Source organism: Martes martes (assembly GCF_963455335.1).
Source record: "Martes martes genome assembly, chromosome: 6".
Classification (NCBI taxonomy): domain Eukaryota; kingdom Metazoa; phylum Chordata; class Mammalia; order Carnivora; family Mustelidae; genus Martes; species Martes martes.
The window spans coordinates 134,238,330-134,382,508 of NC_137893.1; the positions used below are offsets into that span (position 1 = coordinate 134,238,330).

The 144,179-nt window shown below is 39.8% G+C and overlaps 1 protein-coding gene across 1 annotated transcript; it reads left to right on the forward strand.

Annotated features, from left to right (window-relative positions):
- Positions 1–19,670: 19,670 nt before the first annotated feature.
- LOC308344416 (phosphatase and actin regulator 1-like) lies at positions 19,671–72,157 on the forward strand (the record flags this gene model as incomplete). The annotated part of the gene is made up of 4 exons (XM_080805964.1): positions 19,671–19,773; positions 60,735–60,881; positions 64,930–64,984; positions 72,037–72,157. 4 exons carry the CDS (start codon positions 19,671–19,673, stop codon positions 72,155–72,157), a joined length of 426 nt encoding a protein of 141 aa, XP_080662090.1.
- Positions 72,158–144,179: the final 72,022 nt, after the last annotated feature.

Sequence of the window (144,179 nt, forward strand, 5' to 3'; positions counted from 1 at the left end):
AAACTCTCTCTCCTTCTCCTGACTTTTTGCTCTCTCCCTCTCCCCCAAACTACTTTAGCACAAGATAAGTTTTTATCCTATCTCTGCTAACTTCAAAAAATTGTTGTATAAGCTCTCTAAGTTAATTGAAACTCTTGAAAGTTAAGAGCTTAATAAGAACTCAAAGGTTGGGGCGCCTGGGTGGCTCAGTTGGTTAAGTTTCTGCCTTCAGCTCAGGTCATGATCCCAGGGTCCTGGGATGGAGCCCCATGTTGAGTTAGGCTCCCTGCTCAGTGGGGAGTCTGTTTCTCCCCTTACCCCCTCTGCAACTCGTGCTCTCTTTCTCTCTCTCTTACTTGCTCTTTTTCTCAAATAAATAAAATCTTAAAAAAAAAAAACCAAAAACTTCCAAGTTTTCCTAAAGAATATGCTATGTTTTTGTCATTGATGATACCATCCAGAAATTACCTTCACACCATTCTGCTGCACAGCAACTAATACTTCTATTATTAATACATTCCCAGCATTATGCTCTCATTATAAAAAATCCTATTATATTTGATTGAATTTAGATTTCTGCTTCCCCTTAAGACTTCTTAGCACAATGATTCTTTTCCCTAGCCATACATTAGAATCACCTGGGGAGCTTTTAACATACCGATGCCTGGGCCTTACCCTAGAACAAATAAATCAGAAACTCTAGGGGTAAAGTCTGAGCTTGGGTATATTTTTAAAGTTATGATTTTTTTTCAATGTGCAGCCAGGGTTTAAATTACTGTTTCAGTAATTCAGGGGGGACTTAAGTTGGGTTTAGCCAGGACTACCCACTTACCTTCTAAGGATGACCCATCTAAGGCAAGACCCTGATCACCTCTAATATAGGAAGCCGGCACTTAAACTCTAATTTTTAAAAGATTTGCTTATTTATTTTTAGAGAGAAGGAGTGAGTGAGCACAAGCAGGGGAGGAGCAGAGGGAGAGGAACAAGCAGACTCAGCGCTGAGGGGGGACCCCGAAGTGGGGCTCCATTCCAGGACCCTGAGATCATGACCTGAAGCAAAATCAGGGGTCAGATGCTTAACCAGCTGAGCCACCCAGGTGCCTCAGGCATTTGGACTTCAATGTGCTTAGAGGTCACCTGTGAATCTAAGCAAAGTGCAGATTCTGATTCAGTGGTTCCGGGGTGGAACCTGAGATTCTGCATTCCTGACCAGCTGCCAAGAACAAATCCTGCTCAGAGGAACACCTTATCTCTTAAGTGACCACCCTTGTTTACACTGCTTCACCTTCCAAATATACTGGTTGAGAATTCATATCCAGAAGTGTGACCTCTCCCTTTAGACCCAAATTTCTTATTTCCTTTTAAACATCCACCCTTGAATGTTCATGAGATACTTGAAATTCAAAGCGCCTCTAACTAAAATTCACTGTCTTAGAACAAGTTGTCATCATACCTTGCCTGGACTTTGTCAAATGCCTCTTAACAAGATTCCCTGGCTCTCGTCTAGAGAATAAAACCAGAACAAATAAATCCATCACAATGTGGCTCCTGCTTACCTCTTCATCCTCTTCTGCCAACATCCAAACCTGTCCTCTAGAGGAGCCCCTTCATCTTCTCATCCCTCCTGAAATAAGCTAGGCTTTTTTTCCTCGCTTGCATGCCTTTCTGGGCTCCCCCTTCTGCCTAAGACCCCACTGCCCCATTGTATCATCTCGCTTAACTGCTAAACAGCTGTGAACTTAGGTCAAACAAATCTGCTCTTAAGCACTCTATAGGCCAAGACAGGCTGGTCACATTCCCTCTTCCATGTCTCCATTAAAGCGCTCCAACCTCTGAATTGTAATTACCGTTTTATAACATTTCCTTTACCAAACTAGAGCCACCATACCACTTCTGCCCTGAGAACTCTATTGTTTCTTTGTTGTTCTTTTTAAGCATAAGTCCTTTTGAATCAACTAAAGAAATGGCAGAGTGAATGGGAAACACTAAATTGTCACCAATGTTGCCCCCTTTGACTCTCTAAAAGAGCTCAGGTTTTGTTTGCCTTATCCTTTTGTTCAAAAAGCGTTTTTTTTATTTCTTTAAGCTCAGATTGATTGCTTAGCTGTACTAGAGAGCAATGGAGTTAAGAGATAGCGATTTAGCAAGCAGAAAAAATAAATACTCATGTATTAGGATGAATTCAAATGCATAAATGGAGGTTCTTATTAGGTTAATGTGGTTGCTTGCCTCTATACCTTCATTTCACAGTTAGTCAAATAAAATCTTATCATCATAAAAGCAACTCAAGATCCTTCCCCAAAAAAGGTGAGGCGGTTTCAAGGGTATTCTTATTGTAGCATGCTTTACATAGCTTTTCAGGCACTGCAGTTTGAAGAAAGCCAAATTTCCAAGCTAAATTCTATAAGTGGAAATCGGAGACTATGGTTAAGTGAACAGAAATAGAATTGACAACCTAAATGCGTCAACATCCATGAGAAGTGACATCAGCAGGTTTGGTGTGCTATTGCTTTTTTTTTTTTTTCCCCCCTAAGGTGAGTAGGTGTTTAAAACTTTTAAATGTTTAGAAAGTGTTCTCTTCAGCTTATTTTTCTTTATGTAATTTTTTTTAACAAGAAAGAAGTTCTTTGCAAGGATTAGAAGATATGTTAGCACCAACAAATGTAAAATTATGTATCTGGCTAAAAACAAGGACATCCAAAAAGACTATAGACCAATCTCCTAAGAAATATAATTTGGGGATTATAATCATGATGTCAAATAATCAGAAGAGGCCTCTGCACCTTGGATCTGATCATGAGTATCTACAGAGCTGCCTTCCATGGAGTATTATCACCACTTAGCTGTTCCTGAACCATTTGATGAGTTTCCTTGCTGATAACCAAAGGGTTCCTTAATGAAATTTTTAAGAGGATAGAAGAGCAGATAAATTTAAAGTTTCAAGCACAAAAAGATGAAAATCTTTCCAGGCAATCTCTTCTATCATTTGGCATAAGTTTGTTGATGTTATTATCTTTAAAATGAATTTGTGAGCCCAGAAAAGAATATTTAGGCTGTTCTATCAAAATATTTTACCTCTACTGGTGAAAGGCAATCAGTAAAACTCTTGATGAAGCAAAGTTAATCCCTCCATTCTCTTTGTACCCTAAGTGCCATGTATGTGTCTTTATTATAGGACATTCATGTTTATTGTATTTGGAATCTATTTACTTCAGTAGACTGGGAATTCTTTGAATGCAGGGGTTTTATTTTTAACCATTTCTGGATGGTTAGCACCCCACCAGTATCAGATGCTTTTGCAGACCAAAAGTGGTTCAGTACCAGCGATTTCATACTGTTTAACCTAATAATTGTTCAATATTTGATGAATGAATACTCAATCAATTACTTCATATTAATATTCCATTTAGCAGGATTGGACTTCTCAAAAGGAAAGTCAGCATGTATTCCATAACTTTCATGTTTTATGGTGTTTATTAAATGATAGGAAGTACCAATTAGTCAACTGCTGGCTTGATACTGTGGGGTTTGCCCAGTTATTATGGCAAATAATTCGGCCCTAATAGAGACCAAATAAGACTTCTGTGCCTCATTTTACTCTGATAAATGAATTAAAATTTTGTAGATCTTTTGAATAGGAGAATGTTTGTTTCTAGAAACAGTTTTTCATTGAGTGTGTGCATGTTTATATATATCACTCTCTCTATATAGATTTTTCTCAACATTTCTTAAGAGCAGACAAAAAAACTAAACTGGAAAAAATTAACTCTGGAAAGTTTAAGTGAGCTTAAAGAACATAACTCCTTCTGAAGACAACTTCAGAGAAATTCAAACCAGTCAACAAGCTAAAGGATACAAAGGTCAAAATAAATTGGATAGAGCTTTATTTTTCTTAATTGCATTGCCCAAGTGATGATATGAGAAATTCTTTATACCATTTAACAATATATTTCAACAATTGCTCATTCTGTGAAACAAGATAACCACATAAACATTCCAAAGGATCATTTTTACTTTTTGATAGATGTTTCTATCCCATTTAAATGATATGTTGGCTTTGAAGCCACTCTAATTTAGCTCAATATCTCAGAATAGACCTTCCTATCTATATCTATATTTATATCTCTATCTATCTATCTATTCCCTTCTTTTAAAACCAGTTTACTTCCAGTATTAATATTCAAAATGACTTGCCACTATGAAAAATAATTAGAGCAAGAATTGCTGCTCCTCTAATGTAGAACTCTCACAATAGGCTGTCCATATTTAAGAGTAAGAAAGATATGGGGCACCTGGCTGGCTTAGTTGGTTAAGTCACTGCCTTTGGCTCAGGTCATGATTCCAGGGTCTTGGGATCGAGCCCTGTGTTAGGCGTCTTGCTCAGCAGGGAGTTGGTTTCTCCCTCTCCCTCTGACCCTCCCCCCACTTATGCTCTCTTTCTCTCTGTCTCTCTATCCTCAAATAAATAAATAAAATCTTAAAAAAAAAAAAAGAGTAAGAAAGATACTATACTTTAAATATATAATCCCTTCCCAAGGAATGAAAATACCACTGGGTTGGGTTAAGTACTTAAAAGTCAGCCTTTCAATCTCCTAGAACATTACCTGAAATGTATGAGGTGGGAAAATGGACATTAAAATCAATTAACTCTTGGGGCACCTGCGTGGCTCAATCAGTTAAGCATTGAACCCTTGACTTCAGCTCAGTAATGATCTCAGAGTCTGGGATCAAGCCGGTGTTAGGTTCCATGCTCAACAGGGAGTCTGCTGAGATTCTTTCCCTCTGCCGCTCTCCCTGCTCTCCCCCTCTTTTTCTCTCTCTAAAATAAATAAATCCTTTTTTTAAAGTTAAAAAAATAACTTTTCTTTAAATTAAAGAAAAACTTTCTTTTTTGCACTGTTGGTGGGAATATAAAATGGTACAGCCACTATGGCAGTTCCTCAGAAAAATTAAAAATAGAACTCCCATATGACCAGTATTTCTACTTCTGGGCATAAGCCCTAAAGAATTTAAAGCAAAACCTGAAGAGGTATTTGTAAACCCACATTCTCAGCAGCATTATTCACAATTGCCAGAAGGTAGAAGCAACCCATGTGACCATTAGTAGATGACTAGATAAATGAAATGTGGTATATCCATAAATGGAATATTATTCAGCCTTAGAAAGGAAGAAAATACTGGAACATGCTATAACATGGATGAACTTTGAAGACGTTATGTTGAATGAAATAAACCAGTCACAAAAATACAAATATAGTATGATTCCAATTATATATGGTACTTAGAAAAGTTGAATTTGTATATTACAGAAAGTAGAAGGGTGGTTGCCAAAGACTGGGGAGAGCAAGGAATGGGGAGTTATTATTTAGTGGGCATAGGGCTTCAGTTTTGCGAAACAGTTTTAAAGATAGGCGATGGTGATGGTTTCACAAAAATATAGGTGTACTTAATGCCACCGAACTCTACATTTTAAAATGGTGAGATAGTAAATATCATGTTATGCATACTATACAACAATTTAAAAATTTTTTTAATTAAAAAAAAAAAGCATCACCAAAAGGCACTATCCATTCTCTTGATCAGAATAGACACACACAACCACACGTGGGTAGCACAACGGATATTCTGAATCATGACAGAATAGTTAATGATACTGGGCAGGGCACCCAAACATCTGTAGTTTTGCTTGGGCTCTGTGACTTACCAGTGCAGACAAGTCCATTCAGTTCTTCAGTTTTGCGTTGACTCCTTCTGTAAAATGAAGTCATAATCCCATTCCTGATTTCCATATGATGTTGTCATGAGAATCAAATGATGACTTTTCAACTGAAAAATCCATGTCAAGTTGGAAGGTGGGTAGCGTCCAACAAAGGGCTTTTATGCCAGGAGTCTCTATCTGTTAATAAATGGAGAGGTTTAAAATGGTGGATAATCTGAAGAAGGCCTAGTGGACACTCCTTTCCCCTTAGCTGAATGGCCATTTGGAGAATTCCACCTTAAACCTACCTTGGTTTTACTACTTAAGAACCTATTTCTTGTGTAACCACAGGCAAGTTACATGATCTTTTTGCACTTTGGTTTTCTCATCTGTTTAATGAGAATAACAATCAGTAATTACCTTGGGGGTTGAGATCTACCTTCAGGTAGATCACAGTGCTTAAAACAGTTCACCTGGTTGTCAACAAATTTATCAACAGACCATTACCTCTATACATACCCTATGGTATTGGTTCTCAAATTTTAATGTGCACATGAATTTCTTGAAAAGCTTGTTAGAATGCAGATTCTGAAACAGTAGTCTGGGATGGGGCCCAAGATTATAAGATTCCCACGTACCCAGGTAATGTTGATGCTGCTCATCCATGGACACATTTTGAGCAGAAAGATGCTAGACTATGGGTTTCACAGTGTGATTCACTTCTAAATATTCTGGTCTTAGTTTATAATCAATCAATCCATCAATCAATGAGTCAGAAAGTTTAATCAGGCCTCAGTTCTATTCACTTCAGTTCTGAAAATTCCAGACTCTTGAGCAATAGATACTTTAGATCTACAGACTCAAACCATTTAACATCTCCATCTTACATGAGAGGGAAAGAAAAACCCAGAGATAATGAGTTCTGTGCCTATCATCACAGAGCAATAGATTTAGGATCAACATCCAGGGTTCTTAGTTCCCAGTCCTTACACTTTCCAGGAATACAACGACTGATGACAGAGTCTTAACCCAACACACCCCCGTAGACTTACATCCTCATCGAGGAAGTTTAGGAGACAGAGGGACAATGGTTGGCCTCTAGAAAGAAGCCAGTGGCATATCCCACTTCATTCTGTTCCAAAAGGTTCCTCTGAACCCTCCCAAAGGAACAGAAATGAATGACTAATCCACATTTTGTGAATATATTAAAAATCTAAGGAAGTTTTATGTAAAACATCCCAGACCATTTCCACCCTGAAAATAAATTTTTCCTTGGAAATTTAAAAAACACTCAGCCAGAATTCAGGCTGTGTTTCACTTTTGGATCTTTGAATCTCAGGCTTCAGGGTCTTACTCTTTAAAACAGAACCACTCAGGTCCTCCTTGAAGAACAGACTATAATGACAGCCAACACCTAGGGCCTATGAGACAGTTGATGCAGAGGGGGACTTTCTCTACACCCATGACTAACCACTCCAGCTTCCTGAGAATGTGTTATAAATGTTCCCAGAGCTGTGTTGCAGCCCAGTGGGTGCTTTCTTGGCTCTGTCTCACCACATATGTTATCTTCATGGTAGCTGCTCCCAAAAAGGGTTGTAACTCAAGGGAATCTCTTCACAGATTCATGTCTGGCTTTAAAACAAGGAGCTCTCAAACCTGTCAAATCAGGGAAGCAGACGGTATCTCTATTTTGGGGTACATTTTCCCTCTGGGTGTGTAAAGGTTTCCTTCGGGAGGACTCTTCCCTTTTACACTCATGGGTTTGATGCTTGCACGTTGGAAACAAACTCTATGTCTGGAAAAGACACACAACCTTGTCAAGGTGTACAATTCAGTGAAGTTCAGGTTGGATCCACAGGGAGGGGATAGCAGTGGGGCGGGGCAGGGTTACATGATGCACAGCTTAATATACACAGCATGTAGCATTAGTTGAATACTTCTGTTGGTTGCCATAGGAATGAGAAGACTTTTGATTTTAAATTATAGTTCCTCTGGAGCTATGTTAAAAATGTGACTGTGGATTCTTGCTGTTTACAGTTAGGAGCTTTTTAAATCAAGGATTCTTACTAAAAAAAAAAAAAAATGCAGCCCAAATGTTTACTCTGACAAAGGAGGTTACATTAACCTGAAAAAAATGTCACTCCCAAGGCCCTGTCAGCTAAAGAACATGGACTTCTTCCAACTACCTTGGGCATGACAACTTCCAAGCTAGTGAAAAACAATGTGATCCTGGTATTTTTCTTCCAGAAGGAATTTGTGAAATACACAAAAACTGGTGGTAACGCACCCAAGGCAGTCGTCATTGCATTGCCATGGGATGGGTGGGGGTGGGGGTGGGGAGGGGCTGCGGGGGAATATTTTTTTTTTTAAAAACGAGCAATTGATCTAAAACCAATAGTTCTTGAAATCATTTTTTAAAGATTTTATTTATCTGAAAGAGAGTGAGCACAAGTGGTGGGGGAGGGGCAGAGGGAGAGGGAGAAGCAGGCTCCCTGGACTTGGGGCTCAATCCCAGGACCCTGGGATCTTTACTTGAGCAAAAGGTAGACACTTAACTGATTGAGCCACCCAGGGGGCCTTGAAATCATTTTCTAAAATTGTTTGGTAAAACAGTGGTACCCCTTCTGTGTTTGGTTCCTCCATCAGTTGTCCCCCTCATCATCATAATCACTAATTCAAAGCTCTGACATGGATGATCAATCCGTAATTTTAGGGTTAAACACCGTGCTAAGTTTGATTAGTGTCCACTCCTCCCTTCTCCCACCATCAACTAGATGCTGGAATTTTTCATCTAACTTGAAAAGCTATGGACAAATTAAATACGTTAAAAGTTGTGTATTTTGGTGGCACCAGGGTGGCTCAGTGGGTTAAGCCTCTGTCTTTGGCTCAGGTCATGATCTCAGGGTCCTGGGATTGAGCCCCACATTGGGCTCTCTGCTCAGCGGGGAGCCTGCTTCCCCCTTTCTCTCTGCCTGCCTCTCTGTCTACTTGTGATCTCTGTCTGTCAAATAAAAAAAATAAAATCTTAAAAAAAAAAAAAAGTTGTGTATTTTATGTGAAGCTTCCCAACTGGCATGCCAAGTTGTTGTTCCCCAAACCCTGGATGGCTGAACCCCCAAAGCTGACTGCCCTAAACACATCTACTCATTTAAACATATGATCATTTTCAAGGTATGCCTTAATATGAAAAAAGGTGAGAGAATCTAAGTTTTGCTAACTTGTACTCTCCTTGAGAAAAGAAATTGATCTAGTTTATTACTGTATTCCCAACAATTCATGTATCGCCTGGCACATAGTGACTAATAAACAATTATCCCCAATTAATTAATTATGAATAAATGAATAGTGATACATTTATTTTTTTTTATTTTTTTTATTTTTTTATAAACATATAATGTATTTTTATCCCCAGGGGTACAGGTCTGTGAATCACCAGGTTTACATACTTCACAGCATGAATAGTGATACATTTAAACCAAACTACATGTCTGGACCTGAACCTGGAAAAAGAGAAAATTCTGGTGTTGAGCCATTTATTATGCAATGGATAAAAGGCCCATTCTGCTCCAAGTATCTATATATGTCGTTTAATTTGGCTGAGGAAAGAGATGAGTTTATAAAAAAAAAAAAGAGTGGCCAAAATTCTGCTATAGTTTGTAATTCCCTGTTGTAGGAAAAGAAAAGCAGAGTGGTAGAAAGAAAACAGCTGCCCTTTGGTGAGGATAAGTTGGCAGGGGTTCTAGATGTTTCCTCCTTTGCATGGCTCTCCAGAAAAAGAATACACATGGATGAGCTCATCAAGTCCACCAGATCTCTGCTGGGGAAGATAATTATGATACCTAACACTCTGGGGCACTTACTATGGGCCAGGTAGGTACCATTCTAGATGCATCTAGAGGTAATATTTCAACTAATACATGAGACAGATGTGGTTGGGGTGCATGGGATGGGAAGCCTTACTTTCACAACTCCTTACATTTCTAAGCTGTTGAAGAAATATTTTAAAGTAATACCTAACCTAAATACTTCCTGTGTGCCAGATTCTCTATTGTCTACATTGGTTATCTCATTTGATTCTTATTTTTATTTTTATTCTGCAGAGCTGGAAGATGAGGCCTGGAGAGGTTAGCTTGCTTAGTTAACAAGCAGCAAAACCTGGATTCCCAAGCCAATATTTTTAACTACATTACTGCATTGTCTCCTGAATGATTGGAAAACATTTCTTTGGTGTTTATTATATAGCAATGAGTATTTGAGGCTAAGTATGACAATTTTTTTCCAGGTACTAATAATGTTTGTGAAAAATGAAACTCAGTAAATAGCTATAAGTTTCTCTGCATTTCAGAAGCAAGCACCCACCTACCATCACTCCCCTTTCTGAGCATCATGGTGGAGGTGGGTCTTCTGTTACCTTCAATCCACTAGGAGCAAGGAATGCTGATTTGGAAACCTAATACCTGTGAGATCATGTTCCTCAGTGCCTTTCGGTGACAGATCCCAAAGACATTTATCTCTGAAAACAAACCAGGAGCTGTGGCATGAATAATAATAATAATAATATTTGTTATGCAAACACCCTTGCACATATGCATAAGGAAAACACTTAGTATTAATATTTAAGTACTTAGACCTTGTTGTAGAATGTGTCAGTATATTAAAAACCTAAAAGGATGAAATAGTTGACCAAAGTTCCTTTGAGTTATACAGTTTTTGTTTGGTTTTTGACCTTGGCATTTGAGAAGAAAAAAAAAGATAGTTCAAAATTATCTAAAGTCGTTTTGATCATTTTCTTCTTCTGTATCTGTATATCTCTACCTCTGTCTGTCTGCCTGCCTTTCTTTTTCTAACCTCTACTTCTACTTGTACATCTGTCTATCTACCTATCTATTCAATCTATCTATTGCTAATCCTCGGTCTGCATAGTAGTGTGGTATTTTCAAAATGACATTGAAATGACCTAAAAACGACTTACACTGTTTCGATATAATTCAAACTCACTCCTTGTGGGCTCTCACTGCTATATTCAATCTTATTTTCCTAATGTGCTTTGGACGTTCAGGAGCCACATCTTCTGTAACGTCTATAAGACCCATGCCCTCAGAGATCACTACTCTTTCTTCCTTCAACACATCGTGGGATATTTTCAAATTGCTTATCTGGATTTTTAGAAAGACTAGGAAAAATGCAGTTGAACTTGTGATTAATTTTTCCCCCTCCAGAAAGGTGGAAAACAAATTACACACACACACTACCCATAAAGAATTGAGGGCAATGTGATTTTCTCGCCAGGGCAAATGAAGTCAAATATCATTATAATACATCTTCAAATTCATGTTTTAAAAAAGCTACTATTGTCAGTGCATTTCTCCACCAGTAGCTGGCCATTTTCAAGTCTTCATCATTAAGGGTTTGAGAGTCACAGTAAATAGAGAGTTGCTTGACGATTCCTTCCCCTACTCAACATCTCTTCATTTACCTATTTCCAGATCAATTAGATAAACACTAAGATAGAAACATAATGCAGGAGTATTCTTTCTGTCAGCAAAGATATTTCTGTATTATAAGAAAAATCAACTTACTAGAATCCAGTTGGCAGAAGAGTACAATGTCATTTTCAATTATTGTTCTTTTCAACTCTGTGAATGAGCCCTTCTATGAGTATTTAAAGAGGGGAAAGAGTATTTTCAGAAGTGGGCAGCAAGTGGAGCTAAAGGCTTCATTTTTCTTGGCCCTGGTCTCCACCACATTGGCCAAAACCACCTCTGTTCTAATGTGGCTTTCTCCAATCCAGTCCAGAAAAGGAGACTGTGGATTTTGTTTTGAAGAATTTTCCTGCTGAGAATGGGCCAAGGGGGGACAATTTTGACATGGTGTTCTTAAATAGGATTTAGAAGTCTGTCTACTGTGCAAATTAAGATGTTTACAGATTTAATGCCCATCTCTGCCAGCCTAATGCAGGCTTACCTCGTTGTATTGCACTTGCTTTATTGCACGTTACAGACACCGTGTTTTTTACAAAGTGAAGGTTTCTGGCAACACTACATCAAGCAGGTGTATTGGCTCCATTTTCCCCACAGTATTTGTTCACTCACTTCCTGTCTCTGGGTTACATTTTGGTAATCCTTACAATATTTCAAACCTTATTATTACTACTATTATTATGTTTGTTATGGTGATCAGTGATCAGTGATCTTTGATGCTGAGATTGTAATTGTTATGGGACATCACAAACCACACCCATATAAGACAATGAGTCAAATCAAATAAATGTAGTGGGTGCTCTGACTGTTCCACCAACTGGCCGTTACTCCATTTCTCCCCCTCTCTTGGGACCTCCCTATTCCCTGATACAACAATATTGAAATGAGGCCAATTAATAATTTTACAGTGGTCTCTGAGTGTCCAAATGAAAGAGAGTCACACATCTCTCACTTTAAACCAAAGGCTAGAAATTATTACACTTGGTGAGGAAGGCATGACAAAAGCCAGGATAGGCTGAAAGCTAGGCCTCTTGCAATTCAGTTGAGCACCCCACTCTTGGTCTCAAGCTCAGGTCTTGATCTCAGGGTCATGGATTCAGGCCCTGCATTGGGCTCCACGTCGGGTATGGAGCCAACTTAAAAAAAAAAAAAAAAAAGTGCTACTCCAGTGAACACACAAATGATAAGAAAGCCAAATGGGTCCATTGCTGACATAAAGTTCCAGTGGCCTGGATAAAAGATCAAACCACACATTCCCTTAAGCCAAAGCCTAACCCAGAGCAAGGTCCTAACTCTCTTCAATTCTATGAAGGCTGAGACTGCAGAAGAAAAGTTGAAACTAGAAGGGGTTGGTTCATGAGGTTTAAGAAAAGAAACTATTTCCGTAACAGAAAAGTGTAAACTGAAGCCGCAGGTGCTGAGGGAGAAGCTGCCCCAAGTTCTCCAGAAGATGGAGCTGAGAGAGTCAAGGAAGGCGGCTGCACCAAGCAACCGAATTTGAATGTAGATGAAGCAGCCTTCTGTTGGAGGAAGATGCCATCCAGGACTTCCATAGCTCAAGAGGACAAGTCAATGCCTGGCTTCAAAGCTTCAAAGGACAGGCTGACTCTCTGGTTAGGGGCTAACGCAACTGCTGACTTTAAGCTGAAGCCAATGTTCATGTACCATAGCAAAACCCCCAGGGCCCTTAAAAATGATGCTGAATCAACTCTGCCTGTGCTTTACAAGTAGAACAACAAAGCTTGGATGACAGCACATCTGTTTACAACACGGTTGACTGAATATTTTAAGCTCACTGTTGAGATCTACTGCTCAGGAAAAAAAAAAAAAGATTCCTTTCAAAAATATGATTGCTCACTGACAATGCACCTGGTCATCCAAGAGCTCTGAAGGAGATGTACAGCAAGGCTGATGTTTTCACACCTGCTAACACAACATGCATTCTGCAGTCCATAGATCAAGGCGTCATTTTAACTTTCAAGTCTTTTTATTTAAAAAAAAAAAAAAAAAAAAAATATATATATATATATATATATATATATATATATATATATACTTTGTAAGGCTACAGTTGGCATAGATAGTGAGTCCTCTGATGAATATGGGCAAAGTCAATCGAAAGCCCTCGGGAAAACATTCGTCCTTCTGGGTACCATTAAGAACATTTGTGATTCATGAGAAGAGGTCAAAATATTAAGATGAACAGGAGTTTGGAAGGAGTTGATTCCCACCCTCATGCATGACTTTGAGGGGTTCAGGATGTCAGTGGAGGAAGTCACTGCAGATGTGGTGGAAACAGCAAGAGAGCTAGAGTGAGAGGTGAGCCTGAGGATGGGACTGAATTGCTCTCACCTCATCAGTGCCTGAACAGATGAGGAGGTGTTTCTTACAAGTGAGCAAAGAAAGGAGTCTCTTGAGATGGAATTTACTCCTGGTGAGGATGCTGTGAAGACTGTCGAAATGACAACAAAGGATTTAGAATATTACATAAACTTAGTTGATCAAGCAGCAGCCGGGTTTGAGAGGATTGGCTCCAATTCGGAAAGATGTTCTACTGTGAGTAAAATGCTTATCCAACAGCATCACAAGCTACAGAGAAATCATTCATGGAAGGAAGACTCAATCGATGTGACAAACTTCATTTTTGTCTTATTTTAAGAACTAGCCCCAATTACCCCACCTTTAGCAACCACCACCCTGACCGGTCAGCAACCATCAACATGGAGGCAAGACCTTCCATTGGCAAAAAGATTGCAAACTCTGTGAAAGCTCAGATGATGGTTAGCATTGTTTAGCACTGACGTATCTTTCTTTTTCTTTTTTTTTTTTTTTTTAAGATTTTATTTGTCAGAGAGAGAGAGTTACACACAAGCAGGCAGAGAGACAGGCAGAGAGAGAGGAGGAAGCAGGCTCCCTGCGGAGCAAGGAGCCTGATGCAGGACTCGATCCCAGGACCCCAGGATCATGACCCGAGCTGAAGGCAGCGGCTTAACCAACTGAGCCACCCAGGCGTCCCTAGCACTGACATATCTTTAAATTAAGATATGTATATTGGGTTTCTTTTAGACATAATGTTATTATATACTGAATAAACTATAATATAATGTAAACAACACTGGGAAACCAAACATTCACTTGTCTTGCTTTATTGTGATATTTTCTTCGTTGCAGTGATCTGGAACTGAACCTGCACTATCTCCAAGGTATGCCTATACCTGGCACCTTATACATGAGGGAGGCCTCAAAACATGACTACATGCTTGCATAGAATACAGTTAGGCTCCTCTCCCTGTGAGACTTTGTCTTCCCCAATCTATCTTCTGGCCCTCGCAGCCTTCTTTAGCTTTCCAACTATCATCAAAACCTTCTCACAAGAAAAGTCTGGAAATTCATTTACTTTAAAGTAAAAGTAACCAATGATGGCTTAAAGTGTTTCGTCTCAGGAAGAATTCAATATGGATAAAACCTCACATAAAATCTTTGCAGTCTCCTACCACTGAATGACAATCCTTAGTGAGCAGGAAAGGTGAGACTGCTTTTGAGGGATGGGTTGAGAGGTAAGAGAGTGCCTTGCCAAGCAGAGAGAAACCACAGCTATGGCAACATATTCTGAGGACAACTATTTGCAGAAATAAATGAATATACTATTTTCTATACTTGTTTAGTGAGTTAGCACTTAACCAAAGATTTTCAACCTAGGGACCCAACCAAGGAATCCAAAATGTTCCCACACTTTAAGAGAGCTTCTAATATTTTAAAATTATAGTTGGGTTTTTTGGGAAAAGAGAAACTTCCCCAAGATTTCATGCAGAGAAAAGGCAGAACTTTATATAGTTCAACACAAATACAAAATATTGTCTACTAGAGAGCTCTAGAATACAGTGAAGCAACTAAACAAGTAAAATTATAAAATTGTCAATAACACAAAACTCTTCATCTCTTAGTAAAGAGTAAACCCAGACTGATGGAAGTCAATGCAATGATACCGAAAGAACAAAAAAGCCAGTTGTCTACTTACAAATCATATGACCTCCTTTACCAAAATGTCTGGGTCTTACACATCCAATAGAATAAATAAGTATACCCCAAAAATAAACTAATACAAGCTGATATCTTTCCTGGTCTCCAGATTCCATCCTTTTTTTTTTTTTTAAGATTTTATTTCTTTATTTAACAGAGAGAAAGATCACAAGTAGGCAAAGAGGCAGGCAGAGAGAGAGGGAGAAGCAGGCTCCCCGCTGAGCAGAGAGCCCAATGTGGGGCTCGATCCCAGGACCCTGAGATCATGACCTGAGCCAAAGGCAGAGGCTTAACCGACTGAGCCACCCAGGCGCCCCTCCAGATTGCATCTTGAAATACACCTCCATTTTGAATAAATCAAATACCTCTTCTCTTTGTATATAGAACACTTTTACACACATGCTCTTGTCACCAAAGTAAACAGAAAGTATACATATCTGTGCCATGTCATGTAGTTGTAATAATCCTAGATTATTTCTTTCAGTCTTACAGTTCCAAACTTCCATATTATGATGCCATTGGTGTAAAAGATATAACTCTACTTTGGCTTCTTTTAAAATAATTTTTTATTTCTTGCTTACTGGGATATGTTAACATTATCTGAGTTAACTTTTTGAGCTGATGTCTTGAAGATGATTTGGGCAGAATTGTTCAGTGTTACATAAGTGTTAGTCTGAATCCTTGCTCTAACCTTGCTTTCTAGTTCTATTGTACCTCAGAACAATGGACCATTATAAATGTTGCTTTTGAGCAGATTAAAGTTACAAAACAGAGCTGAACTGATCAGTTCGTGGCATTGGCTTTTAAACATTACAGTGCTTCCCACCTTTAAAAATAATTCCTCACCCAGATATTCCTATATGTAATCTATATCTATGCTTTCAGAGAGTAAAAGCATTTTTTGAAGATCCATTTCAGAAGCTGGTCATTTTATGTTAAAAAAAAAAACAGTTGTTAATTATTTAGTAAAATGAAGTTCTCATTTTGCAAGTTAAGAATCATCCCCTTCCCAAATATATTTCTTTCTCTAAATTGAAATTTCCCTCTCTGAGTTTTCTTAAATCATGGCCCTTTCATATTGCATGTACATTTTGTAAGACACTTCAAATTTACCTTTCTTTGTCAACTTTCCAGAAATGATTTACTTCCAGAACCATCCCCCAACCTCTGAGAATCAGCTCTATTTTTCAAATTTCCCATTTAGCATCTCTGTCTTCAATCACACATTTATCTGTGCTCACCTAAATGTTCGGTGTTTGTCAAGCAGCAGTAGATTGGGTATTCTCTCTCCCCATCTCTCTCTCTCACTCTCTCTCTCTCTCTCTTTTTCTCCACCTATGAGTCATTACAATTTCAGTAGATTCACAATAGAGAGTTCAGAACCTGTCGCCCACACCTCACTGTAAGCTAAAGAAACCAGAAGACAGCTTTCTCCTCTTGTAAATGTCAAGTGTTCCGCATGTCTCCATTGGAGGCTGAATAGAAATGTAACCTTAGAAAAGTAAGTCCTTGGGTCTGGGCAAAGCTTTGTATATTCTATTCCAAAGTGGACTTTCCCTACAAGAACATAGGATTGGTAGTTTTAGTTTCCTTTCATCAGGCTTAACTCAGCAGCCCCAGCTTGGTATCTGATCTGTTCTGATTGGGTGGGAGAGCCCACAAGACAAACAGCAGATTTTCCGGTTTGTCTCAAAAGCAGCCGGAAGAACTGTGTCTATAGGAGGGGGGGAGTGTGGTGGTCTTCCATCCAAGACTTCTCAAATGTATCTTCTTTTTTCTTAACAATCCAACATACCACACACCGTGCCACACTTATTAACTAATTCTTCTTGGTCAACAAAGGGTCAAAAACCCACCATTGGGCTTGCATTTGGCTCTCATTATGCCTTTCATGAGCACATCTCCAAGGATTGTGTCTAAAAGTCCTTTCGGAGGTTTGGTAGGGAGGATATCTCACCAGAATAAGCTCAGGTATCTAACCGAAGTTTCCTTTTGCTGTTGGGTTTATTTTGTTACATTCAGACAGAAAAGAATGCATTCAGACAGATTGGCATGATTTGGGCTGGAGCTTTGACCAAGCAATCAGAGGCAGGAAGGGGAAGAAAGGCCAGAGGAGAGGTAGGGGTTGAAATCAGATGTTCATTTTATATTTCACTCCAGAAAACAGCTCACGATTATAATTACCCACCTTGTTTTGCAGCTCAGAATAAAAGTGGCGTTGCACCAACCCCTACCCAAGCAGTCATCGTGATTAGAAAGTACTCCACACCTTGGAGAACTGAGGAGACATGAGCATAATTTTAAATGCAAATTAAACTGAGGGGGTAGCAGAGAGAACACATAAAAGACAGTAAAACAAAACCTTTCAATTTTCTTAAATTAGCAGTCTAATGTGTTCTAAAGAGCAGCTCCACTCAGATCTCCTCTTAGGGGTTGCATTTCATCATAATATAAAATGGGCCAATCCATCACTTGCCTCTGCTCAGTGCTCTCGAATTGAGATTGAAGGGAAAATTAGAAGCTGTTCATTTGGGCTCCCGTGCTCAGCAGCATCGCACAGCGTCATCAGGAGCTCTGGGTGTCCTGCTGCAAGAGGCCAACAAGTGCTGGTGAGTATCTGCTAACTTCAAGACTCTTCCTTTCCTGTCTCATTTCTGGCCACCTTTCTTTTCTGGGGGGTGGGGGGACAGCTCCCAAAAGAGCTATGTTATAATGCATTTTTTAAAAGCTGGGAAATTTCAGGCAGCTTTTTCAGCTTCTTCCAGTGACTGAGTCGCAGAAGGAAAGAGAGTTATTTTCAGCCGAGACGCTGGTGACTGATCTATGTATTAATTATAACAGGGGAACATTTAACATATGCTAAGCTCAAACGGCCATTCCCTGCAACCCGTAGCCAGCATCAGGGTAGGAAGTGGGTGCCCCCCCCAACAATTTCTAGACAACTTTTCGATCCTATTAACGGTTTAATCATGTAATTCGGTTGCATTTGCAAATCGAAGTGTGACTTGGGGCTATAAACATAAATTAGTAAAGCCAAAACCCGTTTTTCAATGACGATGACACTTCTCTGCGTAAGAGATGGAAGGGGTGATGGGGACTGGACCACATGATGGTTACATGTAGATTTTGATGGTGATGATTTTGTGCCCAAGTTTTATACGGGAAACTGGTCATTTTCTTCCTTCAGAGTGGAGGATACAAAGAGGCTGAGACTGGCGTCACCTTCTGTTGCTAAGGTAACATGCTCTGGCTATTTTATGTGATAAAGGAGGTCCACTGGACTGTATACATTATTCATCGCTGTTCTAATCAAACAATCAAAATTGTTTACTTTCATCGGGAATTTAGTGAGATCAAAGACACTCCAGCTGAAATTTTTCTTGGTTTTACTGCCGGCAGTTAGTCCTTGATTTTTTTTTTTTCCTCTTGCAGTAAGTATGATTTGCTCTTGGGGTTACCTTTGGGAATTTTTCAAAGTTTCCTCTTGCCAGATTTGGGTTCTTAAATTAAAATATTCACTGTTAGAAAGAGGAACGAATTGGATTAGCCTTCTGAGCTCAATTTGAATGACTTGGTCTTATGAATTCTTTCCAAAAACATCCTGCAGAAAGAGAGATACTTCATTTGTGCAAGTATCAGGGAGAGGTTACATATGCTAAAAAGAACCCAGCTGGCTGAATGCTTTTTAATAAGTGCATCAGCTTCCTGACAGGCCCGTGCATGATGACATGCTGGGGATCCTTGTCCCCCAAACCAGGATTCTTTCTCAAAAGCAGCCTGGGTCAGGGGCAAGCAGGTAATGATCCTGGAGCACTTTATAAAATGTGCTGAAGGGAAGCACCAAAACGGAAGGAATCCAAGGCATTTTTAAAGCAAACATGTCAGCATGTGTCATAAATGCACGGCACCTCTAAGTGGAGGCTCGGATTCCCAGGCGATTCTCCCAGTTCTAGGGAAATTGGAACTCCCTGGACCGAGGATCAGTTCAGAACGCTGACACTTAACAGTGCCATTCCTCAGACAGATCTTTTGAAAACGGATAGCATATGAATTTAACAGCCTATTTTTCCAGTTAATATATAACAAGGAAAGACTGGTATGTTATTTCTCTTTAGCTTGAATCATCTGTTTTTTTTTTTCTGAGTAGAATATATTTCCTTTAATGAATGTTGATTAAATGTTGCATTTTCTCATACAGTAGAAGAGCTATGTTGAGGGTGGGTTTAGAACTGGAACTGTCAAATGAGGGAGGATCACAATGGGATATTTCTTATTCCAAAATTGTTAATATGTATATATGTGTATATTGTTATAATATATAATATAATACATTGTATATATACATATGTTTATACACACACACACACACACACACACAGACATGGTTTTAAACATCTGTTTGACAGTCTAAAATATTGTGGATTTTTTTTTCCTTTTCCATAGGCATACAAGTGACTATTTTGTCTTGAAACTCTGCTTTGAGAATATCAAGGATGGATTATCCCAAAATGGATTATTTTCTGGATGTCGAGTCTGCTCATAGACTCTTGGATGTTGAGTCAGCTCAAAGATTCTTCTACAGTCAAGGAGCTCAAGGTAATACAATGGGAGCAAGAGAGGAAAGTCCTCTCGTATGCATGTTGGTTTTATACTGACAGCTGACTGTCTACTGCAGCAGCTGCAGCTCTACTGCAGAGGGTCGGTAATTGGGATTACTAAATCGAAAACGAATCTCTACCAAACTGTTGCTGAAATTGAGGCAGGCATGTAATAGAATGGATAAACGCAAACTTCTTGGATGTGGTTTAAAAACAAAAAGAAAAAAGCATCCTACCCAACTTTTGACACAAGTGCCCCTAGGACAACTAGGTTAGAAAATGATTTCCCACCTCCTAGCACCCAAGGCATAGGTATCCAGAAAGGTATCTGGAATGCTTCCCCATCCCTGCCCCACCCCGGGAAAGGTTAAGTTTGCAGCCACTACACTTGAGGAGATCTAGGGCACCCTGACCTGTCTGACTAAAATCCAGCTGGGTTAGGGGCTCCCAAGATCAGCTTTGTGCTTCTAGAGCTGCCTTATCTGTTTTAGATAAATTCCGTTACTGCTCTGGGAATTAGCAGAGCACTCAGGGAGCAGTAAGGAGCACGCCTGTTGTGAAGCGTGGTTGATAATGTGCATTTTTATTGATATTTTTATTTTATTGATATGTGCATATTACAAGATGGTCAGCGAGGCTCTGGTTGGCTGGCTTTTCCTGTTCCGCGATGCATAAAGGATGTTTTGCAAGTGTATTGGAAAGAAACTGGAGTGTCTTATGGGATCTCCTGATAGGCAGGAGATTTTTTAAAAACATATTTTCTCTCTTCCATGGAATGTTTAGGGTGTTCAGTCAAAGCTCTCTGATAATGGGCATCTCCTGCACGGTATAAGGGATACACTGAAGAGAAAGTCGATGACCGTATTCTTAAAGAGAAAAGTAGTCAAATTCTTGGAAGTCATAAGGTAGAACTGAGAAGGAGTGTTGTTTGGGGACTGCTGGCATCTCTCACTGTTAGGTGGTGACAGGTACTTCACACGGGGCACTGAGGAAATCTGCTTTGGCTTTCCCAGAGGTCTCCTCTGCATTGGTTTTACCTCACTGGCAAGCCCATTTCCCATGGCAACCTCAAGGGTTTGCAAGCCTCCTTCTTCTCTGCTTCCATTTTCCTGGGTATGATCCAGGCTTCTTAAAGCCAGGAGGGGCTGGGAAATGATCTGGTTGATTTGCTTGGGTCAGTGTGCTCATCAGCAGAACTTAAATTAGCAAAAGTGATACAACAGCTAATTCTCCCTGTGCCTCTGGTTATATGTAGTCAGCAAATGGTCCTCTCAGCCACCTACAGAGACGTGAATATGTTACTGAAGTAGGAGATGAGGGAGAGGCTGGCCAGAACCTCCAGCCTCCTCTGGGTCTGTAAGTAAGAAGATGCTAGAAGTAGATGGAGGAAAGGGGCTGAGGTTCAGTCCCCATCTCCAGACCCGTATTTCAACATTACCGCGTCTGACGCATTCAGTCTGAGTGGGACAATAATGTTCAGTGTCGGGGTCGTCTACCTGAGCTGCGTCATCATCAGCAGAGAAGGGGAGTCGAGTTCATTCACGGTATTAAAGATGCCCACTTTGCCTGGCAGTAGAGATGGTTGAAGCTTTTCAGAAGCCTGTGGGCTCCGGGCTTCCACGGAAGGAAAGCAGGCAGGGTGTGGGAGGCTCTGAGGACTCAAAGCAGCCTGGTGGTTGTCAGCAGATGGAGTTTGGGGGTGGAGTGGTCAGAATTGTCACCATCCGTGACTGTGGTTTAGACAGCAGAGCTGGAATGACTAGAAAATGCAGGGGAGGTGGCAGCATAAGCCACTGGAGCTCCTGAGAGCACGTTCATTTTAAGGTAATCCGAACGGCGTTCCAATCAAAGGATCTTGAATTCGTAGTAAGGTGTCGGGGTCCCTAAACATCATCTATTTCGATTTTTTAAAACCTCAGCCTTCCTGAATCAGCTTTCCAGGTGTACAGCCGAGGAGTTTGCATTTTAAGCAAGAGCCCCGGTGATGATCACCTAGCAGCACCTCAGTCTAGGGGCCCACACTGAAGGACCAGTCCACCCAGTCCAATTTCTCTCCTGCCTTCCCGGCACAGGAACCCCCTCCTCCGCATTAGAGACAGGATGACCCAGTGGTTGCAGACCCGGGACCCTGACCGCCGGGGTTCAAATCGTGGGTCTGCCACGGTGAACCTGGACAAGCTCAGCTCCCCCTGAAAAAGACAGAAGAAACCATAATAGTGCCCAGTTCCTCAGCTGCTAAGAGCCTTAATGAAGTAAGATTTAAAGTGCTGAAACCGTCTGCCACATAAATGCTACACATCAGCAAATCAATAAAATAAACATCCCTGGCAAAACGCTAACCCCTCCTCTGTTTGAAATTTCATAAGGAAGCCACTGCCAAACAAGAACACAGCCTGAAAGGAGCTTAATCTCCTATTTTTAGCAAAAAAGAAAAAAAGAAAGAAAGAAAATTAAATTTTACATGAATTATAAAACACGGTGATTATTTTCTTGTCACATCAAAACCCAATTCCAGGCAAAATTGAAAAGTAGTGAGTTTGTCTTGGTATTCTCTATCCACCTGGTCCTTCTTTTCACATGACAAGTGAGGACCCCCCCCCCCCACTTCTCCATATGCCTTCCCCAGAGCTGGACCTCCTAGGGCCAGTGAACCCTGGTCTCCTCTCTGGAGCTCTGCTGCCCGGCAATGTGGGGCTTGTCACTACAACGCCCCAGGTCCTTCCACTTGGTATAGACTCCCTAGACTTTCCCAGACAACCAGTCCCTGGGCCTGATAAAGGGCTCGGGTGAGTGGACAGAGGCCTAAGGACCACGGCCTGCTCCCCTCCCTTACAGAAACAGGTGTATGTGTTTGAGTAGAGATTCTGAGCACCAGTGAAAAGGGGGCAGCATGGGAGCCAGCTCTTGGGAAAGGCATTTGAGGCAATTAGGGTCTCGTGCTCCTGACGAAACACAGCACACAGCAGCTCTCTTCCTGGCCAACCCAGCCCGGGGACAGGCGCACAGTAGATTAAGTAACCCTGATCTGACATCCTCTTCTAAAAGGTCTAACTGGGAGCACAGTGTGGAGCTGAGCACCCAGAATTTGGGTGACCAGGGATTTGATCCACTCAACTGGAGGGTGATTATTGCCTTTTTGAGTTGTGCATTCTCAAAGTCATGGTGATACCACTGTAGACTGATCGAGGGTTCTTGCAGGTGTAAATACTTTTAAAGGGGGAAGCAAGAAAATCTCAGTTTTATTTTTCCACAGTACCATCCTTATATCAGTTTTGTTTACAAATTCATAAACTTCTTAGAAACCAAACCCTTTTCTATTAATGACATCCAAAATGTCATTAATTCCACGGTACTGGAATTGTAATGCTTTTGACCCCATCACAGTTATTTTTCTATTCTTTTTGGAAAGTGGCAAAAGGTCTGCCTCTAAGTAGATGTTTTTAGCTAGTCAAAGCCAGAGAAGTCCCAGAAGGTGAAAAAGAAGGACAAAAGCAATCCAGTCTACTGCGGGACAGATTCTTCCGAAAGTCCCAGAGATTTTCAAGTCAGTCATTGGCTCTGTGGACCTTCATTTTTCCTCGGTTTGGTCCTGAGGTAGGGAAGCACCCCTCTGGGGACTCTGTTTTGGAAAGCATGATGTGTTGCAGAGAGCAGAAAAAAATCCAGGGTCACCCTGTTCATTATGAATCAGTGAAGGAAGCTCTCCCAATTAATCTGTGAGTGCTTCATCAACAGTAAAAGCTGCTTACCTAGAGGGAATTCCGTGAAGGTTTCCATTAACTCAAAAGAATTCTTGAGGTTGAAGATACATATGGCATAGAGATCAGCCATGTCCTGACAACATATAATTTGAGTTCTCCCATCTTCCAGGTTTCTGTGATGACTCACACACTCAACTTTAGTCCCTGTAATTTTTTTTACTGAACGATTGCATTGGAAGGGAAGTCTTACTATAGGATCAAAAACTAGCATCGTAGGATTTTCAGGTTGAAAGGGACATTATATAGATGGGTGATTCTCCTGGCCGCTCCTGGAACCAAGTGAAATGGAATTTGTGAGGGACAGACCCAGATCCCAGGGCTACATCCTCAAAGAGCCACTGGGCTATTAGGATGAACGCGGAAGGTTGAGAACCACTGTTATGGATCATTAATCACGTGCTATTGAGAGGGTGGTCCTGAACTAGCACCATGGGCTTCATCTCGGAGCTAGTTAGGGATGCAGACTCTCAGGCACCCTAAACCTAGAGAAGCAGAACCTGCATTTGAACAAGATTTCCAGGTAATTTATGTTAGTTCAAGAAGCAATGACTGAATCCAGAGCATCTTAGAAACGCCTGGCGAGATTTTATGAACTCAGGACTGGAGTCCCACAACAGACCAATTAAATCAGAATCTTTGGTAGTGAGCCTTAAACTTGGGAATCATTTTAATTGTCCCTGGTGATTCAAATGTGCAACCAGGACTCAGATCTACTGACCTCTTGTTTTACAGTGAAGGAGGTTTTAGCACATCATGCAGCTATTCTTGCCTGAGGATCTTTCTCTATCTAGGTCCTTCCCTTAAATAAATCTTCAGCATTTGAAAGGTGCAAATGGACTTTAACAAAAAAAAAAAAAAGGACTGGGCTATGTATGGGTGATACCATTTGCATATTCATTGTATCCTTTAATCCTCAAAGAGACTTTGGGAAAGAGGAATTGTGATGCTTATTTCACAGATTAGGAAAGACTACATATTTAGAAAGCAGCATGGTCAGGATTTGAATTCAAGTATTTCTGACTCCAATGACCCCAACAGGCAGTGAAGGAAACATTCATAACCAAATCACACTCCTGGATAGGATGAAGCTCAGGGTGGTTCAGCCACGTGCCCAGATCACACAGCTTACAGCGAGAAGGTGGCCACACACACCTACGCCCTCTTTGCTGCACTAAGTTTCTTTTCTCCAAGACCATCAAAAAATTTAGACAATTAAATTTCCTTCCAAGAGGAAAATACATTAAAAGGCAGCCAAATGACTAAAGTCACTAGGCAATCAAATTTATGACTCCTGCTCACAATTTCCCCTCTTTTATCTTTTTAAATAATTCTTGGCATTGGAACTAGGTGCTATACTCATTACATCATAGAGCATCTTCTCTGTCTTGTCCAATGAAGGGAAATGCTGCTTTTGACAACTGATGGATGCCACAGTTAGCAGCTAAAGTCTCTTCAATTTGCATTTGGAAATGGAGAATTCATTTAAGCCCTCTCTCTCAAATATTTCTTCCACCTTTTGCCCATCCTGTGAAATCTGTCAGAATTGCTATCTCTTCAATCTTCAGCTTTGAATTAAAGGTACTCTAAAACTAAACTCTAAATCTCTGGGACTTTTGACATGGCCCCAAGAGACAAGAACATTTGGTTACATTCAATTCGTTGCAAATCGTTGACAATAGTCATCAGCACAAAATGTGCTCATGCTATTTCCTTTCCTGTGCTTCATACAAGACCCAACCCAGTGTCAACTCTCTGTGAAGCCTTGCCTGACTTTTCTAGGCCTTTCTTTCCACTGCGTTCTATTTGTGCCTACATTATAGCCTTTGTCATATTGTGTTATTCAACTTTCACCACTTAACAAGCTGCATGAACTTACATAAATGGCTTCACATCTCTAAGCCTCATCAAAATAGACATAATCCTAGCTTCAAATTCACAGGGATTTTTGAGAATTAATGGGGGTGTGCTTATAAAGTGTTCAGTACATTATCTATTATTATTGATTAATCATTGGTGCTTTTGTTTTATTATTACTGGTGTCTGTTACCTACCTAGAGAGTGGTGATCTCCCTAAATACCATTTTCCGGGTGCCTAGTATCATCCTTGGTATAGAGTAGGAGAATTAAGATGTAGTAAATGTCTCCGTTGAACTCAAGGAATGGAAATGCTTAAATCTCCATTACAAAGAGATACTCAGGATTCAGGGAAAGAACTAAAGAACCCTTGACAATTGAATATCTGGAAAATAGAACTTTCTAGGACCTTTAAAGAATTCAAATCTTTAGTTGAAAATAAGAGGCTGCTGAAGGCCAAAGGGAGAGACAGGCAAAAAACAATTTTCAAATACATACAGGTGTAGGAAATGAAGAATGTTATCAACTTTGCTAGATCTCCCATAAAACAGAAGTAATTTAAAAAGCAAAAGCAAAAAGAAAATACAGCAGGAAAGATTCTGTGTACTGTTGAGGAGCATTAACCTTTTAAATAGATTTACAGGTCCCCTGGATAGTACCATTCTTAAAAGAGCTCTTTAATATATGAGTCTGTGATGACTGAGTTTTTATTCTACCTAAAAGTAGAATTATGGAATAGGTGACCAGTCAACGTTTGCTCTGCTGAACTTAGGTGACGTTAGTTCAAAAGCTGTTCTGAACATGTTCAGGAAACTATCTCTGAGCTATCTCTCAGCTGAGATACATTTCCCCTTCCTTCCTGAGATCCTACTGCCTAATCCAGTACTTACATTCTGTGGTTGACTAACCCCAAATCAGCCTCCTTCACACTCTTGCTTCTGGACAGACCCAGTGGAAGGTGGCTAGAGATACCCACCTAATTCCAGGCTGGAGACACCCACTTTAAGAACCACTTCCCGGAAGCCTGGCCATGGTGCTTCTAGGAATCTTGCTGAGTCGATGCCGGTTGTCTTCCTTCTTCTGGTTTGTCCCCTGAAAACTTCATGTCATGGGTTTAGATGTGGCTTATAATGGGACCTACAGGTCAAATTTACTCCCTAAGGACTGAGGTAGAAACAGTAATTGCAAAGCAGCCTCATCCTCATGTGTGGCATGATTGCCAACTGGATTATGACCTTTTCCACTCGCCAGGCTGATGTCTCCCTATTGGCTCCTCAGAGTTCTGCTAGGACCAATAGAGCTCATCAGCCACATCCATCCGTGTCCTCACAGGTATGTCCTGACCGAGCAGGATACATGGAACTTCCAGACCCTTGTCTCTGACAAGTGCTTCCGATTGTTTCTAGCCTTACTTTCATGGCACTCAAGTCCTCACCCTCAACAAATACTTGCTTTTTGTCTTTTTTTTTTTTTTTCTTTCCTCTAAAATTCTATCCAGGAAGCAGCGTGCTGTGCTTCACTCATGGATGACAAGCTAACTACCAAGCTTTCCCTCCTAACTTCCCACACACTCCATTTTAGACCTCTAATTGCTCACACGCAGGCTCTCCAAACCTGTGTTTAATACAAGGCACATTCTGTGTGAAGGAGAGGGTGAAGGCAGATTAAGAGAAAAAATATTGTGGAGATAGCCAGCCTGCCAATTCCATCCATAGGTAGATAATCATAAAAATTTAACTCCATTTCTGGAGTGCGCCACTGGAACAGGGCAATTCTCAGTACACAAAGGGCCAACAATTTACCTGTACTCGGTTTTCCAAAGTTCCTTGTGCCTTTGCTCCCAGCAAGCATCTGCTTGGCCATGTATTGTAATTCAAGGCTCATAATAAAGTAGGATATGGGGACAAGAGGAAGAGAGAGGAAAGACGAGAGAATGAGAAACAAAAAGGGGGAAAAATGATATGAAAATACAATGAGATAATTGCAATCAATTAATAACTCCTACTGGCACATAAAGCACATGAAAGAGTGGATTATAGATTCAGCTCACACACAGCCAGCATCAGCCATGACCCAATTAGCATAAACAAATCACAGGTGCTTGGGAAGGAATTCTCATTTTCCCAAACAAATCTGTTTTCCTAAAAACTTTCAGTACCACCCTCTGGGACTGAGCTGTCAGAAGCAAGGATGGGGTGCCTAGCACATTAAAATCAGTTCATGGCTAATACCATTTTTAATATTTTAAAGAATATTTCAGTAAACGATTAGACCCATATGCTCATGCAAACCACAGAATGAATATTGGTATTAAATAGTACTTCTGAAAGGTTAGGGCTGAACAGAGAGATTATGTTGGAGATCTGTGCATCTTTTTTCAGTTATAAAAGCAAAGCAAGGGTAACATTAAAGTATTTGGCCAAAAAATGGGAAGGAAAATCAACCCTACACAACTACCATTGACCCTTAGAACAATAGAGGGGTTGGGACACCTACTACCCATGCAGTCAAAAATCAGTCTACAACTTTGACTTCCCCAAAACTTAACTGCTAATAGCCAACCGTTGACTAAAAGACTTACCATTGATAAACTATTAATTAACACATATTTTGTATGATATATGTATTATATATTGTATTCTTACAACAAAGAAGAAAAGATTATTAAAACAATCATAAGGAAGAGAAAATACATTAATACAGTAGTGTACTCTATTTATCAAAAAAAATCTGCTGATGACTGGACAAGTGCATTTCAAACTCACATTCAAGGGTCAACTGTGCATATGTGTTATGAATATCTTCTGCCAGTCTATGCCTGGCTTTTTTTACTTTCTTAGTGGTATATTTTAATAAGTAGAAGTTTTTAATTTTGACAAAATCTGTTTTTTTTCTATTATGGTCTTTTAACAAATCTTTGTCATCCCGAATGGTATAAAGATATTTTTCTGTGGTGGTGTTTTCTTAAAGCCTTGTAGTCTTAGTTTTCACATTGAATTATGCCTGTGGTCTGTCTTAAATGAATTTTCCAAATAATATGGGGTAGGGGAAGGACTGTCTTTATTCAAGTATTCTTATTGCAACTGACATTCTGAAATGTGATCATTGAGAACAGAATATTTTATTCACCTCTCTTTTCTCTAGTGCTTTCTCCTTTTCCCCATATTCTTTATAGGCTTTATGTTAGCCAGATCAAAAGTGACTTCTCATAGATGTGGTTTATAAATCTGGGAGTTTGTCCTTTACATGAAATTTGAGTTAGGAAAGTTGACGTTCCATTTTTAAGTTACTCTCAAAAGTCTGAAGAATTCCCAAACAAGACTTTTTCTTGAAAACTGATTATCTAAATGGCATAAAATAACCAAAAATCAAATGCAGTTCTTTGTTTATAATTGTGAATGTCAGTATACCAATTCTATAACTACTGAAATTAGAAATAATTAAATTTATTATTCTGACATGTACTATTATTTAAAATGTTTTTGTACATTTAAGGTATTCTAGATATTACCTACTCTAATATTCCTACTATCCATCTATTTCCCTATTATTCAACTACCAGAAAGTTCTCAAGTCTATTTCTATACAAAAAATTTTGTTCACAATCAATTAATTTGCAGCACTTTACTTTCATTTTATATATATATGTAGATATATATATTGTTCATTTTGAAATTATATATAATTTCAACACACAAAGCACATTCATGCAGTTGGCCATTTTCACAAATATTTATTGAGCACTTACAGAGTGCCAAATGCTATCTACATGTGACTTCAGCAGTCAACAAAATGGACAAAAACCCATCTTTATGGAGCTTAGATTTTAAGTAGATTTTTTACTTTGATTTATATCCCAAATATTTACCTTTCTTTAAAATTGAATATTCAGATATTAATAATTCATCTGAATTATTTGCAGTAGCTAACTATATGTCCATTGAATTGTGTGCCCTCCTTTTCATAGTATAGAGTTCTTTTGAGAAATCGCTACCCAGCCCAGAATGATCCTTCCTAGACCCCCTTATACCTTTGGTAGCACCTATAATCAGTTTTTGCCAATGGAATGACAACAGAATTAGTATGTTACTTCCAAGCCAAGGTATTTTAGAAGTGGATGCACCTTCTCCATGCTCTTTTTTTGTTTTAATTTAAAATCAATTTAGTTAACTTATAGTGTATTATTGGTTTCAGGGGTAGAATTCAGTGATTCATCAGTTGCATATAACACCCAGTGCTCATTCCATCAAGTGCCCTCCTTAATACCTGTCACCCACTTACCCCATCCCCCCACCCACCTCCCCTCCAGTAACCTACTCAGTTTGTTTCCTAGAGTTAAGAGTCTCTTATGGTTTTTACGGTTTGGTCTCCATGCTTTTTATTTTTTTGCCTTTTGCTGGCTGGATGCCCATGACTCCAGGCCCTAGAGGATGGCAGAGCATAGCGGGAAAGTGCTAATCCCAGTTTCACTTCGGACAGAAAGGGGGATCTCAAGATCAGTAACTCAGACTTCAGTGTGAACAAAAAAATAGATTTTACTGTGTTAAGGCACTGGAATGTAAGGTTTATTTGATAAATAAGCATGGCCATAACAAATATCCTTGCTTTGTTCATACGGAAGCCTGTTACTCTGAGTAGGTATAATGTTTATCTGGGAATAGGGGAGCCTGGGTGGCTCAGTCATTAAGCGTCTGCCTCCAGCTCAGATCATGATCCCAGGGTCCTGGGATTGAGCCCCACATCGGGCTCCCTACTCAGCGTGAAACCTGCTTTTCCCTCTCCGTCTGCCACTCTCCCTGCTTGTGAGCTCTCCCTCTGTCAAATGGATAAATAAAATTAAAATAATAATAATAATAATGTTTATCTGAGAATAGAATCATTATCCTTTATCTAGTACAATTTCAGAGTTGCCCAAAAAAAGTGATCCTGAAGGGGGCTGTCAGCTAGGCAGCCTCCCAAAAGGCAAGGCCAACACCTAAGAGATTTTTTTTTTTTTAAATACTGAGGCCAACACAAAATTAAACGCATCCCTTAGCAGTTAGTGACTTAAAGAAAAAAGTTGTAAAAGAAAGTGGGAGTAAGTTTGAGGACTGTGTGGCTCATAAACCAAATTTGCATAGTTCTAATATCAAGTGGGTACTATTAGAACTCTGATAAAATAAGGCTGAGGAATGTGGAGGGGATATGGTACAAGAAAACCATGTCCTTCCTCATTCTCTATGGTAATGAGTATAAACTGGGTCAAAAGATAATATATGTATGCTTTATATGCTCCTATAGGAACAGAATTTGTTGCCTCTGTGGGAGTTGAACCAGAGACTAGAAACAGAAGTGGGAGGGAGATTTTTTTATTTTTTCACTACCTGAGGACTAATTACCTATTTAAAGATACATTTTTTAAAAATGCAATGTAGCTTGTGAGAATTCATTAGTATCAGGGAAGATACAGTTTTACTGGATTTCAACAAAATCTGTTATGAAAATTGGTGGATGGAAATGCAGACTTGACACTATAATTTAGCAAGTACCCTCAATGATATCCTTTCCCTAAAACTTACGAAGTTTCCTGGGTTTTCACCTATAACAGCTATTAAAATAAGTGTTGAAATAAACTGAACTTAGAAGTAACCCTCTGAGGCACAATATCATAAAGTGATCAGTCAAGATGTTTTCACATGTTGAAGCACATTCCATTTTTTTGCTTCGTTGAGAAGTTTATGTTGCATCATAATACACCCCGAATATATATATTCCACACTTTTAATCAAATAAACAAAAATTCTGATTTATCTTCTTTAATTCATCTGTTAACTATCTTTTTTGTGTATATTTTATAGAGTATGTAAAATATTCACACAGTACTATATTGATTCATAGATCAAGAAGTACATTCTTGGGAATGCAGGCTCAGTAATCTCCTGCTGGCAGGTTGCTGAGTCTGAGTTTGGAGACATCTGAATCTGCCACAGATTCAGGAGAGCCTCTCTGATAGGAGTAGTCAGATCAAGCCTGTTTCAGAAGCATGGTTTGAGCTGAGACTAGAAGGCTGATAGGATTTAAATGGGGTTAGGATGAGGAGAAGGATATTTTATAAAGCAAGAAGACACAGAGGGAACTGACAAGGCTTGTTCAGGCCACTAAAGCAAGTCTCCAAGTGGGGTCCGTTTACAACAGCATCACTGAACCCATTGTTTAAAAGGTCTTCTCCAGGGGCGCCTGGGTGGCTCAGTGGGTTAAAGCCTCTGCCTTCGGCTTGGGTCATGATCTCAGGGTCCTGGGATCGAGCCCCGCATCGGGCTCTCTGCTCAGCAGGGAGCCTGCTTCCCTTCCTCTCTCTCTGCCTGCCTCTCTGCCTATCTGTGATCTGTCAAATAAATAAATTAAAAAAAAAAATCTTAAAAAAAAAAAAAAAAGGTCTTCTCCAGACCTATTAAATCAAAAAATCTGGTGTAGGAGTGTAAAAATACTCATTTTGATCAAGCTCCTCATAATTTATAGGCTTACCAAAATTTGAAGATATCTAATCTAATTCCATGAAAATACACTGGAGGGCATGTGAATTTGTATTGCAAATAGAGACATTACAGGTGGGAGAAAAAAGGAAAAAAAAAAAAAAAAAGCAGTGGTCAATCCCAGAAAAGGAAATTGAGCACTGGCTACTTTGACGTATTCGTCACAGATGGGTCTGCCATATGACCAATACTTAATTCAGTTTACAATATTGGCATTTCCCTGGAATCCTGAGCACTCTGCTGTTACCTAATAAAGAGAACTGAGAAGTTTCAACTCTCATCCTTTTTTGAAAGTTGGACAGTTCTATTGTTTAATTACCTTTGAACTCTACAAAAAGCCCAGAAAGGCAACAATGTTGGCTGCCATATTCCTCTCCTGCCAGCTTATCCTAAGGCAAAGTTTAATGTACTTTTCAAATTGGTCTTTAAATGTTTCAGTTGTTGAAAAGCCTCCTTGTGTCATTAACTGCTCTTAGCCCCTGTATATTCTAAGGCTCTTCTGAGTTTCACATCTTTGTGACCACTAATGCAAATGTAAGGTAGGAAGATGAAAAAAAAAGATGAATTCCTAGACTCCTATTTTGCACAAGTTGTTTCCAGAACAATGTGTGGAACTCATGGCAACACATTAATATTTAATATAATCTGACCATAATTTTGCCTCAAAACATTTTATTCCAAAATGCCATGTTCCGTGGTATTATGTTGATACATTTGTAACCTTGGTGCATATTATTGCCACTTGGCAACAAAGGGCTTGTATTTTTATTTTCCTTCGAGGAGAAAAGATGCAAGACCCATTCTAGGCTACCTTAAAATGAAACCCTGGTCTCAGTTGATGTGCATTAGACTTACAATAAAAGCACAGTGCCAACTTAAATCGGGTGTGCTTTCCTTGCATTTCTCACTCCAAAAGGGAGACTATTTGACAGAACACTTCAGTTTTTAAAAAATAAAATATGACCAGGCCGCTTGGGTGTCTCTGTCCATTCAACGTCCAACTCTTGATCTCAGCCTAGCAGGGAGTCTACTTAAAAAAATAAAAACAAAGAAATATAATATGACTTAGGTGCTACAGCAAAATGCAGAGCTATGAAAGCATATTTTAGGTGCACGCGTACCAGTTTGAAAGATGTATAAGAATAAGGCCACGTAGAGAAAATAATCTTCTAGATAAAGGGGTTAGTGAAATACAATTGACCCTTGAATGAAGCAGGGGTTACAGGTGTGAATCCTGTGCACAGCTGAAAATCTGCATGTAACTTTGACTGCCCCCAAACAAAACTATTAATAGCCTATGCTGACCAGAACCCTTACTGATAACATAAACAGTTATAACACACCATATATTATACATGGATTATATACTGTATTCTTACAACAAAGTAGGCTAGAGAAAAAAAAATGTTCTTAAGCAAGACATAAGGAAAATACATTTACAGTATTTTACTATAGTTATTCAAAAAAACCCACTGCAAATGGACCTGTGTTGTTCAAAGGTCAGCTGTGTTTTAATTTTTTATACTGATTTTTGGTCATTCTCATACCTGTTCAAATTTTTACAAAGTTACATTGGGGCACATACAAAACCAGGGTTATGAATGAAGTCTTTTCCAGGACTGGCTGAAGAATATCATGTTTTAGGGCTTGGGTTCAGGGAAACAGATCTGATTTCAACACTATGATTTCCACATCATAGTTTGTGACATGAGGCAAGTTATTTAATCTCTCTTTGCCTGGCTTTTCCCTTTCGAATGCAAATGAGAATAAGAGTTCTCCACCCAAAGAGTTATTTTGAGGATTAAGTGAAAAAAAAAATGCATTTCACAAACTATGGTCCAATAGATTTGCAGATAGCACTTATGAACTCTTGTACGGTAATAATGTATTTGCTTTCATGATGTTTTTAAAAAACGTAAATTAAAGAAATTTAGTGAAAGTATAAAGTTATATAATTAGAATTCACACTTAGGGACTATCGCTTAGAGCAAAGGGAAAGAAGGAGGCTAACTGAAGTCCATTTAAGGAAAAACGTGAAGTAAATAATCAACACTTTGATGGAATAAAATCCATCAAAGTGTTGGAGTGACCAACGTTTAGAAAAACTGAACATTTTAGAAACGTTTAGAAACACTGAACAAATAAACATAAAACACTAAGCAAAATGCCAAGTACCTAATATACACTTAGTAAGCTTTAGCTCCTGTGTTAATTACACTTCCTTTTGGTCAAGCCTCTGTGGAAATTGGTAGGGCCTCCCATTCCCCAGGAGACCTCCTGCCCTGCCCTGTATCTGGTCTTCTCTGCCACCATTTATTCCTAATTCAGATTTCAAAGCCCTTTGAAAATCTGAGACAGTCCGAAAACACAAGAACAAGTAAAAGCAACAAAATTTTGACTTTTTTAAAAAATCGAGTTGCTAAAAATCCCCAAAGAATTTTCTTTATGGTTGGACTGCTGGGAGTTTTTGTCCTTCAAATTCTCTCAAAGCATTAGCTCCACTGTACTGATTTCCTCTGGATTCACAGCAAACTCTAGTTGATCAGCTGGTGGCTTCCATGTGGTGATTGACATAAGTCAGCATTTACCGAGGAATGAGAAAATTGATTTGGGAAAATCCACTTTATTATTATTATTATTTTTTTTTGGAAAATCCACTTTAAATCATAGTTCCCTTCCTCTCTTTGCTTGGTTTTGAAACAAAACACGGTGATGTGAAGAAAGTGACATCAGAGACACAGAAGTTAATTCTGACCCTGCCATTAAACAGCATGGCACCAGCTTTACAAATGGCTGAATCTCTACGGGCCTTTGTTTCCCAGTTTGCAAAATTATACTAATGCCTGCAATATTCTTGTTACAAGGATAAAATGACACAAAGTAATAACTTTAGGGTAGTAGATTCTCAGTTGAGATACTAGATTCTCAGTAAGTAGTTGTTTAAGGAATGATAAACTACCACAATAAGGAAAGGAACGAACATTCATGGAATAAGTTCTGTGTCTTCGAGAAGCTCAGCGACCATGTATATAATATAGTACAAAGGACTGTAATAGGAGCAAACACAGGATCTGAAAGGGGAAAGAAAGAATTCAGAGAATTCTTTGCGAAGGACTTGATGCCTGAGTTCCACCCTAGAATTACCACAATAGTGGGACATTCCCTCCGGAAAAAAACAGTATGTATAGGTCTTTCCTATTCAGTATGGCTGGATCAAAAAAAAATACAAGAAGGTGAAGGTGACATCTGAGATCAGAGAAGAAACAGAGTTCAAGGATAAGGACCTTGCATAGGAGATTAAAAAATTTGGAATCTATAGGAAACACAGAACATTGGAAGGACTTCTAAAGCTGGGACAGTTTCTAGGCCAGTTCATTCCAAATCTTGTTAGATATCAGAAATATACATTATACAGCCTTGGCTCAGATGCACTGATCAGAATTTTAGGGAGTCGGGTGTGGCAATCTGGATTTTTTTCTGTCTTTACAAGGCTGTTTTGTCTTCTTTTTGCAGCTCCCAGGTGCTTTGATGTAAATAGTACGAAGTCAAGAATTTGAGAACCACTGACTAGTCTAATTCTTTTAAAGTTCTTTTCTTAAGATTTTATTTATTTATTTATTTGGGAGAGAGAGAGGGGGTGAGTGGAGGGAGGGGCAGAGGGAGGAGACTCCCCGCTGAGCAGGGAGACCCACACAAGGCTCCATCCTAGGACCCTGAGATCTTGACTTGAGCTGAAGGCAGGTGCTTAACTGACTGAGCCACCCAGATGCCCCTAATTCTTTACTTTTCTAGATGAGAAGAGGGAAGCCTAGAGAGGTAAATGAATTAAACGGACTAAAAATCCAAGATTATATTCATTTAGATTCACTCTATGTTGACCATTAGCCATGTGCTGGGAATTCAAACTCAAAACAGACAAATCCCTTGGCTTCAAAGAGTTAACCATCTAATATAGGGACAGATAAATAATTAAATGATTTCAGACCCAAAATGCTGGGAGAATACATACACTGTGAGTTTTTTAAGCACAGAGGAGGGTCCCCACATCAAACAGAGATATGGTAGTGTACATGTGTGTGTTGGGGAGAAAGGGTAGATGTGTTTCCATATTAGTGTCCAAGATAAAATGATAGTTAATCAAATTTTGACTTGGATTTACATAGGAGAAAAAAAGAACATTCAGGGCAGAGCAAAATGGCTTGCGATAAGGCATGGACACATTAGGAATACGATACATTAGGGGAACATGTTACAGAGTGAAAGGTATATTGGAAATGTAGGGAATGGCAAGAGAAGAGCCTGGATGAGTAGGCAGTAACCAAGGCATAAAGCATATTTAGGTAATTATGCTTAACTAAGAAATTCCAAGCCTGATATGGAATGCACTAAGAATCTAACACAGAGGAGGGCTGTTGTGAGATCTGTTTGTATCAAGACTACGGATATGGAAGACAGACTGGAAGGAGTAAGATCAGAAGCACAGAAAGAGAAGCACTTGCACTGATCCCAACAAAAAGTAAAGACTGTGAAAACAGAAATGACATAGCAAGGGAGAGGGATCTTAAAGTACTAACAAAGTGCTTTCCAGATTTTGTGGTGGTAGGGTGAACAGACAGAAAGTCAGAGAGGGGTACTTCCAATGATCCCCAGATGTTTTATGTGGACCCACTGGGTAGATGAGAAAGCTATTCACTGAGAGAGAGAATATAGGAAGAAAATCAAGAGGGAGGAGAGAAAAAAATAAATTCAATTTAGAATATACTGAATTTGGAAACCCTGTAGACTACCCAAGCATAGATTACCAGTAGAGAATAAGTTCTACAGGCTTAAGACTTGATAGATCTTAGAAAACCATCCAAAATATTCTACATGCCTATGTAATTCCTAAAATCATGTCACTGACTGTTTTACACCTGTCTCTAAATATGGAGTTCTACTGGGCCTTTAATTTTCCTTTCGTGTTTTCTTGGAGGACTGGGAAATGGTATAAAGCAAACATTTATTTTGTAAATTAAAAGTTTTCACTCTAAGCACAGTATTTTCTCTCTAGCCCTAGCACTAGTACTTAAAATTAATAGACCATTTGAAATATTTACATAAACCAAATGTTTGAAGTTACCAATTATTATCTCAAATTCTGGCTTGTGTTTTCATAAGAAGCAAATTTTGAGTTAATGCAAGATCATCTAAAGAAAACAGGTTGTGTTTTTTTCTTTTAAATAATCTCAGCGCAGTTCAGTCTCTTTACAGAACTGTAGGCTCTCACCGAATGTTGCAAAAGAAGGGGAAAAAAGAGATTCAGCTACAGCTGGTTAAAAATAGACCTCACTTTTCTTTTGAATCTACACAGTAACATCTTTTGTTACATTTAGTTAATTACGTACTATTTGATCAGTGACAGGCAGAGAACAAACGAGATGACTTAGCCCAATTCAGTTCTTGTCTCTGAAAAGCAAGACCACACTCCAAATATTATCTGCCAAGACTGATTCTGACATTAGTCCCCTAGCCTATGCTAGCTCAATAATCTGGGTGTGCACACAGAAATTGCAAAAGGAAATGAGAAGGGGAAGACGACTCACATTTCATGTGCCAGGGGCTTAGTATTTATTTCCTCGTTTAGGCCCAGAAAGGGAAGTTTGTAGAAGTACTTGTTTATTATTCTCATTTTACAGATGAAGTAATCCATGTTTCCAATAATAAAGTAAGTTCCCAAGCCCATACAGCTAGTAAGAATGGAGCTAGAATTAGGATCTTGAATCTTTTGATTCTTCCTATTACATCTCATGGTCCTATATTATACCGGTGACCATGGCAATACTAAGAAATATGTGTGAGCATATATGATTCATGTATTACCACATATTCAAAGCATAAGATGCAAATGTGGCATTGAAAGCATTTTATGTAATTATACTCTTAGATTCAACTTTTTCAAGTGATTTTCATCTTTATTTCTTTGAAAAACTATCACTATGGTATGATGAATCATCTCAGTCCTTTAGGTTGAATTACCCTAAGCCCTCATGGGAACTTCTTATTCTCAGAATTCATTTCTCCCTCTCACCACCAACATAATACATAATAATTATAGAAATTTTAGAAAATAAAATCAAACAACAAAACACACCAAAACTCTCTGCATCATCTAAAAATAAGTGCTCTTTACAACCTGTGAATATTCTTACATTCTTTTTTAAACACATGAGCACACACACTTAAACACATACTTATTCTTTTAACCTTAAGCAAGCTCCTCAGCTTTATTACCTTTAATTTCCTCTGTCTGAATTTAAAACACAAGTAAATTCTTCACATCTTGGTGTGGTTGATTCTAACAAATGTAGGAAACAATAAGACTCACTTTGGACTAAGAGACAGAGGTCAACCATGCTTTGTTTTTGCGGAAAGGGTGACTTTGCCAGCTGGGTTGACGTTCCTGGCTCTGTTCTGCCATTATTTACTAGACAGAGTCTCTGACTAATACCCTGTGATCTGATCACTGTCATCAGGCCATCTGTAGACACAACAGAATGCAAATAAAATATCTACTGAATCTATATTGGGCAAGCCTTCCTCTTCGACACACGCATTTAGAAATTTTTGTGTTTTTCACCTTCCGCCACCACGATATGTTTTTATTTCTATTACAACTAGATGTAGTACTTCATTACATACCACGAGCAAATGCCCAGACCTAATATTTCATTTAACAGCATAACACCTACAATAATTGAACATGAGAACTAAAAGGGACTTAATTCAACTGGCTCATTTTACAGGTGATAAAACTGAGGCTCAGGGAAGAAAAGCAAAGCAAAATGTCTTCAGTAAATACCTGACAGATACCAGAACCTATGAGTGTTTATTTCATTCAAAATCCCATTGTTGCAACATTGTTACCCGCCTACCATTTGTCAGGCTGTGTGCTAGCTGTTTTACATTTATTATATAATGTTTTATCCTCCCAAGGCCCAGTAAGAGTTTCTTTCCTATGGGAAATTAAAACTCAGCAAGATCACACAACTCTAAAGATATAGGGCCATGATTCCAATGTGAGTGTTTCTGACTCTGCTTTCCCCTCTGACAACCTGACTTTCTGGAAAGAGGGGACATTGAATCAGACACCTAGACAGTATGAGAGCAGAAACTAGAACCTAGTCCTCTCCTAGCTAGACCAATTCCCTTGTCTCTACCTCTCATTATTGCACATGGGGCTTAAGTGGGATTAAAGCCCCATGGTATTTGCCTCTAAGAACACTTTGCAAGTGACCAAGCCCAGCAGTTAGCCACGCAACGATAGAGCCCAGGATACATCACCTTTGTATATAACGAACAAGAACCTTTAGGTTTTGAATTATGTCATTAATTATAGCAACTCTATTGGAAATTGACCACGTAGAAAATACAAAATTAAAATAAAGAAGGCTTAGCATCACCTGTGCTATTAAACAAGATTGGAAGAGTGACTTGTATATCAGAACTAGGCATGTTCAACATTTAAGTAATAGAAAGCTATTTCGGTTTATGCCCAACTCAGTTCAACATACAAAGCCTGAAACACATTTTCCTTTTCTGCATCTAGCATGAGTTAGCACCCAGCCCCCAGCCGCTCTGCACAGTATCTACTTTAAGAAGCTGAGAGGAGAGGAAGCAATGAACATTTGTTGCCCGCCTACCATTTGTCAGGCTGTGTGTTAGGTGTTTTACATTTATTACATAATGTTTTATCCTCCCAAGGCCCAGTGAGAGTTTATTTTATCTCTAGTTTACATATAAAGAAACTGAAGCTTGGAGAGCTCACTAACTTTTTTCCAAGATCTAATAAGCATTAAGCTTGGGAATTATGCCAAGGTTTAATTGCACAGTGACAGGCTTACTTGGAGCTGTCCAGTAATAATAGTTTTAAAATAATAAATGTTTATTGGGAGTTTTCTTTGCCAAAGACGATAGGCATTGCATGCTTGAATCCTCATAGCAACCCTAAGCCAAAGCTATATGTAAGTCCTACCTCATAATTGCACAAAGGTTAAGTGATTTGCATGAAATTATACTACTTTTATTTTTAAAAAAACTTATTTAAGTTCAATTTAATTAACGTATTTTGCATTATTAGTTTCAGAGGCAGAATCCAGTGATTCACCAATTGCATACAACACCCAGTGCTCATTACTTCAATTGCCGTTTTTAATGCCCATCACCCAGTTACCCCATCCCCCCACGAACCTTCCCTCCAGTAATCTTCAGTTTGTTCCCTGTATAGTTAAGAGTCTACAACTTTTAGGTAGGGAACTTTAGTGCCAAGTCAAGAGAGCTAACCGCAAAGCCTGTGCTGCTAACCTTTATTTCATTTGTCTGAAAGGAAAATAATATCCACATCATTGTGTTTTTATATTCATACAAAGTGAAAATTAAGCGTATCATAGGTAGACAAAGAAAGAGGAAGATACTACATTCTCACAGTGGTGCTGGATTGGGGATGGGAACAGAAACTTTCCAGCCATAGAGGATGGGCAGAGTTTAGACAGGCAAAGATGGGGAGGAGAAGAAGAAGAAAGATTTTCCCGTGGAAAGATACGTGCCGTCATTTGATAACGTTTTCTTAATTTGTGTTTGTTCTTGTCTTAAAACCTGCTCACTGATCTATGAAAGCCGTTGAGATATGGGTTTTCTGGTAGACACAGATGGCATCTAAGTGTGCATGATTGATGCTCTAAATCCACTGAGAAGCCGTGCGTATTGTATTACTTGCTTAGTGCTGGGTATCAAATTACCCCAAACCTTCAAGGCTTATTACAACTAATGTTTATCATCTCACCGTTTCTATAGGGCAGGAATTCAACAGGGACTTAGCCCAGAAGTTCTGGCTCAGGACCTGGGGTGTAGTCTGGAGGGATGTTGGCCAGGCAGCAAAGGCTGCAGTCACCCGGATGGAGGAGGAGCTAAGGTGGTGGAGGAGGAGCTAAGATGGCGGAGGAGGAGCTAAGGTGGCGGCGGAGGAGTTAAGATGGCGGAGGAGCGGGAGGACCCGGAGCTAGTCTCCTCCCTTGGTAGCACACAGCTAGATAGTTATCAAACTATTCTGAACACCCAAGAAGTCAGTCTGCAAGCAAAAACTGCAAGTCTACAAGTAGAAAAGCGACCACCTTTTGGAAGGTAGGAGGTCTAGAAGTTCAGCGACGGGGAGACAGTGCTGTGGACGCGGCGGCAGGGAGGGAGGCTGCTTGCGAGGCTAGGGCGCAAAGTATCACAAGCCATGGAGCGCAAAATCTGAACTTGTTAAAGTTCCCTACCGTGTAGGACGCGCTGGATTAAAGGTGCTCAGGTGGCGAAGAAGGACAGAATCCCAGGAGTGGCAGGGTGGTCTGAGGATGTCCTGGGCGGCAGGAAGAACGGGGTGGGGGGGGGGGTGCTAAGATGCTGCGCTGCTCCGAAGCATAGGAGCTGGGAAGCCGGTGGAGAGCCGGGTCTTGGTGTGGGCTTGCTGCTATAAGGTGCGAACCGGGGTGGTGGGGCCGATTTCCTGGGTCAGCGGGCAAGTGCGGCGAGACCCTCTCCCGAAGGCTCCAGGGCTCCCTGGCATTTGGAGTTTAGAAACTTGATCACGCACCTGAGATTAAAAAAAAAAAAAAGGCCTTACACACAGGCAGGTGACTACAGGTAGGAACTGGGGAAACAAATAGGGTGACTGATTGCTTTTCTTTTGGGGTGCTGAAGACTAAGGGCCCGGAGAGCAGGGCGCCGCCATATTCTTCCTGCCCTATTCTCCCTCCCGATCAGTGCTGACAGCCTTCAGGGAGCAAAACAGCGCCACCTAGTGGAGGCCGGAGCAGTTTACAGCAAAGCCCCACCTTCCTGCACCCTGAAGGCACACTTCCACAGGGGCAAGCCCACCTGAGAACCCGCTGACCAGGCCCCTCCTCCAGTATCAGCACAAACAACTCACTAGCGCCAACTTCACTGATTATAGAGCACTGCAAAGCTTCAGCCCTAGGGAAAAATAGGTTGAGCATCCTTTGTACTTTTGCTCTTTATTGATTTTATTTTTATTATTTTTTCATTTTCTTATATTTTCCAATTCCTTTTTATTTTTTTCTTATTAATTTTTAAAATTTTTATACATATATACTTTTCATACATATTTTTAAATTTTTTGGTCTACTTGCATTTTATTTTTTGACTTTAGGATTGAAATCTTTTTTTTCTCTTTTTAGATTTTATTTATTTATTTGACAGAGAGAGACACAGAGAGAGAGGGAACACAAGCAGGGTGAGTGGGAGAGGGAGAAGCAAGCTTCCCCACGAGCAGGGAGCCTGATGAGGGATGCAGGGCTGGATCCCAGGACTCTGAGCTCCCCAGGACTCTGAGCTCATGACCTGGGCCAAAGGCAAACGCTTAAGACTGAGCCACCCAGGCGCCCTTAGATCTAAATTCTTTTAACAAGCAAACCAAAACACACCCAGGAATGAGTGGGAGTTTTTTTGTTTTGTGTTTTTGTTTTTCTTGTTTTGGGGTTTTTTTTTTCTTTTTTTTGGTTTGTTTTTGTTTTTTGTTTTTTTGGGGCTTGGGGGGATTGTTGTTTTTGTTGTTCTTTTTTCTTTTTCTTCTTTTCTTTTCTGGACAAAATGACGAAATGGAGGAATTCAACCTTAAAGAGAGAACATGAGGTAGAACTCATTGATTAAATCCAGTACAGACTGCAGTAAGATGTCTGAACTAGAATTTAAAAAAATTAGTATAAGAATACTAGCTGGGCTTCAGAGAAGCATAGAAGACACTAGAGAAGCCCTTAATTTAGTCAGGCCAAAATTAAAAACGCTGTAACAGAGATGCAAACACAACTGGAGGCCATAGAAATAGGATGGACCAAGCAGAAGAGCAAATCAGTGATATAGAAGATACAATTATGGAAAATAATGAAGCGGAAATGATGAGGGAAAGAAACGTAATGGACCACGAAAGAAGACTTAGACAATTCAGTGACTTAGGAACACATAATAACATTTGTAACATAGGAGTCCCAGAAGATAAGAGATAAGGGGGCAGAAGGTTTATTTGAACAAATTATAGCTGGAAACTTCCCTAATCTGGGGTAGGACACAGATATAAAATCCAAGAAGCACAGAGAACTCCCATTGCATTCAGCAAAAGCCAGCCATCATCAAGGCATATCATAGTCAAATTCACAAAAGACACAGACAAGGAAAGGATCCTGAAAGCAGCAAGGGAAAAAAGGACCTTAACCTACAAGGGAAGACAGATCAGGTTTGCAGGGAATCTGTTTACAGAGACTTGGCAGGCCAGAAAGGAGTGGAAGGAAATATTCAGCCTGCTGAATGAGAAAAATATGAGCCAAGAATTCTTTATCCACCAAGACTATCATTCAGAATAGAAGGAGGGCTAACAGGTTTCCTGACAAACAAAAACTAAAGGAGTTCATGACTATTAAACCAGCCTTGCAAGAAATTTTAAGGGGGACTCTTAGAGTGGAGAAAAAAAGACCAAAAACAACAAAAACTAGAAAGGAACAGAGAACATCACCAGAAACACCAACTTTACAGGTAATACAAAGGCACTAAATTCATATCTTTCAATAATCACTCTGAATGTAAATGGACTAAATGCTCTAATAAAAAGACATGGGGTATCAGAATGGATTTAAAAGAAGACCTATCTACATACTGCCTACAAGAGACTCATTTGAGACCTAAAGACATCTGCATATTGAAAGTGAGGGGATGAATAACCATCTATCATGATAATGGACATCAAAAGAAAACCAGAGTAGCCATACCATACTTATACCAGACAAGCTAGACTTTAAAACAAGACTGTAACAAGAGATAAAGAAGGGTATTATATCATAATTAAGGTGTCTATAAATCAAGAGGATATAACAATTGCAAATATTTATCCCCCCAAAACTTGGGAGCATCCAAATATATAAATCAATTGATAACAAACATAAATAAGCACATTGATGATAATACAAATAGTAGCAGGGGACCTTAACACACCACCTACAGCAATGGACAGATCATCTAAGTGGAAAATCAACAAGGAAACAATGGCTTTGAATGACATACTGGACCTAATGGACTTAACAGATAGATCCAGAATGTTTCATTCTAAAACAGCAGAGTACATGCTCTTTTCGGATGCACATGGAACATTCTCCAGAACCGATCACACAGGGTCACAAATCAGGTCTCAAGAAATACAAAAAGATTGGGATCATACCATGCATCTTTTCAGACCACACTTCTATGAAACTTGATATCGGCCATAAGAAAAAAATTGGAAAAACCTCAAGTACATGGAGGTAAAAGAACATCCTACTAAGGAATGAATGGGTCAACCAGGAAATTAAAGAGTAATTTAAAAATACATGGAAGCAAATGAAAATGAAAGCACAACAGCCCCAAACCTTTGGGATGCAGCAAAAGCAGCCCTAAGAGGAAAGAATATTGCAGTGCAGGCCTACCTCAAGAAGCAAGAAAAATCTCAAATACACAACCTAACTTTACACCTAAATGAGTTAGAAAAGGAGAAAATAAAGGGAAATAATAAACATTAGAGCAGAAATAAGTGATATAGAAATAAAACAAAAGAAAAACCAGTAGAACAGATTAATGAAACTAAAAGCTGGTTCTTCAAAAGAATTAATAAAATTGATAAACTGCTAGCCAGACTTATCAAAAAGAAAAGAGAAAGGACCCAAATAGATAAAATCACAAAAGATAGAGGCGACATCACAATCAACAACACAGAAATACAAGTAATTATAAGAAAATGAGAAATTATATGCCAACAAACTGGAAGAAATGAACAAATTCTTAGATAGCTATAAACTGCCAAAACTGGAACAGGAAGAAATAGGAAGATTAAGCAGACCCATAACCAGCAAAGATACTGAATCAGTAATCAAAAATCTCCCAACAAACAAAAGTCCTGGGCTGGATGACTTCCCAAGGGAATCCTATCAGACAAAGAGTTAATACCTATTCTTCTCTAACTGTTCCAAAAAAAATAGAAGTGGAAGGAAAACTTCCAAACTCATTCTACTATGCCAGCATTACCTTGATTCCAAAACTAGACAAAGACTGCACTAAAAAGGAGAATTACAGGCCAATATCTCTGATGAACATGGATGCAAAAATTCTCAACAAAATACTAGCAAAGTGCACTCAACAGTACATTAAAAGAATTATTCATCATGATCAAGTGGGATTTATTCCTGGGCGGCAGGCATGATTTAATATTTGCAAATCAATCAATGTGATATATCATATTTTTAAAAAAGAAAAGAACCATATGATCCTGTAAAAAGCTGCAGAAAAAGAATTTGACAAAATACAGCATCCTTACCTGATAAAAATCCTCAATAAAGTGGGGATAAATGGAACATACCACATCGTAAGAGCCATATACAAAAGACCAACAGCAATATTACCCTCAATGGGGAAAACTGAGAGCCTTTCCCCTATAGTCAGGAACAAGACAAGGATGTCCACTCTTACCCTTACTATTTAACATAATACCGGAAGTCTTAGTCTCAACAATCAAACAACAAAAAGAAAGAGAAGGCATCCTAATTGGCAAACTTCCACTATTTACAGATGACATGATATTCTATGTAGAAAACCGGAAAGACCAAAAAATTGCCAGAACTCATACATGAATTCAGCAAAGTCTCAAGATATAAAATCAATGTGCAGAAATCTGTTGCATTTCTGTACACCAATAACAAAGCAGCAAAAAAAGAAATCAAGAAATTGATCCCATTTGCAACTGTACCAAAACCAATAAGATACCTAGGAATATCTAACTAAAGAAGCAAAAGATATATAGTCTAAAATTATAGAACACTGGGGCGCCTGGGTGGCTCAGTGAGTTAAGCCTCTCCTTCGGCTCAGGTCATAGTCCCAGGGTCCTGGGATCAAGCCCCGCATCGGGCTCTCTGCTCAGCGGGGAACCTGCTTCTCCCTCTCTCTCTCTGCCTGCCTCTTGTGATTTCTCTCTCTGCCAAATAAATAAATAAAATCTGAAAAAAAAATTATAGAACACTTATGAAAGAAATTGAAGAGGACTCAGAAATGGAAAAGCATCCCATGCTCATTGATTGGAAGAACAAACACTGTTAAATTGTCTATACTACCCAAAGCAATCTGCATATTTAGAGCAATCCCCGTAAAAATACCACCAGCATTTTTCACAACCAGAAAAACGATCCTAAAATTTTTGTGGAACCACAAAAACCCAAATAGCCAAAGCAATTCTGAAATAGAAAAAAAAATCTGGAGGTATCATGATTTTGGATTTCAAGCTATATTGCAAAACTGTAATCATCAAGTCAGTATGGTATTGGCACAAAAACAGACACATAGATCAATGGAACAGAATAGAGAATCCAGAAGTGGACACACAGCTATGTCAACTGATCTTCGACAAAGCAGGAAATATCCTATGGAAAAAAGACAGTCTCTTCAACAAATGGTGTTGGGAAAACTGGATAGCAACATGCACAAGAATGAAACTGGACCCCTCTTTTACACCATACACAAAAATAAATTAAAAATAGATGAAAGATCTTAATGTGAGACAGGAAACCATCAAAATCCTAGGGGAGACCACAGGCAGAAACCTCTTTGATCTCAGATGTAGTAACTTCTAGACATGTCACAACAGACCAGGGAAACAAAAGCAAAAATGAACTATTGGGACTTCATCAAGATAAAAACCTTCTTCACAGCAAAGGAAACAATCAGCAAAACTACAGAATGGGGTTCCTACAGAATGGGAGAAGATATTTGTAGATGAGGTACCTGGTGAAGGATTAGTATCCAAAATCTGCAAGGAATTCACCAAACTCAATGCCCAAAAAACAAATAACCCAGTTAAGAAATGGACAGAAGATATGAATAGACACTTAAAAAAATCCAGATGGCTAATACACAATGAAAAGATGTTTAACATCACTGATCTTCAGGGAAACACAAGTCAAAACCGTGATGAAATACCACCTCACACATTTTAGAATGGCTAAAATTAACAACACAGGAAATAACAGGTGTTGGTGAGGGTGCAGAGAAAGGGGAATCCTCTTGCATTGTTGATGCCACTCTGGAGAACAGTATGGAATTTCCTCAAAATGTTAAAAATAGAGCTACCCTATGACCCAGCAATTGCACTAGTAAGTATTTACTCAAAGGATACAAAAATACGTATTCAAAGGGATACATGCACCCCAATGTTTCTAGCAACATTATCAATAATAGCCAAACTATGGAGAGAGCCCAAATGTTCATCAACTAATGAATAGATAAGAACACACACACACACACACACACACACACACACACACACACACACACACACACAGGAATATTACTCAGCCATCAAAAAGACTGAGCTCTTGCCATTTGCCATGATATGAATGGAGGTAGAGTATACTACACTAAGTGAAGTAAGTCAGTTAGAGAATGACAAATACTATATGATTTCACTCATGTGGAATTTGAGAAAGAAAGCAGGAATGCATAGGAAAGGGGAAAAGAAGAAAAGGAGAGAGGGAAACAAGCTATAAGATACTTTTAACAATAGAGAAAAAAATGTGTTGTTAGAGGAAGGTGTGTGGCAGGTGGACTAGATGAGTTATAGAGATAAAAAAGGGCACTTGTTAGGAAGAGCACTCGGTGTTGTATATAGTGATGAATCACTGAGTTCCACAACAGAAACCAATATTGCTCTATATGTTAACCACCTAAAATTTAAAACAAAACAAAATAACCCCCTCCCCCCAAAAAAGGCTGCAGTCATTGAAAGGCTTGACTAGGGCTTCCAAGGTGGCTCACTCAGAAGTCTCAGTCCTTGCGACATGAGCCTCTCCGTAGGCTTCTTGCATGGTTTCTCACATAACATTCCATCTGGCTTCTTTCAGAGCAAGAGACCCAAAGATAAAGCAAGGTAGAAGCCATATCATTTGGAAAAGATATACCATCACTTCTAGCATATTCCAGTGGTCACAGAGACCAACCTTGTTATGGGAGGGGACTCACACAAGGGTATGGATACTAGGAGTTGGGGATCATTGAGGGCCATCTTGGAGGCTGGTTATCACAACACACACAAAGTTTTACAAGAGCAGAAAAATCTCAAAAGTAGTTTAAAAACATGGCAGATGTTGCTAATATATCTCAAAGTCTCAAGTGATTTTAAAATTAGGTACAATTTCACACACACACACACACACACACACACACACACACACAAGTGTAGTCCCTTTAGACAAGAAGCCACTTATGCCAGTGTTCAGGTAGCTATTAAATTGTCTTGCATCCATCTTTATCCCAGTATTAATTCAAGGAAAGCTAGATATTAAAGCTGTAAAAGAAGAGTCAGAGAAAGTCAATATTAGACCCATAGTATTAGAGGAAACAGGGCTGGCCTGAATGCAAGGCACTGAACCATCTCTTTGGGAGGCCACCACCTTTGGAGGCTGCTGTGCACTTCAGAATTCCATAGTTCTATTCATATAGGCTAAGATGGGAATGGTGTGCCTATGAAAGATCTGAATTAGGACTGGTAAACACTGTGGAGCTGGAATTCTAGGTAGCAATTATAAAAGCAAGGCAGCCACCCCCTCTCCTTTGTGGGCTCCACAAAATTAGCCAGAAAGAAAAGAGGATTCATACCAAAACTTTGTGGCGTGGATAGCTCATTTAATGGTAACTTTAGACAGAGAGAGCTAAGATGTACTAATAATAATTCCGCAGATTCTGGGTTTTCTAGCAAAGTATGCATATTTATAGAAAAGAACAAATGTCTCAGCAGCTACTTACTAAATTTAGTTACAAGAAAAATCCCAAAAATCTCCTTTTGGGATATTTTTGTAAAATCTATTTAAAATATATGTTACTAATGCAAACTCTTAAGGTTGACATTGCAGTTAATAACACTGATCCGTATTTACATTTTGTATTTTCCACATGAATGATTTTGAAAGACATCACTGCAGTTAGTGACATCTTATTTATTTATTTATTTATTTATTTATTTATTTTTAGAGAAGGAGGGGGAGAGAGGGGCTGGAGGAGAGGCAGAAGGAGAGGGAGAGGGTCTTAAGTAGACTTCATGCCCAGCGTGGAGCCCGAGGAGGGGCTTGATCTCACAACCCAGAGATCATGATCCAAGCCAAAATCAAGAGTTGAATGCTTAACAGACTGAGCCATCCAGGTGCCCTGGCATCATACTCATTTTAATTTTGAGGTGAGGAGGTTCTTGGATTTTTGACTCATGTTAGATATGCAAAATACTCACATATGTACTTCCTTTATACAGCCCGGGTTCTTCATCTGCTGGAGTCCTCTATCAATCAGTCATTTAACTTTAAAAAAATTTACATTCTTGTGGGGAAATGGACATTGGGGAGGGTATGTACTATGATGAGTGCTGTGAAATGTGTAAACCTGGCGATTCACAGACCTGTACCCCTGGGGATAAAAATACATTATATGTTTATTAAAATAAAAAAAAATAAAATAAAAAATTTTTAAAAAAATTTAAATTTTTAAACAAAAATTCAAAGAGCTCTAGCATAATTGCAGGACAGATTACCCTTTATGGTTGATACAGTATTTATCTACACCCTGTGTGAATAACTAAAAATGATAATTTTTCAGAAAGATTGGAAGTAAGGATGGCACATCATCACTAGCCCTTGGACACTCTCCTAAGTAGAAAGAAACACGTGTTTGCTAGTAACTTCTAAATTTTATTAGAAAAGTTGCAAAAGCAAAATAGTAAAAAGCACACAGAAAAGTTGCAAAAGCAAAATAGTAAAAAGCATACTTATTTACCTTTACTCAGATTCACCTATTGATAATATTTTACCCCGTTTGCTTATCATTTGTTCTCTTGCATCTTTCTATCAACTATCAACCAGTTGATTGATCTATCCAGAGAGGAATGCAAAAGGGTATATTTATATTGAGAGAGGGAGGGGGGCAAGAGAGAGAGGGAGAGAGAATATATACATGCAGTTGTGTGTGTGTTTATCTGTGTATATATGTACACAGAATGTACATATACACAGAATATATGTACACAGAATATATACATGCAGTTGTGTGTGTGTTTATCTGTGTATATATGTACATACATATTTTTTCCAAAGCCATCATGGCTCTTTATCCCTAATATGTTACTGTGTATTTCCTAAGAATAAAAATGGGATAACCTCTTTCATGTCCACAGCCCAGCTGTCAACTGCAGTACATTTAATGTTGATAATTTATATATTTTTAAAATTTTTGTTCAAATTCCAGTTAGTTAACATGCAGTGTGATATTGGTCTCAGGTGCACAATATAGTGATTTAACACTTCCATACATCACCTGGTTCTCATCACAAGTGCCCTCAATCTCCATCACCTACTTCACTCATCCCCCCACCCACCTCCTTTCTGGTAGCTGTCAATTTGTTCTCTAGAGTTAATAATCTCTTTCTTGGTTTGACTCTCTTTTTTACCCTCCTTTGTTCATTTTCTTTTGTTTCTTAAATTCCACATATGAGTGAGATCATATGGTATTTGTCTTTCTCTGACTAACTTATTTTGCTTAACGTAATACCCTCTAGTTTCATCCACATCATTGCAAATGGCAAGATTTCATTCTTTTTATGGTTGAATAATGGTCCCTTGTATAAATATACACACTTTCTTTATTCATTCATCAGTCGCTAGACTGGGCTATTTCTATAATTTGGATACTGCACATTATGCTGCTATGAATATCAGGGTGCATGTATCCCTTTGAATCTGTATTTTTATATTCTTTGGGTAAATGTCTAACAGTGCAATTGCTGGATTGTAGGGTAGCTCTATTTTTAACTTTTTGAGGAAACTCCATACTGTTTTCCAGAGTGGCTACACCAGCTTGCACTCCCACCAACAGTACAAGAGGATTCCCCTTTCTCTGCATCCTTGTCAGCACCCATTGTTTCTTGTGTTGGTTTTAGCCATTCTGACAGGTGTGAGGTGATATCTTATCACCATTTTGATTTGTAATTCTCTGATGAGCAGTGATGTTGAGCATCATTTTATGTGTCTATTAGCCATCTGGAAATCTTCCTTGGAAAAGTGTCTATTCACATCTTCTGCCCATTTCTTAACCGTATTATTTGATTTGGGGGTGTTAAGTTTGGTGAGTTCTTTATAGATTTTGAATACCAACCCTTTATCAGATATGTCATTGCAAATATCTAAGCTACCTTTTAGTTTTGTTGATTGTTTCCTTCACTGTGCAGAAGCTTTTTATTTTGATGAAATCCTAGTCGTTTACTTTTGCTTTTGTTTCCCTTGCCTCAGGAGACATAACGAGAAAGAAGTTGCTATAGCCATGTCCGAGAGGTTACTGCCTGTATTCTCTAAGACTTTTATGGCTTAATGGCTCACATTTAGGTCTTTAATCCATTTTTAATTTATTTTCATGTATGTTGTAAGGAAGTGGTCCTGTTTCATTCTTCTGCATGTTGTTATCCACTTTCCCCAACACCAGTTGTTGAAGAGACTGTCTTTCCCATTGGCCAGTCTTTCCCACTTTGTTGAAGATTAATTGACCATATAGTTGTGGATTCTTTTTTGAGTTTCCTGTTCTGTTCCATTGGTCTATGTGTCTATTTTTGTGCTGGTGCCATGCTGTTTTCATCAATACAGCTTTGTAATATAACTTGAAGTCTGGAACTGTGATGCCTCCAGCTTTGCTTTTCTTTTTCACAATTGCTTTGGCTATATGGGGTCTTTTGCAGTTCCATACAAATTGTAGGATTGTTTGTTCTGGCTCTGTGAAAATGCTATTGGTATTTTGACAGGGATTTCATTGAATCTGTAGATTGCTTTGGGTCATATACACATTATATTTTTTTCTTCCAGTCTATGAGCATGGAGTGCTTTTCAGTTCTTTGTGTCATCATTAATTTTTTTCATCAGTGTTTTATAGTTTTCAGAGTACAGGTCTTTCACCTCTTTAACACTGATACTTTAATCTGCTCTTTGAATTTCAATTTTCTCAGCTGACCCCAGAAAGTCCTTTATAGCACTTTTTCCCTGCAAGACAGGATCTGGAATCAGTTCAGTCTAAGATCTGGCTCCAGTGCAGAGCCCAGTCTAGAGTCAGATATCTTTTACCTCCTTTTATCTGGAAATTTTCAAAGCCTTAATTTGCCTTTTAGAACATTGGCAATTTTTTTAGCAATACAGTTCCCTTTCTTCTTTTTTAATAAACACTTCCTACTTTTGAGGTTGTCTGATTTTTCCCCATCATTCTACTCAGGTTATGCATTCTAGGCTGGAACACTCCACGAGTAATGTCGTGTTCACTAGGTGTCACATCTGGAGGCACTCAATGTCCATTTGTCCCTCTGTGGTGATGGTAATTTTGATTGCTCAGCCAAGGTGTTTTCCAGTTTCTCCCTTAAAACTAATAAATCTATGGGAGAAATTTTAAGATCATGAAAATATCATCAACAAATTTTCCCCCTACACTTAGCATCTAGTATGGATCCTTGCTTGTTCTTGTTTGTTTGTTTGTTTTTTTCTTGCTTGATCTTTATTACAATGGCTGCAAAACAATGATTTTGTAACTCCTGCATTCCTTCTGAACTGATGTGTCAGCTCTCCACTTTCTACTGGAAGCGAAAGTCCTCCCCTTTCCTACATTTACTTTTCTAGTTATTTATCCAATTAGTATCAGTTTTATCCATTCATCTATTTATTATTAGGGCTCATGAATACCCATGATTAGCAATTTATTATTCATTAGTGGACTTAATTATTTTTTGTGGTCACATTGTTCCAGATTTGGCCAGTGCAACCCCCGTCAAGCTGGCTCCTGTGTTTTCACATACCCCTTAATTTGAAGGAATGCTGCCTTGTTTCTGGCATAACAAGAAGCCTACTCTCATCATTCCTTCATTATTCCTTATATGCATTTCCAATCTAGTTATTTGTTGTTGTTTTTCATGCAGCATAGGATGCTGGGAATAGAATACTTAAAAGAGCATAGTTATAAAAGACAGATATGATATAGCCTAAAACTAAAGCTGAGACAGGAAAAATAAAACAACCCTACAGAATTTTGGGGTAGTGGAATGTTGATAATCACAAAGATGGCCCAAGTTATTAGGAAACTATTTAATCAGATCAAATTAAGTTGTTAATAATAGTGTGGTTTTGTAAATATTTGGTGCTTAAATGCGATGATTATATTTATTTGTGTATATTAATAAGCTGGATGATTTTTTTAATTTAAAAAAGAGCTTGTGCTTTTATTTTTAAATTGATAATAGTTGGTATCAAATAACTACAATACTCCACATACCATAATATTCTCCAGAATATATTTGTTTATATAATAATATAAATGTTTTATTTCTAAAAGTGTAGTAAATGGTGACTAGCAAATTTTTATTAAATTAAGCACAATTCTGTGAGCTGAGAGCTTTCTAAAATTTATTTTTTAATGGTATATAATATATAAAGTGATGTGCACAAATATAAAATGTATAACTTAATGAACTTTTACAAAAAAAAAAAGTTTTCTAAAACATATAATCACCACAGAAGTCAAGATACTGAAAGGATCCTTTGTGAGCCCTCCAAGATATTATCTTTCTAATCAACCACCTATCACTGCATATTAGCTTTATTTATTTTTTTTGCACTTCACATAAATGGAATCTGCAAATATTCATACAATGTATAGATCTGGCTTTTTTTTGTCTAACATTATGCTTAAGAGATTCATCTGTCTTGTTGCTTATAGTGATAATCTGTTCTTTTTCATTTCCATGAAGTATGACACTGTAAAGAAGATACTAAAATCATTTTTGTATATTTTGCTTTTGATGGCCATTTGGGTTTTTTCCACTTTGGCGCTATTATGGATACATTTACTATGGACATACATGTCCATGTCATAAGGTATTTGTATGTTTACCTCTATTTATGTATAATGTGTGTGTAAATGGCTTTCCAGAGTGGTCTTACAAGCTTACATTCCCACCAGCTTTCATGAGAGCTCCAGTTCCCCCACATCCTCACCAAAACTTGGCATTGAATGACTTTAAAGTTTTAGCCAGATTGACAGATGTATAATGACATGTCATTGAGCTCTTTATTTGAATTTACCTTTAAGTAATGATTTTGAGCATCTTTTCTGACGCTTATTGGACATTTGGATTTTCTTGTGTGAGAAGTGCCTATTCAAGTCTTTTGCCCATTTAAAAAAATATATCGAATTGTGTTGTCTGTCTTTTCCTTATTGTTTCAGAGATTCTTTATATATTCTAGTTACAAGTCCTTTGTCATACACAAATCTGAAAGTATCTTCTCCCATTCTGTGGCTTGCCTTTTGACTCCCCTAATGATGCCTCTTTTTATTTTTTAAAGATTTTATTTAATTTTAAAAAGATTTTGTGTATTTATTTGAGAGAGAAAGAGAACACGAGCAGGGGAGGAGCAGAGGGAGAAGTAGACTCCCCACAGAATAAAGAGTCTGATGGGGTGAGCTCCATCTTAGGACCCTTGGATCATGACCCAAGGATGCTTAACTGACTGAGCCACCCTGGTACCCCTAAGATTTTATTTTTAAAGTAATCTCCACAGTCAGTATAGGGCTGGACCTCACAATTCTGAGATTTATAACATGCTTCACCCCCTGAGCTAGCCAAGAACCCATGTCTTTTCTTTATTTAAGAACACTGCCTGTAGGCAAATAATACATTATATGTTAACTAAAAAAAAATAAAATAAAATTAAAAAATCACATGTAGTTTATTTTTACTAAGTTGTTGAATATGTGAGCATAAAGATGTTTGTAGTATTTTCTTATTATCCTTTTAATAAACATAGGATCTATAGTTATTACCTCTATTTGATTTCTGATATAGGTAATTTGTATGCTATTTTTATCTTTGTTATGCTTGTTAAAAGTTAATCAATTTTATTTATTTTTTTTTGAAGAATGAGCTTTTTGTTTATTTAATTTTTTATTGTTTCCATATTTTCAATTGCACTGACTTCTGATCTTATCTTTATTAGTTCCTTCCTTCTACTTACTTCAGATTTATTTTCCTCTTCTTTTTCTAAGTTCTTGAGGTAGGGTTATTGATATGAGAATTTCCTTTTCTCTTATATGGACATTTAGTGCTATAAATTCCCCTATCAGCATTGTTTAAAATGCATATTTTAAATATGCATCCCACATATTTAAAAATGTTACATTTTTAATTTTGTCTTGTGATGAACGAAAGTTCTTAACATTAGTAGCATCATTCTTTTATTTTTAGTGCTTTTCATGTCCTGTTTAAAAATCTTTGCTTCTGGACCACCTGGGTGGCTTAGTTGTTAAGCGTCTGCCTTCAGCTCAGGTCATGATCCCAGGGTCCTGGGATTGAGCCCCGCATCAGGCTCCCTGCTCAATGGGGAGCCTGCTTTTTCCTCTCCCACTCCCACTGCTTGTGTTCCCTCTCTTGCTGTCTCTCTCTGTCAAATAAATGAATAAAATCTTCTAAAAATATTTTTTACTTTCGTCATAAAATATACTTCTGTGAAAAAATTTTCTTCTAGAAACCTTATTGTTTCTTTCACACTTAGGTCCCTGATCCATTTGGAAGTGAATTTGTGTATGGTGTGAGATAGGGATCAAGGTTTGTTTTCCATCATATGAATATCTAAGTGATCAAGCAATATTCATTGAAGAGTCCATCTTTCCCTCACAAAACTGCAGTGAGACTCTTGTCATAATCAGGTGACTGTTTATTTATGGGTCCATTTTTAAATTCTCTGTTCTCTTCCATTGTCTAGTTATCCTACTTTGTTTTTGAATTCTATACCTTTATAATGTCTTGATATCTTCTACTGTAAATCCTCCAACTATTTTATTTGTCATGATAAAGCTAGTCTTACCCCTTTGCATTTTCATATAAATTTTAGAATCAGTTTGTCACTTTAAAATAAAGCTTGAGTTTTAACTGGAATTTCATTGACTCTATAGACCAATTTGAAAACACTGATGCCTTTACATAGTGCGTCTTTTAATCCATGAGCATGAGAATGGTTTAGTCATCCCTCCTCATTTATTTACTCTTCTTAATTTCTTTTTTTGAATATTTTGTAGTTTTTCATGTAGAGGCCCTGCTCACCTTTTGTGAGATTTATTCACAGATATTTGATGGTTATGATACTATTATAAATGGTTCTTTTTAAAGTAAATTTTTAATTTTGTCAATGTGTTGAAACAAGATTGATGTTTTATACTGCTATTATATCAGTGATGTTGTCAAATTCACTTATTATTCACTTATTCACTTATTATTTCTAATAGTCTGGATTCTTATAGATTCTGTGTATATACTATCATAACATATATAACTAATCATAATTTTATTCTTGTTTTCCAATCATTATATCTTTCTAACTTCTTTTCTTTTATTTAAGTCACTGCATTGACCAAGACCTCCAGTGTAATGTTGACGAGAAGTGGTGAGAATGGACAAAGTTAGGAGCCTTTTGAAAATCTGGGTACCCAGGTCTCATCCCCTCAAAATTCAGTAGGTCCAGGTTGGGGGCCTTGAAAATCTACATTTTAACAAATATTCTAAGTGTTATCAATGTAAGGGTGTCCTAGAAACACACTTTATGTAATATTTTTAAAGCTTCAATCACCTGAAGAGTTCTCTTGATTATTATTACTCTCTTCTTTTTTCCTTGTCTTCCCACCTTCATCTTCTTTCATGCTAGTGATAGATGTATAAAATGTTACTCTTTGAAGCACCGTATTTTGCTGCTTCTCTTTCCTGTCTCTAGGTCTTGATATAACATGCATGTATGGGTTTTCAGTGTTAAAGTGTTGACTGGCTTTAGGAAAGAAAAAAAACCTCACCCTGAGTCAGCAGTCCTACTCAAAAAGAAGCAATCTTTTTTTAAAAAGTATATTCAAAAGTTGTTGAGATCACAGTTGAATTCAGTTCTTTCTATATACACACCCACACATGCACACACACAAACAATCATATGGGTGTTGCCACATGATGGAAACAGTATGAGAAAAAAAAAAAAAACAGATTCTAAAAGATGCACAGTTCTATAAAATAAAACTTGAATAATACGAAATCACTTGAGAGAAATATGGGTACCATGTGGTTTCCTAAATATGGCTCATTCCAAATCAAAGGAACAATGTATTTTCTTAGATTAAGAGACAAAATATGCCATGGATGTTCATGGAAGGAAGAAGAGATAGAAAAATAGCTGCAAATATCCTAGAGTATTAGAGCTGGACAGGGCCTTAAGATCGCTTTAGCTGACCCCGCCATTCTTACAGCTGAGGTGACAGATCCAACCTGGTAAAGTGAGTGACTTGCCCAGTGTTACTTGGTGAGGTAGCGGTAGTACTGGGCTCAGCACCCAGCTTCCCAGATCCCACCCCAGAGCTTCTTGCCTGATGTCCCTCAGATAGTTTATGATAAGAGATCACATATATGGAAGGAATCGTAGAGAATAAAGAATGTGGATACATCGGAACAAACCCACTGAAGTGAGTCCTTCATGCGGGATAAGAGGGAGCTACATGAATGGGATCAATTTTGTGAACAAATTGTAAGACAGATGTGAGAAGGTAGGCAAGGTGAAAAGGGAATGGGAAAAACTAGGTAAGATAAAAGAGTAAATTAGGGAAGTAAAAAAATGAAAGAGAATAGTCAGAAATAAAAACACAATAAAATAATTCAAGAACATGTAGATAGATGTAGTATTTTTATGTTGTTTTTGCCAAAAGTGTATCTATCTAGAATTACTTCAGTAATAAAATGTCCATAATGAAATTGTATGAAAATACATTGAGATTCCTTTAAAGAAAGGTACACCTAAAGTAATGGCAATGTTAAGTTCTTAATCTTCTAAAATGCTGAAAGAAGATCTAGACATCTAAAGATATACTTCTCTATATCAAGAACCATGACATGGTGGGGCGCCTGGGTGGCCCAGTGGTTTAAAGCCTCTGCCTTTGGCTCGGGTCATGATCCCAGGGTTCTGGGATAGAGCCCCATATCACATCGCATCGGGCTGTCTGCTCAGCTTCTCCACCCCCCATCCCCGGCCTCTCTGCCTACTTGTGATCTTTCTGTCAAATAAATAAATAAAATCTTTATAAAAAAAAAAACAACAGCCCCCATGAAATGTAAAATTAAAGAAACACAGGGAAAGCTAAAGCTAGGTGTTTCTTCAAATGACTCTACTGGGCTCTGTTTTTAAGACATGGTTGAAGAATGAAAATACAAGGGGGTGGAGAATGGCACCTATATTGAACAATCAAGTGGCACTGCCTTAATTCAAAGACAGAGAGAGTTTTTACAGTATTCAGAATTGTTGGACTTAATTTCCTTACTTCCGTACTTCCTTAAAAGCCTGAACCTAAATGTTACAATTATAATATTGGTTTGCACCCTGACTAGCCATGTAAAAGCATTAACCTTCATGGTTCAGTTGATGAGCCAAAGGCTCCTATTGTGCCTCCTGGGAGAGGAGGCATCCATTTTTAATTCATGTTTAACAGAGATAAGCGGGACATAATCATGAGCCAAATGTCATAGAAAAGTGAATTTTAAGTGTGGCTACTCAACCAAATACATATACTTAGCAAGTCAATATACTGATTAAGGACACAGGATTTAAAATCAGGCAGATATGGGTTTGGTCCCCAGTCATTACTTATGTAACAACTACTTCTTTCTCTTTTCTCCTTCGTCTCCTCCCTTCTTCTATTAAAAAAAAAAAACATCTATTGAGCATTTACTATGTACTGGATTCATGCCATAGACTAGTGGACCAGTTATCTGACATTGTTGAGGGAGAACATGGGAAGTTTATAGGGAAGAAATTTGTGGTGTGTGACACAAGCACATGTGTAGATGCAGAAGTGAGCCAGACTGGGACAAATCCGAGCAGACTGGAAGCAAATAATCGGCGATGCGTTTGGAAAAACATGTTAAAATCAGGTGGAGAAGGGCTCTGCATGCCAGGATAAGCAATTTCAAATTAACTATGCAGATAATTGGCAAACAATTAGAAACTGAACGGTTCAGGGGGAAGTCTAGTGCAGAAAGCCAAGGGAGGAGACTTCAAGAACAGTTTACTATGTACTAAAGAACAGACCAGAAAGTCATGGATTTAACTGTTAAAGGGATATGATGACCTTTAAAATATCTGTGTTTGGACGGTGGGGATGGAAACCAGTAGTGGGGATGAAAGAGGAGATTGGGGGTGAGGACATGGAGCCCGTGGGGCAAGAGATCCACGGGAAGCTTAAGCAGAATGGGAAGGAAATAGTCTGGTAGAGATTGAGGAAGCAGTGAGGCCAAGGGCAGCTGTATTTTTCCCAAGATGAAGAGTTACTAGCTATGTGTGAAGTGTAGAGAGACTGAAGATTCTAGGGAGCAAGAGTTTGAACTGACAGCCGAAGTGCGGAGGGAAGTCTGGCAGAGCTGGGCCAGTGGCCCTTCTTCCTCTGAGACGGAAGGGTATGACTGACACTGACATCTCCTTTGTAGCAGGGAGGGAATCAAGGCAACGTTTATCTGTGTACTCCAGGTGAGCTCTTACTAGAAAGGAGAGTGGCAACATCAGGCCACAAAAAAACCAAGTGACTGAGGCTGTAGAAAGACAAACATCAAAGAGTTTAGCCCATCAATAGATTCAGTAGGAGCATCAAACCATTCTGATTCACCTTTCTACTTCCTTCTGTGCTGTGTAAAGTGGGAAGTTTGCAGTGCAAACATTCAAAGAAATGTAAAGTGCCCTTGATCCTCAATGGCACAGGGCTATAGAGACTACAGGTCCATAGCAAAGACCACTATTTGTCCCCTAAGTCCCCAGATAAAGAGAAAGTTAAAGGTTAAAACGAATGGATATTTTTGTAGACATAAACACATCCTAGAAGTTAGCGATTGTAAAAGAGGGTCACTCAATTCTGTGGGAATATGCCTAGTGTACATTCAAAGCATCAACTCTGAAAAGTTTATTGCCAAACTGCTCCCAGACTCGTATATACTTTTCCTCTACTTTCCACCTCCAGGGTTCAAGGGGGCTTCTGAGGACTGCAGATCTAGTTGCATCTTCATTTGAGCTCCGGGTTGGGAAAGAGGGAATGGAGGGGTACCCCGAGTGCAGTGTCCTCCTCCGTGACCACCAGGGGCTTGTACTCCAGCAATAATAATTCCACACAAGGAAAGCTTTAGTTGGTACAACTGGTCAGGCGTCCTCAGTCTCGAGGATCCTGTGGGTTAAGGAGACCCTAGTGTGGACTAAAGAGCAGAGTAAGTGCGTTTGGCGGGAGAGGGCACAGTGCTGACTGGGCATCTTTGCTTTGGAGTCTTCCCTTTTGCATCAGCCTATCTGTGCCAACAGCTGAAAACTGGGGCTGCGGGCAGGAGGCGGGGTGTCAGTCGGGAACACTGACCCGTTGGCCCTGTGGCTGCAAGAGGAGTTAGGGGAGCCCTGGGAGCAAGCCAGTGATAGCCTGATCTCTGTTCCAGTCCACAAATCCTTAACGGATTTTCTTTCTCTCCCTTCACCCTTTTCTCTCCTTTGCTCTTTCTTTCTCGCTCCCTCTTTTTTTCCCCTTTTTCCCCTCTTTTCCCCCTCCCTCCCCGTCCCCTTCCCTTCCTCTCCCATCCCCCTCTCCCCTCCCCCTCCCCGTGTGTGAGCCTCTTCCTTTCCCCTCCTCCCCTTTTCCGCCTCTCTCCTTCTCTCTCTCCATCTCCTTCTCCCTCTCAGCTCGCCGGGCGACCCTGCTCCTGCCTCCCACATTAATGGCGGCATCTTCGGAGGATGATATAGACCGGCGGCCCATCAGAAGAGTCCGCTCCAAGAGCGACACGCCGTACCTCGCCGAAGCCAGGATCTCCTTCAACCTAGGGGCAGGTAAGGACGACCCTCTCGCCTTACACTCTCCCGCACCTCGCTTCCTCGCCTCCCTTTCCTCCTCACCGGCTGGCTCAGCCCCCTGCCCCTCCTTGGGTGTCCCCCTCCCGGCAGTGCCCTCCCTCCAGCCCCCCTTCCTACCCAGCCAGGCTCCGGGCTCGCTCACTCGCTCTTTGTGTCGCCGGTATTCCGAGGGGTGTGTGTGTGTGTGTGTGTGTGTGTGTGTGTGTGTGTGTGTGTGTTGCGGAGGTGGGGGAGGGTAGCGCGTGGAGACCTACATCCGCCCAGGAGTCACACGCGGGCTTTCCCCTTTCATGAGGAGAAGAAAGTGTTGTCAGTGATAACAATGATCTTAGGAATCACCAAGGCTGGCTGGGGATGCGAGTGCACTGGCTGTGGGCGGAGGGTCTGGCAAGGCTCTGCTGGTGAGGTTTGCTGGCAGGGCTACTACAGGGTGGAACTTGTTGGTGACATTCAGACTGGTGATTTTGCTGGGTTGATACCACTGCTGCGGTGTGGGCTGGGGAGAGGGTTGACAACTAGGAACAGGACCTTATCCTTTCCCCCAAGCAGTTTGAGAACAACCTTGGGGGTGATAATAATAATAACATGGTCCATGGGCTACATGTTAGGTGATTTGATTCTGCCAGTGGTACTTGTGCCCAAAGTGACCCAGATGGTGTGAAGTGAAAAGGACAACTGAGGTAAAGGAGGAAGGGAGATGGGAGGGAGGAGGATAGAGAGGATGGGAGGTAGGAATGGAAAGAGGGAAAAAGAAGGGACAGTAGAAAGGACTGAGAGATTCAGAAAATCAAATTGCTTCAGTTGAGACCTCTCTGGGTGCCTGATAAGCAGCACCCAGTGTCTGCTGTCCGCTCTGCTGTAGCTGCTCGAGATTCACAGGCAGACCTCACTCTCTGTTACTAGTAGATGGTTATTATCACTGGGAGGAAGTTGTTCACCACTAACTTCATACTGCTGCCTTTTCTGAATGCCTCCTGAGCTCCACCCCCCACTCCACCCCACCCCCAGCTTGTGTTTCTTCCTTTCTGAAATCCCTTAGTATTCTAGTAATCCCAGTGCAAAAAGTGTGAGGGCATTTTCCTGAAGACCCTCCTTCAAGATAGGTTTGGAAACCAAATAATACCATTTTCCTTAGCAAACTAAATCCTTGGAAATGGAACTGAATCAAAGTATGTGTGCGTGCGCGTGTGTTGGAGCAAAGAGGACCTTCAAATGATAAGTACTGTATACACTATTGAGAAGTTTGGACAAAAGATTAAAATTCTGATTAGAGAAACAAGATGTGGTGTCCAAGTGACCATATCTTCATGACCGGAAGAATGGCAACAGAAAGTACCAAAGTGGCTACGGTCCTTGGAATATTATTTTCCTGTCTCGGTGATTTTGGGTTTTGATTGTATGTTCCTTGTCACTCCTAAAATGTTTTCCTCTGGCTTTAGGGCTGGGGAAATGAGATCTTTAGTGGGGGCAGTTTTGGCCATTTTTGTGGTATGCTGTAGTAGCCTGTGGTCTCATTATGGAACTGTTAATCCTTCACTTGTATGTTCCACATTCAGGATGTGGTTGGAGGGGTCTTCAGAAGGACTGAGAAGAGTTTCTTTTATGATTGAGATTGTTTTCTCACTGAGAAATATTAGAAATTGTACTACTGACCCCTTTGCTACCAAACTCTGGTATATTCCTTAGGGTCTTCTGCTTAGGACAGGAGAAAAATGGCTGGAGTGGCAGTTAGTAAAAGTCGTTTACCTTGTTTTACTTTTAAAACAAAACAATAACATAAAATACTAAAAGGGAGCTTCAAGTTTCAGCCACTCCTGACTTGGGTTGAGCCATTTTGCCACCAGATTAAACCCAGTGACTTGCTATCTTTTATTCTGGTTGAATTACTCTGGAGGCCAATTAAATGCCTGGACTTTTCAGACAAGACTTGTCTCCCTATAATCTGGAAATAAACAAGTCCAACAGTCCCTTCTATATGTCCCTTAGAATTCCCCCCAGAAGTAAAATTAAGAAAGACACCAGCAAGAAAGAGAAATGCCATGCAGGAGATGTTGGAAAGAAGGGAGGGCAGTCGCAGTGGGCTGTGTCTGCGGTTAGGGGAGCTGTCCTCTCTCTGTGGTGCTGAAGCAAGGGACTGTGTGACATGACTGTAAGCAAGATATGCAGGGGAGGGGTGCCCAGTCCCTCCAAGTGATGGAATCCCAGGGAAAACACAGAAGATCTAGCCACCGAAAACTTTTCTATCCCTGCCCACCTACATTTACCGCCTGTTTACTACGCCTCGCGTCTACTGCTCCTCTGCTCAAATCAAGCAGTTCTGCTCTAATTTTGTGCAGGCTGCTCACTCCCGGTGCTTTGTTTATTTTCCAGCTGGTTTCTGGTTGCTTTTCTGACATAGTAAGATCTACTCGCAGATGTGCCTTTCCCCCGCGTTTAAAAGTAATTGTAACCCCTGGTTTAAAAAGCAAACAGCCTTGTTTATCTCCTTGAGCAGCAAGTTGTAATTAAACTATTAGTGTCGTTATCAGCGTTACTGAACAGAGGAGCCTGCACACTTTGGATAAATTACATAATTTGGGCATAGAGAGAATTTTGTTTGTCTTTTAGCAACAATTTACAAACAATTAAGCAAGAAGCTTTACTCTGCTCTTTATTCCCACTCCTCTTCTACCCCCCTAAATAGTCACTTATTGTTTATTCTTTCCAGAGAAATTCCTTATTGGTTTAAACTATTTATGTTTAATATTTGCTTTCTCACACCCACTCATTATACGTAAGTCCGTGTTTAATATTTTAGAGGTTTAGTAACGCTTCATGGAATAAATATACGTATATTCATTTTATTTGGATATCACAAAATCATTTTGGATACCAACACCCTTAAACTAATCTATATAGTTGCCAAATAAAGTAGACTGGGCATTTTGAATACTAATTAAATACTTAAGCATCCTTTCAACTATATCTTGTCCCTGAGGGCACTTAATAATATCATTTCAGAAATAACTCCACAGCTTGAGTGAAGGATATACTCCTTCACCTACAGTCCCATGTCAGTCAAAGAATAGCACCAAAATGTGGGTCTTAAATCATTTTATGAAGATGCAAATTTCAAGTTTCAGCCTAAACTGCCAGAGTATAGAACAGAAATTTTCAGAACCGTGACTTCCATTTTTTTCTAAAGGAGGCTCTTTTGTAGGTTTTTAGCTTCTGTTCAGCACGTAGTATATTATGTTAATATTGATGATTGTTTACTAAAGATAGTATAAATGCTAGAGAAAATTAAGCCAATGTATCTGCTAAAACTTACCCAGACACATCAGACCTCATTTAAAACATTGAAAGAGGTTTTTTTTTTTTTTTTCCCTGAGAAATTAAAATGTGTTATAAGGACATCGTGTAACAGAAGAATATGTTCACACTATTAGTAGCAAGTGTTTCTAATTGTGTTCTCACTTAGTAATGAACATCACTGACATTTAGCTTGTGAGAACTTACCCTGCCTTATGAGGTCATTCATTCACTGCATTGAAGTGAATGCAGTGAAGTTGCCTCTCATCTGGTGGATGTTTTCCTATAAGCGAGAGTGGTTTTTTTTTATCTTTATATTGAGAGCACATAGAAGAGTATTGTACGCATAGAAGGTGCTGAAACTGGAAAGTTCTCTGCAATTACATACTAAAGTGAATGGAGGTGTTATGGTAAATAGAAGATTTAAGCAGATCAAAAATTTCTTAGGGGATGTCAAAAGAAGGAAAGCTAGTCACCCTGATGCTTTAGGATTGTTTAAAACCCAAAACCAATATTGAGCTATGACTGAGAACAGTAAGAACTTCTCTAATCATAAGGAAGTTTAACCTTTGTTGACATTTCAGAATTGCTTTTGTGTGGAGTAGATTTTAAGTTAATAGCATGGTTAGCCTCAGAATACCTGTCCTCCTTGGGAGGTCAAGTTCTGTTTTAGTTTCGATGTCACCCGATAATAGTTGTTTCTGACTTCTACTGGTCTTCTCCACTCTTTTAGGCACAGAGGATAATGGCAGTCAAAATTGGCTTGTTCTGGCTACTTGTAAGAATGGGTGGGTCAGCCAGATTAAGTTATAAACTGGGTCTCAGGAGATCTCTTTCCTGCCTTTCTTGAGGAGGAAGTCTTTATCTCTTAAATTATGAAAACCTATGATACTGAGAAGTGACAGTCCAGAATGTGCCATCATCACTTAGCAATGAGAACTGTCCCTAGGCAAAACTGTGAATATTGTCATACTCAACCAAGATTGTTTCACCAATCTGAAGGTCTTGGCAATCATCTTCCTTTACTCTTTCACTGAAGAATGCCAGTGTCTCCTTCATTTTTAAAAAAATTTATTCATTTATTTATTTTTTTTTTTACTGATTTCAAATTGAAGGCTGATCATATGGGTCTGGCTTTAATTTGGTGGGCCCAAAATCTCCTTAGAAGTATTGCTTCTAAAAAGAAGGGAGGGAGGGAGGGAGGGAGGGAGGAAGGAAGGAAAGCAGGAAGGAAATACTGCTTTTCACATTCAGTAGCCACATTCCAAATGGATGGCCATGTAGTTGACCAGAAGCCTCTATTATGAGACTCTCTGAGGGTCTGCCCTCCTTCTTTACTGTTATTAAAGCTAACCAACTTGGTAATCTCATTATGTAGTACATTCAGATGGTACTGATGAAACCGCTTCAGACAATATAAATAATATAAACAAGGTTAAGGAAAGTAAATAATTAACAATATGAGAAAATGGGAAGCCCTTGGCTGTTAATACTTAACGTGGCTGCTTATCATGTCATCATTTCAACAACAATCCATATGTTTATGAGACAACTCAAATACAAAATCTGTGTCACATGGTTAAATTTTCTTGGGATCTCTGGTCTGGGCATTATTCATTTTTTTTTAACATCTAAGTATTATATTTACTATTATCTTATCACTAAATGGTAAGTTACTTGTTTAGTTTGTCTATAAAAGTATATATTTTTTTATTTTTATGGAAGGCCATGGTGGTGTGTTTTATATGAAAAGTATGAATCAAGAGTCAGAAAAACTTGATTTTAATGCATCTCTGCATCTGATAGCATGGGCAAGTCATTTAATTTTTCTAGGCTTGATTCATTCAGCCCTAAGATGAGGGATTTAGATTTTTTTAAAAGATTTTATTTATTTATTTGACAGAGAGAGATCACAAGTAGACAGGAGGCAGGCAGAGAGAGGGGGGGAAGCAGGCTCCCTGCTGAGCAGAGAGCCCGATGTGGGACCATGACCCGAGCTAAAGGCAGAAGCTTAACCCACTGAGCCACCAGGCACCCTAGGTTTTAAGACTGCTAAAGTCTCATCCAACCTAAAGATTTCCCATGAATACCTGATACTTCTAACTCTAGCTGTACTACTGGATATACACTATACCACTGATTTTTTAAAAAGATTATTTATTTATTTATTTGACAGACAGAGATCACAAGTAGGCAGAGAGGCAGGCAGAGAGAGAGAGGAGGAAGCAGGCTCCCTGCTGAGCAGAGAGCCTGATTCCAGGCTCGATCCCAGAACCCTGGGACCTGAGCTGAAGGCAGAGGTTTTAACCCACTGAACCACCCAGGTGCCCCTATACCACTGATTTTTATATGCTGTCTTATTTATGGTATAAAACATATAGTGGAATAGCGTAATTATAGCAATAATTAAAAATATTTAATTATAGCTAAGTTATGAAAATAAGCTTAATTAAAAGAAGAATTGATAAATGTTAATAATCAATATTAATTCTTAATAATAATGTGCTAGAAGGCACATTTACATTAATCATCTTAATTAAAATGTTTATGTTTTAAATTTGAATATTTAGGGATTCGAGTCTTTAACATGGTTGATGCTTTGTAAATATCTGTTGAATGGTTGAATAGGTATTGGAGAAATCATGGCAATAAATGAAAAGTGAGAAAACTAAATATTAACCCAGTCTCCCAATTGGCATTAGCCTGTCCTCTTTTATAATTAAAATGAATAGGGTATTTAAGATCTATATTTTCCCTTTATCCTTTTAAATTACCAGGGAAGGTAAATATATCCCTTTGGAATTCAGATAGAATAACCCTAACTTCTAGATACTAAGTGTAAAAGTTGGTCATGGATTTCAAAGAATTTTTTTTCCTTTATTTGACAGGAGCAAATAAATTGTTGGTTAGAATAGGTGCAAAACAATGTATTTCATGCATATGTTTCATTGCCAACCAAAATGTTTTAATACGACACATGGAGTTACTCCTTGATGTATGCAACTTCAATTTGTGATTATTTATTATACAAGCAGGCATTAAGACACAAGTGGAAGCAGAAGATAGTTTGTAGAGCTATTTTTCTCTTTGGCTTGATAAGGTGAAAAAAGAGACATGTATTAGAGCCAATGTATTATGTCATGTAAACGGAAGAGGCCCTGAAAGAACTATTAATAGAGATAATATTTCCTCATTGTATGATACAAGAATTCTAGCATTTTTTGCCCTTTGTTTCATCACTGTCCCCACCCACTTTGGTAGGTGATAAAGTGGATGTGATTTCAGGAGGAAAAAAAGTGAGCCATGTTGACATCTTAATTGCTTTAATTTACAAGTCTTTTATATAATGTAAGATAGTTAAATAAAAGACAAAATCAATTTTATGGCCTTATTGAATGATGATGGATTGGCATGACTTTCTACACAGGTTATTGAGGGACAACAGGAATAGTCACACTACTAGTTATTTAACATTTATAAAGACAAGTGTTTTATAAAAGCCTGTAGCTTTCCTATTGATCTTTTCTACCACATCTCTATACCCTAAACTAACAATTCAGGAACAGTGTCTTTGAATAGTTAACATTTGGGCTATAATTGTAGTCATGAGAATTCAAAGTACATCTTGGTTTTGAAACTATACTGAACATTATCAATATGATTGTTTGCCATTTATAGACATAGAGATCCCATTATTTCTGGATCTCTACCAAACATATGATAGCAAGTTGGTTTAATACTCAACCATGGTGTAAACAAAATATAGAAAGAGCTTCATTGTTCTTGAATTTATCCCTATTCCATTTGAGACCTGTGCTTTGTGGGGGAGGTGGAAGAAGGTAAGAAGAAATAATAATATAATAATACTTATTCATTCAACAAATATTGAGGAGTTGAATATGTATTAGACCATGTTTTAGACACTTGGGAAACATTAGTGATCAAAACAAATAACATCTAGCCCTCATAATTTTTAACTTCTAAAAGTGGGTTATGGACAATAAACAATATAATAATTACATACATTGCATAGTATTCTATAAGTTAAGTGTTAGGGCAAAAACAAATAAAGCAAGCTAAGAGTGTAAGGCACATGGAGGCAAAGAAATGGGTGGATTGCAGGATAGGCAACACTGAGAAGAAGGAACGAGAACCAAGTTCTCCAAAGTAGGTGAGAGAATGAGCAAAAAGCCAGTATGGGTGGAGGACAGGGCAAGAGAGAGCTCAGGGAGAGTGAATGGAAAGCCTCTTTATCTGGACTGTTCCTGATACGTTCAAGACCTGGCAAGGAGCCCAGGCTCTCTGGAGAGGAAATTCGTGAGGGAACAGGGGCCAGATTACACAGGAACTGGCAGGCCACTGCCAGGCTTTGACTCTCCTCTTAGTGAAATGTGGGACGGTGCAGGGATTTAAGCATAAGAGTAACATGATCTGAGAAAGATCTTTAAAAGGATCACTGGGACTGCTGTGGTATGAGCAGACTCTTGTGGGACAATGAGGAAGCAGGGAAGCTAATTTGGAAGCTTTTACAGTAACCCAGAGGAATAGTGGAGGCTCAGCAATGACGTACAGCAGCAACAGTGAGAATTGGTCAGATTTTGTATGTATTTCAAGGGATAGCCAACAAGCTTTCATGATGGATTCAGTGTGGGTTGTAAGAGAAGGAAAGGACCAAGAAGTCCCTCAAAGGTTTGGCCTGAGCAACTACAGGATAAAAGAGCCATTTTGGAGCATGGGGGAATGGTCAGAAGTTCAAATGCAGAGAGGTCAGATGTGAGATGCCTTCCAGACATCCCAGTGGAGCTATCAAATGGGCAGTTGGACAAGCCTAAGGCTAAACATGAGGTCTGGCTCTGAAATAAATATTTAAGTTGTCTCCATATACAAAGTGTTTATTAACAACTACTGTGCCAAGGGCTTTATTAGCATTTGCTCATTTATATCTCATAATGACCCTATGAGATTGGCATGGTTATTACAATCCTTATTTTAACCACTTAGAAACTAAGTCACAAAGAGGTTAAATAACTCAGCAATGGAGATGTAGATAATTAGGGGAATAAGGTGAAGAATTGGAATTTGGGTCATCTTTTTAATATGACTCCAAACCCATATTCTTAATGGCCGTGATTTCTTATAAGAGAGCAAGCTTATGTCAGCTTTGCCATACGGTCACACTTTAAGTTGAACATGGCTAAGGGAAAAAAAGAGATAGAAGTAAAAATGCATCCTAGCTCAGTATTTTAAAAATATTTGGCTAGGACTCACTAAGAAATGCACTTTAGGGGCGCCTGGGTGGCACAGTAGGTTAAGCAGCTGGCTCTTGGTTTCAGCTCTGGTCGTGATCTTGGGGTCATGATATCGAGCCCCATGTTGGGCTCTTTGGTAAGTGTGGAGCCTGCTTGAGATTCTCTCTCACCTTCCCCATGCGCCCTTCCTTGCTTGCACTCTCTCTCTAAAAAACAAAACAAAACAAAAACCCAGAAAGGGAAAAATGTGCTTTATATCACCTCACGTACACACACGCATATTTAAAATTAGAATAAAATATTCCTCAAAATACTCCTAATAGATGCAAATATACTATGATGTTTTCTGTATTATCCTATCTTATCCCTTCCTACTTCATTTCATTCTAACATAGTCTAGTTACAAAAATGCTAGTTACAGCCCATCTAAGTGATTTTACCAACCAACGGTCTAAAAATCATTACTTTATTGGTAGTTTACCAGATGCTATCTCTGAACTCAGAAACAGTATTTGCAAGGAAATCCCCCAAAGAATGTGGTAAATTCATTTTCTTAACTGGAAATGAATCAAGGTGAAAGAGAAAAACCCCAGAGTCAGGGCCAACTTAGCTATTGGGTTCAGTAGGCACAGAGTTCAGGCTCACAATACTTTTCAAGGCCCACAAAAATGTTTTAATTTCTTGTAAAATCAAGAGAAAAAATGAATATAATTCAGCCTGGTTTATATTTGTCTTTATACCAACATAGTAATAAAATACAGTATTTATTTATTTATTTGTGGTGAAAGGAGCTTTTAAAGGCAAAAATGCCTAGGAGCCACGGAAGTCACAACGCAGCCCTACAGAATGCAAAGAGAGCAGTCCTTTCTTTTCCAAAGTAGTCCAGTGGTTGTGTGGATATACTTTTGAAACTATGCTTCTTTGGTTCAAACCCACACTCTGTCACTTACTAGCTTTCTGACCTTGGGCAAGACATACAACCTCTTCTGATTTCAGTTTTCTCACCTATAATATGGAATTAATAATGGTGACAATCTTGGAGGGTTTTTGTTGTTGTTGTTGTTTTTGAAGAGCAGATAATTTTATTACATGTGAAAAGCTTAGAATAATACCTGGCATATAATGAGTATTCATTACAGAAAGTGGAGGGCATTCATCTTTGTTCAATTCTTCCAAGATACTACAAAACAGAAAAGAATGGAAAGAATGAAAAGAAAAAGAAAAAAGGAAGATGTCCATCTAGTTACCATATCTTGTAGGACCAAATGAGCTACACATTTGGAAGCTACAACTTCCACATAAGGAACAAATTTTTTTAGCTAAATTTTACATCTATTCAGTGCTTCTTGTCTGGAGTATTGAATGAATATGACAGGCCCAGAGTGAGAAAGGAAGTCACCGTCAGACTCTAAAAGTTAAGGAAATTTACATTTAATGTCTATCCTCTGACTGAAGTTGAATGGATCAACCTTGAAATTTCTTTTGCAAATGGCCACTTGGAAATGACTATTCCGGTAGAATAAGTACTGGACTTTCCAGTGATCCCCCGAACATGGAACAGGTGTTTTGTGGAAAGGGCGGGGGGGGAAGAGCAGAGAAAGGGATATAGGGAGAAGAAAGGAGGAAGGCAAAGAGGGAGGGAGAAAAGAAAGAGAATACAACTTTTTAGTTTGAGAAATCTTCCATGTCGGCCAGGTGAACATCAAAAAATCACAGAATCTTAACTTTTGAGAGCGAGGAGAAGCATCTTCTCTTCCCTGAGTCATGGGCACAAGTGTTCTGTGACAGGTTTGGAGATTTGCTGATCTCAAAATCTGAGTTTGCTACTGAAGGGCTGAATCATCTCTGAATCTTTGAAACCTGTAATATGGGGATAACAGGCTGCCTCATTTTTGTTGACACTTTAAGGACCAAACATGAAAATGTTTTGCCAAGAGCCAAGTACTATACAAAGGCAAGAGACAGATGTGGTCTGGGTGAATGGGACAGCTTTAGATGTCTGGCTGTGCCACAAATAAGGCATGGGAATGAAAATGTGAAAACCAGACTAATTCTACTTAAAATGTTGCCTTTGCCATAGCCAAAAATTCAACACAGCCTAATAGCCCAAAAAGACTGACTATAGCATCTACTGACTTATAAATGTAGGTGACCTTCATGCCTCCACTGTCAGCTCTCATCAGGGAATGATGTGTGGCTGCCTTAGGATATTATTATCAACCTGTAAGAGAAAAAGTGCTTGAATTTTTACTGTACTGCACTCTAGATACACTGGCCATGTGGGGCACCAGTCCAACTTGGCCATAGGCAGACGCTCAGCCCAATAACCAAGTACACTCCTCTTTCCCAACCTCCCCTCCCATTTTCTTCATGCTCTACTCCTTCCCCCAACTGACTGCCCTGATTATTTGTTTTGACCTTAAACAACACACCCAAAGCTTTCAAGGCCAGTTCTTCATTTCTGAGAGGAAGAAGCTTAAACGTCCCCAGTGTATCTGCGGAAGTCTAGGGCTGTTCACTACCTCCCACTCAAACCATAGAATTATACATTTTGCACAGCTGTGAAGCCAGCTGTCCTGTGTTCCCTCCAGATCACCCTCCGTGCTGCCTTCCAGCAACATCTTTGCTGTTTCTGGACATGATGCTGGCTGTAATCAGCGAGGAAGCAACTATTTCAGTAAGAAAAGTGACTTCCACCAGCAGTTTTGGTAAAGGACTCAGAGACACCTCACATGTAAGGCAAATTCACAGTTCTAGGAACACTTTCTCCATGTTCAGTGCATTCCACTGAATAGGACAGGCACAAACAAAATTAGGAGTGGATGGGTTTTTATTTTTATTTGTACTTTTTGTCTTTGTTTCATCATTTAGAGGAATTTCATTCATATAAAAGCAAAAACTTTCAGCGGATGTCTGGGTCTGGAGCTATGATGGGCAATGCAGACCACACCAAATTGTGGCTTATCACAGATTCCCCATTATATATAATTTATGATACCACATAATCTTCACGAGTGTATTTTACTGCATTTTGACATTAAAAGATATTTGCTGAATAGGCTTTAAGCAAATTAGAGGCTTGATACACTATTATAATTTTGCAAAATTCAAAATGACAAAGTCTTTTTTCAAATTGTAAAAGAACTGAAATATTTTTCCTTTATCCTCTCATATTAGGAGTTCATTTTAAATGTGCAGACATAAATCGTTAGTGTGGTTTCTGATGTTTTAGCCAAAGGTGTTTCTTATAGTCTGTGTACCGCTGACTCCTCACCACAAAAGTTCTCCCCACTTTCTGAAGCAGCCAGGCAGCACAGTCAGTGCGCCCTTCATTTGCTGTTTAGTTGATTTGAAAGTTCTTCATTGTCTTTCAAAGTCTATTCATATGTTTGCCCCTAGAGTACAGGCAATATCCTTTCTGGTATCTTAAGAACATTGGTATTTCTAGAAATAAAAAGATTTGCCTTTATTTTTCATGTCTATTAAGATCTGAGTCAAACTATGTCATCTTATCTGGTGAAATAGCCACCACATACGTAGACGTGTGTGTTAAGTCGAAGACCAACTAGACCCATCCATAAAAATCACACCAGGTCAACCCAAAGTAAGCTCAAATCAGCCTTAAACTCACTTCATTGGCCTCTCTGTTACAGCTCATATAATATGATCTGTAGGAACAATTTCTGCTGTAAAGTTACCTCATAAAGAAATATATCATCTACAGTCCTTTCATAAACCCAATTATAGGAGCAATTCAAGAGAGTTACAGCTACTAGAATCTGCGTTCTATCTCCTCCCTGGTTTCACTTATTAAGGACATTGAAGTAGAAATATTGAGGTGGAAAGGAAACAATGACTGAATTTAGCCAACACAAAAAAAGACTGGTGTAATCACTCAATCAGGGATTACTTCAGTTCTTATATTGCCATGTTGCAAGTTTCATTTATTATAGGTGATTTCTCCAGAGAAAAGCTATCAGTAGGTCCTTTGTCCACAAACATGAATATATTTTCTTTTTAAAAATACATTTTCAATGTCTCATTGACTTTTTTTTTTTAAGATTATTTGTTTGGGAAAGAAAGAGAGCACATGAGCAAGTGAGAGGAGGGGCAGAGGGGTAGAATCTTTAAGCAGACTCCCCCACTGAACACAGAGCCTGTACGGTGACCTGTATGGTAACCATGACACGTGCCAAAACCAAGAGTCTGTCGCTCAACCGACTGAGCCACCCAGGTGCCCCTCTCACTGTCTTATTTACGCAAAATTGTATATGTTTCATTCAAAAGGGTTAACACTATTTAATTTAAGTCTCATCACCATAGTACTTGGATAACTAAGATCTTTGGTGGCAAGTGGCAGAGAAAAATAGAAGAATAGTGATTAATGAGACATCATTAATAATTGATAAAATATATTATTGAGGCAAAAGAAGTCCAGTTGTGAAAGATGTGATTCCTTTTCATCGTATAACATGGCTCAGACCAGGAGGTATTCGTATTAGATTTGTTGTTCTACACAAAACTGAAATGGTGGTACCGGTTTTGAAAGGAAATCATATAGGTTATAATAAAAAGGCATAGAAAGGGACCAAGGAGAGAAGCGGACGTTAGTCAAATTAAAGCTTTTCTACAGACAAGATTCATCATTCAGAACTGGAGGAAAGTGAGAAGTGTCTTATGGTTATCTGTACATTGATTCAAATATTTGGTGTATTCACTGTCACTGGACACGTAGACTCAACAACAGTGTATATTAAAGTGGATGTAATTTTCTTTCTAGTTGCTGGTTCTTAGAGGACTTTATTCTCTGACAATCTCTACAAACCTCAAATACGGTCCAATAACCACAATGAATCTTGAGCACATTTTAGTGTCTCTTCTAAATTATAACTTGTTTCCTCTCTCTCGTGCTTGCTCTTCGGTGACCCTCAAGAAAAAGAATTGTGTTATTTATGTGGGTTCTTAAAAATATAATTTTTCTCCACGAGTCCTCAGTTTCCATAAATCTGTTGCTGAGGTTCACTGATTTTCCTCCCCTGAGGGGGAGAACAGTTCCAAGTCTAAGGCCACCTAATCTCTCCCAATACATTCCCAGCTCTGCCTAGTGTGAGGACCAAATGCCTTACTGTGGTGAAGGTCTAGAGGCTGTAGAGTTGGAAGCAGATCAAAGAGGCAGGAGGGCGAGTAAAAGACAGAGCTGTAGTCTTCCTAGGGATTAATTGCCAAGAGGGCCCACTGACTTGTAATATACGATCATACATGGAAGGAGAAAAATGTTTGGAGATTATTGATTCACATGGGAGCTTTGGTTAGGTAAAGGTGTTGTGTGACTCTTTGACTGCTCTTGAACTATTGCATACAAAGGGAGAAACACAGGTATGTCAGACAGACTGGAGTATGAATTCTGACTCTCTTGGGCGAGTTTATTATCTTTATAAATTTCTGATTACTTACCTATAAAATGGGCATATTCATTTCCCTGGGTCATAAGAATGACTTGAAGGGAGGATATAAAGTACCTGGCATAGCTGGTGCTCAATAAACACCTTCCAAACCATTCAACCAAGAAGCATGTTCAGTTTATTAACATAAAAATCTTGATATTATATCACAGTGACAATTAATAGATGAGCCAAAGTCCCCTTATAAAACCTGGACAAATTTTAAGAAAAGAATGGATGACTTGTTTATTATGGCTTATTTCATTAAATATCCATATAACAAATATTCACCAAAGGCCTGCTACATGCTTGATGTAGATTTAACAGTTTCTTCAGCAGGTAAATCCATTAGTAGGAATATCAACATCCACCAGACTCCAAGTTTTTTGAGGGAAGGGACCACATCTGCCTTATTCACCCCTGAATCCTCAGTATCTAGCGTAGAGCATAGCCCATAATAGATGCTCAAAAAGTACTTGGAATGAAAAGAAATGTTATCATGGCAATGGTCATGTAGCTGTCAGTCCATCTTTATACCGCACTTGTTGGATTTCTTCGTTTTTTTGTTTTTTTTTTAAAGGACTTCATTTAAAACTTTTTTTCATTTTTATGTTTTTATTGAGAAGTAATTGACATACAACACTGAGTAAGTTTATGGTCTACACGTGTTGATGAAATTTTTTAAGAGCAATTTTAGGTTAATAGCAAAATGGAAAGGAAGGTCCAGAGAGTTTCCCTCCACCCCCTGCTCCCACACATGGAGAGCCTCCCGCACAACCACATCCTCCACAAGAGTGGGACATTTATCGTAATTGATGAACCTACACTGACATGTCACTATTACCTAAAGTCCATAGTTGACCTTAGGTTTCACTCTTGGTGTTGCACTTTCTGTGGGTTAGTCAAATGTATACTGGCATGCATCCATCATTTACTATCATACAGCATATTTTCACTGTCTTAAAAATCTTCTGTGATCTGCTTCTTACTCATCTCTCTTCCTACCCCCCATCCCTAGCAACCACTGACCTTTTTACTGTCCTTATTGTTTTGCTTTTCCTAGAATGTCAAAAGATTGAAATTGTAGTTTGTAACCTTTTCAGATTGGCTTCTTTCACATGCATTTAAGGTGGTATGGGTATAAGATTTTTCCCATGTATCTTCATGGCCTGCTGGTTCATTTCTTTTTACCACTGAATAGCATTCCATTGTCTGGATGGATCACAGTTTATTTATCCATTCACCTCCTACTGAAGGACATCTTGATTACTTCCAAGTTTTGGCAATTATGAATAAAGCTGCTATAAACATCCATGTGCAGGTTTTGTGTGGACATAAATTTTCAACTCTTGGATAAATACCAAGGAGCATGATTGTTGGATCATATGGTAAGAGTATGTCATGTTTTGTAAGAAATCGCCAAACTATTTCCAAAAGTGGCCGTACCATTTTCCATTCCCACCAGCAATGAATGAGTTCCTTCCCTTCACTTTTTAGTAATATCTATAGACATCTTCATACATCTGATCCTTCTTTCCTTCTGACAATTTCCTTAAGCAGAAGTTTTAGAGCAAGGAGACACTTAACCTCTCAGAGAGGTCTACAAGCCAGGCAGGCCTCTCAGGATTGCTGTGTTTACCTCTTCAGCCCTGCTCTCTGGGAGGGTCCGGAGATAGGATATTCTGTAGAGTTGGTGTCTAGGACCTAAGAAACATGGCTTTCATTCTTAGTACATTATAGTTGCAGAAGCACTAGCAATGAAACAATTAACTTTTCTTCAACAATACTCAGTTGATGGTTTCATCCCAAGCGATTCCCTAGACATGAAGGAAGTTTGAAAGTGCAGTTCTAGGGGCACCTAGATATCTCAGTAGGTTAAGCCTCTGCCTTCGGCTCAGGTCATGATCTCAGGGTCCCAGGATCCCAGGATCGAGCCCCACATCAGGCTCTCTGCTCAGCGGGGAGCCTGTTTTCCTATTCTCTCTGCCTGCCGCTCTGCCTACTTGTGATCTCTCTCTCTCTGTCAAATAAATAAATAAAATCTTAAAAAAAAAAAAAAAGAAAAAAAGTGCAGTTCTAGCAAAAGAGACTAGCTATTACTTCTCCCGTGCATCACAACTAGGGATACCCTTAATTTTGCCCATTTTGAAAATGCCAAAGATGAAATAAAGCAGGTAAAACCAACCATAATGTGTTTCTTGTCATTGACTGGGCAGGTTTTTTGGTTTTTGTTTTTTTCTTTTTGAGCTGAACTGTAGGAACCGACATCATTGTGACAAGATCATGGGAGTCTACCATTTAATATATCTCTGAAAACTAAAGCTAAATTTAATAAAATAAACCTCACTGAACTAGAAATAACATGCCTCTGTGTTGGATACCACCCTACATCTCTTAAGTCAGTAGAGTATAAGCTTGGACTCAACGGAACTTTTTTTTTTTTTTAAGATTTTATTTATTATTTATTTGACAGAGAGAGATCACAAGTAGGCAGAGAGGCAGGCAGAGAGAGAGGAAGGGAAGCAGGCTCCCCACTGAGCAGAGAGCCTGATGTGGGGCTCAATCCTGGGATCCTAGGATCCTGGGATCATGACCTGAGCCGAAGGCAGAAGCTTCAACCCACTGAGCCACCCAGGCGCCCCCAGAACTTTTTTTAATTCTGCTATAATACTCAGTCTGCCTTAAAACTCAGAGTGGGAAATTACTGGAATATTTAAAGAACTGAGCTTAGAGAAAGCTTAGAGATTACCTGTTCCCATTAACCCATTTTACAAACGAGGAAATTGTGTCCTAGAGAACCCGGTGGCCCCCAGGAAGAGAAGAAAAGAAAGGGAAAAAGAAAGTCTTAGGAATCTAGACGTTCAAAAGCAGCCCAGTTCCAGGGGTGTCCTGGCCACCAGTACATAGAGATTCTTTTGAATGATGAAGCACAACTCTTCCCACCTTCACGGTCAGTGGTACCACATCAGTGGCTTGACATCAGCTATAGAGTGAAAATTTACCCATGAAAATCAGCAAACACTACTATAAATCAGATCATTTTTTTGAGAGCGGGCACATCACAGCTCAGTTCACAGAGTTGAGACCGATAGTTAATAGACATATTCTGAGCACCATCTAAGCATATACATAAGTGGTTTAGGCATGTTTTATTAGATGCTAAAAATATCAAAGGGAAAGCATCAGAATGGTTTCACTTGACCAACTTAATTTGACAACTTAACATTCTAATGTTTATTTACTTCAAAGGATCTAGAAACGTGTTGATAGATAAAATTACTTTATTATTGCTTTACTGGTATTTTAATATGGCAAAATCAATATGGCTAAGGTGTAGGATATAAGCATGTCTCTGGAAAATATGCTTTCATCTTCAGAACAGACATAAAACATAAAAATGTGTGATACAACTAAACAGTTTCTCATAGAAAACGTTTTATCATCTTACATTTTATTTTGGACACTTAAGAAGATGAAAGTAGATTTCTTTCTGCAGTCCATTCAATAATAAGATTAGGTTGGCCAGTGTTCCAACATATTACGCAGCATTTCCACATTTCCTAGCTAATGCTACTATCCTGCATTCTATCATACGTGCTATCATACATTCCTCTATTTTGGAATACAGCTTCAATCGAATAGATAGATGGTGAGTCAATTGCAATATCCCCATTCCAGCCTTGCCAACTGGAAAGGTGCATCTTGAAGCAAGAAGTCAACAGCTCCTTAGAATTCTCCTGGCCTATCTGTCCTTAGAACAATTGCTAATCTCCATCAGAGTGAAAAAAGTCATTACATGTAGGCTTTCCAAAGACAGCCTTTTAAAATTATACTTCAGTTTTGGCAAGTCACATGTGTTTTTCAAGCAGTGGAGAGAAAGGTTTTTTTGTTTTCTGAGTAGTTGTTAACTTAGAGTAAATGCAGCGGTAGATGAAATCAGGGTCCCAGAGGAGCACCTGACTTGCTAGAGGGAATTTGAACAGCCTTGTCTACGCTCTTCTTTCCTTTTAAACTGTGGCTCAATGACAATCATAAAGGAGTGCATATGCCTACACTAAGAAACCAAATTAGAACTTGCATTTATGCATGAGGGCAGTACAGGGTAATAAATGAGAATATTTTCTCACTTGGTGTGTTTTAAAGGTCATTTCTGGGCATCCTGACATAGAGAGACACATATAAAGGGATTCGGAATGAGAGGTCATTAACTGAGAAAATAGCCTAAGGATGGAGAATTCTAGGAAGAATGGTAAGAGAAACTTAAAAGGCATTAATAAATCCTGTTTCAATTACTTTAACATATTCTAGCTGAATAACATGAATAAGCCAAAAATGTTATTGTATGTGGCCCAAATATTATCACATAATTGGGCTTGGCATTTTCCTTTGATGTAGAGAGTGACACCTGGTGCATTGGGACAATAGATTTGTCAATTTGTCAATTTGTCAGTGAAATTACCTGATTTTGACAACTTTGACAACTTTGATGTGACGGTACAACAGCGTCTCTTTCTGTAGGGACAATTACTTAGAATGCTATCAAACCCTTTTTAGGGAACAGATCCTGGGAAGAACAATGACTCCATCAAACCCCCATTGGGCAAAAGATCCTGAGAAAAGAATGTATTTTACTTCCAAGGTCTTGGTAGGATGAACTAGTATAGAAGGCCAGAAATTTTCTTTTCATTTACTTTCTCTTTTTGAGAAAAGAATGAGTTCCAGTCTTGGTTCGGGTTGGGGTATGTGGGTTAGACTCAGGGCTATGGAGTCTTGTCTGTGGGGTTACATCTCACCTCTAGGCCTTGTTAAGTCTGAGATCTTCATTAGTTGCTGAACCCCTCTATGTCTTTCGTCTTTCTCAGTAAATTAGGGATAATAATAGCATCTATTTTGCAGCCATGGGGATTAGATAGAGCAATCCATACAAAGTTCTTAGAAGAGTTTCTGATACATACTAAGCGCTCAGCAAATGTTCGCTGGTATTCATAGTGGACACTGCTGGCTGGGTCAGCCCAGGATGCTAATAAGCTTTAGAGACTCAGCACCTGTTGGGAACCACAGAGACAGGGTGAGAGGAGCCAGCTGGCTTAGCTGTGTGGTCCCCTCTGCCAGTCCGTGTTTTGCTTTTGCTCCCCCTCTGCACAGATCTGCAGAAGAAAACCTCTTTCACCCCCCGGGGTTAGGTCTTGGAGGAAGCAACCTGTCCCAAAGCCATCATTCAGGCTGTGACTAAGCAGATTCAGGATTCAAGCCTCTTTTGGGTAACTCGATTTATGGGGTTAAGTATTAAACTCAGCAGGCAGGTAAAAGATGTGATATACCAGTGTTTAGTCACTTATAACGCTAACTGCTTGAGATGATTATGCAATCCGAAATGCCACAAGACGTGGGAAGCAGGGTATGAGTCAGTGAAGACTTAGGTCCTCTCGCCCTTTCATTTGGAAAGCCTCCTTGGTGTGTCCTCCTACTGTGGGAATTCTTAAGCTTGGTCTCACAATTAACCCAAAAGGGCGATAGTGGAACCAGAGTTCCAGATAGTAACAGCTGTTTTACATCATACCTCTGCTTAGTGTCCCCTGCCTTCAGACCCTAGTTAAGCAAGCCCCTAGTCCTGAAAGCCTGAGTCGGTTTGGGCAGAATGGTGGTACACACACAAGTGATTCGAACACAAAGTGGTGGCAGGTCATAGTCATGGCATAATCAAAGATCACTAGACAAAGACAATGACCTGCTCTGCCTGGGAGAGTCAGGGAATCTTTACTGAGGAGGGCACTAGGGCAGATCCTCAGAGGATGAGTCTGATTTTTCCAATGGAGGAAACCATGGGGAGAGGATTTCAGGAATTGAAGGGCATTCTAATCAGAGGAAACTGTCTGCACAAAAGGCATCTGGCATTTAGGTTGCTCTGGCTCACACCTCTTATATTCCTTAAGAAATACGCATATATGATCTGTAATGCACCAAACTGACTATGAACGTCTCTGCCATTGGGGAAGACAGACAGACAGAAGAAAGCCATGGAAGGTGACTGTGATATAGCGTAAGTGCTCTACCAGCAGAAAATGGGGGTCCCCCCAGCAGAGCCTTGGGATCCAGTGGGAGCCTTGGGATCCAGTGGGAGTTCATGGTGGAGGCTCACAGTGGAGGTGGTGCTGGAACAGGGCTTTGGGAATGAGAGGCATCCCCCAGGAAGGCAGGGGAAGGGGTGTGTGTGAAGGTATGAAGGTCAAAGGGCATGCAAACTCTCAAGGAGCAGGAAAACCAGAGAACATGTGTGAATAGGGACCTCCAGAGGAGACAGGGGAGGGGATCGGACAGCACAGACCTTGTATGCTACTCAAGGACAGTGAGGCCGATGGACTGGAGAAGGCCCATCCTGGGGGCAGGGAGGTGCTTAGTTTCTCTGAAGCATTTGGCAAGACCTGAGAGAGGCCTGAGCTGGGGCAGTAATAGCAAGGATGGAAAACTGATTTAGAATCAAAATACTTCAAAAAAGTAAAACAGGACCTAGTAACCATGGACTCTGAAAGGTTAGGGGGAGGGGGAGGAGGACCTAATTTCTTCCTTGGCTAACTAAGTTCTACTGGCCAGTTCAGGGAACAGAGAATGGGGCACATATTCTCAGGACAGGTTAATGAGCTTATCCGTAGACTGGTGGGTGTGGGGGTGCCTGCGCAGCCTCCCAGGGGAACATCCATCCAGAAGAAAATACATGGGTCAGGAGCTAGGGAGAAGGACTCCTAGTTACTAAAATCATAGGTAGCTAAGACCTCCTAGGTCAGAGATTCCTGTTCAGGGTATCATCAGGGATTATGTTGTATTCAACTATAGGTACCCTCAACATTGCTTTAGGTGTACAATGTAGAGATCTGATGTATGTACTTAATACAAAATGATCATCATAATACCTTTAGCTAACATCCCATCACCAGCCTTTTTTTTTTCTTTCTTTCTTTTTTTTTTTTAGTATAGTTGACACACGATGTGACTTTAGTTTCAGGTATACAATGTAGCGATTCAGCTTCTCTATAGGTCATGCTATGCTCGTGACAAGTGTAGCTACCTTCTGTCATCATATACCTCTGTTGCATATCACTGACTCTTCCCTCTTCTGTGCCTTTTATTCCCATGACTCAGTCATTCCATAACTGGAAGTCTGTATCTCCCTCTCCCCTTCACCCATTTTGCCCATCCCCCCCACCCGCCTCCCCTCTGGCACCCATCAGTCTGTTCTCTGTATTTATAGGTCTGACTCTGTTTTCTGTTTGTTTGTTTATTCATTCGTTTGTTCTTTAGAGTCCACATATGAGTGAAATCCTATGGTATTTCTCTGTCTGACTCATTTCACTTAGCATAATACCCTCTAGGTCTATCCATACTGTCGCAAATGGCGAGATTACATCCTTTTTTATAGCTGGGTTATATGCCGTTGTGGAGATACATACCACCTCTTCTTTATCCGTGCGTCTGTCAATGGAAGCAGGCTGCTTCCATATCTTGGCTCTTGTAAATAATACTGCAGTTCACATTGGGTGCAGATATCTTTTTAAATGAGCATTTTCATTTTCTTTGGGTAAATACCCAAATGTGGAATTACTGGATTATATGTTATTTCTATTTTTAATTTCTTGAGGAAACTCCATACAGTTTTTCACAGTGGTTGCACCAACTCACATTCCCATTAAAGACCCTGAATAGCCATCACCATCCTTTTTTCTATTTGCCATGAGCTGTCATAACATTAGGAAGTCCTAAGCCAGGGAAACCACGGTGAGAGAAGAGGATTGGGAACAGACTGCCAGCGGACATCCATTTTATTATTTTTTTTATTTTATATATTTTTTAAAGATTTTATTTATTTATTTGACACAGAGAGAGAGAAATCACAAGCAGGCAGAGAGGCAGGCAGAGAGAGAGGGGGAGGCTGGCTCCCTGCTGAGCAGAGAACCTAATGAGGGACTTGATCCCAGAACCCTGGGATCATGACCTGAGCTGAAGGCAGGGGCTTTAACCCACTGAGCCAGCCAGGCGCCCCCGGACATCCATTTTAAAGGGTGTAGAGAATAGGAGTCTGCACTAGCAGGTGAGGAGGAACAGAAGGACGGTGAGGGAAACAACAGCAAGCCAGAGGAAAAAGGGTTTTCTAGGGAAATACAGTGGCGGGTGGTCTTCATTCAAGGACATTTCACTGTGAAAGAAAGGTGAGAACAGTACCCTAGCTAGCTAGCGTGGGACAGGCATCAGAAGAGGTTTTGTTTGGTTTTTCACTTATGCACAGAGGTGTGGCTAATCTGATTTCCCTAGTTAGGTTACAAGCTCCCCGAAGAAGCAACCGTGTTTCCTATAGCTCTGGGCACAGTCTTGATGCTAATTCGGGGCATGAAGATTCACATACTGATTTTGGTCACAGAATTATTCAAACAGCATTAGCGGTGTGCACAGAAATTTAAAATGTCACTTAATGCTTTTAGAAATATGTGAATATACACATTTCATAAGGGGAGAAAGCAGATTTTGTGATGTTAACTAATAATAATGAATCCTTTAAAAATATTGTGATTCAGTAGACACTTATCCTCTTGCTCTGGAGGTTTTCTTTTATTTAGACTTATTTTAAAGTGCAACAAGATATTTTGTGCCTGCCTTTCTCTGCACACCGGCCTTTCTCCTACATTCATCTGTTAAGTAACATTTTCTCTACCACAGTGCTCAGACCATATGTTCCCCTTCTGTAGTGTTTTGACTTTTTTTTGATGGGGTAAATGGTACTTGGAGTGAGTCTCACCATTCTCAAATACCAAGCAAATACACTAATGAGGCTTAAAAATGAAATCAGCTCTTTCCGGGCAAGAACTCATTGATCAAATGTATCCCCCTACCCTCGCTCCTAAGTTGAAAGGTATATGTCGGCTTAGACTGGGGAGAGCTTGCCCCCCAAAACACGAGAGTCCACATTTAAAGTTTCTGTTTGTACTAGGATGTGTCATTTGAACTCAGGAAAGTGTTAGAACTGATTACAAATCGTAGCAAACGGACTCTTAATTTCAACTCCCATCTTTAAGCTTGTACCAAATCCAGTAGGATTTCCAGACACTTATATAAAGATACAATATGGATGTGATAAGAAGGAAATCTTTAAATCAGAAAATATGCCCTTCAGAATAATGAAACGAATAAAGCAGTCTGGCAAACTGATGGAACACACAGCAGATGCCTCCCTTTAATAGAGGTTTGAAAGGAGTCATTAGTGGGCCGTGATTTCTGTGGTTTCTGTGTGCATTTTCCTGAAGTGAAATTGGGGGCAAATATGAGAAGATGTTTAGATCTCCAAATACAAAGACGGGTTATCTCAGCCAAATTCCAATTCATGCCGAGGTTTCTCAACAGTGTGCAAGAAATCAAGTTACATGTTCAGGAGTTGACCCTTAATGTGTGCAAGGGGATGCCTGTGTTTTATACCAGCTCAGTCTTTTCCGAGCGCCATGACAAGTGGTTCTATTCTTCCCAACTGTCCAGTCGGGAAATGTCCAATTACTAGATTTTGTCCAGTACTAGAATTTGTACCATCTAGCCTCACCTGATTCACTAGTGTATTTTACAGACTTACACAATTTGTCACCTCCTTAGAGGGATAGGACATGCAATATTATTAATTCTATTACCTTGCTTAAAATTAGATACTAAAAAAAAAAAAAACCCACCACATTTCAAACTAGTCTTAAGAAGCATGTACAGCAGAGCCAGAATGAAGGCTGTCAGTTCAAGTCATGTCTCGATTCTAATATTAAACCTCAGATTTCACAGATCTCTGAGCTGTGACTATTTGCTTCAGGCATCAACGTGATATTTAAAAAATTTTTTTTCAACCACATGGACATTTCACTTTGCCAGAATATTTACTTCTCGCATAATGCTTAAAAATATCGAACTTTAACTAAAACATCCAATTTTGTCGCATTCCAAGAGTCAGATATCTCTTTTTTATCTGGTGAGGTCCTCTTTCCTTCTTTACATTTCTAGGCTCCTGCCTACTTGTCACCCATTTTGTGTTGGTTGGTTGATGGACTGATTGATTGGTTCATTGATTAAGTAATCAAATGGACTGCCCAGGAAATGCATTCTAAATACAAAAACCGTTTTTTTCTCTTAGAATTTTTGCTTACAGTTTTCACTCTGGGAAGTTAAAGAGTGTAGATACAGATGTAAGGGAAGAGAAGGCAGTGGTGGGTAAAAAGAAAGGTGCTCAACTGAAAGATGAGAGAATTCATAAAAATGTTAAATATGTGGCAATGGGCACAGGTGGCTCAGTCAGTTAATCTTCCGACTCTTGATTTTGGCTCAGGTTATGATCTCAGGGTGGTGAGATTGAGTGTCAGATTGGGCTCACGGTCAGCCGCGGGAGTCTACTTGGGATAAGCTGCCTCCCCCTCCACCCCTCCCTGTGCTCACTCACACTCATTCTCTCGTTCTCTCTCTCCAAAATAAATAAATAAAATAGACAGCAATCATGTCTCTTCCAGATGAGACAGATACGTATTTTTTGCTTGGGAACTCTGTATTTCATACTGACATATATATTTGGTATTATTAGCTCTCTTTGCCCATGACATTCATGATTAATGTTTGCATAACCCCCTAGATTTTACAAAGTGCTCTCAACTCTTATCTTCTCAACTGGAAGGTAAGCCCCTTCAGGCCTAGGGGCATGTTTGTAGTTTCCCAACACTTCGCAGATTTGAATATATGCAAACCAATGAATCTTTACACCTCTAGGTATCTGTGGAATATTTAAATGCAGTACCACAGCTGCAGACACTCACCTATTACGGGCAATAATCCGTTTTCAGTAGAAGCAGGAAGAAAGAGGTCCAGGCTTTGGCATCTGAGCTGGCATAGCTCCCAAAAAGCAAAACCATTTCCCAATAAAGTCAGTGAAGATGTTGCTTAGAAGTTCCTGAGCTGCTTTGAGAATGTGTCTGCAGCTGAAGGACCCATGACTTTCTATTCTCTCTCCAAGGAGACTCCCCACTTGCGAGGTGCTGAAGAGATAGGGGCACCCCGTGAGCGCTGCCCCAGGCCTTACTAGCCAGAGTAGCCTATTAAAAGGATGAGCAAGGGAAGGGTTCAGGCACTCACAGTTTTCTCTCTCCAGGACTCACCTCATCTCTGTTCATCCTTATGACACATTAACTACCCAAGGACTCCCACACTATGTCACATCTTATTCAATTTTTCAAATAAACGGCTTCCTAATACTTGTAGCCCTGTGATAAATCAATGTTCTGCTCCCCGAGAACACCCTTAATGAAATGACATCTCCTATTTAAAAAAAATGTTAAAATTAATATCTTAATTTTTTTTTTAACATTTATTTAGAGGAAGTTGGGTCTGGCCATCTGTCGCCACATAGTTAACCAGTAATGTAGTAAATACAATATGAGAACATAAATCTATTTCTATTCACTGAACTCATTAATCATGGGGCCTAATGTGACTGCAGAGCACCACTCACCTTTTTAATTTGTATTATGGTAGTCAAGGTTAATCCTGGGATACTGCATTTATTTCCGAGTATCAAATGTCAAATTAAAGTAAAATTTAACATGGTGGGTTTTAAAAAATCCATTGTGGTGGAGAAAATATGCTAATTCGTGTGAGATGCAAAATGGTTTGAAATGCAATTTGTACATATGGGAATCCAGGAGCAGGTGGTTTTCTTTTGCTCTTCCCCTAGTAAATTTTTTAGAAGCTTGGTATTTTAAGATCTGAGGGTCCAAGATTCTCTCCTGCCAATAGTTTTGACTGGAGTGTACTGTACCATCAGGCTTGCCTACCTCCAGATCTGATAGAAGACAAGAGATTCCCAACCATTCTCATAGATTCTTGGGGCAGGAAACCTTCATTATTTATGTTAAAATCTAAAATGAAAACTAAATAATTCAAAATAATTATTTTGTTCAACAGTTATTTATTGAGTGCTCACTCTATGCCAGGCATTGTGCTTAGAAATGGAAAGACGATGATGAACATTGTTGTATTAGTCCCTATTCTCGTGGCTGTTAACAGTCACCTGGGTCTGAACATTCAAGTGATGTTTGAGAATTTTTTTTAAAGACTTTATTTAGTTGAGAGAGAGAGAGAGCGCAAAGTGGGGCGGGGGGTGGGGAGTGGGAGAAGCAGATTCCCCAAGATGAGCAGGAAACCCAATGTGGAGATCAGGACCTGAGCCACATTCGAGAGTCTGACACTCAGTGGGCTGAGCCACGCAGAAGCCCCGTGATGTCTAAATTTTTTTTAAACTGGAGTGCCTCGGTGGTTGAGTCCATTAAGCATTTGCTTTCGGCTCAGGTCATGATCCCAAGGTCCTAGGATCGAGCCCCATGTCAGGCTCCCTGCTTGGTGGGGAGCCTGCTTTTCCCTCTCCCTATGGCCCCCCCCCCCCCGCTTGTGTTCTCTCTCCCTCAAATAAAAAAATAAAATCTTAAGAAATAAAAATTTTTAAATTAAGAAAGAGAGTCTAAGGACCCTTTTTCTTTAAAATGCATATACACCCTTTTAACCAAACATGAGGTTATTTTCCTACATCTTTTGGCTATAAATGTTTACTTTTTTTTTTCTTTTAACTATACATATCCATGTCAACAGAAGAAAGTATTGGTTATATTCCCAACACTGTCTTTATTTTCCTTTTCCTGTTTATTATAGGTTGAAGGAAAAAAGGGAGAATTTCTTCTGTTGTCTTAACACACTCTTCATTACCATTTACAAATTTAAGTTAGTTCAGAATAAGAAAACAATCTTTCTACTTCTGCAGAAAAAGCTGACTCTGTGAAGCTTGACTCAGTACTGGCAGCAGCCTCTGGGAAAGCAGGTGCCTGACCATGGTAACCAGGTGCTATCATGTGGTGGTCTTGGCCCTCTGCGCATGCCTGTCCTGCAGAGGTCTCCATGACGCTTCGATAAGCATCAGACAGCAGTTGTCACCAGGTAGATGTGGGCTTAGGGTCTAGGGAAAATGAGAAACACCTTGTGTATATTATCTTGATTCTATTACTCCGTTTTCACATTTGGAGTTTCACATTTCCTGAGTAAAATCTCGCTCGACTCTAAAATAGTTATTTAAACAAAAATGGACACATTTTTTAAGGTTTGTTCTTATTTTCAGGAGTCATTCATACCATCTTCCCTGACTTAAGAACCTAAGAAACCTCAAATATTAGTTCTATAACCAAATTGGTCTTTGCCTTCTTCTTCCTGCCCACTCACATGTTGAGGAAAAAAGAGTTGGGGGGGCCTGGGTGGCTCAGTGGGTTAAGCCTCTGCCTTCGGCTCAGGTCATGATCTCAGGGTTTTGGGATCGAGCCCCTCATCGGTCTCTCTGCTCAGCAGGGAACCTGCTTCCCCCTCTCTCTCTGCCTGCCTCTCTGCCTACTTGTAATCTCTGTCAAATAAATAAAATCTTTTAAAAAAAGAAAAAAAAAGACGTTGGGCTGTAGAGTAGTATGGAAGATTCTTAGATTCTGTAGAAAAGGAAGAAAACTAGCTAGGGTCCTTTGCATGACATAGCTTGATACATAGACGTTATGATCCATCTATCTCCCACAAAATAGCCGGTCAGCTTCCAGAGTGGTCATTTTTATTCATGTTTTAGTAAAAAGACTCACGTTTAAGTTTAGAAACTGTCGATGTGCACACAGCATTCGTGTTTAATACCCATTGACTGGCAGAAGTGATGCAGAATTGAGTAATACTCAAACATTTTTTGTACTTTATTCAACACAATTTGCATACGTCAGATGGATAAGAGCATGGATCTGTCTGAGATTTATTCAGACCATCGTTAATAACTGGTCCATGCTCACGGAGGGGATGATTCCTTGTAATAACTCTGGGGTCCCACAGCAGCTCAAAAGGCGTGGGTGTGGCATGGAAGGAAGAAGTGGTTTCTCTAGGTTGAATAATACACGGATCCCTTTTAAAAGAAAAAAAAAATATTACTGGGCCCCTAGAATTGCAAACCTGGTTATAAACTCCTTAACACTCAGAGCCCTTGTCTAACCATAAAATCAAAACAAATTAACAATCAAATACAGGCTACAAAATCAATTAAAATCAAATTAACGAAACTAATTTAATGTGGCCAAACATGTTGTTTGGCTGAAATTAAATTACCACTCAAAATGTGAATATGGTATCGACTCTTACAGCAATGGGGCTTCTTCTGATTTCAGCATGTCTATATATTTCAAGTACCAGGAGATAATTTTCTGGTCGAACACAGTAAAGCCTTCATTTCTTTTGTGGATTTACGTGGTGCAAATAAATTATTCACTTGTAAGTCTATCTTAGAGTCTGCAGTGGTATTACTTGTCACTATTGCAAAAGAGATCATATTAATTTTTTAGATTGTCATCTGTATAAAAACACCAAATCAAATCAATTCCTGCAGAGAATATGCAGAATCTTAAAAATATGTTCTAGCACTCCCTTACCCCCTTCCCAATGACCATGGACACCAGCTTGAAACCCCTAGAAGACAGTAAACTTTGTTCTGAACCTATACTATGTCAAAGGGTAGTCTCTATAACACCAAGGCTTGAAATTTAATGTTATATTACAAAACATGTAAATACCCAGCTCGACAGTCCTATAGAGAATATTGCAGATTCACTACTAACCCATATTGTTCCTTTGTGCAAATTAGAAAAAAATGCCCCACCCAGCAGACCCAACCCCAAACTGGCGTTCTTGGCTTAGCCCACAGAGGGCAGGCAGGATTTCAGCTACCTTTGTCCCCTGGCTCTTGCCATCATGCTGACAACCTGTGCATCTGTACATGGCAGACCCAGGATTTTAAGAAGTTAAGGAAGCAGGATTCTTCTCCTTAATTTTGTTTTCCGAAGAAAGAAATCCTGACTCTTAAACTGACTCATTAGCTAAGTTAAACCTTTTTGTAAAGTCATATTTACTTCAGTTAATTAAAGCAAATGCACTGGGAGATGCTCCATGTAGTTTCCCTCAGGAAATTATTCGTGGTGACCTCATCTTAAATAAAAGACACTTTTTACCCATGAGTTCCATTTCCACTTACTTCACTAATTTCATTGCATTTTTCCCATTTTTTTCCCATTTACTATAATTATCCAAGTAATCAAACCCTAATTTTAAGTCTCCCAACACCTTTTTGACCTCATTTTTTTTTGTAAAGGTGATTTTCTTGCTATATGTAATATTGTGATTTACAAGAAATGTAAATGACCAAAATTTATGATGACCATAAATTCAGATGACCAAAATATATTCCTCATATATAATTTGATTTTAGTCCATGGTTCCTGGCTCATGGCTCCTAAAACGCTTAGAATTTCCTGCAATGAGAGTGATAAAGGTGTTTTTTCTTATTTTGATGAGGTGACCTTTGGAAAGCCTTTAGGTAACATAAGGATGTAGGTTGGTTGCCTGGAGAACCAATCATGTGATGCAGAGCTGGACTTCAGTCGCCCCCCCCCCCACCCAACTCCTGGGAGAGGAGCTAGGCTGGAGATTGAATCAGTCAATGGCCAATGATTTAATCAGCCATGCCTATATGATGAAGCTCCCATAAAAACTCAAAAGAACTGGGTGTCTGGGTGGCGCAGTCACTTAAGCAGCCAACTTTTGGTTTTGGCTCAGATTGTGATCTCAGGATCATTGAGATCAACCCCCAACAGGGGTTCCATGCTGAGCACGGAGTCTGCTAAATTTTTTCTCTCCCTCTCCCTCTGCTCCTCCCCTTCCTCACACATGCTCTCAAATAAGTAAATCTTAAAAATAAACAAACAAACAAAAATCTTAAAAGGACTTTGTTCAAAGAGTTTCAGTTTGGAGAATAGGTGGCAATTTGGGGAGAGTAGTGAGCCTGGGAAGGGCATGGAAAGTTCCAAGCCCCTTCCCCATATATCTTGCCTTATGCATATCTTCTGTCCAAATGTTCAGCTGTATCTTTGTCCTATCCTTTTATGATAAGCTGGTAATCTGGTAAGAAAAATGTTTCTCTGAGTTCTGTGAGCCACTCTAACAAATTAATCTACCCCGAAGAAGGGGTCATGGGAACCTCTGGTTTATAACCTGGCTTTCAACTGGTCTGAAGTGTTTCAGCCAGGAGCAGTCTTGTAGGGATTGAGCCCTTAACCTGCAAGATCTGATGCCATCTCCAGGTAGATAGTGTCAAAACTGACTTGAATTGCAGAACAAGCATTTGGTATGCAAGCATTGCTTGTTGCTGGGGGGGGAATCCCCCAATCCACATTGGAATTGGTGATGGGAGCCACAAATTTACTGTATGATGGGGACTAGAAAGTAGCATTTTCACTGTGACAGCATTTCTCAGCAGTAGTATATATATATACGCACATATGTGTGTGTGTATATATATATATATACGCTATACATATATACACTATATATACTTGTTTACTATATATATGTGTGTGTGTGTGTGTGTGTATATATATATATATATATATATATAGCTTAGTTTAAATATAGTGTTCCTTTCATATAGATAGAGCATTTTGAATAGAAATACGTCATGGAGAATTATGTAATACTGCTATCCTGAATGTTGCTCACTGAGCTTTTAAATGCCGTGTACAGGTCATTTCCCAATGTGAGCATTATTGAGAACATCAGCTTGCGTTCCCTTCCTGCTCTAACCCAGAGAGAAGGGAGGGGGAGAGAAACTTACCAAGAATCTGTGGCAGGGAACTGAGATGACACCTGGAGGTCAAAAACCAGGACGTTTAGAAGGATTTAGAGTCTCAGGAACCGGACTGTATTTTAGTAGTATTGTATTGTTATTGTTTACAATCTTTGACAGTTATATGCATAGTAAGAGTCCAGTATCTAGGAGAGCAATGGAAACATTCTAGTGGGGATGGAGTGGGGGGAGGGATAGAGAGAGGGAGAGAGAGGGGAGGAGAAGAGAGAGAGAGGCCGTTCCATTCTGTGTGGGTGTGTGCACAGACCCAAGCATATTCCAGAATCAACTTTATACATGAGCATCAGGGTCTAATATATAGAAACAGATAATTGCTGTTCCGCCATCGTGAGCTTGTATAGTAAATCCTCTCTACATTTCATACACAGCAGAATTATGCAGAGGCAGTTTTACTTAGTGGACTATGACCATTTATCACAGAGTAAATCTTTACCAGATCCCTGCAAAAGGAACAGAGCACTAGAAACTGCCTGCTACCCAAAGAGTCAAAGCCTTGAGTACATCCCTCACCCCTCTGTTTGCCTGCACAATGACCTCCTCTGGGCCAGCCAGTCAACAACTGGCTTGCCCAAGGCAAGTCCTTTTCTAGGCTGCCTTCCTGGTGTTTGCATATATTCATTCAAGCTGCCTTAAGGTCATCTAAGCACTGTGAAGCAAAAGTTATAGAATGTGATCTCCAAAACATCTGCAAATCTTAAAGGGGTGTTTTCTAAAATACTACAGAGCAAACTGACCCTGCCTCATCCCTGTCATCCCCTATGGGATAAATGGTTTTGGAGGATAGAGGAACTGGGTAGAGGATGGGGAAAAACATATTTCGGCTTTATCTCGTTCCCCCTCCTCTACGGAAGGGCACTTAGCACAGTTTGTCACTCATGTGACTCTCAGGCAAACTGCTCGGAGCCACTCATGAAAAACTGAAATTCTTCATTACAGCCATCGATGTAGGGGCCCCCCATTCCTTGTCACTCCCCTGGAGGAGACGGCAGAGCTTGAAGGGTGCAAATTAATGAATTCCTCGAATATTTTTGAGTCCCCCCTATGCTTTTTACATGGACTTGGAGACTAGTAGTGCTGGGTCTTCCCTCCTTGTCTCCCACATTCTGCTTCTAGGATGATCCTGTCTTCACTGGAGTGCTTTGTTCCATGATATCTTCAGGGTAGAGAGTCCTGTCCCCTTGTGCACCTGCTGTTGATGAGAAAGTTGGTGATGTTTCCTTCACGAGTAACATTCATTCCACCCAGTAGAGGAGCCTCTAGTGACAAAACCATTTTCAAAGCAACAATCACTCTAATAAACAAGTGTTTAGTGTCTTCAAATGTTTGGCAAGCTATATATTTTCCAAACAGGCCCACAAGGGCTCTAGGATTGCCCTATTCAAAAGAACACTTGACCATCAAGCATGTTCACTGTTAGCTAGGCTTTTCATTTGGAAGGAACAGAAAAGTTCAATTTGGTAATCTCAGTTAATGGGAGGTTGTTTTAATGAAAAGCATAGCTATTGGGAAATAGACACTTCATGGCAATCCAAAATCAATCACTGTCTACACCCCTTCACGGTGGGCCCTCCAGGACCCACGCAATTCTTCCCATCTCATTGTCATGTCAGCAACAAGTGTTCATGACTTCCGGCCATCTCTACTTCTTCCTGGAGCAGGTTGAGCAGTAAATTCTCAGTATTTTTCTCCCATTACCAAAATCCCAAGTGAGAGAATGCATTTGTCCTAACAAATGAATATTTACTCTGTTGGGGCTGACCTTTTATACCAAGTCATCTCATAGGATTCTGGTCAAGTTAAGTGTTGATAGTCCCCTTCTTGGTCCAGTTCATTAGATCTGGATGTTTATTTATTTTTTTAAAGATTTTATTTATTTATTTATAACAGAGAGAGGGAACACAAGCAAGGGGAATGGGAGAGGGAGAAGCAGGCTTCCCACCAAGTAGGGAACCCAATGCAGAACCCGATCCCAGGATCCTGGGATCATGACCTGAGCTGAAGTCAAACACTTAACCACTGAGCCACCCATGTACCCCAGATCTGGATATTAAAAATGGCACAAACGTGAGCCCTGCACAAAGCACTTCTTAGGACAGCTTTCTCCTGCAAGGCATGTGCCTGGTCCGTTCTCTTCAGAGAGCATATTAGATATGGCCCGCAGCATGACTGAGCCTTCCAGTATAACGTCAGGGCACAGTGATGTAGAAAAGATGTTAGGGTTTGAAGCCAATGGCCAAGAAATAATTCTTGAGATGTCTTTGGTACAAAAAAGGTGATTTTATTAAAGTATAGGGACAGGACCTGTGGGCAGAAAGAGCTGTACTGGGGTCATGAGGAGTGGCCCATTATATACTTTGAAGTTGAGGGGTGTTTGGGAGAGCATAAGTCTTTAAGGAATTTTGGAAGCAAGGTTTCCAGGACCTTGCGGATTCTAGCTATTGTTAGGAAAAGGTTATTTATTACTGTCTATTAGAACCTTAGTCATGAGACTCTTCGGATGTGTATTGGTGGGGCATATGCTTGGGAGATGATTGCCAACATGTATCTTGGGGGGTTAGAGATAAAGGAAGTTTCCAAAGGAATTTTTATATGTTAATGTAGACTTACTGGATCCTGGGGGTTGTGCTAACATTGCCTTTTGCCCTTAGCAAAGTATTAAGAACAAGGCAACTGAGTTCCTAGAGGAATGTCACTCTGTTGGTTTGAAGGACTTGTTAGTGAGCTCTAAGTAGTAAGGAAATTTAATAATTTTTCTTCGGCCTCTGTTTCCCACATCAATAACATGACTGTATTCCCAAGGACAAATATAATCAGCCTGTGTTTCCAATCCAGTTTCTAAGACTGTTTCATAGTTGCCTATAGATTTGGTGGGCTTTTTTGTTTTGTTTTTAGAGAGGGAGCGTAGGGAGAGGGGCAGAAGAAGAGGGAGAGAGAAAATCTCAAGCAGGCTCCACGCCCACAGGGCTCACAACCCCGAGATCACAACCTGAGCCTAAATCTAGAGTCAGATGCTTAACCAATTGAGCCACCCAAATGCCCCTGCCTATAGATTTGTAATATTGAGGATATGGCTAAGGTTTTCGTAAAAATATTGACTTAAAAGCATAAACCTTTTCCACCTCAGTCTTTACTGTTTTGCTTTTCATGAACTTGGATTGTGATGGCATAAAGCATAATTATAGGGAAGGTAGCAGTAACAACTTACAAGAACTGAAAGATGTGTTTGGCCTTTAAGGAAGGTTAGAAGAGGCTGGATGGTGGCCCGCAGTCGAATTTAAAAAGAGGACCTTCTATTAATTAGGCAGGCAGAGTAACAGAAGATCAGGATTCTGGAGAGCATCTGGATGATAGGAAGTGAGGGGCTATGTAGCTATCCAAAAGAAGAATTATCCGGTAGACACGGGCATTATCTGAGTGCCTTTTCTTTCCTGAAATACATAGCCAGCTGGAAACTCAACTGGCAGATAGGGAGGGGGAGAGAAAGAAATATTTGTGTTCAGCCTGTATCATCTTTGGATTCAGATATTTATGATGCTCGGCTATGGGCGTTCCTCACGGGCTGTGGCCCACTGTGCTGAGTGTAGCTGTGTGTTAGGCAGGACGGATGAAATACATTCAGTTCACGGGCATCGCGAGCTGTGCCGTTGATTGGAAAGCGAAGGGTGTCAGCAGTCTGTGGCTTTGCCTGTGTATTGTCTGTGTCATGTCAGGAGCCCTGATCTCAGGAGTGTTGTCCCTGCATCCCTTACCCAGGTGGTCTGCAGCAAATGCACGGATTCGTTTGTGTTGGGCCTCCAGGCAGGCAGCTAGGATTACTCCGTGTGGGGGTCAAGTGCCTCATACTCACAAAAATCAGACCCACCCCAGGTTAGTGTTGGTTCAAAGTATAAGAATTAATTGAGTAATATTAATTTCTTAAATGTGCTTATTTAAAGACAGATTCTTTGCTCTCTTTGTGCTCCAAAATTCATGGGACAGAACTGAGGGGCCGTTTAGATAACAAAACAATAGGGAATGTGAATGGGCTTTGCCTATGGCCTTAGTGAGAGAACCTTTTACTTCAAATTTACTTTTAAATTTCTTTGGTTATAGTCCAAACCACATGGAATTTTCAGTGTAATAAAAGTATATTTATAGAGTGTCATCATGTGCTTGTTGCTTTGATAAGCAAATCTGTAGCAGATTCTGAAATAGCATTTTTCAGCCTCAAGGAGCTTTTGATCAAATTACGGAGAAAGGCAATCATAAAAGCCACAATGGTCATAGCAATGAGCATTTATTGCATGTTAAGAGGCTTTAAATGCCTTTCCAGCCACATACAAAAATATTATAAATTATTGTCTCATTTTCACGGAGGAAAATATTGAGCCAGTGGAATCTTGTATCTGGTTTTGAATCTTATAGCTGGTTACTTAGGCTTTCCACTTAACCATTTATAAGATTCAAATTTAGGTTTTCTGAATTTAAGTCTGCATTTTTCTATTATATCATGCTAAATGAATAAAATAAATAGTAAGTGAAATAATAAAGAACAGCTATGCCAGTAATTGCTCTAGAAATTCAGAGAAGGAAAAGATCAACACAAGGGGTCAATTAGTCCCATATTTGCTTGATAGCCTTTATAGGAGATAGTGTTAGAATGCATACACACACACGATGATGTCTACACACTCACACACACATATGCATGGTTGTACATACCTAGATACACACACACACACACACACACACACACACACACGATGATGTAAAGGCATGCACACATATTGTAGAGAGAACGCGAAAGCAAACATTAAACTCCTTCTAGGAGTTGATAGTCTAGAAAGAAATAAAGGACGTCGCCATGAGAACAATGCATTTCATTAGTGCTGACACGTAGACCAGCACTGAGCTTTTACCCACTGTAATTGCACATGTTGCTGTCAGATAGAAGAGGCTCCTGTGTCCGCCCTCCTCCTCTGTCTCCATAGGCTAATAAACAAAAGCGTACCCGTTAGGTTAACATGTAAGGGTAGGAATAGTTCTTTCTTGTTTTGCTCAGGAAGGAAACTTCAGATGGCTCTTAAGTCTTATTCCTGGCTGTCTCAGAGCCATGCACAGGAGTGACACGGGGGTGACTAATCACCGCAGACCTGCCAGACTGGCCTTTGGCACTGGGATTAGTGGGAAAACAGAAGGCAGGCTCAGGTTTCTTCTCTTGGGTGGAAGCAACAGTATTTTTACAATGCCTTGAGTCAAAACTCTCTGGTATCAAAAAACTAATTTAGAAGTTTCTTAGGGTCTGGATGCTGAAAGCAGACCTGAGGTCCCAGGTACCAGAGGCCCTCTGACACGCTTTGTTGAGTCTTTTTCCTTTGCCTATATGGTTTTATTCATTTATTTCTATTATATTATACATATTATATCATTTATATCATATTCATATTACTCATTATCGTATCATATCATATTCATATATTACTCATTCATTAATCATTCAGCATGGCTTTATTTTATTCATTCATTTAATAAATATTTACTGGGTTGCCCACTTCGTGCGAATTGATGAGGCACATTTCACTGATTACACTCACCCAATTGCTAATGGCTGCTCTGACATCCCTGAAGAGAATTCCTTCTGGACAAGATAATCTTTCAAAGGGCATCGTGCAAATAACAGCGTTGTAGTTTTGCAATTTTAAAATGACTACTCAGAGGAAAATAAAAACTTTTCTTCTGAGTACAGTTTTCCCCCTGCCTTTGGACATTAAAAAAAATACCAACATGGTGTTGAGAGACACTGTCTGTTCTTCCCCAGTAAATGAGACCTTTGTCATAATAGTCTGATGACACACCCTTTATTGTTTTAAATATAACACAAGGTTCAATTATAAAGGAATGTGACCGGTTTTCTTACGCTACTTATAAATTGATGGTAATCCAAAACCAGGAGCTTCTAATTTTTTTGGTACACACGTGAGCGTGCACGTGTGTGTATGTGTGTGTGTGTTAGACCAATGCTAGTGTTATAAATGAACAGCTTCTTCAAGAGATTCTTTAGAATAGAAAAATAATCCCTGCCACAAATTCTGATAGTTTGTTGATAATCAATTTCAAAGCATCAGATACAAGCATCAGTACAGTCCAAAGTGTGATGTTTGCTATATAATTGGACCTAAGTTTCAGAAACCATTATTCAAGTAAGAATAGAAGAGAAAAAATTAAATTGCCTGTTTTTGGAATGTGTCAGTTGTTAGTGGTTGTACATAGGTGCTTTGGGGTTGCTCAGGATTGGTATTAACTGACAGATTCCCTTGCACACTATTGGAAGTAGTTAAGTGTCAAGGAAACTAGCCGTCTGGAAATTGCGATTCTGAAGTTGAGTTCAAAGTGACAGCTGTTTCCAGAGGACAAGAGCAAAGCCCTTTAATGCCCACCAATGCCATCAAGTCAACAATCTTGATAAAAGTAGTCATTTTGTTTGTTTCCTCTCTTTTAAAAACACTTAGCCAAGCCTCAGTGTCAGAAAAAAATGGATACTTAAAATTATGGCCATATACAAAAATATTCCATCTATAAAATTACATGTTTTATAACTACCAAGTTAAATCACCTCTGGTAGTGAATTTTGGGAAACAGAAGGGGGCGTGGGGGCAGACATCAGCCCTGACTTCTGTAACTAAGGGAAAATTATAAGTTTTATCTAAATTCAGAAAGGTTGGGAATGAGCTGTCAAGCCATGGGTGATGTACTCTGCCAAGGAAAATATTTCACTTAGTGAAACAGTTGAAGAGTGGAACTATTTTCCAACTGACTGAAAAAAAGATGATTTGAATGGACAGCTCTCATAGAATATTTGAATAGGAGGGAGCTTGGCGATCACCCTTTCATCTTACAGTTGAGACAACTGTGAGGGAGAAAGCTTGAGGCTTAGTCAAGGGTTGATGGTAAACTTGGAGGCAAAGCCAGAACCACTCCTCAGTTTCTTTCTACTAATAAGGTTGTCTTTTTAAATTCGAACTTTTATTATTATTGTTGTTGTTATTGTTTTCATTGTTGCAGTAATACTGTAGTTTAGAACTCAGTCGGTATGTATTTATTTATATTTTTTTAAAAAGATTTTATTTATTTATTTGACAGACAGAGATCACAAGCAGACAGAGAGGCAGGCAGAGAGAGAGGAAGGGAAGCAGGCTCCCCGCTGAGCAGAGATCTCGATGCGGGGCTCTATCCCAGGACCCCGGGATCACGACCTGAGCCGAAGGCAGAGGCTTTAACCCACTGAACCACCCAGGCACCCCCTCAGTAGGTATTTAAAAGCAGGTGTAAAGCATAAGAATTTCGAATGTTGACTTTCAGTCGACACAGTTACCTTTCTCCATAGAAAAACACTTCCTTTAAAAAAGAGATCGGTCTCTTCCCATGAATGTGAAAGGCAGAAGGGTCTTTCACAGCCAAGACTGGACAAGTTCTGGTCCTGTGCAGTGGTTTCCCAGAACACTGATGAAAGGAACAGTCGAAGATGTATAGGGGGAGTTTATTGCACCCTGCCTTCACACAAAGGCCAAGAGGGCTGTAAGGAAGAGCTCCGTTTGCTTCTGATTTATAGTCCGGCTCCTCCAACAAGCTGGCAGATACAGCTCAGAATCAGTGTCTTGCGAGGCTGGGATCAAATGCTAAGTCACAGATCTCCTCCGCAAGGGATTCTGGTAGGAACAGGGCTCGGGCATTGACCCTATGGGGTCCTGGGGTTTTTACCAGGTGCATTGCTCTACCCAGAGCGACCTTTCTAGACAGAAGCCAGCATCTCAGCATCTCGGCAATCCAGAACGAGTAAGGGAGCAAACAGTAGAAACTGTGGCTTCCACCTCTGCCCTGGCCTGAGCCTGGGGATTCCAGAGGGCCCTTGGGTCCATTAACAACAGACTCAGGAAAACTAAATGAAAGAAAATGAGCACTGCCAAAGCCACAGCCTCCCTCTCCAAGTTCCCTGTTGTATCGCCATATTTTCAGATTGCACCAGTTAGCAAGATGTGGGCTTTGCAGAAATGAAACCTCGTCTCTTCTTTCCAGCAGTGAAAATCTAGAGAGCACAGGCAAGAGAGGCGTGTTATCTTGTGAGAGTTATTTTTACAGATTTTGAATGACCTAGCAATGATGTACAAAATCATGTATTTTTTAAAGATTTTTTTTAAAAAAGATTATCTATTTGAGAGCAACAGAGCGAGAGGGAGAGCATGACCAGGAAGGAGAAACGGAGGGAGAGGGAGAAGCAGACTCCCCACTGAGTAGGGAGCCTGATGCAGAACTCAGTCCTAGGACCCCAAGATCATGACCCAAGCCAACAGCAGCAGATGCTTAAGCAACTGAGCCACTCAGACACCCCCTGACTTATTTATTTATCTTGGAGTGAGAGAGCAAGTGAGAGTGCCGAAGTGAGAGGGGCAGAGGAAGAGAGAGAGAATATCAAACACATTCCCTGCTAAGCACAGAGCCCCATTCAGGGCTCCATGTCAGGACCCTGTGATCATAATGCAAGGTGAAACCAAGACTCAGGTGCTTAACCAACTGCAGCACTCACTTGCCCCCAAAGTCACATGTTTTTAATGAGGACCTCATAGAGGAAGTAACTACAACAAATGAGAGAATTTCATCAGGACTCTGAGGATACATTAGGCTCTAATTTTCTATGAAGTTGCATTTCATGTTGAGATACTGTTATGATTTTGAGGTGGAATAAGTTACCAATATTCATTCACATTTGTTATTATTCTTACCTATCAAAATATTAATAAAGTGAGGAGTTACTTACCAGACAGCATAAATTAATCTGATAGAGAACAGTGGCCAAAGCCTTGTTGGGTGCCCATCGTGGGCATCATATTCTAGTGTTCATTTATAACAGTGCCAAACAAATGTAAAACATTGTCTCCGCCTTCCAGCAGCTAATAAATTTAGAAAGAGATAAGACATGTAAAAGTAGAGTACAGGTGAGGCAGAATTTGAGTAAGCGCTGATCTGAGGTCACAGAACATAAAGGCTTAAGTACGTCTTTGAGGATGAGAGGGAGGATACGAGTTGAACTTTGAAAGGAAGACAGGAACTGAAGAAGCAAGAGTATTTGGAGAAGAAATGAGGAAGTCACTCTGCTGAAGGGCTGTATCTCTTTCTTACATGTTGAGGTTCTTTGGAAGAGACAAACCACCATTTCTTTGTTCTTCTTTGTTAATATTCACTGTCCCCAATTTCTCTGTTCTCTTTTCCTCTTAAATTACCTGGGTTTGCATGTTTTCCTTACTTATTTCCCTATTGCTTTTGCTGAGACCACTAATGCCTTCCATCCTGTTAAATCTGAAGGTCAAGTCTTGTCTTTCTAGACCAGTCAGCATCATCGGTGATGGTAGCTCCCACCCCACTTCCATTGGCAAACTTCCCTCACATGCCTGATATATCTGGCTTCCGGGCTGCCCTTTCTCCTGCTTTCCCTCCGGAGTCACTGCTAATTTACTCCTGGTCTCCCTTCAAAGCCCCTGATCTTTCAACATGGGACTGCCTCAGGGCTAGGTCCTTGGTCCTCTCCTCCATCTGCACCAACTCCCTATGTGGTCTCCTCTGGCCTCCTGATTTTAAATACCACATAAACAGAGATAACTTCTAAATGTATGTTCTGAGCCCAGACACCTCTTTCAAACTCTGTAGTCATGTATCTGACTACTCTTTGACATTTGTACATGAATGTCCAACATATGTCCAAAACTGAACTCCTCATCTGTGGCCATTAAAATGTGCCCTACACTCACCCTTTTAGTCGAGGTCAATGGCTACCACTGTCTTCCTGTTTGCTTAGTCTAAAACCCTGAAGTTGTTCCTTTTTTCCTTTCCTTTTTTTTTTTTTTTTTTTGAGAGAGAGAGAGAAAATGTGCACAAGCACATGGGTGTGGGGCGGTGGTGGGGGGAGGCAGGAGAGGGGGTAGTAAGGGCAAAGGGAGACAGAAAGAGAGAATCGTAAGCAGTCTCCGTGCTCAGCTAGTGCCCAACAAGGGGCTCAGTCTCATGACCCTGAGATCATGACCTGAGCCGAAATCAAGAGTCAGACGTTAAAGAGGCTCAGCCACCCAAGTGCCCACCCTGGAGTCATTTTTGACTCTTTGTTTCTATTACCACGTACATCTGGAAATATTTAAAAAAATTCTAACATCTGACCGCATCTTGGTACTTCCACTCATACCGCTCTGGTTCATGCCATGTATCTCTCTTGGTTCGTTCCAATGGCCTTCAAATAAATCCCCATTTCTACTTTTTCCCATTAGAAATCTATTCTCACTGACAGCTGAGGGAAAAAAAATTTAAAAAAAATTTTTTTTAAAGAAATCTATCCCCAAAACAGAAGCCAAAGTGGTCTTTTAAAATGAAAGGCCATATCACTCATCTGCTCAAAACCTCTTATGGGTTCCCAGTCTCACCTGAAGTAAAAGCCAAAATCCCTACAACAACCAGCAGGGCCTTCGTTGTCTGGGATCCTGTCACCTCTCCCCTTGTTCCCTGGAATTGTCCTGCTCACTCGCTCTCATCCAGCCAGAGTGATCTCCCCTCTTTTTTGGAACACATCAGGTAGGCTTGTGCCTCACCGCCTTTTTGCTGTTTCCTGTACCTGGAATGCTGCCCCCCAGATACCTCACCTCCTTCAAGTACTTGCTAGAGGGTCCTTCGTCTCAGCGAAGCCCCCCTAACGCCTCCATTTTATATCGCAAACTACTCGCCCAGTCCCAGTTTATATTGTTCCTCATCTGTGCCCCTGAGAAAATGTAAGCTCCATAAGACCAGTGATCCTTGTCTGTTTTGTTTAATGATAAAGACCACATAGCATGTGCCCAGTGTGTGCTCACTGAAGGAAGGAGCAGAGACTGGCCACGGCCAACTTCATAGAAGGAGGGTATTATTGGATGTGTCTGGGATGGGTCAAAGAAGCTCAAGAAAAATGATGAACTATGCTTTGATAAAGACCGGAATCCGTCTCCTCGGGTCCCCACATCAGGCTAAAATTATGATCTCCATTTGGATCAAGGTCCAAATTGCCAAAGAGAGTCCTGATTGGCTCACACTGGTCATCTGCCTGACCCTTGGCCAGGGAAGGCTGGGCAACTTGAGGGACCATTCTATCCAAACTGGCTCCCCTGGAGAAAGAACAATTCCTCTCTTTAAAATCAGTGAGCTGTTATTTCTTAAAGGGAAAGTGAGTAATAAGCAAACACAATAGACAGCCTGTTCAGTAGTCATTCAGCCAGCACTGACTGGGGGCTGCTCACAGTGGGGCGCCTGGGAGGGACAGACACGTAAGCAAATATATGCAGTAAAATAGGCTACCCTCTACAGCGATAGAGAAAAGCGACCCACTGCTTCTCTCTGCAGTGAGAGAGAAGAGAGGTGCATGAACCTTTTTAGAGGCTGCGTGAGATGAGAGAGAAACTGAGCATTTCATCCTTCAGTCCCGTCACCTACGGTTGCTAAAGCCATGCCAGCTTCGAGCCTCTTTCCTGACAATTTGAGGTACTTCTCATGTTCTCTGCTTGGGATAGAGGAATAGATTTAAGGAATAAGATCTACTCCAATAGCCAGAAATGAACAAGACCCCAGGAACTTGTGACTCACCTCACTTCCTCCGCAAATGAAGTGACCCGAGCAAAGCTTTACAGCGAAGTATGAACAGGGTGTCCTCGGGGAGAAGTGAGGGACCAGACCTTTGGCAAAGCAGGTGCTCGCTCAGCGACCTTAGGAAAGAGGCAGGAGGCCAGCAGAGCAGAATGGCTGAATGCATTGGCAGGCAGGACTGGAAGCCGCCTGCTTGGGAGAGTTTCTTCACCTCCCTAAGACTTCCTAAGATTCATCTTTGGAAGAGAAGAAAATGTGCCAGAGCCATAAGGCTTCATTCAGAAGATCAAATGAGGGCATGAGCTACCGTGCGAAGTACAACCAGCACAGCGCCCCATCCCAAATAAGCAGCCGCCATGTTTGCATTTTCAGTGAATGTTTGCTGAACACCTGTATGTCCAGCCTCTGCTCTAGGCACAGCAATAGCCAACACAGAAAATAGTGCTTCTCTCCTGGGAGTTACCCCATGGTGAAAAAAGCAGATAGTAAATGCATCATGGGTTTTATAACCTGCAGATGGTGATAGTGTCGTGAAGAAAAATAAAGACAAGGCAGATAGAAGGTGAAGGGGGGGAGTGGAGATGGGCACTATGTTACTACAAAGGGTGGTCAAGGAAGGCTTCCCTGATAATGACGTTTGAACAGAGACCCAAAAGGGATGTTAATATACAGGTGTGTATGTAAGTAAGTATATGAAAGTAGGTGAGTAGGTGCAGGCATTTATTTAAATGCTCGTATTTACATATATATGCTTACATATTCAAGTATTTGCATTACAGATTACAGTTAGAAATCAGAGAATAATGAGTTCTGACATCATCCTGAAGAAATTAAATCTGCAGAGTAATTTTTATTACTGAGAAAATTCAAATACTCAAAAATTCAAATGCTGCAGATACCACATTCATGCCCATTTATTTAAAGCTATCTGTAATTGTGCAAATTTCAGTGTTTGTGTCTTAGAAAGTAGTCTATTATGATCATGTTCTTCTATTTTTTGTTCAAAATCCTGGAAATATAGCATGAGGCTAGGATTCTTTTGAACTGCGAGGCTTTTTAAACGCCATTAAAATGGAATTTAGGATTTAAGGACATTACATAGAGCTGTACGTTCTTGAGCTTGATTTCCCCACTATATTTGTTCCTTAAATAAAAGCTTTTTTCAGGGAGCAATCATCAAAGGAATTCTGAAGCTTTTCTATCTTGACTACACCTACGTGTTTGCTATTTTTGGCAAGCTCCCTCCTCGTCAAAAACATGCTTAGATTTTAGATTTTTCTTGCTTCTAGTGAAGTTCATGAGATTTGTCATTTTATCTTCGAAGTTGTTTTTTTCTCCCTAAGGTCATTATCAACTCTTGCCTCGTGTTAAAAAGAGAGGGAGAAAGAAAGAGAAAGGAAAAGATGATTATTAAGGATCATTCACGGCCAGTGCTTCAGCCTGCACTGCTCTATTTCCCAAGTGCTCTGATAGGAGATTATTAAGGCGGTATTTCAGGAGTGTTTTAGAATTCAAATTGAACATATGTCAAGTGTTTCCTTGTGTGACAGTTGGCAACCATTCCCACCAGTACTGTTCTAGGGTTTTATTGGGTTATAAAATCTTGTGACTCCAAAGCTTTGTATATATTTTTTTCCTGTATTCAGGTTTGTTATTTTTTTTTCTGTGATTGGCACTTTTTAAAGAAAGCCAGTTGGCAGGGGACAAGGGTTAACTGAAAGGGACAGGCAGGACGGCAGCTCCTCTTTTTCTCCGTCCCTCTTGTATACCAGGCGAGCCTAAGGAAAATGCAATGTGCCATTCATTATTTGAAAAGAAATGCAAAGTCACACAGAGAAGAAAATTTTTATGAACCTTGGGGCTGGAAGACACTTACTGCTCCAAATTCTGATTATATTGATTAAGAACCCAAACCCAGATAGGTGGAATGGCTTTTTAAAGTTAATTTAGTGGTAGAAGCTGCGTCAGAATCCAAGATTTGTCGTTATCAACCCAGTGGTGTTTCAGCCGTAACATTCTATTATCTAAAGTCGAGAGGAAAATGTATGGTGTAAATCAGCTTTTCCAAGACATACTCCCATTTCTGTTTTCTTTAATGGGGCACCAAATTTCCCATGCAATCAATATCATTTTCCCAAAGCTTCCTCCACAACTACCCTATGGCAGTTAGTAATTTGAGTGAGAATTCAGTGTGAATTCGTATGAACTCTGAATAAATTTAGTCCAGGAAACATTTACTGTACATCAAGAGAATGCTGGGCTCATGCTAAGTCCTGGAGGTACAAAGAGAAATAAGATGGAAAAGGCAGAGTTTGAAGTCGGAGAGCCACGGTTTAAATCCTGGTTCAACCACTCAGCAGCTATGTGGCCTTGGAAAAATAAGTTAACCTCTCTGAGCTTCACCTCACTTGGCCTACTTCTGAGGACAAAATGAAACATGCCACTTTGTAAAATGCATAGTCTGCTTCACCCACAGTAGACCCTCAAATGTGAGATATCCCCCTCTTTAACTCACAGATTAATCAATATAGGAAGAGACCAAACTGTGAACAGATGACAGTGATAGAATTTGATATACCTGCCAGGAGTTACTGCGGAAGCACAGAGGACTTCCATGGGTTACCCTAAAAGGTGTGTCAGGGGAGCAGGAGAGGTATTTAAATAGGGAAACCATTTGCCCAGCAGACAGGGATAAGGAAGAAAATTCCAAACCAAGGGAACTGCCCAAACAGATAACAAGCCTGAATGTGTGGGGCATAGAATGACACTGTCCGATTGAAATAAATGAAGCTAAATTTTCTTTTTTTTTTTTAATTTAATTTTATTTTTTCAGTGTTCCAAAACTCCATGTATATGTACCACACCCAGTGCTCCATGCAATACGTGCCCTCCTTAATAGCTGGGTATTAAGAAGCTAAATTTGCTAGTAGCCGCACTTCTTAAAAAAAGATTTATTATTTATTTATTTGAGAGAGAGAGAGAGAGAGAGAGCGAGCACGTGGGGGAGAAGGACAGAGAGAGAGAGAGAGAAGCAGACTCCCCCATGAGCATGGAGCCCAACATGGGGCTCGACCTCATGACCCCGAGATCATGACCTGAGCTGAAATCAAGAGTCAGCGGCTTAACCGATGGAGCCATCGGGGCACCCCTGTAGTAGTCACGTTTTTTAAGGAGAAAAGTGGAAATGAATTTTGAGACTCTATTTTACTTAGATATACATCTGAGGTGGTATGTATCAACTTGTCCTCCATATAAAAAATTAATGCGATATTCTACATACTTTTCCTCATATTAAGCATTTGAAATGCGGAGTGTATTTTCACTCACAGCACATCTGAATTCATACCAGACACACCTGAAGTGCACAACAGCCTCATGTGGCTGGTGGCTCTCCTAGTGGACAGCATAGATACAGAACAGCGGTGTGTGGGTGGGAAGGAGCTGGGGGTTAGAGAGGAAGGCAGGGACTGGGTGTCAGGGGGCCTTGCAGGCCTTATGGAAATGAACTTGACATTTTTAAGTAGGTGAGTTATATAATCACATCTGTAACTTACAAAGATCACTCTGGGGGAGAGGGAGTTTGAAGGAAGGACCAGCCCTTAGGAGGTTGTCACGAATGATCTAAGTAGACTGTTCCTTCTCAGACTTCAGTGTGCACATGTCTAATCTGAGGATCTTATTAAAATAGATTCTAATTCTAGGTCTCAGTTGGGGCCTGAGAGTCTGCATTTCTAACAGGCTCCCGCAGGCGATTCTCATGCTGCTGCTTCACAAATTGCTCTTTGTGTAGCAAGGATCTAGAATAAAAAACTACAAAATAATGTAAAGGATTATTTTGCCTATCAAGAAGGAAGAACCTTTAGTTAATAATGAAAATGCAAACAAATGACACAGTTCTTTACAGTCCAGAACTAACTACTTAGTGCTGAGCCCCTTTTGAAGTCATCCCCTCTCTGGGAACTCACTGTTGTCAATTAAGGATGTGAATGACAACCATTATCTTGCATTTCAATTTTGTTAACCTTTCCAGGAAGCTCATTAATTCATGTTAAAAGGATAAAGACATTTTGAGCACAAACTGCCTGTGATTTAATGGTCCCAGGGAAGAACATTTCGATTCCAGCAAATAAGTTGGAAACCACAGGACTGTAACAAAAGTGCCCACATAAAGGTTGGATGTATGATAAATGGGTCTTAGTGTTTGACGCAGATAATGTGTTACCTAGTGATGAGGCAGCAGAAGTTGGGGAAAGGAAATGACGACAAAACTGGCAAATTTTTCATTGTGTCCGTATACATTAAGTAATTTGGGAGAGATAAGTTGACCGATATGAAGAGTAACGTCATGGTTTTTCAAGTTTATTTTATTTTATATACTTTACACCTCCACTTTTTAGAAGGTAAAAGTAAATTAGCCCATTGTGCTGACTTTTTTCTCTTTCTTTCCTTTTCTTTTCATTTCATTCTTTTCTTTTCTTTTTTTTTTTTGGTAATAGAGAATTTTCTTCAGGGAAAATTCCTGATAGAAATTTTGTCCTCCCTTAATCAGAATTTATATTTTAGGACAATGAATCTTCGAGTTCATGGAGAAACACAAGGTATTATTTTTGGAATTCCTTAAAGGTTCCCAAATGATTCTTGGCCATTTGGTGAAGTTGAGAAAATAAAGAATTAATGTGTTAAATTAGAATTCCAACATGTACATCTATGTTCCTTGGGAATGCAAAGAGTTAAACTGCATAACTTACTTAAACTTTTCCAAGACCAACAAAACTGATTTGTTTTCTTAATCAAGAAGTTGAAAGAAGTCAGAAGGAAGTGGGGGGAAACCAGTATTTGGGAGATGTTTATATTGGGAAGAGTTCATTGCTGTTATTTCTAAATATATGCATTTTCTTCTATAATATTTTGAGTACCCTCTGACTTAAGTAAGAATATGTGTGCTTTTTGGTTTAGAGTTGTTATATATAAAACCCAATTCAGGTCCAAACAATTAGGGCCAGAAAGTATTTCCTTCTGCCAGTGTGTTCTACTCGGAAGATAGCTTGATGCCCAGGACTGTTACGTTGCTATCTCATGAGATCTAGTGGCTGTGCCTCTACCCTACCCCTGCCTGAGGGCTGGCACAGTGACCTCATAGCTGTGCTGGATACAGCAAAATGGGTCCTTAAGATACCTCTGCAGAATGAACCACGGCATCTGGATGCCTTGATTTCCAGGCACATGGGGCTCAGTCAATAACTAATTTTCTTCCAATCTTTGATTTCTTGATTCCCAACATACCCACTAGGCATTGGTGTCCAGAGTTTCCACAAACATTGGTGTCCAGAGTGTCCACTAAAGTGGAGAAGTACAGTGAGAGGAATAGTCTAGGGTAAATGAAGGTAGAATTATAAAAAATGATAATCACAAATCATAAATCATAATCATAATCATCTAGTAGCTTATGGCAAAGGAACAATGGGACACTTCGAAGGCTAGAGTCCATGGGCAAGGTTGAAGCAGGAACAAGAGACACCTAATATCTATCTTTGCCCTATGTGTTCCAGACCCTGGGCTGACACCTCTGCAAAATTCTCAGGTACTCTGCACACCAGCACCAAAGGGCAGTTATTGTCATTTCCATTTTATAGAAGAGAATAACGAACGAGCCTCAGAAATGCTAATTAAGTTACTCAAGGACACAAAAGTTTCAGTGGAAGAACCTTACTTCTTGAGGGTTTTCAGAAAGAGTAGACCTCCTGCTTTCTAAGTAGGGGAATGGTGACTTGTCCTGCATACTTTGGATAGTCACCTAAGAGGTCAGGGTATTGTAAAAGAAGCTGTCTTCATTGCTGGCTAATTTCCAGAGCATACCTTCTATTGTCTCATAAATTTTGATGGACAGGTAGCATCTGTACCCTGGCCCAGTGTTAGAACAAATTCTCAGAGTTTCAAAAGGTCAACAGTGTACAGTTCTTTCCTAAATCAGTATGGTAGTGTATGGGCTCCCTGTTTTTTCAGTCTGGTTGGTTGATCATTCCAAAAAGAATTCTGCCAGTTCTGCTTAAAAGAATATTCAGATTCTTTCCACTTTAAAACTGTTATCCTTTCTTTCCTTTGTGACGATCTCCAGGTGGCAACTTAGAGCATTTCATTGATTTAAGATTATGTCAAATTGCAAAAAGGCTGAGTGACACCTTCTAAATGCCATACTCTACCATAGCCACTTTGGGGAAAAGCAAAATCCATTTTTAAAATCTGATCTTTCTTGGGAACACGTTTGGTACATGTGATTCACTTGAGTTTTGCTTCAGTCATCTGCATAAAAGATTTACAAAAGGATCTCCACCAGTGTGAAATTTCATCATGAGGCGTGGAAAGAATGCTTTACAAATGCCACAGTGTGAAGAAAGGTGAGGCCATGCATCAAGCTGGGTTCAGCCTAGAGATAGCTCATGGAAAGAGTTCATCTTCGTGGCTTTTTATTTAATAGAATACCACCCAAATCAAAATGCATATGTAAATGAGACATTCTTACCTTTTGAAGTTAGAACGAGTTATTAGGTCTTCAAAATATTAGATATTTTTCCCATAATTTCTTTTCTGGATGAAAAAAAAAGCTATGTTGTCTTCTTGCTATAATAAGAAAAGCATCTCTTCATACACTCTATGTATCTCTAATAACAACATTTGGACAGATTTCCCAAGAAATGAAAAAACTAACTATATTGTTTGGAGGAGTGAATACGAAGGCCATTAAGAAGGCACCTTCAGAGGCACGTGGGTTAAGCGTTCAACTCTTGATTTCGGCTCAGGTCAAGATCTCAGGGTCCTGGGATTGAGCCCCACATCAGGCTCCCTGCTCTGTGGGAAGCCTGCTTCTCCCCCTTCCTCTCCCCCTGCTTGTGTTCCATTTCTCCCTGTGGATCTCTCTGTCAAATAAATAAAATCTTAAAAAAAAAGGGGGGGGTAAAAAAATCTTAAAAAAAGTAATAGAAGACACCTACATCTTGCAACTCAGATTCATTGCTAGAAACTGACATGTCAAATATTTCTGATGTGTCGGTAATCTCGGTGGTTCTGGCCAAGCTGTATGGCTGTGTGGTTAGACATTTTGATCATCTGGTATTGATAATGTTTTCATCATAAGACAACTTAAGTTTAATATGACCTTGAAAATAAAGGAAAGGGGCTCTTAATAGAGTTTTTCGTGGACAAACTTTTATTCAAGTGGTCATTTATACTGAAAGACACAGAAGAGCGGTAGCTGAAGATGATACTGTTAATAACAGCAGTAATAACTCAGAACTCATTATGTCCTAGGGCTAGCGTATGTTATTCTATGTTACAGTTCACCAAAACATTTCGCATACCTTATTTACTTTAGTCTTTCCATCAACACTATTTGTGAGTTTTTAAATCTTATTCCCATTTGATTGATGAAGATACTGATGCCAAAATAAAAAACAGACACAGCACTAGACCCCAGGCCTTCTGACCTCCGATCCCATAGTCATTCCATTACTCCACTGAGAAGGAACAAATAGTAGTATAAGCAAGAAGCAGTGACAAAGAAAGATTTTAAACTCCTTAACCTTACCATCTCTATGCTAGTTGTTTACCCTTCTCCTTGGTTAGAATGAGTGTTGAGATATAAATCCCTAGCGTTAATTTTTTTTTAAGATTTTATTTATTTATTTGACAGAGAGAGAGGTCACAAATAGGCAGAGAGTCAGGCAGAGAGAGGGGGGAAGCAGGCTCCCCGCTGAGCAGAGAGACCGATGCGGGACTCGATCCCAGGACCCTGAGATTAAGACCTGAGCCGAAGGCAGAGGCTTTAACCCACTGAGCCACCCAGGCGCCCAGTTTTTTTTTGTTTGTTTTTTTAAATCCAGAGATTGGCATTCCATATGTGCAAAAGAAAACATCTCAAAGACTGGGCATCTCACCAAAAAACTACAGCCCAAGAACAATGGTAAGCAAGCCACACATGCAAGAGACACTCTTGATCCTTTGGCATTTTGTGCCTTTTACATACTTTTTCTAACCTCCAGTTCAATAAATTGATTTTATGTCTCCTTGTATGCCATTGTCCTTTCTCTTAAAGTCAGAGTGATCCCCTAATTTTAATATGTGCAGTTCATAACGAAGAAGGTCATAACAATGAAAGAGAGGTGTGTGATCCAGAAAATTTTGAGTTAAAGAAGTTTAAAAGTCAATTTGAATTAGCTTGTTTTTCAGGACCCCTTTTCAATTTCTTAATGGTGAACTGTGTACTAAATCTTTGAATGTAGTATTTTTTAAAATAAGGTGAAGTTATCAGGAAGATAATATACAGTAATTATGGACTGGGTTTGTTAGGGCCCTTGATTTTTGTGTTCAGCATACTCAAGCTTAAGGCAAATGTGATGGTGTGCCTAAAGTTAATAATTTGTATTGGTAAAGTGATTTGGAGAAAGATTTTGACCTTGTTAGTATATTTTGACAATAGTCGAGGGGAGGCACTATAAAGACTGGAATGATGGGTACAATTGAATCATGGGCAAACAATCTAATTTGGCAGTAAAATTCAATTGCACAAGTCAAGTCAATGAGACGGACAAGGGGATCACGGGACTGAGGGTCCAGTCAGCACTGTGAACACCACATGCCCCCCTTGAACCTGACGTTGGCAGACTTCCACTGCTCAACCAGGTATGACTTGAGCATCTCATTTTCGTAAAGAAGGTAGGCAAAAGAGAACAAGTTCAGAAGGGGGCCACAAAAATAATTATGAGGGTTCACTTGTAAGAATAAAAATAAAAATGAACAGAATATCCTCACTGCTTGGCTGACAGCTCTGCTAGGGCACGGATGGCAGAAGGGGGAGGAATTAATTGCAAAGAAGGAGCTAAGAAGTCTGTAGAAGTTTGGGAAGGAAGCATTTAGCAGAACCCTGGAACTTTAAAGCTGTAAGGATCGCAGAGATCATCTAGAGATTTGGTTGGAATTAATGAGGCTAAATTAAGCTGGGGAGATGAGATAAAAAGCAAGAAAAACCTTCTGCAAACGAGAACTACTTATTAATGCTTTAACTCTTGATCAGTTCTTCCTTCATATCACGGGACCCTAGAATATGATATTCCCTTGGAACATTTAAGCCAATACCTTTACTAATATGAACGGAGGATTAAGCCACTCAGAAGTTACTTAATAAGTTGTTGTCAGATCCGGTCTTTTGATATCCAATTAACATTACTTACACCACACTGATAGCCACATCTGATTCAGATTTATGGAGTTGCATAGAGAGCTGTAATTTCTAGGTGCTGGTGTTATCATTTAACCTCACACAATCCTTTAAATGTATATACTCCTTGAATCATAGGAAACGGAGCTATATATTACATGATTAAACTTACATCGCCAGTTAATGCCAAAGATGGTGAGTAGATACTAACTCCTACCTATGCTCTTCTATTTCCAGCCTAACTTATTTATTGAAGAAAAAATAAGTATTATTTACTCTTTATTAGTTTGTAGTCCTCATTAACAATTTATGATAGTGTAAAAGAAAAGAAGCCTTAGGAACAAAAAGCTACACACAAAATTAATCATTTTTATGTTCTGGCAAATGAACTATATAACTAGGCAAAAGAGAAGTTGAACAAGAAGCTAATTTAAAAAAAAAAAGATGTATCTACAAGTATCAAAAGAAGAACAACTTTAGAGATGACTGGCCTGATCCAAGTGATCCTAAGAAATTCGGAAAACACTGACTACTGACTTCATTAAATCTAAAATGCTATCAATCATAGGATGTACCATTATTTTATCTGCCATGAAAAAAGAGAAAACCAATTAAACCGTGACACAATGCTGTCTTATGTCATCAATTATAAGATGCATCTTGCTTTCTGAAATGTTAAAGTGTTTCTTAAAATGCACATGGTAGAATCAATGAAATACTCTTATCTTAAGCTTAAACCCATAGCAATTGATTAGGTCTCTAAACTCAACATTGACTGTCTTCCCCGGGGAAAGCCCTTGATACCCAAGATCCTCATCACTATCATTTTATTCTGAGAGGAGAAATTTTAAAGTGACTGCGAGTTTGGGGGTTTATTCTCCTTTTTTAAGAGAAAATTGATTTTTTATTCATTCTCTGTTCTTAGATGAAAGAGTGGCAAAATAAAAACCTTATGTGAAAATCGCTTATCTGTGTGGCTTTTCAGGGAGGAGGAGACACATTCCATTAGACAGTGAAGATGAGTGTGCATGTTAAAATATCAGGCTGCCCTTTCCAAGCTTGTGCATTCACTTGTGAACTGCTACCGAGCTGCACTGTCTTATCTGTGCTCTGCGGAAGTGTGCTGCTCTTTGGTGTCATTATCTTTTTTTTAAAATTTTTTAATTTTTTTATGAACATACAATGTATTATTAGCCCCAGGGGTACAGGTCTGTGAATCGCCAGGTTTACACACTTCACAGCACTCACCATAGCACATACCCTCCCCAATGTCCATAATCCCACCCCCCCTCTCCCTACCCCCCTCCCCCCGCCACCCTCAGTTTGTTTTGTGAGATTAAGAGTCTCTTATGGTTTGTCTCCCTCCTGATCCCATCTTGTTTCATTTATTCTTTTCCTGCCCCCCAAGCCCCCCACGTTGCCTCTCCACTTCCTCCTATCAGGGAGATCATACGATAGTTGTCATTCTCCGACTGACTTATTTTGCTAAGCATAGTACCCTCTAGTTCCATCCACGTCATCACAAATGGCAAGAGTGCAGGGATCTATGGGGTTTGGAGAATGGTCTCATTATCTTATCACTTCTCTGTGTGTCCTCTTTCGGGAAAGTCTTTGTGTCAGTACTGCTGCAGTCAGTGACCCACAGAGGTCTGGTACCCTTGAGCCAAGCAAGGAAACTAATCAGGACCTAAGGACTGGGAGGAGGCGGGAGGAATTTAGACCTGAGACTGGTCTGTTCTAGGTCTCCTTTTCCACCCTCGCACCTGCACCACTAACCCTGACCAGCCCATCACCCTTCAGGGGGAAGTGGGGAAGGAGGAGGCAGATTAGAGTGCATGGGGAGTTTACACTTGAGCTTCAAGTCTAAAATGAATTTCAATAAACAGGAAAAAAAAAACACATTACTGTCTATCCATAGTAAACCATGCTGGGAGCATTGGGAGGGCCACCATACTCTTTTCTAAATTCCTCTAAGCTGTGCTCTAATTCAGAGTTTCCCAGTTTTGACACTACTGACGTTTGGGGACAGAGAATGATTTGTTGGAAGGGGTGGGAGCTGCACTGGGTAGTGTAGGATGTTAAGCTGCATCACTGGGTTTCAGATGCAGGTAGCACCCCCCCCCCCCGCAATTGCAACAACCAAAAATCTCTCCATCACCAGCCAATGTCCTCCAGAAGGCAAAATTACCTCCCCACCTCTCTCCATATGAGAACCTCTGCTCTAATGTCTCCAGAAAGAAAAGCTGCAGGGAATGGAGTAACACTCCAAATAATAACAAATGAGCAATTGCTCCTCCACAGAGGGCTAAAAAGAATTCCTTATTCTAGAATTGGCCAAAGTCAAGCAGAGAGGGGGAAAAAATGATTACCATCACTTGCAAAATATTGTTTGGAACTGCCTTGTTGTCTCTTCACCTTCTTTTGCTTTTTTAGTTTGAAACAAAATAAATGTCCATTGAATTATATGCCAGTTGGATTATGTGATGATTCTCATATTTAGCTCAGAGAAAACAACTCTGCATTTTATTCAGTGACCTCTAAGAGGCGCTTTGAAGTCTGACTTACGTTTATATATCTTTGAAAATTCTTTTGTCTCATCGATTTTCCCAAGTTCTTCCCGTATGTTCTGTCTTGTTTGGAATGACTCAGGCGCTGACAGCCTAGGAAATGAGAAAACATAGTGCATGAGTTTAAATACCTGAAAGGAGAGAATTCACTGAAATCAGATTTATTTGAAAGATGATGATTGGTCCCATTATACAATGATCTTTGCTATATGAAATTATTTCTTATAGAAATTTTAACAAATATTATTTTATTAAGTATTATTTTTTGTCACTTAGAGTAGACATCAACTGACCACACTAGTATGAAAATACACATTCTAAAAAATGAATAACCAGGGGCACCTGGGTGGCTCAGTGTGTTAGGCCTCTGCCTTCGGCTCAGGTCATGATCTCAGTGTCCTGGGATCGAGCCCCGCATTGGGCTCTCTGCTCAGCGGGGAGCCTGCTTCCTCCTCTCTCTCTGCCTGCCTCTCTGCGTACTCTCTCTCTGTCAAATAAATAAAATCTTTAAAAAAAATGAATAACCATTAACCCATAGAAATTTATTCAGAAACTTTATTGTAATTTACATGGTTTTTGCTACAGACTTGCTCAGTAATGGCAATGACTACCTCCTGTGCTGTTCGGAATCTCACCTCTCTTATCCTCAGCATATGTGTTGCAAAAGAATTTTCTTTTTTGGTTACATGTGGGTTGTTTGGGATTGGGCTTTTAACATTTTTTGGTAACGTCTGGGGCAAAAATTTATCAAACTCTCTTATTAGTTAAGTCAGAAAACTTTATCACAGAAGAAATGACTCATCTGTACTCTTGAAAATATCACACTTGGAAACCATCAATTAACACAGTATGGAATTTACTTAACAATGCTTTTTGAGGTGTCAAACTCTTCAACTCCTTTGTAAAATAAATCTCTTCTTAAGTGATCTGGTTTACTTGAGGTCAAAGGGCCACAAGGACTTCACTTTTCTAGAAGCACGAAGTATGTATGCATGTATGTATGTATGTATGCATGTATGTATCCAATTCTGGCTCACATTCTCTCAGCCTCAAATAGTCCTCCTTAGCCTCAACAGCCTCTACACGGTCACCTCCCTTCATGCCTCATTCCCTGCTCCGGCCCGCAATGACATGCTCAGAAAGACACTAATGGCTGATTGTCAACTGAATGGCCTCCTATTTGCTTCCTTACATTGTAGTGGTGTTTGCTGCTGTTAACTACAGTTCTGTCATGGAACTTACATCCATTGGCTTTATAAGGCTGCTTTCTTCTCCTCTTCCTACTCCCCAGATGCCAATGTCATAGTTTCCTCTTCCTCCTCACTAATCATATCTATCTCTGTGTTGTAGACTTGATCGAGTTCTCATTGTCTACTGTGTCTTAGGAATCCTACCCAGCCTCAGGGCTAGTGTATGCCTCCCAAATATATACATTTGGAGTTCACACTCTGGCTTTAAAATCTAACTGGGCCTCAGTTTCGAATAGCTGTACCAGTAGGTCCACCACACTGTCATGTGCGTAGGCTCCCATTCTAGACTCATGGCATCACCGTTGCCTTTGCCATGACCACACTTGGATCTAGAAGAAAGCTTTCATGTCCCCCTTTTTTTTTCCTCATGCCACACATTGTATCAGCAGCAAACCAGGTAAGAGGGATTGTTATGATGTCTCTGCTGTCCCTTCCCTTGTTTTTCAGTCTCACATCCTTGGTTCAGGTCCTTGTGCCCTCTCTTGTAGCACCTGTCCAATTTTCTCCTTCTGATCTGTTCTACAAGCTGCTGCTAGAGCTTATCTCTTTATAAAGAATGGTTCCTCCCAAAGAATAGAACAGTTTCCCAAGTTCAGAAACTTGTAGTGGTCCCTCTGATTATGCAATGTCTTCTACTTTCTGACCTCAACCTACTTATAGCTGCGATGTCCCACATGCCAGTTAACCCAGACAACTCCCTGTCCCCTGAATATGGTCCACTTGCTTGTCTCTGTGCTCTCACCCTGATCCCCAGATGTTCTCTCAGAATCCACACATCAGCGGTGCCTGAGAATTTGCTAGAAAAGCAGATTCGGGCCAACCTCAGATCTGCTGAATGAGAAACTCTGAAGGGAAGTCCCAGCAATCTGTGTTTTAAGAAGCCCTTCAGGTGATTCTGATGTGTGCTAGCATTTGCAAACTTGAAATGCTTTTTCCTATCCTTTCTGCTAAAATTTTCTTGAATTTTTTGAAAAATTGCTTAGATATGAGGTGTGTCTATGAGGCTGTCTCTGATTCCCTGCTCTGCTCCTACATCTGCCTCTGTCTTTATCATGCCATTTGCAAGGTTCTTCCTTATTTCCCAGTTATATGCACCTGTGGGGTCACCCCTGGTAGATGTTATGCTCAAGGATAAGGAGGGTGTGTGTGTGTGTGTATGTGTGTGTGTGTTCAACTTTGTTTTATACCCTGTCTTGGTATTTTGTCATTTGCTCTTTATTGTTAAAAAATAGAATTGAAAGCAACAAATAAAACTTTCCTAATTTGTGAGTGATGTAATTTGTTCATCCTTGGTTCAGGTCCTTGTGCCCTCTCTTGTAGCACCTGTCCAATTTTTGGACATGATGATGTAATTCATCAGAATCTGAAAGGTTATCAGAAGCAATGAAATAGCACTTAAAATTTGGGAGAATAGCTTTAATCTTTTAATAAAATAAATCCAGTTTTTATTCTCACATGCGTCTTCTATTAGGAGGGGCCTGTCCAATATTGTGGTATTGACTTCAGAACATTCTGATGGTCTGATCTCTGGAAAGAAGAATTCTAACACCCAATAACATCACAGAGACAGGAAGTGATGTTTTCAGAATGCAAAGTCCATAGTACTATTGCAGTTGGCATGGTTGTTTTATCCAAAGGTGTGTCTAGAAGCAAAGAAAACGTTTTCCCAGACAGGTATGAAATTTAAGTTTTAAGACCAGTGTGCCTGCATTTACCCCATTGTCCTCCAGCTGTGATTTGAACTCTTATCATTCCATTTTGTACTGCTGATATTTATTGATTCATTTGAGTGTTCTTTGGTTATAATATAAAATGAAACCATGATGATATGCACATATGTTTGATATAAAATAATCTTACAAGCCCAATTTTCTTAGGGAGCAGACTGGGAGGAGGGGTGAAAGGCAGAGAAATGAAAGGCAGAAAGAAGAGGGTGTGGGTGTGTCACACTGGTGAGAGTAACCAATCTATAATTTCAAATGTAGCCATAAAGTGCGAAAACCTTGCTTTAATTGGTTTCTTTGCTTGAGATTGGGTAGGCAATTAAAGTAGCGACCAATTCACGCTTCTCGTGATTGGCCATAAAGAATTTAAGGTAATGAGTTCTAAATTAGGAAACTCACAGTGTCTACTCTATACTCAGCACTTAGAAAATGGCACCTTAACTCTTAAAACCTCCCAGAGGGAAGATACAACAGCCTCGTTTGACAAATGAAGTTGCCTCTGCAGGGGAGGCTAAGACCCTTGTCCAAGATCTACAGGCTACATTGAGGAAACTCACCCAGATTTGAGCCTGAACACTATTGGGGCCCCTTGAAAGATGAAGGTCGGTGGTGCTCAGCCTTCAGGTGCTTGCTGTCCTTTTGAATTCTAGACATTTTGGCAGTGCATTTAAAGAAATGCAGAGACTGGGAACAACTCACGTCAGTGCTAGCTGTAATGTAAACCCTTCCCCAGGCGGCAGTGGCTGCGTGTACCTGTGAGCATCCTCAGCTCTCCTGCTTTTGTTGGTGACTGGCTCCTCTCTACGTGAATCATGAGCAGAGCTGTGTGTGGCTCTCTCTGCACATCTGGATCCAGGAGGCTCATCTCCGCCCTCCAGTGAGGGGACTTCGCTTTGTTGGAACTTGAAGTTAACCACGCATTTCACCTCTACACTTTGTGACATATCCTCTCAACTCAACCTGACAGTCATTGTGGAATATTCCATTATAACAAAAATAAGCATTACACGTGGCTAAAGATTTGGCAGCACATGTGACAGGATTGCAGTACTTAGAGGCCCCCTGGAAGATATCATCTCGCATCTTTTGAATGATTATATAGTGGAATATAAAGCCTTGGTCTATCATATAACAGAAACGTGAACAGAAAATTTTAAATGATGCTAATTGGATTCTTAAAAGCCTCTTAAAAATTATGACTTCGGCCATTCATAGCATGCTTTAATACTAGAAATTATCTTTTATAGAGTATAATTTCATCAAACAATGCATTTTTTAATAAATCAGGTCTCCATGATACATGTTCACTAGTAAGTGCTATAAATTCAATCTTTAAAATGATTAAAATACTTCAAAATCCCTGGGGAAAAAATGACTGTCCTTAAAAAACATAGCCAGGAGGACATGTATTTTCAGAATCTTGAATTTGTTTGCATGATAACTGCAATTACAAATCTGGAGTTTTTAATCTAGCAATCAGATGACAAGATGAGCAATTACCATTCCATGCTTAACTATTTTTATGATGACTTTTTTCCCAAAGCAGCTGTTGTAGTTAAAAACGCAAAGATTCTTATTTTTTCTTCCCATGCTACAGTATTTTGGCAAACAAATCTCTGTTTCCCAAAACATAAAGAGTCTGATTCTGAAAGATGATGTAACACATGTGTGCTTTCATAGAGTTTCCAGTGCTTAATGATCTAGTAGATGTGGGCTTTTATTTTTTTTTTAACCTCACAGAATGCTTAGTGCAGAATGGCTATCCAGTGAGTCGTTCATGAATGGACGAGTGAATGAGTAATATTTGGATTATTTAACTGGATCTTTCTAAAAGTGATTGTGTGTGTGTGTTTGTGTGTTAGCAACTGATAAAGAAAACCCAAAATATTTATTGATGCTATTTTCTTTTCTTCCTGGACTGGCTGATGACATTAGAGGTAGATAACGTTCTCTGGAGAATTTCAAACAAGAGACACAAGTGTGCATTAGAGAGTTTGAGTCTCTGTGTTAATTACAATGTCAACTCAACAAAATACAAGGGAATGAGAAAGAGAGGATGATGGATAAATAAACAGATAAATACCATGATCAATGCTGATTTCAGATATTTTGTTTACCCAGCAGACTGTTTTGGTTAGAACAGAGACATGTAAAATCTTAACAAAGAGCAGGCAGAAACTCTGATCAAATATCTCACACCAACCCAGTCTTAGTGAATCCATCTAAAAAGATGCTTCCTTTATAACACTTTCACTACTCATCACAGGCATTGCTTGTTGCTTCCCTGTCTCTGTGTCTTACACTTACTTGCATCCTTTATCTTACTTGTTATGCTGACCTCCCCCCAAAATATTTGTTTGGCTGTTCTCCCAATAGTCTTATTGTAGCTTTAATGGGTAAGACCAAGTTTTAATAATCTTGGCACCTGCTGTGTCTGGCATAATGTTTTTACCCAATGGAAGTTGTTGAGTTTGATTGAGGGAGGGTAATTATATAATATACTCATACCTCAGCTGCTGTTACTTTAAGAAGATTTACAGTTTAAAAGTATAATCTGAAGAAATCAAATTTTCTACTTAGGTTTCAGGACTGGTTTCTGTAATTTTAAAAGGTTTGGTTTTAATGTATACACCAGGTCATACTGGAAACAGAGATCACAGTGTAGAACTTGGCCATTCCTATTTGTAGGAACTTTTTCTTAGTTTCTCTGTGACGTCTCAAAGTAGAGCTCAGTTCTGACCCATATAATGAGTCAACATATTCGTGACAAGCAGGTAACTTTTCCATTATAACTTTGTGTGCAAAAAAAGTATTTTGCCACCCACATAGTTCCAAATATGACATTAATGTGATTCATTGTAATCTCGTGTGCAGAAACTAGTTTCTTAAGAGCAATTACTAACCCATACAACAGAATTCTTAATCGGTCTCTGAAATCTTCATACCGTTATTCAGTCCATGGGCACATTTAAAAATACACTTTCAAGGGTGCCCGGGTGGCTCAGTTGGCTGGGGGTTCAACTCTTGGTTTTGGCTCAGTCTTGATCACATGGCTCGTGAGATCCAGCCCTGTATCAGGCTCTGCACTCAGCCGACGTCTGCTTGAGATTCTCTCCCTCTGCCCCTCCTCTTACTCTCTTTCCCTCTCTCTCTCAAATAAATAAATCTTTTATACTTTTATTTGTGGAAAATAAATTTTCATAACATTTCAGTAGAATTATTCATCAATATGCGTCAAAAGTACTTGCATTTAAGTTGTTTCAGCAATTCTGCTCATAAAAATTTATCCTGACATAGCAATTATATAGGTGCCAAAAGTTGTGGCTATAAAATTCATGATATTAGGGTTACCAAAACCAGTAACAATTAGAAACCACCATGATATACAAGAATAATGGTTAAACTACATTAAACTGGTACAGTGGAATACAAGAAAGGTATTTTAAATGACATAGAAATATTTTCATGAGTTATGATAAAGGTTAAAACATCAGGTTGCAAAACTATGCAGGCTCAACTCCTTTTTTTTTTTTTAAAGATTTTATTTATTTATTTGACAGACAGAGATCCCAAGTAGGCAGAGAGGCAGGCAGAGAGAGAGGGAAGCAGGCTCCCCGCTGAGCAGAGAGCCCAATGTGGGGCTCGATCCTAGGACCCCGGGATCATGACCCGAGCCGAAGGCAGAGGCTTTAACCCACTGAGCCACCCAGGCGCCCCTCAACTCTTTTTTGAAATATAATACCTAGATGAAAAAAAGGGAGAGAACATCTCTCAGTATTGCTGCCCCATCTTTAGGTAAAAAAATGGTCATGGTTTCTACTGTCTTATTTGTAGCTATATGTACTTTCTGACTCTCTGTAATAAACACAGATTGCTTTAGCAGTAAGGCAAATAAAAGCTATCACTGATATTTACAGAGATTCTTTCACATGGCATTAATAACAACAATTCCCCTAGTGTAGGAATAGCAGATACTCCACACTCAAGAGACCCCATTCAAAAATTTCAGCACTTTGCCCTAAGTGACCTTGATGGAGCCTTATTTTTTCTCCACACTGAGCTCTTAATTATCCATTAATCCAAGCTAGCACGAGAGGTGAAACGTGTTCGCCAATTCTATTCTATCAAATAAAACAAAACAGAACAAAACTCTATCCCTGGGATTGAGATTCTCTTGTTGCATTCCAGTGTTTTATATAATAGTGTTTTAATTTCTCCACTCAAAAAAACTTATCTTTCCTTCCAAGGAAGTAATGTAGACTAATAAAATGGTCGATGGGAAGCCAGATATCTTTCTTGGAGAAAAAAAAAATAATGCTTTAAATAAGCTTCATAGTTCAATTGTTCATACAAGATCAGATACAGATGGAAAGGCCTCTGGATTAGAACTTTCCTTTTATGCCCCCTCTCCAAAAAAATATATCAAACTTTATCTTTTATGGATAGTAAATCATGTGATTTGATTATTCTTCCAACTAATGGTTAGAACAATAAACATATTTTAACATAATTTTTCTTGGTATTAAAGTCCAAGGCCTCACCCTTGTAAGGAAAGTGGTCTAGGACCCTAATACTAACGGATGGAAAAATAGAATAAATGAATTGAATTTACTCAAAACCTGTACCAAGGCAACCCACCTCCATTGCCTGGCTAGTCATCTTCACTTGTCAAGAAGTCTCTTATATGTAGTATATTCAGTTTGGGGGGGTATGGGGCAGAGCTAGTCAAGTGAAATCTAACTAGGTTAAAAACAAAATCATTCCTCCGATTATTTCTCTCTTCCTAAGGTACACTCATTTCAAAATCTACGTATTTTTAAACTCATTTTTTCCACAGGTAATTAATTGAAAGGGGGGAACAAAATTGCTCCCTATTTTATGAAGATTGAGCATTTGTTCCTACATCTCCTTTTCTCCCCCAGAGTTATTCCCATTCCTCTTCCTGAAGATGATACCTCTTTCTAATTCCCAGGCTTTTATAAAAACGCTCTCACTGAATTTCACTTAAGATCTGTGTGATGCTCCTTTGGCTTTCAAAAACCAGAGATACACTTGGGTTCTCTCTGTGCGTTGTGTTTCTCGTTAAAAAAATCCCTGAAAGGTCTTAGCAGCTGCAGAACTGGAAGGCTGTTCGCTCTGTCAGGAAGCAACAGTGGCTTGCGTTCCAACATCTTCTCTGAGGTGACCCAAGAGCAACGACCCTGGCGCACCCTGCTCCCCGCTCAGTGTTCTCGGCCCCACTTCTCTCACTAAGTGTGGTCTCTTCCTCCTCTGCCGCCGCTGACATCTGGCTTCCCCCTTCGCCTGTCATGGCTTCTGCTTGCTTTTCTCTCTGTACTTCTCTGTTCCTGCTCTGCTCTCTTGTATGTCACCTCTCTGTGTGTCTCATTCAGAGTCCTCAACAAAGAGCCTCTTTGTCCATCAGTCACCCCCTCGCACCACGTGGAGAACCCTCAGGACGCAGCAGGCTTCTTAGGCTGCTGCCCGGACTGTAAGTGGCTGCCTTTGTGTCAGGTGTCCATCCTCCTGCCTATCAGATGTGTCTGTGTGCCAGAAACTCCTCAGAAATGGCCATGGATTCAGCACGTGGTTCTTCCACCGCGTGTCTGGTGGCTCAGTGTCCTAGACTCTTCTGGGAGTTGCAAGGTGGTGTGGCACTTAACGTAATACGAAGAGGCCTCGTTGCTTGTTTCCTGTCATTCAGAGATGGCATGCGGGGGTTTCAGAAATCATAGGAGGAAGGAAGTGTCATAGTTTGAGAAAATGTTGAAAAATGCAGTGGCTCACAATTTGCCTAGTCACATGAACCTTCGAAGTAAATGCAACACAAGATCCGGCCCTGGGTTTATTTAAAATCATTACACAGGGGCGCCTGGGTGGCTCAGTGGGTTAAAGCCTCCGCCTTCGGCCCAGGTCATGAACCCAGAGTCCTGGAATCGAGCTCTCGGCTCCGCGGGGAGCCTGCTTCCTCCTCTCTCTCTCTCTGCCTGCCTCTCTGCCTACTTCTGATCTCTATCTGTCAAATAAATAAATTCTTTAGAAAAAATAAAATAAAACCATTACATAAAATGCATCCTGATTATAGATGGTTATGCCGGAGAATATTGCCTCATTACTGAAAAGAACTGGTAGGTTTCAATAATTTGACTTGTTCAAAGTTTATATAGGTTTTTTTGACAAGAAACATTCCCTGTCTTGACATGGGTGGTGGTCACAAGGGTATATACAAACGGCAAAAAAACGTCCTTGAGCTGGACAGTTAAGCTTAGTGTACTTGATGCATTCTATTTGATTTTACTTGGCATTTGCTTTCCTTCCTTTTGAAGGACATTGCATGATTTCCTTCTTCTCCATCCCCGTCTTGACCACATCTTCCCCAGCTTGAGGCTGTAGCTCAAACAGGCCCTACACTCCTCCCTCTTCTCTTCCTATGGTTGTACCCCACGTCCATCACCTCTTCTGAAGTACTTCTGATATGCTTCTCTCTTCATCAGGTACCCTTACTTCAGTAACTCATGTCTTTCTATTACTGCCTACTTACCAGTACACTTCCTGAAGGCAGGCATCATCCGTCATTTCGCCTTTACGTCTCCATGGCAGCCAGCACAGGACTTAACTCATAGTAGGATTTCACTAAGGACATGACTCCAGGGGGGCACCTGTGTGCTCAGTCAGTAAGCATCTGCCTTTGGCTCAGGTCATGATCCCGGGGTCCTGGGATCGAACCCCGAGTCAGGCTCCCTGCTCAGTAGGAGGTCTGCTTCTCCCTCTCTTTCTGCCTCTCCCCTCAGCTCCTGCTCTTTCTCTCCCCTTCTCTCAAAGAAATAAAATAAAATCTGTAGGGGCGCCTGGGTGGCTCAGTGGGTTAAAGCCTCTGCCTTCGGCTCAGGTCGTGGTCCCAGGGTCCTGGGATCGAGCCCTGCATCGGGCTCTCTACTCAGTGGGGAGCCTGCTTCCCTTCCTCTCTCTCTGCCTGCCTCTCTGCCTACTTGTGATCTCTGTCAAATAAATAAATAAAATCTTAAAAAAAAAAAAAGAATCTTGGCTTCAATTCTTAAAAAGAAATTCTTAAAAGAAAAAAAACAAAAGACATGACTCCAGGAATGTCAGAAGTGTCAGGAACCATAGAGACCCATGGCCCTTTATTCTTCCTGAAGGAGATAGTGGATACACAGGGTGTATGTAGGGAAAGACGAACCAGCACAACTTTTTTTGTTATTAATAAACATTTTATAATTTTATTTTTTTTACTTATGTTAAATGGTTACAGATAAAATGAAATCAACCATTTTTAAAGTCTACAATTCCTTCACTGTATTGTGCACCTACCACCTCTATCTGGTTCCCGTACACTTTCATCAGCCTAAAAGGAAACCCTGTACCCATTAAGCAGGCTCCTCTGCTTCTTCCCCATCCCCGGCTCCTGGCAACCGCTAATCTGCTTTCTGTCTCCATGGATTCGCCTATTCTGGACATTTCATATAAACGGAATTATACAATATGTGGCCTTTTGTGTCTGGCTTCTTTCATTTAGCATAATGGTTTCGAGGCTCATCCGCCAGGCATCGTATATCGGGGCTTCATTGCTTTGCATGGCTCAAATACTAGCGTTTTTGAGCACGAACAAAGCAGCAGATACTGTGCCAGCTACTTGCCATATGTAACCCCATGTAGTGCCCCATAGCAGCCCTGAGAAACGTAAATAATATTATCTTGATTTTACAGATCTGAATACTAAGGTTCAAAGAAGTGACATCTCTAGCCCGACTTTGGAAAGCAAGCCAACTAGCCCATCTGGTCTGGGATCCACATTCCTGACCCAAGTGTCCCTCTTGTTAGGATCCTTACCTCACATCTGGGTCTGTCTGAGCATTCCCTGCTGACATATTAGTGACATAGCCTGACATTTCAGAGTGGGCCACCCAGACCCTTGTCTATGGACAAACAAGACCCTTGTCTTATTTGAAATCACCTGTTAGTTCTCAATACAGACACTGAAAACTTTACAGAAATGTCCATTGCTCTCCAGTGGCGGGTAGAGTTTCAGCCCATTGAAACCTGAAAGCAATTTTCCGTCAGCGCCTGGCGATCACCAGAATAGGAGGTCTCCTCAAGCTTTGTTTAAACTGCTGAAAAGAGGGGGTGCTTTGAATATGCATGAGCATCACCGAGGCATCAACAGCAGAAGTGAATTTTAATAATTAATTCATTAGGCCAATTTATTTCTCTAATTGGTTGTGAAGCTTTGTCAACTACGAGATAGTAAAAACAATTAAAAATTTAAAAAAAACTTAAAACTTAGTGGATTTTGAGTTTAATGATGCACAGAGAGATGAAAGCAGACAGGAGGCCCTAATTATTTCTCAAATAAGTGTTTAAATATTTACAAATTGCATTTCAATGAAACTCATTTTTATTTTATAGGCGTGTGCTTGTCTCCATTTGGGCTGGGATATTGATTCCAAACACAAGTCCTGAGGGCCCCTTCACAGTTGGAGGGTAGCATTCTTAACCTTGCGTTCATGAACCACTCCAGGGGGTCAGGGAACACCTTGAAATTACCTGGAAAATGTTCCGTGCGTGCATTTTTCTGTGATGGGAATGCAGAGATTTTTGTCAGAATCTCAGTCTAGGAACCACTACTTCACAGCTTTCTCCCTGACCCCCTGAAGTGGTAGCCAGCTGACAATGTGGGACCCTAACTTTCTCTGCGCTGGGAAGAGTGTCTTCTGTCATCCCAAAGACCCTGATGGCCAGCTGGCCCCTTAGCAGGGACTTGGAGCCCGCCTCGGAGAGGCTGTCCCTCTACACCTTCCACCTGTCCCTCTCTTACTAGCAAACCAAACCAAACCAGAGACTGCAGCAAACACAGGGGCCCACTAGGTGAAGGCTGACACTGGAACCAGGCAGCTACCAGAGATAGTTTTCTGCAGAAAACAAGAGTGAGCAGAGCCTTGTAACTCAAAGTGTAGTCCATAGACCAGCAGCAACAGCAGCAGCATCCCCACCCTGCCCCTCCCACACCCCCCACAAGTTTGTTAGAAATGTAGAATCTCATGCCCCACCCAGATCAGCTGGACCAGGACCTGCATTTTTAGGTGGTTGCCCAGGGATTCCTAGACCCAGTAGAGTTTAAGAAACACTGGTCAGGCTGGTGTGCTCATCTGGACACCACCCTCCATTCTCAGCATGGCTCCTTGTCCTCCTTCTCCTGTAGGAAGCCACATCCTCCCTCATCGCCCTGATTCTAGCTCCTGCTGGTCCCTGACATCAGTTAAGGAAGCCGCAGTTTCTAATGCCTGTGATGTCCCCTCCAGCCTCTGTCTGGTGCACAAACTCCTGTGGCCGCCTTTCCTTGTTGGTGGTGTGATATGAAGAGAGAAAGGGGGCGCCTGGGTGGCTCAGTTGGTGAAGTGTCCTGTTCTTGATTTCAGCTCAGGTCATGATCTTACAGTCATGAGATTGAGCCCCACGTTGGGCTACATGCTGGCTGTGAAGCCTGTTTAAGATGCTCTCTCTCTCTCTCCCTCTGCCCTTCCCTCTGCTCACTCTTGCACACGTGCGTGCTCTCTCTGTCTCTCAAATAAATAAATAAATAGAAGAAGAAGAGAGAAATGAATTGGTTCCAATCACTCTCCAATCACTTCTCCATGGGCCATACAACCATGAGCAGGTCATGGCCTTCTGGGCCTTGTTTCTTTATCTTCAGCCTTCACAGAGTTGTGGTAAGGATCAAAGATGCTGAAAAGCATATTGTGCCTGGTTCCCAAACTGTTTCTTTTAATTTTTTAAAGCCACTTTATTGAGGTATGAGGTGACATGCAAAAATATATTACTGTTCAATGTGTCCAACTTGATAAGTTTGGGGACAGGTAGGCACCCATGAAGCCATCACCACCAACCAGGCCATATATATATATATATATATATATATATATATATATCCATCACCTTCCAAAGTCTTCTCCTGCCTCCTTTTTATTATTATCACTGTTATTCTTGTGTTGTTGTTGTTGTTGTTATTATTATTATTATTATTATTATATCATGGTAAGAACATGTAATGTAGGGTCTACTTTCCTGGCAATTTTATTTTTTTTATTTTTTATTTTATTTTTTTTTTTTAAAGATTTTATTTATTTATTTGACAGACAGAGATCACAAGTAGGCAGAGAGGCAGGCAGAGAGAGAGGAGGAAGCAGGCTCCCGGCTGAGCAGAGAGCCCGATGTGGGGCTCGATCCCAGGACCCTGGGATCATGACCTGAGCCAAAGGCAGAGGCTTAACCCACTGAGCCACCCAGGTGCCCCTTTCCTGGCAATTTTAAAGTGTACACTACAGCATCGTTGGCTGTTGGCATTACTCTGTGTGGTACATCTCCAGAACTTACTCAGCTCTCTGGAAAGGCAATGAATTGGGAGCTAGTGAGTATGCTTTTCTTTTCTTCTTCTTCTTCTTCTTCTTCTTTTTTTTTTTTTAAGATTTTACTTATGTATTTGTCAGAGAGAGAAAGAGCGTGCAAGCAGGGGGAGTGGCAGGCAGAGCAGGAAGTAAGCTCCCCACTGAGCAGGGAGCCGGATATGGTGCTCGATCCCTGCACCCTGGGATGACCTGAGGGTGACCTGGGATGACCTGAGCTGAAGGCAGATGCCCAACCAACTGAGCCACCCAGGCGTCCCAACGAGTCTGCTTTTCTTGTAGCTGATCAGGCTCTGACTACTTTTGTGTGAATTTAGGTAAGTCTCTTCCTCTTCGTCTCCTGGCTTATAAAATGAGACTTTGATCACCATGCTGTCATATATTTCCTGACCCTGTCATTTTATGTATTACCTTGAGGAGGAAGCCATCATCCACCAGATGTTCTACAAATGATGAAAAAAGCTGCACTGTAGAGTCAAATGCTTGAAGGGTATCCCTCGGGACAAATAAGTGTTCACTGTTCCACTTCCACAAATATTAACCCCCCCTCCAATAGTGATTCTGAGTTACTGTGACTACTTTATGCAACCCAGAGCCCAAATCCTTGGTCCTTTGTGAGATAGTCTCCATTGGGTTCGCCTCAAAACACAACACGCTTCACACACATTGAGCAGGGCTGCAAACGCCTCCGTGACAAAATGAAAAGATTAATTTTTGAATTTCAGTACTTGGTGTTTATCTGTTATGGTGCCAACTGCCATTGTCATGACACAGTCTCCCATGCAGACAATTAAAAATCACGCTGAAGGAATCCGTTCTAATTGTTTTGCTTTGAGTTATAATGCGATGAAGAGGCATCGCGTATGTAATAGGAGGGCCACCACACTTTGTTTGAAGTTTCAGCCATTCTTTGACTTCCCGTAGATACAGCTCTTTCCACCAAACCGTCTCAAGGAGCACCCCCACAAAGCCAAGGAAGTATAAGGAATGGCTTCGGTGGTGGCCAGAATTCTTTTCCCTTTATTCTAGGCCCCAGGGCTGCCCCCGTGTCCCCCACCGTCTACCCACAATTCCCTTCTCTACTGGCAGCTTCACGTTTTGGTATTTTCTCTACTCGTATCTTCTTACATCAAACTCCACCTGTATTAATCATTCCCTCAGAAGCCGGATCACTGCTGCTGACAAGCAAATGTGGCAAATTAATCTGTTCCCCAGGATAGAATAGTGGGTGCTAGTGAAGTTGCTCTTGCCTCTTTGTGCTTTACAAATGGAAAAGGAAGACAATAATCATTCTCCTCTTTTCACTGAGCGTTGCTGACAGTTGTGTGGGAAGGGAAGGAGTGATGAGAGAACCTTAACTCCACCTTCTCCCAGATTAAGTCAAACTGGAGAAATCCCAGCTCACACCCAAAAAAGGGGGACCAAGTACAGGCTTCGGGGGAGGTTAAGAGAGAGAGCTAATTCTTGTCCTTCAGTTATTTTTTACTTTTACGTTTTGTCCCTTTGTCTCTTTTCTGCCCTAGACAGCTTCCATTACCTAACTGAATACATAAGAGGATGCAGAGCCTTTCCACAAGAAATTAATGGTGTTTACAAAGTTTGGTTCCCTTTTCCTCATGCATGTCCATCTCCCAGGGGAACAAAGCTCAGTTTGCAAGGGGAAGAATATTTCCAATGGGGACAAGACAAGACAAGAACAAGTTAACCCAGCACAGCTCTTCACCCTTGAGGGTGGACCCTTTATGGATATGTAAATAACAGCAGTACATGAATATTATTAAATTCTAGAACCTTCCACCAATGCTACTTTGGATAGCTTCCCTTCGACTCAAAATTGGAACTCAGTAAATGATGCTTAATTTAAATGAACATTGGCATTAACTTGAAGAGGCTGTCGACTTCTCTCATTAATAATCCTGATGACACCTGATCTATTCAAAAGAGGTACAAACCACTCACCCTTTTATGAGAGCTGTTTTACCAGACCCTTTCTTTTTGAGCCTCAAAGAATGGATGTCATCTCTTAAACATTTTATCCCTCTCTTAATCTGAGGTTCTCTCTAAGGAAAATCCAGTCATTCCCTTTAGCCCTTTAGATCTATGTAATTAAACCCTGTGGGTGTGTATCTTGGGTTTCATATCAGGGAGCAACAAAGCCTGATTAGTCTCACTGCCCAGGGGCAAGTCACTAGTCTGAGACAGGTTTCTTCTTATTCTTGAGGGCCTCATATTGTTTGACATCCTGGTTTGGAAACCTCTATCACTTGTGCCGTTATCCCGCAAATTATATCTGACACTTTTTGTCTGTCTTCACAACTTTAAAGTATCTTACAGTGTTTCAGCAGTGGGAAATCCTGTTTTCATCTACGTAAATTGCAATAGCCCAGGCTTAGAAGAGAGACTTTGATTTTTTTTTTCCTTTTGCTTTGAAGAATCTTTCCAATTTTATTAACAGACCAGGACAGGCAGAAGGACGTGGTAACAAGTGTCAAAAGACATCGTGAATTACCTATTTCAAGAACGAAGATCGAGTTATCAGAACAGTATTTACATTGGGGTAAGCTGTGTAATGGAGTTTTAATGGCTTAGCTGTGAGAGCCCCCACTGGGGTTAGCTGTGAGAAAGGAGAAAACCACTTTAGCGACTCGGAAGAATGCTCATAATTTATACTGAGGAAGAGGATAGAGAGGACAAATAAGGCAGTGTGTGAGTTGTGTGTGCGCACACGTGTGTGTTTGGTACATGCGTGTAGTGACAGGATTTTTACAGTGGTAGTATGGCTCCCCTGATTGGCAGGGAAGTACGAGTTTAGTCATACTTGTGTAGTGATCTAAAGATGATACTTTTTATAAACCTTTACTGCCTTCTGGTATTTTTAGTGAGTGGTGGGAGAAAAGATTGACAAAGGGGACTTTGACCAAGGAAATGCTGAAAACAAAATTATAAAGCAGGTGAAGTTTCTGCCTCTGTCTCCCTTTTCTGCAAACTTTTTACTGTTCTCCATACCTCCTTCAGAATTTTCCATCCATTAAATCCTGTGAAAATAGTTTTAAATTTATTCATAGCAATAATAAATGGCTTGGTAGTTCATAAAGTAAAATGGTTAAAGGTTGGAAAGATCTGGGGTTGAATCCTGGCTCTGCCACGTACTGTAGAATCTTGGACAAGTTCATCTCTCTGAGCCTCAGTTTCTTATACTCAAAAACGGGAAGAATCAAACCTTCCCAGTGAATTGCTATGATTGAGTAAGGTAGTGCTTTAAGGGACTGAGCGTAGGAGCTGGGACATGGTAAATGCCTAAAAATGATAGCTTTTGTTATTATTGTATTATATCACCCCAAAGGGAGAAAAGAGATTTCAAATCTTGGCGAATTTTTCTAACACTTAAGTTGGAAGACTTTCATTATATTTTTCGGGAAAGATAAATACTGAAATCAAACCACCTCCTATTAGGAAGGTGGACTCTATGTATCACACAATATCACCACTAATTAAAAATAAGCAAATGTTTAATTTATTTTTTTCATCTTTATTCAGGTATAATTGACACATAAAATTGTATGATAGTTAAAGTGTGCATCATGGGGATTTAATACATGCATACATTGGGCAAGAATTCCCCCAACCTAGGTAATTAACATACCCATCACCTTACATATTTATCTTTTTTATGTACGAGAACATTTAAGTTCTACTTTGTCAGAAAATTTCAATTCTATAATACAGCATTAGCAACTGTAGTCAGCATGTTTCACATACACTCTTCAGACTTTATTCATCTCTGACTCACTTTGTACCTTTTTACCAACTTCTCCGTGTTGTTCCCAACACCCCGAGCACCAGATAAGCACTCTTCTATCCTGTTTCAATGAGTTAACTTTTTTTAAAAAATTAGATTCTACATATAAGTGATACCATGTATTTGTCTTTCTCTGTCTGACCTATTTCACTTACTGTAATGCCCCCAAGGTCCATCCATGTTGTCCCCAATGGCAGGATTCCCTTCTTTCTCATGGCTGAATAATATTCCATTATATATGTATACCACCACATCTTCTCTACCCATTCATCTGTTGATGGACACTTAGGTTGTTTCAGTGTCTTCGTTTTTGTGAATAGTGCTGCGATGAAGATGGGAGTACAGATACCTCTTCAGTATCCTGTCTTCATTTCCTTTAGATATACACCCAGAAGTGGGATTGCTGGCCATAAAATATTTCTTTTTTTAAAAAATATTTTATTTATTTATTTGACAGAGATCACAAGTAGGCAGAGAGGCAGGCAGAGAGAAAGGGGGAAGCAGGCTCCCTGCTGAGCAGAGAGCCCGATGCAGGGCTCTATCCCAGGACCCTGGGATCAGGACCTGAGCCGAAGGCAGAGGCTTTAACCCACTGAGCCACCCAGGCGCCCCATACAATATTTCTTAATTTAATTTTTAGCAGAACCTGCATTCTGTTTTTTCTAATGGCTGAACCAGTTTACATTCCCACCATCAGGACACAAGACTCCCCTTTCTTCACATCCTTGCCAACTCTTGTTATCTCTTGATTTTGAATGATAGCCTTTCTAACAGGTCTGAGGTAATATATCATTGTGGTTTTGACTTGTATCTCCCTGACAATTAGTAATGTAGAGCACTTTTTCATGTACTTGTTAGTGATTTGCATGTCTTCTTTAGAAAAATGTCTCCTTAGTTCCTGTGCTCATTTTTTTATTCTGTTGTTTGGGTTTTTTGTTTTGTTTTGCTTTTGAAATATATGAGTTCTTTATATATCCTAGATATTAACTCCGTATCAGACATGTGATTTGAAAACATTTTCTCCCTTCTATAGGTTGCCTTTTCATTTTGTTCCTTTTGCTATGCAGAGGTATTTTAGTTTTATGTAGCCCCACTTGTTTAATTTTGCTTTTGTTTTCAAATCCAAAAAAAATCATTGCCAAGACCAATGTCAAGCTTACCCTCTATGTTTTCTTCTAGGAGGTTTATGGCTGCACGTCTTACATTCAAGTCTTTAACCCATTTTGAGTTGATTTTTGTGTGTGGTGTGAGATAGGGTTCCAGTGTCACTCTTTCACATGTGGCTGCCCAGTTTTCCCAACACCATTCCTTGAAAAAATTATCCTTTCCTCATCATATATTTTTGGCTCCTTTGTCCTGTATTAATCAATCATACATGCCTAGGTTTATTTCTGGGTTATGTATTCTGTTGTGTTGATCTATGTGTGTATTTTGTATTATGTGCGAGTACCACACTCTCTAGTTTACTATGGCTCTATAATATAGTCTGAAATCAGGAAGTGTGATGCCTCTCGGTTTGTCCTTCTTTCTCAGGATTGCTGTAGTTATTCAGGATCTTTTGTGCTTCGATACAATCTTAGAATTGCTTTTTCTCTTTCTGTGAAAAATGTCATTGGAATTTTGACAGGAATTGTATCAAATCTGTAGATTGCTTTGGGTAGGATGGATACTTTAAGTAAATGTTTATTTTTAAGTTATTTTGTTTTTTGGTAGTGTAAGAATATGTCATTTAGTATTTATTATGCAACACACCATCCCAAAACTTAGCCTAAAATGACATTTATTATTTCTCATGATTCTGAATTTTCTTTTAATCTGAGTGTTTCTTTTAATCTGAGCCAGTGCTGCTGGTCTAGATGGTCAAGAATGGTCTCACTCACATGTCTGGGGCCTCAGCTGAGACAGGTGAGGTGGCTGGGCTGGTTGGAGCTTGTGTTACCCTCCAGGAGGCTAACCCGAGCTTTTTGGCACTATGGCAAAAGAGTTCCCAGCAGCTAGAAAGGGCGGATCCTCAAAAGCAAGCACTTTTCAACCTCTGCTAATTAGTCAAAGCATATCCCATGGCTGATGAAGATCGAAGAATTAGAGCACCCACCACTGATGGGAGTTACTACAGAAAAAAAACCTATGGTCATTCAAACTCCACAATACAGGGGTTTTAGTCTAGCCAGTCCTTCTAATCTCCATACACAGCTCTAAAGAGAGTTCTTCGAGTATTCCATAGTGAGTCTACAGCTTTGTTCCCATAAAGAAATGGAGGTCTTTTGGAAAAGTGCAATACTTTTTAGAGCACAGAATTATCATCTACATCTAATTCTTGGCCTTTCAATCACTACTAGGTTTCCCAGTAAGAAAATATTTGGAAGTGGCTTGAAAATGTGAAAGGGACAAGGAAAAGTAAGCCATTATTATCATCTCTCAAGACTAGATAGGGTGGCTTTTCTTAAAATATATTTGTCCCTCTTTTTTGGGGGGGTGGTGCTTGGTTTTGGTGTTTTTTTTTTTCTCAGAGAATGCTCATACAGACAGTTCTCATATTTTAACAATTCAGCTTCTGTTCTTAATCCTTGATATATATTTTTAAGTTTGAAATAATAAAGAATTCAGATTTTAAATGAAATGCTTGGCTCTTTGATTTCACATTAATTTCCATTTTCTCTTGCCAAAATAGAAGCTATGCCCTTGTAAATCTCCCTGTAGAGTAACCCTACTATAAGGACATGGTACTTGAAGATAAAAGATCAGATGAGAAAAGGAGAGAAAGAATGGAGGAGAAGAAAGACAAGCAAGTGAGGAGTAGAGGGAAATAGCAGAAAACATCTCTTTGCTCTAAAACAAGTTTCTACATCCTTAGAAATGTTAAAAATACGTGTTTGTGGGGCACTTGGGTGGCTCAGTTGGTTAAGCCTCTGCCTTCAGCTCTGGTCATGATCCTAGGGTCCTAGGATTGAGTTCCGTATCAGGATCCTTGCTCAACAGAGAGTCTGCTTCTCCCTCTTACCTTCCCCCCATCTCATACTCTCTCTCTCAATAAATAAATAAATAAAATCTTTAAAATAAATTTTAAAAAAATCTTTAAATAAATAAAATCTTTTTTTAAAAAAGTGTTTGTGGGCGCCTGGGTGGCTCAGTGGGTTAAAGCCTCTGCCTTCAGCTCAGGTCATGATCCCAGGGTCCTGGGATCGAATCCCGCATCTGGCTCTCTGCTCAGCGGGGGGCCTGCTTCCTCCTCTCTCTGTGTGCCTCTCTGCCTACTTGTGATCTCTGTCTGTCAAATAAATAAATAAAAAATCTTTAAAAAAAAAGTGTTTGTGGATAATATTATGACACAGTGAGTATTCAATCATGTATGTCACACATTTTACAAACAAGGAAAGGAGGGGCACCTGGTTCTCTCAGACAGTAGAGTGTGTCACTCTCGATCCCAAGGTTGTGGGTTCAAGCCCCATGTTGGGTATAAAGATTACTTAAAAATAAAGACTTGGGGCACCTGGGTGACTCAGTGGGTTAAAGCCTCTGCCTTCAGCTCAGGTCATGATCCCAGGGCCCTGGGATCGAGCCCTGCATGGGGCTCTCTGCTCAGCAGGGAGCCTGCTTCCCCCTCTCTCTTGTCAAATAAATTAAAAAAAATCTTTAAAAAAAAAATAAAGACTTAAAAAAAATTGGAAGGGAGGTTAATTAAAGGGCTAAAGTTCATCCAAGTTGATCCACATTTGAACCCAGATCTGCTTTCACTGTGTCTTGGTAAGTGATGTTTAGGAACGTGAAAATGCCTTGAGAGAAACTTCTGGAGAAATTAATTTTACTTGTAAGCCACATGATGGGATTATAGTTGATGTAGATCCCTCTGGCTTCAAGTCAAGTAAGATGAGACTTAAGAATCTAACAAGGACAGTCTATTTCAGGTCATGCTATGCTGTGGGAGCTCGGAGGACTATTGTAGGACTCTGGCTTGAGTAACATGAAGGACAGGGACCTCACTATGGCTGCAGAACTGAGGTCTGTGGTTTTGCAAGTCACTGGACTCCTATCAACTAAATGTCAGAGGTGTGTGTTTCCAGGGAATGAGATGAGAGCAGAAGCAGAAAACTGATCTGGAGCTCTTAATTGGATTTTGGCCCCTGGATTTGCAGTGAGATCCCAGCAGGGAAGACCTGAATAACTGTGGGTTTCCAAGAACCAGAGACCTAGCGGTAAGCCACAAGGAGCTAGCCAGTCACCCTGGTTGGGGAGCCACCAGGGAGAGATACCAAGTGAATGAGGGCTGGGGAACAGCCAGGTGAGAGGCCTTTTAACAGTCCACAGAGCTTTCCATGAGAGACAGTTGATTTGGAAACTCTGCTTCAACCAGAAGAAACCAATGGCCAGTCCACAACAGAGCTGAGCAACGAAGACATTCCCTGACTATCTGTCTCTTCTTTCCTGGCCTTTCCAGAGTCCTGGAGGAGCAGGGGCATCTAGGGAGTATGGGCTAAGGGCAGTAAGGAGGGCAGAAGCTCAAGTAAGGAGAGAAATGAAGTAGACTGCCTCTTTCCCAGGGTAGGTGTCTAGCCTACAGCAGAACTGACCCACAGCTCCGACTTCCACTAATGCTCAGCATGGGGATAATAAGCCAAACTGGGCATGTGAATTACCTGGTTGACACTGTTTCAAGGTCTAAAGTGAGAAAAGGATTTTTTTGGTTTTGTTTTGTTTTGTTTTTATCTCTCAAAAGGTAGCTGGCATTAGACCACAGAGGGGGTTTGCCAGAAAGTTTATGGTAAGGAAAGTGTCTTTTGATTTACCTTCTAAGTACTCCTTATACAATAACATTGGGTTAGGAACATGAGTGGCTTAGCAGTGGCAACAGATAAACCTTATGGTGCCTTGGTAATAGATTTACTGAACAACACCGTGGTCATGGTCTTAGTGTCCCAGCAGCAAGGGTTGCTTATCAAGCAAGGCCACATCAAAAAGCCTGACCATCTGTGGATATCACCTAATTCTGAAGCCCTGCCATTTACCATCACCCACATAACCTTGGGCAAGCTACTTATATTCTCTATACTTAGATTTCTAATTTCACAAAATGGGAGGAATAGTGCACCTTTTCATGAGATTTTAGAGGGCAGTAAATAGGTTCATTTATTTCAAGAACCTCGAAGAGTGAATGAATGACAGACACATGGGGAGCCCTAAATTTGGTATTTCCAGTGACCTTTATTAAAATCCACACAGTGAATCCAAAAAGTTAATTTGAAAACATCCATTCATTAAGTGCATGATGAGTTTAAGAAAAATAAAATATAAGAAACATTCCAGCGGTTCCATTCCCAATAAGATGCATGGAATTTTTTGAGTGAAACGAAAAAAAAAAACATTTGTTAACTATTCTGTGTTGGTTATTATGCACACACCAAGCCTGCCTTTGGATCTGGGTAGATCTTTCCTGTTGGTTTTCATATGGATCAGAGATCTGTATAAAATATGAAAGCCTGGAAGTGAGCTGACCTACTTCCATGTTTGGAACCCAGTGTTGTATTGAATTACATGAATTGATTTTTAGAAAATCTCTCTCTCAGTTGGAGCTTCAGATTCATTCTCTGTTTTGCCTCTGTCTGTGGTTTCGTCTGTTATTGTAATAGGGCAGAAGTAGTTTCCTACCACTTCAGAAGCTGGTACTTAGGGTTCATTCATTTCATCCATTTTCTTTCCTTATTTTGCAGACAAATAGAAGCTAAAATTCGTTAGCTGTTAGGGGTCATTTGCTGCTTCATTGGGGTATGGCTACATTTTGATTTTACACATTCCTGAATTATTTTTTTCATGATTTTCCTTCCAAGAGAAGGGAAATTCTGTCATCTGCCTGATGTGCCTAATGGGATTATACATCTGCATACCATTAAGGAAGAGAGAAGCCATTTAAATACTTCTCATTCTCAATCTGAGGCTCTAGAAGAATAAGGCTTAAGGATGGATTTCAGAAGGTTTGGAAAGGAGCAGTGAAGGCAGACATGGAGACTAGCAGGAAAACAGATAATGCTCGTTCCTAGCTCTATTTGCATGGCACACTTAATCCCTTCTCTGTCCTGTAATAATGGGATCTATTAATACACTTGGGTCTTGAAGTTTCTGAAGATTAACATTAAGATACATGGTCTAACTGTGTGTTTGGATCTAACACCTAGTGTAGTGGTCAAGAGAGCGTGAGTTCTGGAACCAGAGTACCTGGGCTTGATTCTGGGCTCCGTCCTTACTTCCATCCCCCCGTGACTTCAGGCAGGTAACTTCTGCTCCCCATGCTCAGGTTTCCACATCTATGGAATGAGTGCAAAAGAAATTAAGTTAATATATTGAAGGGATTTGGAAGAATTGATGACATTATTAGCTATTACTAGTTGTTCCTCTGCTCTTACTTCTGAATGAAGTGATAGCTGTTTAGTATTGTTTCTCCATTTTGTTTAGAAACATATGAGCATTTTACAAAAGGAATAGAAAAATGACTGAAAAGCATCAGTTTGTATTAGTACAGCCATCTCTTTAAGAAGTTTTGGAAAATCATGTGCTAGAAGTAATAAGTCCTATCTCTTACTTTTTACATGGCACATACATTTTTTGCCTCCAAAAAAAGCAATGAACCTTAGCCTATGTGCTGCCTTTTTTCTTCCCCAGTGACTTCCCTCTGATTTTATTCTTTGTGCTTTTTTAAAAAGATTTTATTTATTAATTTATTTATTTGAGAGAGAGAGAGTGTGCGCAAACATGAGAGGGAGAGGTCAGGGGGAGAAGCAGACTCCATGCTGAGCAGGGAGCCTGATGTGGGACTCGATCCTGAGACTCAAGATCATGACCTAAGCCAAAGGCAGTCGCACAACCAACTGAGCCAAGCAGGCACCCTGTGCTGCCGCTTTTAAAGCAAAGATATCCATGTGCCCCATCTTACATCAGGACCTTTTTTGAAAGAAACTACCCAGAGTCAGCCTCAGGATCACATGTCTATTAATAGCAAAAGAATAACTCAACCTCTCTATCAAAATGCATGTCCAAGTTAGATTATTTATTTTATATTTTTAAAATATTACTTATTTTAGAGAAGGAGCATGAGCATGGGGGCTGGGGTGGGGGTGGGGGGTGGAGGAGGAGCAGAGGGCAAGAGAGAATCTCAGGCAGACTTCTCGCTGAGCATGGAGCCCAATGAGGGGCTTGATCTTACAACTTTGAGATCATGACCTGAGCCAAAACCAAGAGTTGGATGTTCAACTGACTGAGCTAACCAGGTGCCCCTAGACTTTTTAGTTTAGGAAAAAGATTGGATTTAACACAGGAGGGACACATTAGGAGTAAATAGCAACCAGGAATGAAAGATCCCTGTGCTCTGCTATCTGTAGCCACCATCACATGGAGCAGCTAGAAAGTTCCTCTTCACTGAGAATACTCGCCTATTGAGCATATAAACAAAATCCTTCTTAACTAGTTAGTCAGGACCCAAGGATCTGTGGTCTTTCAGTTCTGGGCCTTTGGGGAACATTGACCCCAAGTAGTCAAGAAGCTAAATTGCAAAGGTGTAACCTTTAGGCGAACTGGGCATTTCAGCCCTGATCATCTCTTGAGAGACTCCTGGTCATTTTGCTTCCTCCCAGCTATTTCTTGCTTGCTCGTGCTTTCTGCCTTTCCAGCTATACTTCCCAGAATTTCTTGCTGTCTATATTTTTGCTCCTTCTTTCATCATGGGATCCTTTGCATGTTTGGTTGTGTCACTGTCATCTGCTGTGTCATTGCTTTTTTCATCTTTACCTTGTTAGGAAATGAAGGTTTCTAAACTCATGATTACTCTGATAGCCTCTCCATTTATTAGGAGGGTTAGCATTCAAAATAAAGAGCAGAAAGAGAAGGGAAAATTTTTAAGAGGAGACTTTATTCCACAATATTAAGTTTACATTAAGAATGGGATTTTTTCTAGATTTGTTTTCTTTGAACTTTAATTAATAATCTTTTTTTAAAACTTTAATTAATAATCTTAATGATTGGGAGGTGTTTCTCAGTATGGCTCTATACATTCATTTATATTACAAGGCTCTATAATGCTGAAAGTAATTTCTCCTCATGACTAACTCCAAAAATCCAAACACTTCACTGATTGAGTTAGAAACAGGAGAGCCAACAAACTGTACATTTATTTCATCTTTTGTTTTTAGAGAGTTTATTTTTATGTAATCTGTACACCCTACATGGGGCTCAAACTCACGACCTCAAGGTCAAGAGTCTCATGTTGCACTGACTGAGCCATCCGGGAACCCTTCATCTTTTTTTTTTAATTGATGTATTTGCCATTTTTTCCCCCAATAAATTGAACATTCATAAAGATACATACCCTCCAATAAGATAGCTTGAATTTAAAGTTGTGACTACCCCTTACCCCCAATAAAAGAAAAAGAAAAAAATTAAAAATATAGTTGGAAGAGGGGTGTCTGCCTCTTGACCTCAGGGTCATGAGTTCAAGCTCCATGTTGGGCTCTGCCCTGGGCATGGAGCCTACTTAAGAAAAAGAAAAATAAAAAATAAAGTTAGAGGCAGTGTAGAGCCCAAGAGGCTAAACATGTATATCTTCATGACCCAAGCCTCTTCTTTGGAGGAGTTCACCTGGTTGACTAGAAAAATGGAAGCACAATCAAATTTAGTAACAATTCCTCAACTTACAGATGACTTTTACCTGAGAGAGAGTCTCCTCTGTGGGGACCCAAGTGTAGCCTATTTGCTATTCACCCTCTCTGCCACTCAAATAGATGGTCTTCAAATGACTGTGACATATCTATAGACTATCCTTGAATCTTCTCTAACTTATTTCTTAAATACATAATTTATAATCTTTATTACTTTAATATTAACAACAAAAGTCACTTGCAATCCATCTAAAACATACTGTGCGAGAGAACTTCCAGGTTTGCACAGTGCTCAAGGTCCATAAATCAATGTAAAGGAAACAATAGCTCAGGTTAAGGACAATTAATCTTGAAACAAAGGTTAAGCAGGGATTTCTCCTGCAACTCCTCATGAAGATGAGCACACTTTGATTGCTTAGATGCCTTTCTCCATGACATCCTGACAGAAGTATTAGGAAATTCCATTGGATTAATCATCCTAACAGCCTTGAAAATTCCTCCTCAAGTTTTCTTTTTTTTTTTCTTTAAGATTTTTAAAATTTATTTGACAGAGAGAGAGATCGCAAGTAGGCAGAAAGGGGGAAATAGGCTCCCCACCAAGCAGAGAGCTCGATACGGGGCTCGATCCCAGGACCCTGAGATCATGACCTGGGCTGAAGGCAGAGCCTTAACCCAAGAAGCCACCCAATGTGCCCCATCTCCTCAAGTTTTCTTGAAAGAACTCTTCCTGTCTTTTGCTTAATCACTTAAGGTACAAGGGCTATCCAGATACGTGCTAGAACTTCACTGCATAAACGTGGAAGCAAGTTCACTCGATTGTATTTAATGTAGGACCGGGTTTCATAAACATTTTCAAGTTGCAAACCCTTGAGAAGATGATGAAAGTTAGAGACTCCTTCCCCATAATGATGCACAAAGTTTTATAATATTAAATGTGACATATCATTTCAGAGATTTTATAGACCTTCTAGAACCTATGCAAAACCCTCTACCCCAAAGATGCCATTCATTCTAACTTAAATAACTTGACTTTGGTTATTTTAAGGTATATACACATAAATGAAAGCCTATATAAATAGTACATTTTGTTCTGGGGCTTTACTAGAAATGACCATAGTGTCAATGTCGAGAGACAGCCTGGGAAGTGTTTTCATTCGTATAAAAGGCAACATAAGTCCCCAAACAGATGCAGATCTAATTTACTAAAATTAACAGAACCTGCTGCTTATGACTGAGATATTCCTGGAGCTGCCAAATATTAATATTTCTATGGAAATAAAAGCCAGCTTAAAAGAGTCCCTCATGAGAAGACTGGACATTGGCAGGTATACCAATGATATTTAAAAAGGCTGAAGTGAATTCTAATAATAACCTTCCAACCACATTATATGACAACATAAAAATGAAAAGAGCTTTCTTTTCTGACTTAAGAGAGGGAGGGAGTCTTGAAATAAATAGAATATTTAGGAGCTATTATACTTGATATTTGGGCCTTTTCAATGCTCATTAGTCACTTTGGTTTTTAGCAATTGTTTAATGTCTCTCTTTTCCAAAAGAAAATGTAATTTGGGGATGTGGTTGTCAGGTTAATCCAGAGCTAGAATTATCTGTACAAAGAAGTAGCTGTGGGCTTTGATTACTTTGCTAACCTTAACCAATCACAGTTGACTTAGTGGGTAGGCAATAGAATTGTCATTCTATCATTTTCCTTATGTGACGTCAATTAACCAAAGGTTATTTATAGGTCAAGAAATTCTCAGCTTAAAGTGGAACATTATGCTTCTCTGTTCTCTCACTAGTTAGGAATTGCCACTGATTTTTGCAGTTCCCTACTTAAATACTATTAGAACTGATACTGTACATTTTCTACAGGATATGTATATGTATTCAGCATGAAAACGTGACACATGCAAACCCGGAAATTGAAGCAAATTACACTGCATGAAAGGACATAAAATTAAGAGGATGTATTCTTTTTATATGAAACTAACTATAAGAAGTAGATTATCAAAAGTGTTCTATGGTGGAGTTTCTTTTGTTTGTTTTTTTTAATCAGTAACGATTGGTGTTTTAGTATTAATTTAAATTCACATTTGAGCACTTTTGAAAGTGTAATATTTTTATAAAAACGGAGAAAGAAATACATGAGAATTTAATTGTAATTTTTTGTAATTGTAACTTTCTCTGGGTCAGTAGGATTATGGATGATTTATATTCCCCACTGTTTCTTTATCTTTGTTTTCTAATTTTTCTGTAATAAAATACAGTACTCTTTTAATGAGCAAAAATCAACAAAAGAAACTTCATTTTGGGGGGAAAGTAAGGCTCTCATTGTGAAAAAAAAAATGCGGGCCCTTTTAAAAAGCAGTGTGGAAGAGAAGCAAGACATATTTTGAACCCTTTGGCCAAGAGGAGTCATTGCAGAGATGAGGAAAGGCAGTGCCTGTTTTGAAGGACTGTGAGTGGGGTGTCTCAAAAAGAAGAAGTAAAAATCAAAATCTTGAGGCTAAAGAAAAAATTCTTTCTAGTAGTGAAAAGAACTATTTACATGAAGTTGTATCTTAGCCTAATAGAGCCATGAGGGACTCTTAGAAGGTTTAATAGAAGAGTTTGGGGACACATTGTAGCCTTAAGTACAAGACCAGGGAGTTTTGTGTTTGATTTAGGAGGAGATGGGAGTTCATTTGAAAGCAGTTGAGTAGGTGGGTGATGAGATTAGTGCTGTAGCTGAGAAAAATTAATCTGCAAACCAGGGTAAATGGCTTGGGGAAAAAAGTAACAGTAGAATGGATATAAGGTAGACTCTTTAAAATGGCCCAGATGTGACCTTGAATTGGGCTCTAGTTTCATGAGTGGAATGGATGAGTGAGATAGAAGAAGAGTATAAGAGAAAATTAGAGGTGTCTTTAATTCCCTTCATCCAAGACACACCATTTATTCAGTTCACAGCTGAGTCTAAAAACCGGAAATGAACTAAAAACTCTACTCAGGTTGAAGACCCAGATGACTCAACTTCCCAGAATCTTACTCTATTCTCCTCACTGATTGCCCTCAAAATAGGATTCAAGTCTAGGGGAAAAAAAAATCTGTGAGAGAAGACATTGATAATAAAATATTTATTTCTTTAAGTCTTTGCTTTATGGAATCAGCATAGTTAAAGCTCACATTGATAATGTCTATATTGAACTTGTAAATAAAAATGATGACTTGACAGAGAGACAGAGAAAGAAAGAGAGAGAACCAAAGAACATGGAGTTTAGACCACCAATCTATTATCAGCTAGCAATAGCATATGATA